Source organism: Corythoichthys intestinalis, chromosome 10 (genome assembly GCF_030265065.1).
Source record: "Corythoichthys intestinalis isolate RoL2023-P3 chromosome 10, ASM3026506v1, whole genome shotgun sequence".
Taxonomy (NCBI): Eukaryota; Metazoa; Chordata; class Actinopteri; order Syngnathiformes; family Syngnathidae; genus Corythoichthys; species Corythoichthys intestinalis.
This window is the reverse complement of record NC_080404.1, coordinates 53,268,224-53,412,402: the sequence shown is the minus strand read 5'-3', so window position 1 is coordinate 53,412,402 and position 144,179 is coordinate 53,268,224. Positions and strand designations below refer to the sequence as shown.

At 39.5% G+C, this 144,179-nt stretch overlaps 1 long non-coding RNA gene across 1 annotated transcript; it reads right to left on the bottom strand.

The window, feature by feature from the left end:
• Positions 1-38,452: 38,452 nt before the first annotated feature.
• Positions 38,453-142,901, bottom strand: LOC130922788 (uncharacterized). The gene is made up of 3 exons (XR_009064579.1): positions 142,849-142,901; positions 62,220-62,410; positions 38,453-39,996 (listed from the first exon to the last, which is right to left on the bottom strand). It is a non-coding gene; the product is annotated as an uncharacterized LOC130922788 (long non-coding RNA).
• Positions 142,902-144,179: the final 1,278 nt, after the last annotated feature.

Genomic DNA, 144,179 nt, shown 5'->3' with positions numbered 1-144,179 from the left:
GAGTTTATTGTCAAAAATGATACCAAGGTTGCAGGAATGTGTTGAGAAAGGCAGGGAGCAGTTGTTGAGGGTGAGGGAAAATTGACTGTCTATGATGTGGGCTGCAGGGTCGAAGATGATTATGTTTGATTTGTTACTGTTGAGTTGAAGGTAGTTTTCTTGCATCCAGGAATTAATTTCACTGAGGCAGTTTTGAAGTGTGAATTGGGTGCTGTGCGAGATTTGTTGTGTGGTTATGTAAATTTGGATGTCGTCAGCGTAGCAGTGAAATTGGAGTCCATGTTTGCGGATGATCTGACCATGGGGGAGGATGTAGAGAATGAAGAGGAGGGGACCTAGAACTGAACCTTGGGGGACACCTTGTGGTAGGGGAGCAGGAGGGGATGTGCAATGATTGATGGCGATGAATTGTTGTTGGTCAGTGAGGTAGGAGCGAAACCAGGAAAGTGCGGTACCAGTGATGTGTAAAGATTCTAATCTGGAGAGCAGGATGGTGTGGTTGATTGTATCGAAGGCAGCAGTGAGGTCCAGGAGGATGAGGATGGTGAGTTGTCCGCAATCCAAGGAGAGAAGAATATCGTTGGTTATTTTGAGAAGGGCTGTTTCGGTGCTGTGCTGTGATCGGAAGCCAGATTGAAAAAGAAAAAACAGGTTATTATTGGTGAGGTGGGTTTTGAGTTGGGTGGCCACGGCCCTTTCCAGGACTTTTGACAGAAAAGGGGGATTGGAGATCGTTTATATTGAGATTTAGGGGGTATTTAGGGTTACTCAAAGGATTAATTATGATTTAGGCAGAAATACAGTTTACGTCAGCAGCGCAGGAACGGAACTCATTCGTAACTCGGGGACTACCTGTTACTCGGCCCATAACATTTTTATTTTTTGATTAAAAATATTTAAAAATGAATAAACATTTTAAATTGAGAATATACTGTATATTTCAGATTCAAGCTAACGCTCGGCCAACAAGGTGGGGGTGCTAGTGGACAAATATCCGTGGGCCCCTCCATACTTTCGCAGGCCTCCTCATGACACCCGTCCAACACTAGACTACGTCCACACCAAGACGGATAATGGCCTTAAAGGGCAAATGAAGAGTTTGAAAAAAAATCTTTGTGCATTAAAGACTAGCGGTATGACCCTCGCCCTATTGACCTAATAATGTCAGCAGTGGGGTTGGGCCCCCCCCCATTAAAGAGCGCTCAGGGGTGGCGGGACTTGGTTGCTTTTCTTGCTGACGCGCGAAGCCGCGCGGCTGCCAGGCGTCCACTTAGGGCTAAAAATGCTGGTCTTTCATGGACACAAAAGAAGCACTTACCTCCTTGCTGGCTAATGGCCGCCTTTTAAAACATCTTCAAACAAAAAAAAAAGTCCCATCAACTTTGTCAGCCTTTTTTTGTTTCGATAAAATCGACCTCCATCAACACCGACGTCCCCTGCCACTAAACATTGATGCTGTTTATTCATTAACCCCTTCATGCACAATTTATGGTTTGTTTTCAACCATTACAGATGAAAGTGGGTTATATCATAAAATACGGTGAATTATTTATTCGCTGCCATTGGCAGCGTTGAACGTCAAATCCATTCAGACTGGTTCATTCATTCGCCCCTTGCAGTCCCAATGGATTGGAGATCTAGTGCTGTCAACTGCCAGTGTTGTCCGTAACGCGTTAGTTAGTAATAACGCGTTACTGTAATCTGATTACTTTTTTCAGTAACGAGTTACGTTCATTTTTCTACACCAGTAATCTGATTAAAGTTAGTTTCCTTAGTGTCTCTGCGTTACTATTTTTTCATTGCCTCATAACGTATGTAGAATGAAGAATATTATAGTCATGTACGAAGAGCATTTTGAATAGAAAATGCTAAAATAAAAGGTTCCCGGTACGTGTTTCCATGACAACCTCTTAGCTATTTCCTGTTTTGGTCTCGCGTTATGTGTTGTGCAGACAGTTCCAAAGTCCGGCCCGGGGGCCAAATGCGGCCGGTGGACAAATTTCATCCGGCCCCCAGCCTCTGTCATAAAATCAATAACGTCTGGCCCACACACAGACTTAATGTGAAAGAATATATTTTATTCATGCTTATAAAACACAATTATGAACTGCTGTGAAGCTATATGCTTGCATGTGAGACTTTTTTGTCAGACTGGTGTCTGTGGACTCTAATCTTCACTCCCTTTCGTCCCAGCTACAACTAAGTTCCCAAGGTCTGGAAAATTCCCAAGTCGAGCTGTATTAAGTTTCACCTCTGTTTCACAGTAAGCATCCAGTTTTGAGGAACACCTTATAAGGAGAAGCAGTTAGAGCTGGCTCATTTTGAACTAACCAATTATCACGCACCACATACCCACTGTTATGACATGTTTCTGACCATGTGACTTTGTAAATAAAAAGGCTGCGCGCGCTTCAACAGGAGGGAAGACTTTCGCGAGGCCTGGCTTCGCATCTGCCGAAACCCCGTGTGTACGTTAAAACCTTGAGACTCGAGTAGTTTCTGACTGCAAATGGTTTTGTCCCCGATGAGGTGGGAGGTTTTTCTACTAGTGACTGTCATTTGAATAGAATACTCTGGGTGTTTTATTTTCTGACACTTAATAAATTGGTCAGCAGTACTGCTACCAGCATATGAAGTAGCTTACACACTAAATGCTGCTCCTCATTTACCCACTAAAAGGCAGCAGCACTGTAAGCAACATTACCCCGTGTGACCCTTTACTCCCAATTTTCTAAAATGGCGACAATCAACAACAAAAAAGTTGACTGAGACGGCCGACGCTTCAAGGATAGGTGGAAATTGGACTATTTCTTCTCTAAAATATGCAACAACTGTGTCTGCCTCATTTGCTGGTTTTAAAGAGTTCAATGTGAGGCGATAATACCAAACAAGACACGCGGACATGTACGACAAGATTACAGGGAAGATACAAAGCGATAAATTGAAGCTAGTTTAATTTCACAGCAGCAGTATTTCGCAACAGCCCGAGATTTGAATATGCCACAAATGCTAGTTGCGAGATTGTTGAAATTATTAATTTAAAAAAATAATAAAGCAAATGTGACACACAGAATGGCTTGCTAAAATGTGCTTAAATATATTGGTCTACGTAAAGGACGTCAGCCAAGGTCGGCCCCCCACATTTTTACCACGCCAAATCTGGCCCCCTTTGCAAAAAGTTTGGACACCCCTGGTGTTGTGGGACTGAGGCGGGTGGACATTCACGCCGAGTGTTGAGACTTTGCGAGGGAATGTTGATCTGTGGATATCCATGAATGAATTGGGTATTTTTACTTCATTCTGGAGGGTATCAGCAAAAGGTTGGACCCCCTGCATGCGCGGCCGTTTCGTAGCTTTGCCGTAGCAACGACGGGCAGTCATCGCTCCAAGTTGGCAAGCTTTGTTTACATGATATGCGTGTTGCACATTTATCCCGTGAGGTGATGTGTTCGTTTAGCATCTGTGGGATGAGTTGTAAGTCCGATAGAGTGTAAAGTGCTTAGTTACCGCCACGTTTTGTGGCCAAATTGACCGCGTGTGTGTTGAGAGGAGTACTTCCGGGTTGTTAATGTGCACAGCTGCACGCGCATCCGCGGCCGCCACCACCTTTGTGTTTATTGCACTGTAAAATCCACTTGTGTGTTATTGATTATTGTTTGCATTGTTTTACATTGGCACTGATATGCTGTTAACCATAACCCGAAATTCAGAAGTTTTGACATTAGGCTTAATCTTAGAGTTAGCGGGGTTTAATTGGTCGGTGGAGTTGATTTCAACAAATTCCAAGCAGTTTGTCAGGTATTTGTTAGTTTCAGGGCTCCGGAGTGGCTAAGGTAGCACGAAATTCTGATATTCCCCTTTAAATTCAATCATCGAAAAGTCAATTACATGTGATGACATTTTTCTGTTGTCATTCTTATGTTGAGGCGGCAAAGGGAGAAAAATGGGTAAAAACTAACTGATAGATGACTCTTAAAGTAACTTAGTTACTTTGATAATAAAGTAATCAGTAAAGAAACTAGATTACTTTTTTGAGGCGTAATCAGTAATCAGTAATTAAATTACTTTTTCAAGTAATCTGTGACAACACTGTCAACGGGACTGAAACATGTCCATCAACATTAGCAGTCAAATTGTTCACTTTGTTGTTGTTCATTTCAAGAGTGAGTAACTTTTCCCATCTTTGCAACGCTGTTAACGTTACTCAGAATGTGAAGGGACGAGTTACTACAACTTGGTTGAATGAAGCGCAAGTTGTCTGATTTTGTCGCACATCTGCCTGCCTGCCTACCCTGGGGAGTGCAGAACGGGAGGGTGGGGTGGTGGTGACGCCACTGCAAATGCGATGATGATTGGCTAGGTTGCTCGGAACGTTAGCACAGCATTCGCGTTCTTGTTAGCATTAGCATTTGGCCTGGCGAGCATCACCCTAAACCCTAAAGTTTGTGGCATCCAGGTGGGTACCATTCATTGAAAATAATGTACTGTTTCCCTGATGAGTGTGCATTATCATCATCAAGTTGGTGTTGTCCTTGTAGACCAGGGGTGGGCAAACTATTCCACAAAAGGCCGCTGTGGGTCCAGGTTTTTGCTGAATCTGAGGACACCTTTTCACCAATCTGGTGTGTTATAAGTGCAATCAGTTGATTGCAGTCAGGTGCTTCTTGTTTCCATTGAAACCTCATTCGTTAATAGCTCTGTGCTGGATCAGTTGGAACAAAAACCAGGACCCACTGCGGCCCTGGAGGACCGGTTTGCCCACCCCTGTTGTAGATGCTACAATACTGTTTATAATTATTTGTTCGCACCCGTAGTGATAGATGTCCAAATCCATTTGAATTCACATTTAAACATTTGTCAGAAGTAAAACCTAGCCAAACAGCTAGCTTCTACAACTAAGTAAAAGCAAACAACAATACAGATTTGTAAGCCTGTTACCTGCAAATCTTTGGTTCTCATCATCTCAAATGAATCGTACGGTAAAAAATCTACTATTGCTCTGTAAACCAGGGGCCCCCATCCTTTTTTGCACCACGTACCGGTGTGATTTGGGTCTTTTTCACAGACCGGTGTTCTGTCAAATTTTGCACCCTTACAAAATGTTGCTCCCAAAGCTTTTGTGGCAGTGAAAAAAGCCCTCTTTTATATTCAGTTGGACTCTCAGTGTTATCCAACGGTGCTAAAAAACTATTTACATCATAAACATACATGGGAAAATGGCGTAAATTATTGCTTAACGGCACTGCGAAGCTAACATGGTAAACGTAAGTTAATATTCCTTTTTTTTTTTTTTTTTTTTTTTTAAACCTGTCCTGTTCAGCTGTTTGACACGGAGAATGGAAGTCTAAGTGCCCGGATAGTTGGAACAGTTTTAATGTTTCACATTGAGACTCTGACATACTCCCTTTGTGATCATTCAACATACCTCATTTATTATGACAAAACAGCGAACAGGAAAGGGTTATGGGGGAACAAAAGAAAAGAAACACAAGAGAATGGTAAATGGTGTTATACTTATATAGCGCTTTTCCACCTTAGAAAGAGAAGAAACACAAAAAACAACAAGAAATACATTGAACGCCTAACTACACTAACTACTACTATGTTGGTGCTATCGTCAGCTAAATGTATTTGTGGTTGACACCATGGGGGGGGCCTTTTGACCAGGGAAAGAGGGGGAAGAAGGTGGTGGAGCCTATAAGCTAAGTGATAGAAAGGGGTAGAGTGTACACAAATCATTTCTGTGATCTAGAACCCAGTAATCGTGGGAATCCCTTGTGAGTATAAGCCCATTGGCGACCGACCCTATGCCGCCCCATCACCAATCCCGGCACCAGGACCCCCCGCCCCAGCGCGCCCAATAACATCCAGCCGCATGCGAGACCCGCCGGGCGCGCAGCAGCCACGCAGACGAGCGGAGACGCTACGCGGGCGCCGACACAGGGCCACGGCCCCCAGCGCAGCCCATCCCTCCTCCCGCAGCCCAGCAAGGGAGCCCCCCCCCCGAAATCCAGGGTGGTCCACCGGGCCACCCGTTCGCCCATCTACCGGCCCTCGGGGATGGCAAGAGGGGACGCACCACCAACCCTACGCCCGTCCCCAACCCCGTCCGCGCACCTGGGCCACAAGCCGCCGCCGCAGCCCCCCAGCCGACACGGCACGCCACGGGGCCCCCAGCGGCCCACCAAGCTCAGGGCAGGGCAGGGTCCCCCGCCGTAACAGGCAACATCCAGCCGATACACCGCCGCCCAGCCAGCGATCCGCGGCGGAGCACAGGGCGGATACCCAGTTAGAGAAGATAGGGGAAGGCGGAGGCAGGAGAATGCCGAGGAGCCGCCGAGGAGCCGCTGTGGGGCGACGCGAGACCGGAGCCCCGACCTCCCCCCACTCCCGCGGCCGGCAGCCCAGGCAGAGAGGAGGCCAAGCCTCGGGAGCCATGCCATAGAAAAACGTGTGACCCACCTACCACCCTATTACTGTGGCTGCCAGGTTCCCGGCTGACAGCCATAACCCAGCACCGTGATGGGATTGTGAGGGGAGGGTAGTGCAATGTATGCATTAAAATAGGAGACCTTGGCTTGGGGCAGTGGGACCGCAGCATGGAAATTCAGCCCAGCTGCCCGTCCCACTGCCCTTTGCCAGAGCTCTCCTGTGGAGTATGATGTGTGTGTTGCGTTTAAAAAAGGTGCAGGGATGGTAGGGCCTGCCGTGAGGAGGTAAGTTAAGTGAGAGCTCTGCATGCAGTTGTGTGCAGCTAACATGGTAAACGTAAGTTACGATTCCTTTTTTTAAAGAAAGTTTGTCGTGTGTACTTTGGAATCGCTCCATTCGCGGTCATTTTTAACATTACGTGCATACCAAATTTATCAGAACACCGGCAATGTGCGGCAGAAAAATACAGCAAATATAAAATAACATTTGTTTTTAGACCCATCGGCTTAAGTACAGGGAAAATACAACTCACCCACTGAATCAGTGGGAGGCCTGAGCTTGTTTCGTTGAGACGAGATGGTCCTGAGATGGGAGAGTGAGAGAAGCCCGCTTTACAAAGATACGATGTTGGAAATTGTAGCACGGTTTTCAGTGCTCTCCTAGCGATGTCAGGATATTCCGAAATGACTTTAATCCAGAACCTCGGTAGAGTTGTTGTCTCAAATGTACTTTTAAAGTGATCCTCTACCTTAAATACATGGAGGCTCTAATAAACCACAATTGTTCTCTTGTACTAAAATATGTTGTTAGAAACACATAAAATGTTAAATCAATGGCAATATTTTGTAATATTTAGTCCATATTTTGACCGCCACGGTTTGCGGGCTCACAGTGATGACGTCATTGGGATCTTTCCAAATGTGTAGCGGGTTCAACAATTGCTTATTGCTGCCTAATAAATGCGAAGTAAAATGCTACGATGTGCTGCTTTTGGATGCAATTCCCAGTCAAATGGAAAAAAGGGGAGTGAAGTGAGTGGTCAAGGTGGAATTATTATTTTTAGTCAATAAATGTGCATATGTGGAAGCTTCTCCCCCTTTTTGGTCCCTGTATGCACGTATCCTACCCACCACGCATTACAACTGGCACCCGATACATTTTCCTGGATCCTCAGTCAAGTAAGGGATCCGTCTATTTTCTGGATCCGACGGTCCCACCGCGTCTGCAATATTGGTTTCGAATCTGTCTATTTTTTTATTTGTCGGTCCCAAAGCGGCTTTTCGGATCATTCTGTTTTGTGGAATCGACGGCCTGATCGCGGCTGCAACATTGCCATGGGATCAGTCTAATGACTGGATCTTCGACTGAGTAAAAAACGCGGATTTGGATTACTATTGCTATCTTTTCTGTTGACTATTCTTCGTGGGAGTTTTCCCCAAATCATACCAAATAATCAAAGCACTATGGCACGCGACAGTGACGACAGTGACTCTGACATGGACCTTACCACAATGTTGGAGTTCGTCAGGGAATGCGTGTTTGCGTACTGCTGAGCTCCCGAGAGAAGAGTGGTCAAGGTGGAAATATTATTTTTTTGTGAATAAAATTTGCATAGGTGGAAGCGTCTCCCCTTTTTGGTACTTTTATACACGTATCCTACCTACCACGCGTTACAATAAACAAGACATGGATTACACAAGGTGTGCTCTTTGGCCTGTACTGTATGTAAAGCACACGACAGCTCTGGATGCTAACAATCTACATAATTATGTTGGGATTAGTTTGAAAACGCAATATGCTCACCTTGAATATCTGTTAATACAGGGGTCCCCATCTGCCGGGCCGCGGACCGATACCGGTCCGTGGCGCATTTGCGACCGGGCCGCAAAGAAAAAATAATTTAATAACGACCGCATTCTGGCCGAATTAACCCTGTGCCCCTGCTTAACACACCAATATCTCTGTCTACTCTAGATATAATACTACGGGATAGATTACTATGGTGTCACAGAAGTCCATTGATTGGACTGCTGGCAGTACATCTTGTTTGTGTATATAATATATCAATGAACGCTTGTCCTCGATAATAGCGTATTACTAGGCCGCGGCGCAGCACATTTGTTCCCGGAAATAATCAGCCCCCACACGAGCGAAGATAACAGGAAAGCAGACGTCTTTGGAAATACTTTTGCGGCGAAAAGGGAACCTGACGAGCCTACAACCTCGAAGACCCACGAACTGCGAAGGAGTGGATTCGTGACCCGTTTCTGAATAAACAGAGAAATCGCAAATGACGGCGACCTTATTAAATACATTTGAGACAACAACTCTACCGAGGTTCTGGATTAAAGTCATTTTGGAAAATCCTGACATCGCGGCAAGAGCGTTGAAAACGTTGCTACAATTTCCAACATCGTATCTTTGTGAAGCGGGCTTCTTAATTAATGTTTAACGAAAAGGCGAAGTCGTTAATAGTGAGCGCGGTGTGCAGCTGTTGTGTGAAGCTTACATGGCAGGATGAATCTGAGGAGAATTTTTCTACAAGTCCTTCCATGATCAAACGTAAGTTAATATTCCTTTCTTTCAAGAAAGTTTGTAGCGCTTACTTTGGAATCGCTGCATTTGCGCATTTTGCGGCTATGTTTAACGTTACGCGCATGCGCAGAACCGCATCGTTGCAATTTTTGATGGGTTGCAAAATTTGTCAGAACACCGGTCCGTGAAAAAATGACCCAAATAACACCGGTCCGTGGTGCAAAAAAGGTTGGGGACCCCTGTGCTAATAAAACCAGACTTCCCAACAGCATACACTCTCGCTCCCAACCGGAGTTCCCAACAGCATACGCGCTCTCGCTCTGTTGTCATTGAGACTTTTGCCCAACTTTTGTCTTATCAGGTATTTGCTGCACGCATTTTTCCCTGAAGCTCGTCTTGTGAACGACCGACAGTACTGTCCTGCTCCTCACTTTTCAGATCTGGTTCAAATAGGAATGGTAGAACCGACGACATGTTGGGAAAGCTAACGAGTGACACGCTGGAATTTCGGCGACAGGTGACGTCACGCACTGCGACGTAACAAGAATGGCGACCTATCACTTGAAATAATTTTACAAACTTTATTAAGACAAAAATATTAAGAGGGGTTTTAATATCAAGTTATTATAACTCATACTAACATTTATCTTTTAAGAATTACTTGTCTTAAAAATAGAGGATCCCTTTAAGGTCGCCGTGATTTTCGATCTCTACAAGCTGATATTCCTGTTGGACAGACATGCTCGAATCACTCGGTTTATTCACATACGGGTCACGAATCCACTCCTTCGCAGTTCGTGGGTCTTTAGTGATTGGGAAGTAGCATAGATTTTGTTTTCTTTGAGGTTGTAAGCTCATATTCTGGCTCGTCAGGTGCCGGTCCGCTGCCCGGTGGTTGGGCACCCCTGCTGTAAACTAATCAATCCCTGGATAGCGGAGTAATTATTATGAATAGAAATTGAGAAAAGTGTAGGTCGATTTTCAAGAATTTTCAAGCTCAACTGTCGACCAATTCCGGAATGAGCCAGTAAGTATTTTAACCGTCTGTTTTCATTTTAGATTGCCTTATTCCAAGTCCTCTTTTCTTTTAGTCTATGTAGGTTCTTTTCCTGGAGGGAGGCCGGCACGCAAACAAAAAGCATCTAAAAGTGGAACGTCCTGGTGGAGTATTCCTCTTGAAGCGGCGCTGGCGCAGGGCCCACATCAATGGAGGACGGCGGCCTGACCCTCCTCTGAGAGTCTCCCTGGGGGAGGTAATGGGGGGAGCACGGGTGGGAGCCTCCTCTTTTATCTCCACTTTCACGCTCCCTGGTGGCTTCACACGATTTTTTGGACTAGAAGCAGGAGATTCTTCCCTTCTGCCGTGCCGCTAACAAGAGCGAATTGAGCCCAAACGCAGGAAGCGGCGAATATTTATTAGTATAAGAGCCGACAATGCTGAATCATAACCTGATTAAACTCGGGCTGAGGTAAGATTGAAGGCAAAAGGTTTGCACAAAAAAAATCCTGGACCCTGTTGGGATGACCGAGTCCAGACTTTTAGGGTATTGAGTGTCACATGATCTCTCAGTGTCAGGGACATCGATCCAAATTGGGGGTGGGGGTGTCTGCTCATTATAGACATTTCGACCCAATTTCATGTCGTTCATGCCTGGATCAGAATACAAAACAGACGAGTGGTGATTGCTCGAAAACTGCAAGCTCAGCTTCCCTTAAAATGTCAAAACATAAGTGTTCAAATGTATGCTGTTGTGTAGAGGTGGGTGGTAACGCGTGACATGTATTCCATTACATTTAGTTGAGTATATTTTTGAGAAAAAAGTACTTCTAAGCATAGGCGGAGTTTGACTTTTGGGGCAGGGGGCACAACATGACCCCAAAACGCAGTGTCATCAATAAAATTAACTTACAAGAATATTTAAAATAATAAGTTGACAATGAGCGTTTTTTGTTTCCCATCATTCTTGAGGGGAATTCTAAATCAGGCTACTTAGGCATTACTTTTCGCTAAGATTGTCATTCATTGAATTAGAATTAGAGTACACCCGCCGGTGTCGTGCCAATGTAGTTACCCCAGTCAAAATTGTATCCCCTGGGTGGAGCCATAGGGAGGTAGATTTGTGTCTTTAATATTCTATCAAAAAAAAAAAAAGTTGCTTTAATCAAAATATATATTTACAATTAAAAAAAATGTGTTTGAATGCAAAAATAAATTTGAAACTGAAAAAAATGCATGTGAAAGATATTTTTCTTTGTTTAATTTATATACATATTTTTTTTTGATTGAATTGAAGCAACTTTTTGATTGAAGTAATGTTGATTGGTGTTTGGCCCACTTTTTGGCTAGGACATTTTTCTCTTTATTATTCAATCAAAAAAGAAGTTGCCGCAGAAAAATTATAGATTTTCCAAAAGAATAATCACTTCAATCAAAAAAAGAAACGTTTCAAACATAGAAAAAAGTTTTTGAATGCGAAAAAAATATTTGAGATTGAAAAATTTGCTTTTGAACACAATTTTTCATTGAAAAAAAAAATATATATATATATACATATATACATAATTTTATGCAAAGAAAATGACTATGGTGCTCGAAAAATAATTTCGACCCATTATGAAAATGTTTGTTTTGTTCATTTCATTCTTTTTGTTGAAGGTTTATTGCTTTACAACTTTTATACTTATATATATATATATATATATATATATATATATAGGAAAGTCAATTACATGCAATGACACTTTTCGGCCACCAGGGGGGCCTGGACCCCCTGCCCCCCACCTTAAAATCCGCTAATGCTTCCAAGAGTAGTTTTACAAAGCTATACCTTTTACTTTTACTTGAGTAGATTTTAGTGCTGTCAAATTTAACGCGTTAACGGGCGATCATTAATTTTTTAAATCAATCACGTTAAAAGATATGACGCAATTAACGATGGTTTGAATTGTGATTAATTACGATTAATTAATTTTTAAGCTGTAATTAACTCAATTAAAAATTTTAATCGTTTGACAGCCCTACGATCAACTCAAAACTAATTTACACCAAAAAAAAAAATCAACTCTATAGATTTTCCTCTATACTGTCACAAAGCACTCATAAGCAGACACACTTTGAGCTTTCCCTGATCGAAAGACCAGCATCCGCCACTGACTGAGATGTTTTGAGGGTCTATCCGTGCAGAACGAGCAGAAAAGCAATTAAATGAAGGTCTCCAGTGGGATTCGAACCCGCGTTACCCGGACAATAGATGCGCGTGTTAACCAAAGGACAATACTTCAGCGTGATGTCAGAGATATGATTTTCCTTATAAAGCAATCACAACGCACATGTGTTGTCTGTCTGTGCAGCAAAACCTGAAAGGGAAACGCAACTGAAAATAAATTGCGGCTGGCTTGACCACAGAATTAAAAAACGCGGTTCACTTCAGAGAGCAAGCAGGCAACAGTAACAGGGATTGCGTAAAAAACACACACACACACACACAAAAAAAAAAAACGTGATCGCGAAAAGGGAGACACAAAAAGGGTCATGACAGTAGGTCGAGATCAATTAAAAAAAAAAAAAATCTGAGGGAAAAACCGCGGTGAGAGGCAGACAGACGAAAAAAATATACAATATACAGAATATACAAACTGTCAAATGGCAGCAAATCAGTATCTCGGCAAGCCGCCTAGGATCGGTTTAAAGATCATGCTGATGAGCTGGAATTGGATGCAGTTACGACTTTGGTAACTCATCCCACATCTCGGTAACAAAACAATCTGACCAGCAGCAGAATGCGACAAAATCATGCCAATCGTCATACTAGCTTCGCTTGCTAGCTAGCACAGTTATTCTCCCAGTCCATCCCAACGGCATTAGTGTGCATTGCACGCGTAAAACATGGCGCCCTCCGTAGGTCAAAACATGGACTAAATATTAGAGATGTCCCGATGGATCGGCATCCCGATCGATCGCGTCCGATCACGTCATTTTCAAAGTATTGGAATCGACAAAAAAATATCGGACATGCCTTTTTTTAAATTTTTTTTTTTTAATTAAATCGTTTTCTAATTGTATTTAACGTTACAGACATAATATGTTACACTCATCCAGAGTCTTTAGTTTTGGCTTAAGGTAGGGTTATCACATTTATCCCGATAATGGCGGTAATTAATTTTTTAAAAAATGTATCACGTTAAAATATTTAACGCAATTAATGCATGCGCTGCACAACCCACTCACGCATTGTCACGCTCAATCTGTAATGGCACCATTTGACCTATATAGAAAGCTAAAAGGCAGCGTAAAATGAGTAGAGTGAATTTTGGAAGCCTTTGGAGCCTTTTCTTAATTGGCTAAAGCCTTACAATCCCTCTCCCTACGATTAGAAATATCGTGGGAAGCAATGTGAGGAAGTAAGGTAGGAATTGATCTTTTTCTTAACACCCTATGTTATTTCCCAACGCAGAGAAGATATATTAATTGGTAGCACTACGCACAGTCATGGTTGCACTTCCCATCATGCATTTGGGCATGGCTACAGCATCATTTACTGAAAGCTCAACAAATACACTAGATGGCAATATTTAGTCACATTATACAAAGTCACATTTGTCCTTTAAGAATTTCTATTCGTGGATCCCTCTCACAGAAAGAATGTTAATAATGTAAATGCCATCTTGAGGATTTATTGTCATAATAAACAAATACAGTACTTATGTACTGTATGTTGAATGTATATACCCTAATTTTCGCACTATAAGACGCACCTGACTATAAGCCGCCGCCCACCAAATTTGGCACGAAAACAGAATTTGTTCATAGATAGGCTGCACTGGACTATAAGCCGCAGCGGTTTTCACTGTATTGTGGGATATTTACACCAAAATATATGAACCGGTAACACTTTATTTGGCAGCGGCATCATACGACTGTCATAAGACCAAATTAACTACCTTGAAACTTTGAACCAATTGGCTGCAAAGCTTCAACGCTTCAAGAAACTTTATTTGGCCATTAGTGCTGCCTTGGGGGAGACAGGCAACCTCAGCTGCCACCTGCTGTCAACACTGTTGTTGTCCAACATGCCTCCTAGCATACACTGCAGTGCTACGGATGTAAATAATGAAAAAATAGTAAAAAAAATCATCTTTATCAGTAAAAAAAAGTAAAAAAAATCATATTCTGTCCTAAACATTCTTTTAGTTACTGTTCCAGTTTTTTCATTAATTGCTAGTTATGGTATTTGGTAACACTTTATTTGACAGTGGTGACTTAAGACTGTCATTAGACAATCATAATTTTGACATGGCACTGTCCAAAGCATTAATGAATGCTTATAACAGATGTCATTTAGTGTTAACCGGCCAATTATTTCACTTTTGAATGGATGTAAAAGATCCAAGCTGGACTTAAATGGAGTTAGTGACATAATTTGCCAGATGATACTAAATGACATCTGTCACAAGCATTTATTAATGCCCATGATAGTGTCATGACACAATTATGACGATCTTATGACAGTCTTATGACACCACTGTCAAATAAAGTGTTACATATTAACCCAAATAAATCAACAAATAAGCCGCACATGACTATAAGCCACAGGTATCAAAATGAAGGAAAAAAGTAGCAGCTTATAGTCCGAAAATTACGGTATTCATCCGAGTTTTATTCATTTCTTTCCTAATGCATTGCCAAAATGTATATGATCGGGAAAAATTATCGGGAATGATTGGAATTGAATCGGGAGCAAAAAAAAGCAATTGGATCAGGAAATATCGGGATCGGCAGATACTCAAACTAAAACGATCGGGATCGGATCGGGAGCAAAAAAACATGATCGGAACAACCCTATTAAATATTATACATTTATAAATCAACAATTGTGGCTTATTAGAGCCTACAAGTCTAAGTCCGAGGTTCCCTTCAAAACCTTACTCTTGATGAATCGGTCTGACAAATGTATTGTTTCTGGGTCAAACTGGCTTCAGGGGCTGAATTTTGTGAACAAAACCTTGAGCGGAGTTATGGCGCCATCAAACACGCTTCGCCCACACACAAAGAAGAAAAACTAAAATTCCTCTTACTTACGTGCTCCTAACTCAATAGCAATTTTAATGTTTCTAAAGACATGATGTTCAGGAATAAACAAATCTCAGCTTTTTCCAAATACATGACAATTACATTTAACGTGCGTACCAGATTGTCCTGGCAACGGCGTTGCGGATGAAAAACATTACGATGAAAACGCTGTTCTAGCTCCTCCAGCACGACTCCGTGGCGATGGCCTTCGGCACCGCCTACAAATGCACACAGACGCATGCAAATATTAACTACCCACATTAATAAGACTCAATATAAGGTCTTTACAAGCACCCGCGGGACTCGATAGTGCGTATCGTGTTACGACATCCAACACTATGGCTTTTGTTTCCCGTGTATCGATCATTTTCAACCTTTGCGCTCAGCTACACCACAAAGGTCGCACACCAAGACCTGATAATTAACCACACAAGCACATCTGACACAATAAATGCACACACAAACAGACAACGTATACTATACATGAGAAGGGGTGAATAAAGAGTAACTCCCAAAGACCAACTGTAAAATGGACACTTTAAACAAATATGGCAGATGTTGTGTTGCCTTTCAAGCATGTCTTTAGATTTTTAGAAAGACATGTATGTAAGTGGCATGTTCATATGTCAAACTGGCTTCGGGGCTGAATTTTTAAATCTCTATGACTACTTAAAAGTGTAAATTTTCAGGCATTTTTGGGGAATTTTTTTCTCTCGGTCTACATAGGACAGACATATCTACTAAATATCTTGTCCATATGTCAGTGCAGCTTCAAGGGCTGAATTTAAATCTTATTTAAATCTCAATGACTATTGAAAATGGCCAAAACGGATACTTTAAAACAACTTATCTGACTTACTATTTTTTATTTTTATTTTATATAGGATGGCTTCTTAAGACTTTTTTTGTGTTTGTACACGTGATAGACACGTATAACAAATTTCTTGTTCATACTGTATGTCAAAGTGGCTTTCAAGGGCTGATTTAAAACATCTCCATGACTACTGAAAATGCCAAAATGGCTAATTCAAACAAACTTATCTGAATTACTGTTTTTTTTTTATTTATGTAGGATGGCTTCTTAAGACTTTTTTTGTGGTTCTACACGATACAGACACGTATACCAAATTTCTTCAAGGGCTGAATTTAAAAAATTTCCGTGACGAGTAAAAATTATAAAAATTATGCAAGAACACTGCTACTTCAAAGCAATTTGGTTGAGTTCCTCTTTATTTTATGGGTTCGCTTCTAGAGACTTTTTTGTGAGTCTACATGTAACAGAAACATATGCCAAATTTCTTGCTCGTATGTCAAAGCATCTTTGAGGGCTGAATTTGAAAAATTTCCATCACTAGTGAAAATTGTCAAATTTATGCAAACATGGCTACTCAAAAGCAATTTGCTTGAATTCCTCTTTCTTCTATTGCTTGGCTTCAAGAGACTTTTTTTGTGGGTCTATATGTGACAGACACGTGTACCAAATTTCTTCTTCATATGTCAAAGCAGCTTCAAGGGCTGAGTTTTAAAAATTTCCATGACTACTGAAAATTGTCAAAATTATGTAAAAATTGCTATCTCAAAGCAATTTGGTTGAATTCCTCTTTTTTATGCGTTGGCTTCTAGACACTTTTTTGTCTACATGTGACAGACACATATACCAAATTTCTTGTGCATATGTCAAAGCAGCTTTGAGGGCTCAATTTTAAAAAATTCCCTGACTAGAGAAAAATTGTCAAAATCATGCAAAAATGGCTACTTCAAAGCAATTTGGTTAAATCCCTCCTTGTTTTACGGAATGGCTTCTAGACTCTTTTTTTCTGGGTCTACATGTGATAGACATGTATACCGAATTTCTTGTTCATATGTCAAAGCATCTTTGAGGGCTGAATTTGAAAAATTTCCATCACTAGTGAAAATTGTCAAAATTATGTAAAAATGGCTACTTCAAGGCAATTTGGTTGAATTCTGCTTTTTTTATGGTTTGGCTTCTCGAGACTTTTTTGCAGATCTACACGTGACAGAGACGTATACCAAATTTCTTGTTCATATGTCAAAGCATCTTCAAGGGCTGAATTTTAAAAATTTCCATGACAAGTGAAAATTGTCAAAATTATGCAAAAACAGCTACTTCTATGCAATTTGGTTGAATTCCACTTTCTTTAATGGGTTAGCTTCTAGAGACTTTTTTGTGGGTCTACATGTGAAAACACGTATACCAAATTTCTTGTTCATATGTCAAAGCATCTTTGAGGGCTGAATTTTAAAAAATTCCCTGACTAGATAAAAATTGTCAAAATCATGCAAAAATGGCTACTTCAAAGCAATTTGGTTAAATCCCTCCTTGTTTTATGGGATGGCTTCTAGACTCTTTTTTTCTGGGTCTACGTGTGACAGACATGTATACCGAAATTCTTGTTCATATGTCAAAGCATCTTTGAGGGCTGAATTTTTAAAAATTCCATGACTAGAGAAAAATTGTCGAAATCACGCAAAAATGGCTACTTCAAAGCAATTTGGTTAAATCCCTCTTTGTTTTATGGGATGGCTTCTAGAGACTTTTTTCTGGGTCTACATGTGACAGACACGTATACCAAATTTCTTGTTCATATGTCAAAGCATATTTGAGGGCTGAAATATAAAAAATTCCATGACTAGAGAAAAATTGTCAAAATCACGCAAAAATGGCTACTTCAAAGCAATTTGGTTAAATCCATCTTTGTTTTATGGGATGGCTTCTAGAGACTTTTTTCTGGGTCTACATGTGACAGACACGTATACCAAATTTCTTGTTCATATCTCAAAGCATCTTCAAGGGCTGAATTTTAAAAATTTCCATGACTAGTTAAAAATGTAAAAATGGCTACTTCAAAGCAATTTGGGTGAATTCCTCTTTCTTTTATAGGTTGGCTTCTAGAGACTTTTTTGTGGATCTACACGTGACAGAAACGTATACCAAATTTCTTGTTCATATGTCAAAGCATCTTCAAGGGCTGTATTTTAAAAATTTCCATGACAAGTGCAAATTGTTGAAATTGTGTAAAAACGGCTACTTCAAGGCAATTTGGTTGAATTCATCTTTTTTTTTTTTTTTTGGTTTGGCTTCTTGAGACTTTTTTGTGGGTCAACATGTGACAGACACAGATACCAAATTTCTTGTTCATATGTCAAAGCATCTTCGAAGGCTGAATTTTAAAAAATTCTATGACTAATAAAAATTCTCAGAATTATGCAAAAACGGCTACTTCAAAGCAATGTGGTTGAATTCCTTTTTCTTTTATGGGCTGGCTTCTACACACTTTTTGTGGGTCTACATGTGACAGACATGTATGCCAAATTTATTGTTCATATGGCAAATCGTCTTCGAGGGCTGAAGTTTAATATTTTCTTGACTACTGAAAATGGTTCAAATGATAAAAAATGGCTACTTTTTACCATTTTGGTTGAATTCCTCTTTCTTTTAATGGGATGGCTTCAAGACTTTTTTTGTGGGTCTACACGTGACTGACATGTATACGAAATTTCCTGTTCATATGTCAAACTGGCTTCAGGGCTTTAACCAAACAATGAAAAATTAAAATATATCATTTTACTACTCCCTATAGGGTCAAAGCACAGACATTATTTCTTAGCAAGTCAGGTCACTAATATCCATTTTGCCTACCATATGCAGTTTTGGTGCTGGATCTGGAAAACCCATTGAAAGCTGGGTCCTTTTTTAATAAAGGACATTCATTTTTCTTTCCATCTCGTTTTAGTAAAGACTTAATCTTTAAGAATGGCAAAAACAGACGCGACTTGCGGTCGGAAACGCCAGTCCAGGGATGACTTTGTGTTTCCTGAACTCTGGATGAACGTGAAGCCAGTCGTCATCGGTGACCGGTGTTGCCTCACAGCAAGAAAAACATCCCATAATGTCAAAAAGGTCTGTTAAGAGGGGAGACACTCGCTGAGGGGTCCTACTTAGCACTAGCGAGGTTTCCTCTCGCGACGCTGATGGATTATTTTTCATCAAGTGGTTTTTCCAGGTCTGCCTCAAAGAAAATTCAACCCTGGCTTTCAAGTTTTTACCCTAAGACCTTTTTAAAACCTTAATTTGAAATCTCAACCAGAGATTCAGCAGCAACTAATCACCAATTATGTTTGTAATGAATCAATTCATTAGCCCATATATGTATCTATACACATAAAAATCAAAAGGTTAAAAAGCCAATTTTACAACTGTTGAGCCTCTTCTTTTTCCATCATTCCTCCAACCCTCCCACAATCTGAGACACCCAACAGTGTAAAAAACAAGTGGCTTCCTTCCCCCACTTCTTCACCCCATTAGGGCTTCCATCCTTGTTGACCCCCGCCGTGCACAAAATGGTTGTGTCCAATCTTCTCAACATCCTCAAAAATGGCACGGATTTGTGGAGCTCCTCCACGGGGAGTCGTGTGTGTTTGTGTGTCATTTGAGCTTGATTTTTCCAGGCAACAAAACTAAAAGACGACAGAAAACTCATTCATGGTAGGTTAGGTATGAAGCTACCATTTCCAGAGCTTACTTTCAAAACTGAACTGGTCCAAGAAAACCTTGCAACCTGAAACTTTTAATCAAAAAAATTCAGCCCCTGAAGCCACTTTAATTTAGTAACCTGAAACTTGATAGGAATGTCTATCATGGGCAGACCCACAAAAAAGTCACAAGAAGGTATGCCTAAAAATACACAGGAAGTCTGAGAGTTTGCTTTAAAGTGGCCATTTTAAAGCTTTTTTACACAAACTAAACTAGTCTGAGGATTTTTTTTTTTTTTTTTTTTTTTTTAATTCAGCCCCTGAAGCCAGTTTAACTTAGCAACCTAAAACTTAATGGGAACGTCTATCATGAACAGACCTACAAAAAAATCAAGATAAAGCTATGCCTAAAAAGCCACAGGATGTATGAGGGTTTGTTGTAAAGCGGCCATTTTAAGGCTTTTTTACACAAATTGAACTAATCTGAGGAAATTTTAAAAATTCAGCCCCTGAAGCCAGTTTAACGTAGCAACCTGAAACTTGGTAGGAATGTCTATCATGAGACGACACACAAAAAATTCTCATGAAGCTATGCCTAAAAAGACACAGAAAGTCTGAGGGTTTGCTTTAAATTGGCCATTTTCAGGCTTTTTTACACAAACTGAACTCGTCCGAGGACATTTTAAAAATTCAGCCCCTGAAGCCAGTTTAAGTTAGCAACCTGAAACTTGGTAGGGATGTCTATCATGAGCAGACCCACAAAAAAGTCTCAGGAAGCGATGCCTAAAAAGACACAGAAAGTCCTAGGGTTTGCTTTAAAGTGGCCGTTTTAAGGCTTTATTACACAAACTGAACTAGTCTGAGGATTTTTTTTTTTAATTCAGCCCCTGAAGCCAGTTTAACTTAGCAACCTAAAACTTAAAGGGAACGTCTATCATGAACAGACCTACAAAAAAATCAAGATAAAGCTATGCCTAAAAAGCCAAAGGAAGTATGAGGGTTTGTTGTAAAGTGGCCATTTTAAGGTTTTTTTACACAAATTCAATTAGTCTGAGGAAATTTTAAAAATTCAGCCCCTGAAGCCAGTTTAACGTAGCAACCTGAAACTTGGTAGGAATGTCTATCATGAGACGACACACAAAAAATTCTCATGAAGCTATGCCTAAAAAGACACAGAAAGTCTGAGGGTTTGCTTTAAATTGGCCATTTTCAGTTTATTTACCCGAACTGAACTCGTCCGAGGAAATTTTAAAAATTCAGCCCCTGAAGCCAGTTTAACTTAACAACCTGAAACTTGGTAGGAATGTCTATCATGAGCAGACCCACAAAAAAGTCTCAGGAAGCTATGCCTAAAAAGACACAGAAAATCCTCGGGTTTGCTTTAAAGTGGCTGTTTTCAGAAAATTTTACCCCAATTCCACTGATCTGAGGAAATTATAAAAATCCAGCCCCTGAAGCCAGTTTAACTTGGCAACCTGAAACTTGACCTGAATGTCAATCATGAGAAGACCCACAAGAAAGTCTCTGGAATCTATGCCTAAAAAGACACAGAAAGACGGAGGATTTGCTTTAAAGTGGCCATTTTAAGGCTTTTTTTACACAAACTGAACTAGTCTGAGGAATTTTTAAAAATTCAGCCCCTGAAGCCAGTTTAACTTATCAACCTGAAACTTGGTGGGAATGTCTATCATAAGCAGACCCACAAAAAAGTCTCATGAAGCTATGCCTAAAAAGACACAGAAAGTCCTCGTGTACGCTTTAAAGTGGCCGATTTCAGGTTTTTTGTTTTTTTTACCCAAATTCAACTCATCTGAGGAAATTTTTAAAAAATCCAGCCCCTGAAGCCAGTTTAACTTAGTAACCTGAAACTTGGTAAGAATGTATATCACTAGCAGACCCACAAAAGAGTCTCAAGAAGCTATGCCTAAAAAGACACAGAAAGTCTGAGGGTTTGCTTTGAATTGGCCATTTTCAGGCTTTTTTACCCGAACTGAACTCGTCCGAGGAAATTTTAAAAATTCAGCCACTGAATCCAGTTCAATTTAGCAACCTGAAACTTGATAGGAATGTCTATCATATGCAGGCCTACATAAAAGCCTCAAGACATTATGCCTAAAAATGCACAGAAAGTCTTAGGGTTTGCTTTAAATTGGGCGATTTCAGGCTTTTTTTTTTTTTTTTTTTTTTTTTTTTAACCCGAACTGAACTGCTCAGAGGAAATGTTAAAAATTCAGCCCCTGAAGCCACTTTAACTTCGCAACCTGAAACTTGGCAGGGATGTCTATCATGAGCAGACCCACAAAAAAGTTTCAAGAAGCTATGCCTAAAAAGACACAGGAAGTCAGAGGGTTTTCTTTATAGGGCCGTTTTCAGGTTCTTGTAGTTTTTTACCCAAACCAAACTGGTCCAAGGAAATTTAAAAAATGTATCCCCTGAATCCAGTTCAACTTAGCAACTTGAAACTTGGTAAGAATTTCTATCATGAGAAGGCCCACAAAAAAGTATCAAGAAGCTATGCCTTAAAATACATAGGAAGTCTGAGGGTTTGCTTTAAAGTGGCCGTTTTAAAGCTTTTTACCCAAACCGAACTGGTCCAAGGATATGTTAAAAATGCACCCCCTGAAGCCATTTTAACTTAGCTACTTGAAACCTGGTATGAATGTCTACCATGAGTGTCAAGACACCAAGCTTAAAAAGACACGTAAAGCCTGCCTTGATTCAAAAAGGCCATTTCCCATAAATTTTGGTCATTTTTAAGGTTTCATTGGACACACTTGTGCCAATTTAATATGTCTTAAAGACATATTTGTATAGATTTTGTGAGATTTCTAACACATTTATAAACCAACTATATACTACATATGGCTGCCACTGACTATAAGTAGCACATACTTCGTCTTTGTCCTCTTTTTTAACCCGTTGCTCACTTTGCCCTTGTCATTTTCTTCTTTTCTGTTGTTAGCGTGAGCGAGACAAATGTGTTTACCCGCTCGCGTAAACACACTTGCGTATCGCCATGGCGACGGTGGCAGAAAATGCCATTTTTCCTGCCGCCGATTCGATATTGATGGATGAGGACCGGGATGATGAGGACGATTATTATCGATCTGCTCGGAAAACGGCGAGGAAAAAGTGAAGCAAATCCTCTAATGAGCACAAAACAGCTCAGCTGACGACAACACACACAAAAATACACGACGTACTTGAACGTCTCGGACTTCATGATGAACTCTCGTCATCAATCTTGAAAATGTCACTCGTGCTCTTTGAGCAAACATTTACTGACTTCCTCTTTGAGTCACCTGCGTCCAGTGTGTTTAAATCTGAAAAGGTCTTTGTAAAGCAAATGTGTTTTATTGTTAGTGGACAAAACGGAGGAAAGGTGGAGACGAGGCAGAGTTTGCACAGCTGAGACAGAAAAGCGAGATTAACGGAAAGTCATCTTATCAGAAAATGGCTAAATTGAAGAAACATGAACTTATGATAACCCATACAAAATAGGGGTTCGTTAGAGGTGTACGGTACACACAAGTCATGGTTTGGTACATACCTCGGTACGAAGGTCACGGTTTTGGTAAAACAGGAAAAACAAATTGGGTTTTTAGATAGAAAAAGATTAATTTCCCTCATAAATAAACAATAAAAGGCTGCACGGAGCATGTGTTTATGTCCATATTTCCATCCCTTTTTGTTCTTTTTTAAAACCGAAAGTACCACGAAAATGACATATCCCAGGAGCCATCGTGAGGTCATGAAGAACAGACGTGATGTGAACATTTTTAAGAAATTGCCGAGCGAGGCGCCACCTAAGGAGAGGGAGGCGAGGTAGCGAGCGACGGCCGGTTAGATTGAGCGAGTGACTTTGAAACGTGTGGAATGACTCAAACACTAAATTTAGCTCAAGCTAATGCCTAATTTCATCAACTAGAGGAAGAAGACGGGCCAGATTTGTCGTTTTCTTTGGATGAGTTGGTGAGTGAGAAGCGACGGCAGTGCGCAAACGGCGGAAGAGTGGGCTGTGTGATGTAGCCCTGTGTCCTGTTCAAGAGGAAACTGAGCGGCATGCCTAAAAAAAAAAAAAAGGTCATTTTAAATATTTTTAGACAACTTTTTTCGATGTTATATTTGATTTTTTTTCCCACTAACAATCTTTTCAATTTGTATATGGCGGAAAATACTCAAGTGCGCTCTGAGACCCCCAATTTAGCCAACTTTCAAAATTGCCTGATATGCATGTGTGATACATCATTGGAAAGCTTAAAATCTCAATTTTCTGGGGGAAGAAAATTTTTGAATAGGGGGGCGTTTAAAAATAAAATAAAATAAATGTTTTTAAACAGCAAAACCCTATCTGGAGGTGAGAGCACGCGAGAGCAGAATTACAGACGCCACGACTTTAACGAGATATTATTGGGTACTTACCTTGTTTCGATCCAAAAACTCCATGTAGCATGTATCACTGAGTGCCAAGACACAGCTGTGAATGGCCACAGCTGGATTTTTTTTCGGGATTTTATGGGTGAAACATGGTAATATAACAAGGGTCGCGATGCAGAAATCACAGACATCAAGGAGTGGTCGAGATTTACTTTTTCATATATTTACCCTTTTAAACATTTTTTTTTTCTATTTTTTTGTTTAGATCAATTATTTATCATCTAACATATTGAAGAAAATGTGACACTAACAAAAAAAAAAATACAATTAAGCGATAGTTAAGAGGTAGATATCCGTGACTTTTTAACAGACGCCATTTTTTTTTCATTGTGACATAATTTGTGTATAAGTTTAAATATGTGAATGAATATTTTTTTTTAAGCTGTTTTTTTTTTTTTTTTAAACGAAATATGAGACATCAATTAATGATTCTAAGCTAAAATCAACAGACATTTTGAATAATAAATCTAATTAATTACTTTCGTTTTATGGCTGGGTTAAAACAAAAGCGGTTGCGCGACGTCTGTAAACGGGGCTTTTCAGGGTAAAACGGACCAATTCAAAATAGTTCAGGGGCTTAATGCGCCATGAATCTGCTATGACAGCATATAGACATATTGTTCTATCAAACACAAAAGTTGTTTTGGCTTAAAATACAGCAGTTTCTTTTAAAGAGGAGTGCAAGAGCAGAAACTGCTTTTTCAGTCTTGTGTTTTCCGCAATATTCAATTTTTTAATCCGGCGCCATGAAAACGAGTTACTTCCGGCTCCAGTTTCGGGTAAAGGACGAATGCGAATGTGACGTCACCCAGGTCAGCATCTCACAAGACAGCATTGCATTACAGCATGCAGATGGACTGCAGATTCAGCTGATTTTGTGGATTAATTTGTTTACTTTTCGCATCACGCCAGCCAAACGGCTGCAGGCTTTTGTAGCAGCACCAGGGAGAGGCGTGTGAGCCTTTTTGGGTTTCAGAAAGTTCCCGTTCACCCCGAGATCGGCCAAAACAAGTGTGCGGCAACTGTGGGACCACTGGACTTACGAAGAAGTGAGTAAACATCGTGTTTTGTATTATGTCAAAAACTGGGATCATGGCACACGTTTTACTTACGGAATTGCCCGGTGCTGTTAAATTTTCCACCCGATCAGAAATTGCCACTTTGTGTTAAAAATAGCTGCGAATACAGCGATTACAAAGTAAACATTACAAACTCACTTTAAATAAAGGACTATTCACTTACATTTGAAGAAAAGTTCTCCTCAGAAACATCCTGCCATGTTAGCTGCACAACAACTGCAGCCGCTCTCTCACTATTTACGTCTTCATCGTGTTTTTAAACATTAATTTACGCCATATTTGTGTTGACCTTGTGGCAGCTACGCGCTCCTCCGACGTCGGCCAATTTGTCCGGCGGTAATTTTACGGCTGCTTCCCCGGCAAACGTGCTCTCCTGCCCGCAGCAGGGGACGAGTTGTAACTTGCTCGCTGCCGAGCGGGCTGCTGATCGGCAAAGACAATCGACAACCCCGCCGCTGTGTGACATTATCCCAGGTAGTTTTGAGTGATTTTTCGCTTCGAAAGGCAAGAATAGACTTTGAAACTAGGGTTGTTCCGATTATGTTTTTTTGCTCCCAATCCGATCCCGATCATTTTAGTTTGAGTATCTGCCGATCCCGATATTTCCCGATCCGATTGCTTTTTTTTTTGCTCCCGATTCAATTCCAATCATTCCCGATAATTTTTCCCGATCATATACATTTTGGCAATGCATTAAGAAAAAAATGAATCAAACTCGACGAATATATACATTCAACATACAGTACATAAGTACTGTATTTGTTTATTATGACAATAAATCCTCAAGATGGCATTTACATTATTAACATTCTTTCTGTGAGAGGGATCCACGGATAGAAAGACTTGTGACTTGGTATATTGTGACTAAATATTGCCATTTAGTGTATTTCTTGAGCTTTCAGTAAATGATACTGTAGCCATGACCAAATGCATGATGGGAAGTGGAACCATGACTGTGCGTAGTGCTACCAACTGATATATCTTCTCTGCATTGGCAAATAACATAAGGTGTTAAGCATAGATCAAGTGCTACCTTGCTTCGCCACATTGCTTCCTACGATATTTCTAATCGTAGGGAGAGGGATTGTAAGGCTTTAGCCCATTAAAAAAAGGCTCCAAAGGCTGCCAAAATTCACTCCACTCATTTTACTCTATATAGGTAAAATGGCGCCATTACAGATTGAACGCGACAATGCGTGAGTGGGTCGTACACCGCATGCATTAATTGCGTTAAATATTATAACGTGATACTTTTTTTTTTTTTTTTAATTAATTACCGCCGTTATCGAGATTAATTTGCTAACCCTACCTTAAGCCTAAACTAAAGACTCTTGATGAGTGTAACATATTATGTCTGTAACATTAAATACAATTAGAAAACGATTTAATTAAAAAAAAGAAAAAAAAAAAATATATATATATATATATATATACATACATATATATTAAAAAAAGGCATGTCCGATATTTTTTTGCCGATTCCGATACTTTGAAAATGACGTGATCGGGACATCTCTATTTGAAACATCACTCGGTTTGGGTTAGTGTCAGGGAAAACGCGGGCAGGTGGTGTGGACCCAAATGTAGGGAAACAAAAGGCAGCCAGGGAGGTGGTGTTGATCTCAAAAAATGTTTTAATAATAACCAACAAAACACAAAGTACAACCAAAAGTACTGGGGATAAAAAAGGCAAAGTTCAAACTTACTTTACCGGAGGGTTTAGAACACGAGGGCTTGGACAGGATCTTGACTTTGACACAGACAATGACGCAACAAGGAGTGAAAAGACACCAGGAGCTTAAATACACACATGCAGACAAGGGGTAACAAGACAACGAGGAACAGCTGGGTAATACAGGAGGATGCACTAGGAGCAGGTACCCCAGGTGAAATCAATGGGTAATCACAGGGACAAGTCACACTAGGAAAAAACCAACACAAAACCTAACAGTTAGCATGTCGGCTAGCTGTCACGCCTCCTGGTTTGTTTACACTCTCCAAAGCCGGGGCAGGGAAATGACAAAAGCCGGACTAATTCCGGTGGCATAAAATATAGTTTGGGAGGTGCAAGAAGTGGACAGTTTTGACCATTATGGAGTAATTTTGCCATGCAATACTGAATAAATAAATGCATTTTTAATTTATCATAGCAGTGTTTGGGTCGTGTTACTGATGTGAGATGTGCTGCGCATCTCCGTCCTCACCGGAGTTTAGGTGTCCTTGTTGACACTACAATATGTGCTCATCTGTCTATGTTCATTCAAAATTGTTGGAAACCTTTATTTATTTTGGGAAAAAAACTTTTTACAAATGAAAACATTTAGAGTAACTGTTGAGTAAAACTAGACGGAATTTGTATGAGATTTTGTTGACTAAAACTAGACGAAGATGAAAACATTTTGGAATGATTGAAATATGACTCGGAAGTATTTTCGTCCAAAAGACTGAGACAAAAATTAAAAGGGCTGCCAAAAACAGCACTGCCAGTCCCTTTTTTAAAAAAAAAAAAAAATCCATTAATGGCATCATAAGTGAATTAAAGGTATACAGTAATTATTGTGAAATATTATTAAAATGAGAAACACAGAGGTTCTCCTTTATGGGACAAATGATTCAGGGCTCACTCGCGATGTTGTGTTGTGCACCTCGCGGCAAACATACTCACTCCCACGCGTCATAAACATTCTTAATCGCTGTCTTCCGCCCCTCCCGCGAGCTCATCTACATTAAACCTCCGCAACGGCAGAGTAAATACGCCACATTAAAAGCGCGCGGAGCTAAATGATTCACGGCTTATATGAAGTCGCGTTATGAAAATGGCGGCGCGCCGTCGATCAGTCGCAAAGGTGCGAACGGGGGCTCGATCGTATTTGTGGATGCGGAGGATTTATGTCGACGCCTCGGCTCGATTCGTGTAATTATGCGGCGTAACTGAACTACGTCGACGTTACCTCCTCGCCACTTAAAGCCGCGTGATGGAGTGCGCTTTTACGGCGGACTTAACATGCACTCTAATGAGGCTGGGCCTGGTCAACTCGTTTAAGCACTTACCAAAAAAATGGGTTAGCCAGCCAGGGTAAGCTAGCTGCTCAAACTCACCACTCGATCAAGCGCTTAGCGTTTTACTGCTTTTGGGCACAACAATAGCATCGTTAAGACTTTTCCGTTTATTCAGCTATGTTAAGTGTTGTGTGGGTTAGGTTTATAACACAAGCAGATGAAGATACAGTGGTATGAAAAAGTATCTGAACACTTTGGATTTTCTTACATTTTTGAATAAAATCACCATCAAATGTGAACTGATCTTTGTCAAAATCACACAGATGAAAAAAACTGTCTGCTTTAACTAAAACCACCCAAACATTTTCATTAGGGCTGTCAAAATTATCGTGTTAACGGGCGCTAATTAATTTTTCTAATTAATCACGTTAAAATATTTGACGCAATTAACGCACATGCCCTGCTCAAACAGATTAAAATGACTGCACAGTGTAATGTCCACTTATTACCTTTTTTTTTTGTTTTGTCGTGCTCTGCTGGCGCTTGGGTGTGACTGATTTCATGGGTTTCAGCACCATGAGCATTGTGTAATTATTGACATCAACAATGGCGAGCTACTAGTTTATTTTTTGATTGAAAATTTTACAAATTTTATTAAAACGAAAACATTAAGAGGGGTTTTAATATAAAATTTCTATAACTTGTACTAACATTTATCTTTTAAGAACTACAAGTCTTTCTAGCCATGGATCGCTTTAACAGAATGTTAATCATTTTAATGCCATCTTGTTGATTTATTGTTATAATAAACAAATACAGTACTTATGTACCGTATGTTGAATTTAAATATCTGTCTTGTGTCTTATCTTTCCATTCCAACAATAATTTACAGAAAAATATGGCATATTTTATAGATGGTTTGAATTGCGATTAATTACGATTAATTAATTTTTAAGCTGTAATTAACTCGATTAAAAATTTTAATCGTTTGACAGCCAGACCTATCCTATAGCTGCAGATCAGTCTGGCACATCGATCAGGACTAATCTTGGCCCATTGTTCTCTAAAAAACTGCTGTAGTTCAGTCAGATTCCTGGGATGTCTGGCATGAATCGCTGTCTTTAGGTCATGCTACAGCATCTCAATGGGGTTCAAGTCTGGAGTTTGACTTGACCACTCGTGTATTTTGTTCTTCTGAAACTATTCTGAAGTTGATTACTTCTGCGTTTTGTATCATTATGTTGTTGCAGTATCCATCCTCTTTTTAGCTTCTGACAAATGGCCTCGGGTTTTCCTGCAAAACATCCTGATAAACCTTTGAAGTCTCGCTTCCATTTATGACTGCAAGTTGTCCAGGCCCTGAGGCAGCAAAACAGCCCCAAATCATTGTGGTCCCTCCACTATGCTTCACGGTGGGGATGAGGTGTTCATGTTGGTGAGCCATTCCATTTTTCCTAAAACGACTACTAAACTGAAAAACTAGCTGTTTTCACCCTTCTGCTGTGAATTTGAATGAGTTTATCACTAGTAGATGTCCCATCCGTTTGAACTGGAAGGGTGGCAGCGAATGAACGTTCATTCATAAGCTGCCATCCCTTCCACTTCAAATGAATTGGACATCTATGGCGGTCAATGCAAGGGCGTAGGTTTGCATAGGGATGGTAGGGACATAACACTATCAAATTTTCAGGATGCTCAAATTTTCCCCCACCAACTTTTAGGGAACCTTTTTTATTACATAATAAATCCAGTTATATAGGTGATTTTGATTGTCTTCCAATATTTTGTAATGATAGAATAGACACTATCATTATTAAGTGAATTATTTTCATAAACATTTATCCCTTTTCACTTGCAGAATGTGCTGGTCCATTTTTTCCCCCTCAAACGCACATTTGATTGGCTGATGACTTGACCCCCAGCCCCCAACACACACTCAAACAGCCCCGACAGATTCACGTCGACAACATGCCACCTCCTCCGCCTCCTTTGAAGAGGAGAGGGATATTAGGTTTTTTTTCGGCCAGCAGCAGTCATTGTAAGTAATGCAAAAAGACGTCAATTTTGTAGAGTTGGGGGAAACACCACTAATTTTGCAACTGAAAATCTGACAGTTAATATAACATTAAACGGTGTGAACTTGCTGACATGCAAAACTACTGTTGTTAGGCCAGCCTCCACAAGGAACAACGAAGTCAAGCTAGCTGTCCCTCATTTGGATCATTGTTTGCATTATGTGCATTACGGTAATGCAACGCGGAGGCTTCAGAGTGCAAGTCTCTTTATTAAAAAAAAACGGAGCTATCCAGGAATGGGTCAACTTCAGAAGGACACTGACAAGAGCATGAACTGAAATAAAATCACACATCAGAATTTCATGAAGGTACTTTGGTTCGAGTCATGGGATAGAGTAGTATGCCTCAGATGTAGATCGGTCATCTCAGATTTTTTTTTTTCTCCATTATTTTTTTCTAAAATCACTTTTACATTACAATGCTCTAGTTTCAGCCTAGGGGTGCTTCAGTGTCCCCTAGAAGTGGACCCATCCTTGGATAGCTCTCATTTTTTAAATAAAGGGACTTGCACTTCAAAATGTTTCTTTAGTAGTTTTTGAAAACAAAGGTTTGGACCAAAGGTTTTATCACCTGAACCAATACATATAAAAGTTAGTATAGTACCTCCTTTTACTCCTTGGTTATCACCCCCCCCCACCACCACCACCACCACCACATGGTGTTGGTGGGTAAATATAATTAGCTAACGATAGCACCAACATGACCATAGCGGTGCTAGTGGTAGCATAGGCGTGTAATTCTGTGTTTGTTGTTGTTGTTGTTGTTTTGGTTCTTCTTGTCCTTCCTGTTCAATGCTTCCTCCTTAACCCCCCCGCCCCCTGAAACAAAACATTTAAGAAAAAAATTAATAACTTATGTATGAAAGGGTTATTAATACACTTTGATATACCGTATTGGCCTGAATATAAGACGGTGTTTTTTGCATTGAAATAAGACTGAAAAAGTGGGGGTCGTCTTATATTCGCGGTCTAGACATTATACCCATTCACGACGCTAGATGGTGCCAGATATCATTGAAGCGATGTTCTGTCATGACAGATCTCAGCTACTCTTTTTAGTTTAACCAGTTTGCATTTTTTTATTGCAATGATTTTCCTTATTCAGATTTGTTTCAAAACTACAGTTACAGTTAGACTTCACTTTGATGGTTAATGCAGTTATTGCAATTTTGTTGTTCTATCACAATAGATTGGTTTATTTACATTTCAAAAACCAGAAGCCATTCATTTACGAATGTGATTGCACTTTAGTTTACATATTTAAATGTTCAGATATTAAGATTTGAATGAGGCAAAATAACATGCTTCTTCCTCTCGAATACATTATTATAATCATTTGTTTCAGATGTACTGTAATTATTTTCTGTATAAAAATTAATTTGATGTTCAAAAAGTCTTTTTTCAAACTTAAGTCTTGAAAAAGAGGGGGTCATCTTATAACCAGGGCCATCTTATATTGGAGCCAATACGGTACTACAAACTATGTTTAAGAAATATTCAAACTTATCCGTTGTTGACCCTTCGGTAACTAAATTTGACGGAGACAAATGCGAGGCGGCAGACACATGCGCAATCTCGTGGCAAAGATTCAAAATGATGAATTCCTACGTAAGTATTCGCGGCTCAGCACTTTTGCGCATCCGCACAGATGTTTGTCGGAACGCGTCCTTGATGAGGCGACGAGGACGACGCGGCGTAAATCACTCGTTAAACTGCTAACGGTGCGTTGTTAGAAGCATAAAATTACAATGTTGCTGTTGTAGATGTGTCGGTTTGACACTCCTGGGATGCGGAGGGTCAAGTGGACTTGTTTGAAACGCCACAATTAATGGGTGCAAAAATGCAGATTCAGAAAATTGGATTTGTCCTCAGGGGGCAATTAAATACAAACGTAGAGGAGTTGGCGTAACAGCGACGTCATAAAGAAATAGGGATAAACGGACTAGTGCTAGGATGATATCTTGAAATATTTTTGTACAATAAAAAAGACAACAAAAAAAACACAAAAATATATAATTAAATAAATAAATAAATATTTCAATTTTGCCTGCAGTGTTGTATTTTTTTTAAGATGATGCATGACATTCCTGCAGGCCTTTAATTTAGGAAGATTCACTATACATATATAAATACTGTAGCAGAAAAAGAAACCAAGACAAAAAAGGAGAAGACTTTGTGAAAACTTACTTCAAATTCTGAGATCAACTTTAATTAAAAGTCAACGTTGTAGTCAGAGGTGGGTAGAGTAGCCAAAAATTTTACTCAAGTAAGAGTATTGTTACTTCAAATTAATATTACTCAAGTAAAAGTAGTCATCTAAAAAATGTACTCAAGTACAAGTAAGAAAGTATTTGGCGAAAAGATTACTCAAGTGTTAAGTAATATTGTGAGTAATTGTTTGTGATGTTTGATTTTTTTTTTTTTTTTAATCAGCACAATATTAACTATTTGAACTGTTATGTACAATAACCCATTACATAACAACATTAAGCCAGATATATATAATTTTTTTAATCATTGAATTCTGGTGAGAGAAAAAAAATATAGAAATGAAGCATCATTCGTCCAAAGAGCACGAGTGCCCTCGAGTAGAGAAAATAGTTCCTAGTTTGAATATTCGAATAGTGAATATGTGAAATTCCTTCATACTTCCTATGACGAAATGAGTTTCCTCCGCAGGGTGTCAGAGTTCTCCCTTAGAGATAGGGTGAGAAGCTCAGGCATCCGGGAGGGACTTGGCTTCGAGCCGCTATTCCTTCGCGTCGAGAGGAGCCAGCTAAGGTGGTTTGGGCATATTCCGGGCATGTCCAACCAGCGGGAGGCCCTTGGGACAATCCAGGACACGCTGGAGAGACTATGTCTCTCGGCTGGCCTGGGAACGCCTTGGGATCCCGCCGGAGGAGCTGGTGGAAGTGGCTGGGGAGTGGGAAGTCTAGGCTTCCCTGTTAAAGCTGCTGCCCCCGCGACCCGGCCCTGGAGCAAGCGGAAGATGGATGGATGGATGGATGGATGGATGGATGGATGGATGGATGGATGGATGGATGGATGGATGGATGGATGGATGGATGGATGGATGGATGGATGGATGGATGGATGGATGGATGGATGGATGGCTCTAAGTACAACAAAGGAACAATTGGCTAACTTGCAAAGCTAGCTTAATTAGTATAAAATGCTAAGGTTTTTTTTTTTTTTAACAATGCTTTTCACAAATCGTTCAAACACATATACCCACGAAAAACGGCCAAATATACCTATAAACTAAATTACGAAAGCATTAAAAAATATATATTATTATATTATTATATTAGCTGAAACAAAAACTTATGTTGGTCTTAACAGGGAGCAGCACTAATATATGTAATTATATGTTCAAAAACAAATTCCTACAAAAAGCTGCTAAATAAACTAAATTACAGATGCATAAACAAAGCTCAAATGAAAACTTACAACCTTATGTTGACCTTACAGAGCAGATGGATTCAGCCGTTTTAGAAGAGTTATGTCATATTGACTGTTGCCTCTAGAGGGCAGTGTATCCACCCAAACCAACAAAACTAAATGCAACACTTTCAAAACAAACCATTACAACGCCACTCAAATTAAACGAATACTCGAAGCAGCTAAAATTTGATTCTAAGCTTTTTTTCTAATCGAATTACTCAAGTTAATAGATTAATCGTTGAGATAGAGAGAGAGAGAGAGAGAGAGAAAGAGAGAAATAGATAGATAGAGAGAGAGAGAGAGAGAGAGAGAGAGAGAGAGAGAGAGAGAGAGAGAGAGAGAGAGAGAGAGAGAGAGAGAGAGAGAGAGAGAGAGAGAGAGAGAGAGAGAGAGAGAGAGAGAGAGAGAGAGAGAGATAGATAGATAGATAGATAGATAGATAGATAGATAGATAGATAGATAGATAGATATTAGGTCTGTCAAACCAACACAAAACCTAACAGTTTCACTGAAGAAAGATTTATCATTTAATAAAGACAAAAAGGTTAAATTTTGGCAAGACAAGTTTTGTCGCCTACAGAAAGTAGTGTGAAAATTGAACAAAAAATGTACTTCAAATTAGGGCTGTCAAAATTATCGCGTAAACGGGCGGTAATTAATTCTTTTAATTAATCACGTTAAAATATTTGACGCAATTAACGCACATGCCCCGCTCAAACAAATTAAAATGACTGTGTCATGTCCATTTGTTACTTGTGGTTTTTGGTGTGTTTTTCGCCCTGTGCTGGCGCTTGGGTGCGACTGATTTAATGGGTTTCAGCACCATCCATGAGCATTGTGTAATTATTGAATTCAACAATGGCGAGCTACTAGTTTATTTTTCGTTTGAAATTTCTACAAATTTTATTAAAACGAAAACATTAAGAGGGATTTTAATAGAAAATTTCTATAACTTGTACTGACATGTATCTTTTAAGAACTACAAGTCTTTCCATCCATGGATCGCTTTAACAGAATGTTTATAATGTTAATGCCATATTGTTGATTTATTGTTATAATAAACAAATACAGTACTTATGTACAGTATGTTGAATGTATATATCCGTCTTGTGTCTTATCTTTCCATTCCAACATATACCTGTATATATACTTTGTTTAAAAATTAAAACAAAACAACGAAAAAAAAACAAGCTGATGAGGGAGCCCGAGCTGAAGGGAAGTCGTCCCATTGCGTCGGTAGCAGTGGCATCTTTCTGATACAGGTCAGTCTTACTTGCTTAACACACTGACTGCCATTGACGGTGATGTACGTCCGATCCATTTAAACTGGGAGGTAGCTAGCAAAGATCAAACAATGGAAGTCCATTGCCGTCACCGGCGGTGAATGGGTGAGGCAATGTTTACTTATTTTTTGCATGCTTTGAGTTTGACTTTTGAAGGTGAGCGTCCATCTTGCCGGGATGCTTAACGACGCAACATCTGCTCTGCGAGGGCGTGATCACGGTACACTAAAGCGCATTTACGCGGCGCTCAGTCTTTTTTATGTGACGCTAAGTCGTCGTCATCCTCGTGTAGGCAAACGCAACACCTGTTGTCGGAATACAGCGCTTTAACGGCGTGTTTACGCAAATGATATAGTCATTTTTATGTGGGGTTGTGAAACTGCATGGCATTAGTGCAGACGACTTCCCATCTGGGAGATGGGGTTAGTCTTCCCTTGCTTTTGGCAAAACCATGATTGGTCGCATACTAGACAGCAGCTTCAGATTGAAATTAATCATCCTCAAAATTGAACATTTTGCGTTTTGAATATACATTCAAATTTTCAAATGCTGTGATAAAAAAAGTCCTTTAGTTTTTCCCGTTGTACCGAACCCTTACTGTACCGTGACCATCGTACCAACATACGTACCAAACCATGACTTCCGTGTACCATTAAGGCTGATTTATGCTTCTGCGCTGCCGTGGCGGCAGAGTGACAAGGAAACACGTTAGGGACATTTTTGATGACAAGCAATGTCATACAGGGTGGGGCAGAGCAACTTACTTATTTGAATTTGGCGCCCTGAAGTGATGGTTGCTCTGGGGATGGTAAGGATGGACTTATTTGAGAGGGTGGAGCTTAAAGTTTGACCCTTAACATGCGTTATTTATTATGTGTTTATTTTTCAGTAACTCCAGTGAGCGTCATGGAGTGGACGAAGTTGAACCGCGCTCTCGCTGTTGAGGCATTTTTTTTCAAGCGGTCGCTCAATCGTCGCAACGCAACATGCCTTCCGTAGACATTTCAATATTGCCCCCGTGGTCGTGTTCCTGGCCGGCAGTCAATTGTTTCATGGGTTAACAACTTCAGGTAAACGGGTGACGTAAAGAAAAAGAAAAAGAAAACAACTCATCCCCACCTAGAGCATGGTGGAGGGAGCATCATGATTTGGGATTTTTTTGTTGCCTCAGGGCCTGGACAACTTGCAGTCATTAATTGAAGAATGAATTCAAAAGTTTATCAGGATGTTTTGCAAGAAAACCCGAGGCCGTCTGTCAGAAGCTAAAAAGAGGATGGATACTGCAACAAGACAATGATCTAAAACACAGAAGTAAATCAACTTCAGAATGGTTTCAGAAGAACAAAATACACGATCTGGATTGGCCAAGTCAAAGTCCAGACTTGAACCCCATTGTGATGCTGTGGCATGACCTAAAGACAGCGATTCATGCCAGACATTCCAGGAATTTGACTGAACTACAGGAGTTTTGTAGAGAGGAATGGGCCAAGATTAGTCCTGATCGATGTGCCAGACTGATCTACAGCTACACAAGGTTGAAGTTATTGCTGCCAAATGGGGGGCAACAAAATATTAAATGTGATGGTTCACTTATTTTTTTTCCCCATTCTGTCATTGTTTGCATACGATCCTCATTAAAATATGAAAACCCATAAATGTTTGGGTGGTTTTAGTTACCGGTAAAGTAAACATTGTTTTTTTCATCTGTGTTATTTTAATCAGATCACATTTGATTGTGATTTTATGCAGAAATGTGAGAAATTTCAAAAGGTTCAGATACTTTTTCATACCACTGAAATTTGCCGGATTATACTTAACCCTTGAGAGTCGAAGGACGCGCCGGCGCGTCCTCAGCGCACGTCGTCTTTGAAGCGCCCTCACGTTTTAATTACGTCACCCACATGCCGTTGGTTGGTCTCGTTTTAAAGTGCGGAAGTTGCGGTTTACTCTCGTTATTATTTGAAGTCAATCGACCAACTAGAACGTGAGATATTGTCATTTAGTTTTATAGTTTTATTGTCCTCTCAAAAAAACATTAAAACGCTGCATGGATCATTTGTTTATGTCTATATTTCCATCATTTTTAGTCCTTTTTCAAAACGGAAGCTCCATGAAAAAAACCCACAAATCAAACGAACCCTTTCGAAGTCACAGTGGAAGCACAAAATGCGTTTTTTTTTTTAACTGCGGTGCGAGGTTCAACCGAACGAGAGGGAGGAGTGTTCTGAAGCAGCGAGGTGGCGAGCGACGGCCAGTTGGATACTGCTGGATCGAGCAGCGACTTTGTGTAACTTTGACAATGAACGGAAAACTAAATTTAGCGCAAGCAATTGTGCTTCTGATCAACTTGAGGAAGAGGATGGTCCAAATTCGTCATCATCGTCTTCTTCGGAAGAGTCCTCGAGTGAAGATAGTGACGGATTTGAACACGTGGGTGATGCCATCGACGAGCAGAGGTAAACCAACTCACTCTTTTTTTTCATGCTGAAAACGTTTCTTTTGAAAGTTTCTTTTGATATTGCAAGACAAAGTTAATTTTGATGCAATATAAGTGTGTGTTTGTGTATATAATAATAAAATGTGCATATCAGATCAAAGTCGTACGTGCACTGTGGGTATCCCAGGCAGGAATTTATAATTTGTGGTGTTCTTCTTTCTATATGAAGATTAGGGATGTAGCACATATTCAGCTATGGTATTCTTTCTATTGTCATACATATAGATTTCCATTATTATTTCTTGCTGTATATATTTTATACTTTATTATTTTCATAAATACTGACTTATTTTCATGTACATTTATAGTGACAATGAAAGTAAAGTGAAATGAAAATGGAAGGGTGGAAAGAGGACCGACACCCCATGGAAGTGTGAGCTGTGTGATGTAGCCATGTCTAATTCCAGGACGAAACTGCTTTTCGGAGTGGCATGACTGAAAAAAATTTAACTTGTTTATTGCAAATATTTTTGAAAATGCTTTCCCCCCCCCAATGTTATATATATATTTTTTTCCCACATCAATCTTCTCAATTTGTGTATATAAATGTGTGTTCAAGAAGCTTGATTGTGTGTACATAGTTTTCATCAGGCGATGGGCCGCAATACCTAAACTCATAAAGAGATGGCCTCTAAACACTTTTTGTGTTAGATGGTATATATTTTTTCACTGTTCTTCACTGTTAGGTCTGCTGTATATAACCTGTTTTGACTGGAGCATGTATAAAGGTAAAAAACGCCTATGGCTATACCTGTTGTTTATGTTGAATTTTCAAATATAAGACTATTTATTTTAATTTTTTTGGGTTGAATGTTCATCCTAACATGTTGAATAAATATTACAAAGTTTCAAAACGGTTCGTTACGCATGTTTGGTTGTCAATTGGACATCAATATTAAAAATTTTGACAAAACGATTTTGGAATTTTTGGTCTTTTTGGGCCCAAAATGATGATTTATAATTGATCAGTGAAGGAAACAACAATTTGGACATGAAGTTCAAGGTGTCACAAAAAAAGGACCAAACCAGGCCATCGTAAACAATTCTTTCTTTGAAATATATAGGCAACTTCAAAGGCATGCAAAATCAGACAAAATAGGCCCAGACCTTAAAGGGTTAATGACATCTGTCAAAAGCATTCAGTAATGCCCATGATAGTGTCATGTCATAATTATGACAGTCTTATGACGCCACTGTCAAATAAAGCGTTACCTATTAACCCAAATAAATAAACAAATAAACCGCACTGGATTATAAACCGCAGGATTCAAAATGAGGAAACAAAGTAGCGGCTTTTTCTCTGAAAATTACGGTATGTCATTTTTTCATCTTTGTGATTTTGATCAGATCACGTTTGATTGTGATTTTATGCAGAAATGTGAGAAATTCCAAAAGGTTCAGATACTTTTTCATACCACTGTAATTTGCCAGATGATACTTAATGACATCTGTAGAAAGCATTTAGTCATGCCCATGATAGTGTCATGTCATAATTATGACGGTCTTATGACAGTCTTATGACGCCACTGTCAAATAAAGCGTTACCTATTAACCCAAATAAATAAACAAATAAGCCGCACTGGATTATAAACCCCAGAATTCAAAATGAGGAAACAAAGTAGCGGCTTTTTCTCTGAAAATTACGGTATGTCCTTTTTTCATCTGTGTGATTTTGATTAGATCACATTTGATTGTGTGATTTTATGCGGGAATGTGAGAAATTCCAAAATGTTCAAATACTTTTTCATACCACTGTAATTTGCCGGATGATACATAATGACATCTGTAGAAAGCATTCAGTAATGCCCATGATAGTGTCATGTCATAATTATAACAGTCTTATGACAGTCTTATGACGCCACTGTCAAATAAAGCTTTACTTATTAACCCAAATAAATAAACAAATAAGCCGCACCGGATTATAAACCGCAGGATTCAAAATGAGGGAACAAAATAGCGGCTTTTTGTCTGAAAATGACGGTATATCCTTTTTTCCCCCGACTTGAAAAGGCCTTCCAGGCAAAAGTAGCCCCTGTCGGCGCCTCCACCACTTGACGCACATCTCAAGAGTGCCGTCCGCGGAGACGTGTGCTTATCGTCCCAGGAAATCTTTTTCTGTGTTTACACCGATCCGACTGGAGACAAATGCCCGTCTGGAAGGCTGACAAACATAGCGGAAATGAGATTTGTTATCGACTCTCCCGCTCGTAGCCCTTCGCTCACACAAACGTACGAGCGGCATCCATCCAGAGACAATAATTGCGTCCGATACTCCTGCTGTTTTTGTAATGTAAATCCGACGCGCGCGCTGAAGTGTGTCCTTTTGTCAAACAGCTGCTTTGAAGCTCATAATGGAACCGGCGGTGTGTTTCAGTGCGCGCCTTTCATTCAATAGTGGCCATTGTGATTATTCACGCTGGGAGACGACGCTTCAAAAGTCACCAAATGGGCAAATAATTGATATTTTATTAGCGAGCCGTTTGTTTTCTTGGATTTACCACTGGATATTTGGTATGTATGAGTGATTATCTTTTCTGTTGTTTGTTACAACAGGGTCAGTGTCTTGGGACACAGGTGTCAGACGGGTTCATTTTGTCTTCCCTTTCTTTCTTGCTGCCCCTCATAAACGCTTTTCTGTCCAGCTGCTTCCTCTGAATAAACAACACAATATAAACAGCTACAATGAGAGCAAACCAAACTCCCATGTGGCACATTAAAATTGATCAGTCAAAGCATGAAACTAAGGATTATTTTTATAATCGATTAAAGGGCGGAAAACACAGACAAGACTGAAAAAGCAGTTTCTGCTCTTGCACCCCTCTTTAAAACAAACTGCTGTAGTTTAAGACAAAAGAACTGTTGTGTTTGATAGAACAATATGTCTACATGCTGCAATAGCTGATTCATGGCGAATTAAACCCCCAAACTATTTTTTATTTGTTCGTTTTACCCTGGAAACCCCTGTTTACAGACGTCGCGCAACCGCTTTTGTGTCAACCTAGCCATAAAAAGAAGGTAAGTAATCGTATTTATTATTCGAAATGTCTGTAATTTTTAGCTTAGAATCATTAATTGATGTTTAATATTTCGTCCAAAAAAAAGCGACTTTAAAAAATTATTCACTTGCATATTTTAAACTTTTAAACAAATGACGTCACAATGAAAAAATTGGCGTCTGTAAAAAAAGTCACGGATATCTACCTCATAACTATGGCTTAATTGTATTTTTTTCGTTAATGTCGTATTTTCCCCAATATTTTCGATAATAAATATTCGATCCAAACAAAGAAAAATTGAAAAATAATGGTTAAAACGGTAAGAGGGTATATGAAAAAGAACATCTCGACCACTCCTTGTTGTCTGCGATTTCTGCATCGCGACCCTTGTTATATTACCACGTTTCACCCATAAAATCCCCCAAAAATATGGCTGTGGCCATTCACAGCTGTGTCTTAACACTCGGTGATTCATGCTACATGGAATTTTTGGATCAAAACAAGGTAAGTACCCGATAATATCTCGTTAAAGTCGTGGCGTCTGTAATTCTGTTCTCGCGTGCTCTCGCCTCCAGGTTTTGCTGTTTAAAAAAAACTTTTTTTTTGAAATGCCCTCCTGTTCAAAATTTTTCTTCCCCCAGAAAATTGAGATTTTAAGCTTTCCAATGATGTATCACACACGCATATCGGACAATTTTGAAATTTGGCCAAATTGGGGATCTCAGAGCGGAACTTCAAGTCACCTGAGAGTTTTCCGCCATAGACAAATTTCCTGAGCAAAACATAGGCCATCGTGGGCCATCTTGCTCTAATTACTGGCGCGTGTGCACACAGCCTCACGTCTTTTTTTTTTTTTTAGTGAGTCAAACAGTCATCTCACCAAATCATTTTGTGTGCCATGCAAAGGTAGTAAAGCATATGCATTGTCATTTTTGTTGAAATATATAGCAAATTTCTAGTCTTTAAGCCTACAGATGTTGGAGAAAATTTAAAGTGTTTTTCCTTTTTTTTTTTTTAATGATTAAAAAAAATACTCTTTCCTTTGATTCCTTTGAATGATATTTAAATTGAAAACTAAATACAAAATATTTACCACTGACCCTTAAAAAAAAAAAAAAAAAAAAAAAAAAAAAAAAAAAAATGGAAAAACACTTTAAATTTTCTCTAAAATGCTAAAATGATGTCATGTGGAGTCACAAGGTTGTAAAGACAACTCATGTCAAGTTAAAAGGTTGTTGAGTCGAGTCAAGTGGAAACCAAACGAACCAAACGACAATGACGTCAGACATTGTCATTTCGGAGGATAAGCTTGCTGTCGAGCAGGACAATAGCATATAATACATGTTTTTGGATAGTTGTTTTGGGATTTAGAGGGTATTTAGGGGTACTTAAAGGGTTAATTCCAGTTTTCGCAGAAATTCAGGTTACGTCGCTAGTAGAGATGCCGATTGATTGGGTCCGATCACGTCATTTTCAAAGTATCGGAATCGGCAAAAAAATATCGGACATGCCTTTTTTTAATATATATATTTTTTTTATTTAAATCGTTTTCTAATTGTATTTAACGTTGCAGACATGATATGTTGCACTCATCCAGAGTCTTTAGTTTAGGCTTTAGGTAGGGTTATCAAATTTATCCCGATAACGGCGGTAGTTAATTTTTTAAAAACTTTATCACATTACTATATTTAAGGCAATTAACGCATGCGCTGCACGACCCACTCACGCATTGTCGCGTTCAATCTGTAATGGCGCCGTTTTACCTATATATAGAGCTAAAAGGCAGCGTAAAATGAGTAGAGTGAATTTTGGCAGCCTTTGGAGCCTTTTTTTTTATTGGCTAAAGTCTTACAATCCCTCTCCCTATGATTAGAAATATTGTGGGAAGCAATGTGGGGAAGAAAGGTAGTAATTGATCTTTTTCTTAACACCATATGTTATTACCCAACGCAGAGAAGATATATCAATTGGTACCACTACGCACAGTCATGGTTGCACTTCCCATCATGCATTTGGGCAGAACAGTTAAATGGCTACAGTATCATTTACTCAAAGCTCAACAAAAACACTAGATGGCAATATTTAGTCACAATATACAAAGTCACATTTATCCTTTAAGAATTACAAGTCTTTCTATCCGTGGATCCCTCTCACAGAAAGAATGTTAATAATGTAAATGCCATCTTGAGGATTTATAGTCATAATAAACAAATACAGTACTTATGTACTGTATGTTGAATGTATATATTCGTCCGAGTTTTATAGATTTTTTTCTTAATCCATTGCCAAAATGTATATGATTGGGAAAAATTATTGGAAATGATTGGAATTGAATCGGGAGCAAAAAAAAAAGCAATCGGATCGGGAAATATCGGGATCGGCAGATACTCAAACTAAAACGATCGGGATCGGATCGGGAGCAAAAAAACGTGATTGGAACAGCCCTAGTCGCTAGTGTAGGAAGGGAACTCATTTATAACCAGGGAACTACCAGTAATAGTTGTCTAATTTATCGATATGTATAAAACGCATGTACAGGTATACCCGCTACTCTAGTCATAGAAGTAAGACGATTTCACTAGTATTTTCTAATGATTGAATAAATCAATTGTTCTATTTTTGTGCTGTGGTGTTCCTCAAGGTTCAATCATGGGGCCCTGTATTTAAAAAAAAAAAAAATTTAACGAGATATCCACTTGGATATCCAAATTTAGGAAAGCCTAATTTAAGTCAAAATGGCTGGATGTTCAAGGTCCTTGAGAAATTTTCACGAATCGTTTTATGAAAGACCGGCACTCAAATATAATGTCAACCCTGTAACGTTTTTAGTTTACAGTTTTTTTTTTTTTTTTTAAGGGATGTTGTTCTCTAAGAAATAATACAGGGCTATCGAAAGTGGATGACATTTCAAAAGCAGTTTTAAAACAAAACACTGAGCTCGTTTGCTCCAGCAAGTTTGAACCTGGAAGTGAGTTGGTGGCGGCAATCGTTCAGCATTAGCGAATTGTCAGCCAATCCATGTCGTACTTTTATGTCTCATTAAAACATGAATGAGCGCTGCGGCGTCACCATTGATTCCGCCGCCTCGCCGGCTGCATTATGGATGCGGACCTTTGCCTTCTAACACCACTCTGCGGTTTGTTTGCTCTCGCAGGTAGCGTGACATCGAGCGCACCGTTCACAACAACAATGAAGGCTTTTCAGAGAGAATTGACGATTTCCCAAATAGAAGATCTACTGTCGATGTTGCACTTTGGCCTGAAAAGAAAGATTGAAGATGCTTTATAGCATCATAATTCAGAATCACTCACTTTGAGCCAGCAAACGGATTTGTTGGCAAACAAAGGAGCATGCTGAACACGAAACAGCTGCTCAAATATCCACGCTGCAGAGGCGCAGGAGAGTGAAATCCAGAAAATTTTCAAGTCGCTCTCACGTTTTGTTCTCCAATCGCTAACAGCCAACTACAGCATTCACAGCCAATCTTTACTGGTCACTTCCTGTTCATTTTAGGGCATTTACGGGTTACTTCCTGTTGATTTTGAGTCACTTCCTATTCATTTGGGGATATTCTTGAGTCACTTACTGTTCAGTAACCCAAAATCCTGACTTGTAAATGTCCCAAAATGTAAAGTCCCTGACAAAAGTCGTCGCTTATCCATTTTGTAGAAACACATGCTAATAACCTTACTTTTAATTATTCAATTGGTTTCAGAAATGGCTCATATGAAAGCTAAGACCCTCCCAAATGATGTTGAATGTACAAAAATATATTTGTTTCACTGAAAAAAGATTTACCATTTAATGAAGACATAAAGGTCAAATTTTGGCAAGACAAAAGTTTTGTCGCCTAAAGAAAGTAGTGTGAAAATTGAACAAAAAATGTACTTCAAATACAAAAATATCTTACATAACATAAGCGACTTAAGTAGTGGTGCTGTGAGATCCAAATGTAATATTTTGTATGACTTTCATGGGCTTGAAGAACTGCATCCATGCGGTTCGGCAAGGATTCATACAATTTATTTTATGAAGTCATCAGGAACATCAAAGAAAGCAGTCTTGCATGCCTCCCAGAGTTCATTAACATTCTTGGGTTTCGTTTTCCATGCTTCCTCTTTCATCCTGTTCATGTCTGGTGACTTGGCTGGCCAGTCCTGGAGGTTCTCGATCTTTTTTGCCATAAGGAACTTTGAGGTAGAGATTAAAGTATGCGATGGAGCACTATCCTGCTGCAGAATTTGTCCCTTTTCATGGTTAGGAATGTAAGAGGTAGCTAAGATTTGTTGATATTTCAGACTATTTATGTGGCCTTGCACCCTGCAGATCTCTCGCACACCCCCATACTGGATGTAACCCCAGACTATGATTTTTGCCACCACCAAACTTCACTGTTTTGTGGCAAAAGGTGGATTTTTAAGCTTAATCTTCCATTGAATTACACAGCAGTCGCCGCAAATATTGCAGGAGACCGACTGGAGCCCGCATGGATCCGAGATTCACTCAGAAAACAGTGAAGTTTGAAAAAGGAGACCCCCTGTTTTTCAAGACTTAAGTATGAAAAAAGACTTTTTGAACACCAAATTAATTTTAATAAGAAAAATAAGTACAGTACATCTGAAACCAATGATTATAACATATTTGAGAGAAATAGTATGTGATTTTGCCTCGTTCAAATCTTAATATCTGAACATTCTGAATTGTCAATAAACCAATCTATTGTGATAAAACAACAAAATTGCAATAACTGCATTAACCATCAAAGTGTAGTCTTGAAACAAATCTGAATAAGGAAAAACATTGCAATAAAATAATGCAAACTGGTTAAACTTGAGAGCAGCTGAGATCTGTCATGACAGAACATCGCTTCAATGATATCTGGCGCCATCTAGCGTCATGAATGGGTATAATGTCCAGACCGCGAATATAAGACGACCCCCACTTTTTCAGTCTTATTTCAATGCAAAAAACACTGTCTTACATTCGGGCCAACACGGTAAGTAACAAGATGGAGAAAATTATCAGACTAGATTTAAGAAAAATTAGCAAAGAACGACGTGATAAATTTGCAGTGTAAGTTAGTATAAGTGTTAGCATAAATCAATACAGATTTATTTTGCATTAACCATTTAGCCTATCAATTAATTAGGTTCATATAGGTGAGAAATGCAGTCCTGACCCCTTTTCATATTGATTTGACGTTAAATAATTATAAACTTGCGTTAAACTCATTTCACAGCAGAAGGAGGATTGAATGCCACGTCATCGACTATCAAAACAGTTCACGGGCGACAAGTGAAGGCATCGCACCACCGGAGCGGCAGCGGCATCGCTACAGGTGGAACACTCATCTAGGCCGACACTGCGGGCACCTGACAGCTCGCTAACATCACAGCTACTATTTGTGTGCGCGTGTATGCCTTTAAGGGATTTGCGCGGTGAATAAAAAGTAGCAGGTTTGTGTGTGAAACAGGTGGCAAGCCTCCAGTGACAGCCAGTCCATTAGCATGTCCTCAGTGACTCCGTTGGGAATCTCAATGTAAAAGAGGAACCCAAATGTCTTTTTTTTTTAAATCATCCCCTCCCACTTCAAATGGAACGGATGTCTAATAACGTCAACAGTAGCAAAAATTCTTTAACGCTAGGGGTGGGAACCTCAGGATAGCTCACAATACGATATGATTTGCAATACAACGATCTCACGAGATGGCAATACAGCAATTATCGATACACGGGTCAGGAAATCATTCCAGAATATACAAGCTATTGATATAATTCTGTTGTGAGTTTATTACTGGTAGACGTCTAATCCCTTTTAAGTGAGAGGGCTGGCAGCGAATGACCATTTGTTTAACTTATATGCTACGAATGCTAACGTATTTACCATTCTCATAGCAAATCGCTCACACATAACTTCTCAAACTGTAACTCTAAATTCAATTATAAATGCATACACTGAAAATTACTCTGGGTCTTTGCAGTGTGGAGATACAGATTTTAGCCCCGCCCAGGTTGATTTGGGGACATTTCGGGACAATATCAGGTCGCTTCCTGTTGATTTGGGGACATTTGGGAGACACATCCTGGTCATATCAGGTGATTTGGGGACATTTGGGGTGTGTGTCCTAGTTATATCAGGTGATTTGGGGACTTTGGGGGCGTGTCCTGGTCATATCAGGTAATTTGGAGACATTTGGGGGGCGTGTCCTGGTTGTATCAGGTAATTTGGGGACATTTGGGGGGCGTGGCCTGGTCATAGGTCATTTGGGACTTTATGGGGGCGTGGCCTGGTCATAACAGGTCATTTGGGGATTTGGGGGGGCGTGTCCTAGTCATATGTCAATTAGTGACATTTGGGGGGCGTGTCCTGGTCATATCAGGTCATTTGTGGACATTTAGGGGGCGTGTCCTGGTCATATCAGAACATTTGGGGGGCTCAATAGAATCGACAAACATGGCTGTCAATGACATTAAACAAAGTAAATGCCATTGAAAATGAATGGGAAATTTGGACGTCCATGGCCGTCAATGGCATCAACTTCCATATGCGTCAATGGAATCAGACATTTGGGGGACACGTCCCATTGATATATGATCATTTCCTGTTGATTTGGGGACATTAATTTTTTTGCCATTCAAAATGAATGGGAAATTTGGATGTCCATGGCCATCAATGGCACCGACTTACATATAAGTCAATGGAATCCAAGTATAGATTCAACATACATGGCCTTCAATGGCATCAATGCACTTTAAATTCCATTGGAAATTCCATTGGAAATGAATGGGAAATTTGAACCAATGTTGCACTCCGGCCAAAAGGCCAAACTCTGCACGTTCGTACTGACTCCATTTTGAAAGTTGGAAAAAGGCTTTGAAACACAAGTTGACAATTTATTCCGAGTAGACAGCTCTCATCCTCCACAGTGGGACCCAGGCGAGCATCCAGGGTCACCATGTCACAAGTCAACAAAAGAAAAAAAATGACCACGATCAGTTAAACATTAAAACTTTTAAAGGGTCTAGTGAGGCGGGCAGTGGTCCGGAAGAAGGGTGTGTTTGGGCATTTTTTAGGATGACTGTCTATTTATGGACTGGACAAGAGGATTCGGGCGTTACTGTTGTTAGGGCAACGAAAGTTGAGGATTTTGCCACTTCAGCGCCACATGAGTGCTGAGTGTTCACTTCTCAGTCGCAGGTTCTTCTGTATCAGATGTTCCTTGTGGCAAGACAAGATGTCCCGGCATTTGTTCTGGACTGTCCAGAAGAACTGATTGCGGGATTTGGTGGTGCAGATGTAAGCTTGTAGATGTCTTGCCTATCTCCTACTTGTCATGACGCGAGTGTTGGGGTTCCTGGTCAGAAGGCATCCTGTGTCTTTCTGTCCTTATCTGCACGTTCTAATCATTCCAAGTCCAACTGTTCATAATATCAAATATATGCTGCTTGTTTTTCTTAAACTGATGAAATAAAATGAATATAAATGCTATTTTATATTGGGTGTATTAGAGTAATACAGTCAAACAGTAAATACGAGAAAAATGCTATTAGGATTATATTAGGGGGGTTAGAATAATACAAACAGTCGAACAATAAATACGAAAAAAATAGTACCGTATTGGCCCAAATAAAAAACGGTGTTTTTTTGCATTGAATTAAGATTGAAAAAGTGGGGGTCGGCTTATATTCGCAATCTAGACATTATACCCGTTCACAACGCTAGATGGCGCCAGATATCTTTGAAGCGTCATCTGTCATGACAGATCTCAGCTACTCTCAAGTTTAACCAGTTTGCATTATTTTATTGCAATGTTTTTCCTTATTCAGATTTGTTTCAAGACTACAGTTAGACTTCACTTTATGGTTAATGCAGTAATTGCAATTTTGTTTTTTTTTTAACAAAAGACTGGTTTATTTACATTTCAAAAATCAGAAGCCATTCATTTACGAATGTGATTGCACTTTAGTTTACATATTTAAATGTTCAGATATTAAGATTTGAATAAGGCAAAATAACATGTTTTTTCTCTCAAATATATTGTTATAATCATTTGTTTCAGATGTACTGTAATTATTTTCTGTATCAAAATTAATTTGGTGTTCAAAAAGTATTTTTTCAAACTTGAATTTTGAAAAAGAGGGGGTCGTTTTATAGTCAGGGCCGTCTTATATTCGGGCCAATACGGTATTCCCTTCAATACTCAGCAGGAAAACAACACATTATTTGCAATTAATAAACTCACCTGGACGATACAAATTGTATGTAAACAGTTTTCCAAGAGTTTAAGAAGACACTCGATGACTCACCACGCTAAGTGCTAATGCTAACGCAAATGCCTTGCGAACGCGAACACTATGCTAACTAGGGATGTGACAATATATCGAAATTGTGATGTATCGTGATACTTTGCATCCCAAAAGGTTATCGATACACTCATGCCAAAAATCGAGATATCATTTTGAAAAGGTATCAATGTTTTAAAAAAAAAGGAAAAAAAAAAAAAAGGAACCAACAAGTTGCTACCAAAATCTTACTACAAAATAGTGTTTCAGTTAACTCAACGCCAGCCATTGACAGTCATTCTTTCCGATTTTCAGGATATTTACAGGTCATTTTCTGTTCATTTTAGGGCATTTACAGGTAACTTCCTTTTCAGTTTGAGTCACTGCCTATTCATTTGTGGGATTCCCGGCTCACTTCCTGTTCTGTAACCCAAAATCAATAGGAAGTGCCCATAAAATGCCCCCAAATCAACAGGAAGTGACTCAAAATCAACAGGTAACGACCTAAAATGGCCCAAAATCACCTCCTTGCCTGGCAATAATTGGCTGCCACTGATGGCTATAGAAGTGGGAGGGGCCTGTTTGAAGTGGGAGAGGTTAATTTGCTGCCACCCTCCCAGTTCAAATGGACTGGACATAAACTTACAGCAGAAGGATGAATATACAGTTGTGGTCAAAAGTTTACATACACTTGTGAAGAACATAATGTCATGGCTCTCTTGAGTTTCCAGTTATTTCTACAACTCAGATTTTTCTCCGATAGAGTGATTGGAACAGATACTTCTTTGTGACAAAAAACATTCTTGAAGTTTGATTCTTTTATGACTTTATTTTGGGTTAACAGAAAAAGTGATCAAATCTGCTGGGTCAAAAATATACATACATGGATCTGAAAAAGCGAATCATTGACTTGAACAAGTCAGGAAAGTCACTTGGAGCCATTTCAAAGCAGCTGCAGATCCCAAGAGCAACCGTGCAAACAATTGTTTGTCAGTATAAAGTGCATGGCACTGTTTTGTCACTGCCACGATCAGGAAGAAAACGCAAGCTATCACCTGCTGCTGAGAGAATATTGGTCAGGAGGGTGAAGATTCAACCGAGAATCACCAAAAAGCAGATCTGCCAAGAATTAGAAGCTGCTGGAACACAGGTGTCAGTGTCCACAGTCAAGCGTGTTTTGCATCTCCACGGACTGAGAGGCTGCCGTGCAAGAAGGAAGCCCTTGCTCCAAAAGAGGCACCTTAAGGCTCGACTGAAGTTTGCTGCTGATCACATGGACAAAGATAAGACCTTCTGGAGGAAAGTTCTGTGGTCAGACGAAACAAAAATCGAGCTGTTTGGCCACAATGCACAGCAATATGTTTGGAGGAGAAAAGGTGAGGCCTTCAACCCCAAGTACACCATGCCTGCCGTCAAGCACGGTGGTGGTAGTATTATGCTGTGGGGCTGTTTTGCTTCCAATGGAACTGGTGCTTTACAGAGAGTAAATGGGATAATGAAGAAGGAGGATTACCTTCAAATTCTTCAAGATAACCTAACGTCATCAGCCCGAAAATTGGGTCTTGGGCGCAGTTGGGTGTTCCAACAGGACAATGACCCCAAACACACATCAAAAGTTGTAATGGAATGGCTAAATCAGCTAGAATTAAGGTTTTCGAATGGCCTTCCCAAGGTCCTGACTTAAACCCCATTGAGAACTTGTGGACAATGCTGAAGAAACAAGTCCATGTCAGAAAGCCATCAAATTTAACTGAACTGCACCAATTCCGTCAAGAGGAGTGGTCAAAGATTCAACCAGAAGCTTGCCAGAAGCTTGTGGATGGCTACCAAAAGCGCCTAATTGAAGTGAAAATGGCCAAGGGACATGTTACCAAATATTAGCGCTGCTGTATGTATATTTTTGACCCAGCAGATTTGATCACTTTTTTCTGTTCACCCATAATAAAGTCATAAAAGAACCAAACTTCATGAATGTTTTTTGTGACAAAGAAGTATCTGTTCCAATCACTCTATCAGAGAAAAATCTGAGTTGTAGAAATGACTGGAAACTCAAGAGAGCCATGACATTATGTTCTTCACAAGTGTATGTAAACTTTTGACCACAAGTGTAGCTTGTTTTTTCTGTTTATTAGTTTTTTTGTAGTATGATTTCCTGGCCAATGTATCGATAATCGCTCTGTTGCTATATCGTGAGATCATCGTTATCGTGAGCTTCATATCGGAAATCGTATTGTATCGTGGGGTACCAAGAGGTTTCCTACCCCTAATGCTAACGCTACATGCTAGTTCAGTGTGTGATGATCACTCAGCACAGACCTTTAAAGGCTAAAGCGAGTTAAGCAGTTAACAATATGTCTAAAAGTTTTATTGAATATCAAAACAGATGACGAGTAATTTGAGTTGTCCCTGTTCAAATGGATCTTTAATGTCACTGTCAATGACAGTGAATGAGTTTTAGGCGAAAACAAGTTGCAATGCTCCTTCACAAAAAATAGAAGAAAATTCTAAATCAACACATTTTGTCTTGATATTACATTTTGGTTGGATTTGATTTTTTTTGCAACAAAGCAAAAATACAGTATAGTCTTTACAATGTTTCTTTTTGTGTTGCTGGCCCCTCCAATTGTCATGGGAGTAAAACCCCCCCGCTGATTTGTATGGAGGACTAATTAGCCAGAGCTGCCAGACAAAGAGAGACAGGAATTGTTGAACTGGACACACTGGCTGTTGTGTTGAGCGCTCCCGACTAAGCGGATGGCAATTACTGTGAAGCTGTGACTGCAAAACTTCTGACAGGACACAAGCAACATACTCTAGTTAAAGTCATTCGACTCTGACAGCAGTAAAACACTCTCAACGCAGCACTTTGCTCACATTTTCAATGTGAACAAAAAAAAAAAAAAAAAAAAAAAAAAAGGGCTTACTTGCACGTTGGAAAATTCAGCCCCTCAAGACACTTTAATTTCAGTAGGCCTGTTTGTCATGAGTGAACACACAAAAAAGCCTCGAGGAGCCATAGCTGAAAAGTCAAATGAGTTACCGTTTGGTTTCAGGTGAACAGTTGTATGGTCTTTTTAGGGTTTCTTTGAATGTTTGGAAAATTCAGCTCATAAAGACAGTTTAATTAATTATTATTATTTTTATTTTATTTTTTTAAACCTGTCCTGTTCAGCTGTTCGACACGGAGAATGGAAGCCTAAGTGCCCGGCTGGTCTGAACTAGGGCTGCAGCTATCGAATATTTTAGTAATCGAGTAATCGACTGAAAATCCTATCGATTAATCAAGTAATTGGATAAAATAAATATTTTTTTTAGGTGAAGAGCAATTATAAATATACATGAGAAAACAAGACATTTCATCTACTATTGAACCGTTTTCAGTAATCAATGTCTTTATTTTCGATGTCCATTGTTGAAAACAGCCAACAATTGCCTCTCAGGTGTGACTAGAATAATAAAAAAAAGACCAATTCACTGCTTTCATTCCAAAAGCTTTTAGATCTTATATATATATTTATATATATATATTAGGGCTGTCAGAATTATCGCGTTAACGGGCGGTAATTAATTTTTTGAATCAATCACGTTAAAATATTTGACGCAATTAACGCACATGCCCCGCTCAGACAGATTTAAATGACTGTACAGTGAAATGCCCACTTGTTAATTTTGTTTTATGGAGTTTTGCTGCCCTCTGCTGGCGCTTGGGTGTGACTGATTTTATAGGCTTCAGCACCCATGAGCATTGTGTAAGTAATTATTGACATTAACAATGGCGGGCTACTAGTTTATTTTTTGATTGAAAAATGTACAAATTTTATTAAAACGAAAACATTAAGAGGGGTTTTAATATAAAATTTCTATAACTTGTATTAACATTTATCTTTAAAGAACTGCAAGTCTTTCTATCCATGGATCGCTTTAAGAGAATGTTAATAATGTTAATGCCATCTTATTGATTTATTGTTATAATAAACAAATACAGTCCTTATATACTGCATTTTGAATATATATATCCATCTTGTGCCTTATCTTGCCATTCCAACAATAATTTACAGATAAATATGGCATATTTTATAGATGGTTTGAATTGCGATTAATTGCGATTAATTACGATTAATTATTTTTAAGCTGTAATTAACTCGATTAAAAATGTTAATCGTTTGACAGCCCTAATATATATATTTCTTACGTAAAAATGCCATTACGCTTGATAACACACATCACTTAAAAGTTAGTTTTTTTTCCCCACGTGTTTCAATTGGATTTCCATTTGTGTCAAGCCATTTTTAAGTTCTAGTTAAGTCCTGATAGGATTTTGAGTTTTTGCAGTGTTCAAAACAAATGTATTGCAACATATCAGGTTATAATATGGCGAGGATTTTTGCATGTGTTCCTGAATGCACCGCGTGACTAGCAGGTGAGGGAGGAGCGAGAGACGTGCCTTCCTGTTGTTGTTGTCATTCCACAAGTTCCCAAAATAAGAAATATTGCAACCTAACGAAGCGGGTGACTCTTTGTCAACATTAGAGTATGATAACTGCTGTAATAGAGCACATTAGGGACCAGTGCTACTTGGTGTTTTATCCAGCAATGACTACTGAGCTAAAATTAACAGTTAGCTTTATCATATTTTTATTTTACACCCTCATCACTCTACAGCGCTATGTTTTCACAGATTAAATAAAGCCTGTATGTAAGACACGTTAGCCACGCATCGACAGTGGTCTTACTTAATAGAAACCTAGCCCTCCGCAGGGCTAACCTTACGTGAGCGAGTGACAGTAACGTTAATCTTATTTATTAGCACTGAGAATTGTACTGCTTTAAGATGGCGGCTGTTTACTAACACCGCCGACTCTGTCATTTCGCATCTAGTTCAACATACATGTGATCTCTATGAGACGCATCAGATGCTACCTGCTATTAACGGGCTAGTTTTTAGCAACGTCAACGTCGGCGTAGTTTGTAGCGGCTGTCGGCTGCAGAAAGGTTTTTTTTATAATTTTTTATTGCTTCTTCCTCTACGCACGTGACATCAGCGCGTTGTCCCACATTAAAAGTAGTCCGGGTAAAACATGATGCTTAGAGCTGGCAAAATTAAACGATTCCTCGAGGTGAATAAAATTACTCGGATCAGTTTTTAAACTCGAGTTACTCGAGTATTCGTTTCAGCTCGAGTCTGAACAGTTTTAATGTTTCACATTCAGAGTATGACATACTCCTATTGTGATCATTCAACATACCTCGTTTATTATGACAAAGCAGCAAACAGGAAGGGGTTATGGAGGAACAGAAGAAAAGAAACACAAGAGAAAAAGATAAGCAACACAAACAAACAACTACAAGAAATACATTGGATGTCTACACTAACTACTAATATGTTGGTGCTATCGTCAGCTAGCTGTATTTCCGGTTGACACCATGTGGGGGGCCTGTTGACCAGGGAAAGAGGGGGATGTGGGTGGGGGAGTCTATAAGCTAAGTGATTGAAAGAGGTAGAGTGTACACAAATCAACTCTGTGATCTCGAACCCGGTAATCGTGTGAATCCCTTGCACCCTAGCGTTAGCATTAGCATTAGCATTTAGCGCGGTGACTCTGTGTCTTCTTAAACTGCCTGTATACAGAATAAGAGTAGGCGCACAAAAAAGTCTCAGGGAGCAATGCTGGCAAAAAACAGAGTCTGCTAGCTTAGTTTGAAGCTGACACGAAGCTAACTCTTAGCTTACCGATGTAGTCTCAATAACTCACCCCTCCACCCCCCAAAAAACAAAGGAAGTCAGCTATTTTATTTTAAAGCTGCCAATTTAGTGTCGCATTTGGCATTTTGGTAAAAATGACCACTTTAAACCACAATTTGTGTGTAGTAGCAAATGAGGTTTAGGACTTAGCATTGTGACCTGCTAAAATTCATATGGATGGTATTTGAAGCCTAATAAACACAACATCTCCATACATTTATAATATAAGAATGTAAATGTTTTCACGCAAGTTATGTATTTGTCATTAAGATCAGTTGTGCGTGGCTTTCAAAATGACTTTTATTTGCAGTCTTTGAATGTATGCAAAAGAGGCTATTAATATTCCATGAAAGCATTTCGACGGCATTTAACAGAGCCCAAAGTCTCACGGTAAAAAAAAGAAAATAAACTTTGAGAATTCAGCCGAGCGTTAAATCAGCCGCGTTTCAAGTGTGATGAGACGTCTCTGGTGGCGATGGCCCACCGGCCCGGGTTAAAAGCGGCTAAGGGGTCGTCTATTTGAAGCCGTTACATCAGCCTTCGTCATCGGCGGGCAAGATCACAGGCGAGCGTGTCTGCCAAATGTTACGCTTGCTTTCTTGACAAAAAAAAAGAAGCAACATCTGGAGTCCACCTGATGTTCGCTGCCATCACTAAATTATCACTAGTCGACGTCCAGTCCATTTGAACTGGGAGGATGGCCGCGAATGGTTCATGCGCGGCAACATTGTTGTCGCAGATTCCTTGAAAAAGTCATTTAATGAACAATTACAATACAATACAAGATTAAGATGATCTCACGATATGTAGGTACAACAATTATCGTTACATTGGTCAGGAAATCATTCTATCTGCTAGAGTGGTATGAATAAGTATCTGAACCTTTTGGAATTTATCACATTTCTGCATGAAATCACCATCAATTGTGATCTGATCTTTGTCAGAATCACACAGATGAAAAAAAAAAGTGTCTGCTTTAACTAAAACTATCCAAACATTTATAGGTTTTCCTATTTTAATGAGGATAGTATGCAAACAATGACAGAAGGGGGAAAAGTCAGTAAGTAAATATATTTATCATATTTGATATTTTGTGGCTGCAGAGCAGTCTGGCACATTGATCAGAACTAATCTTGGCCCATTCTTCTCTACAAAACTGCTGTAGCTCAGTCAGATTCCTGGGATGTCCGGCATGAATCGCTGTCTTTAGGTCATGCCACAGCATTTCAATGGGGTTCAAGTCTGGACTTTGACTCGGCCACTGCAGAACGTGTATTTTGTTCTGCTGAAACCATTCTGAAGTCGATTTACTTTTTTGTTTTGGATCATTGTCTTGTTGCAGCATCCATCCTTTTTTTTTTTGTGTCAACTGTCTGACAGACAGCCTCAGGTTTTCCTGCAAAACGTTTGAATTTATTATTCCATTAATAATTGCAAGTTGTCCAGGCCCTGAGGCAGCTAAACAGCCCCAAATCATGATGTTCCTTCCATCATGCTCTATAGTGGAGATGAGGTGTTGATGTTGGTGAGCTGCTCCATTTTTCCTCCACACATGACATCGTGTGTTACTTCCAAACAATTCAACTTTGGTTTCGTCAGTCCGCAAAATATTTTGCCAAGACTGTGGAGTGTCCAAGTGCCTTTTTGCGAACATTAAACGAGCAACGATTTTTTTAAGACAGCAGTGGCTTCCTCCATGGAGTCTTCCCATTAACACCATTCTTGACCATAGTTTTACATATAGTTGAGATATTGGACTGTGCCAGCGATTTCTGTAAGTCTTTAGCAGACACTCTAAGGTTCTTTTTTACCTCTCTGAGTACTCTGCGCTGAACTCTTGGCGTCATGTTTGGGAGAGAAGCAACAGCGCCAAACTCTTTCCATTTGTAGACAACTTCTCTGACTGGCGATTGATGAACATCCAGACTTTTAGAGATGATCTTGTATCCTTTCCCAGCTTTATACAAATAAACAATCCATGATGGCAGGTTTTCAGACAGCTCTTTTGACAGAGCCATGATGCACATCAGACAATGCTTCTCATCAAGACAATTCTTACCAGGTGTGTGCTTTATAGTGAGCTGGGCAGATTTAAACCACTCATCACCGGTGATTACACACCAGTGGCGCCACCAGGAGATGGCCAGGGGTGGCCACGGCCACCCCTATAAACTGGTTGGCCACACCACTGGCCACCCCGCTTGCCAGTATATCGTTAGATTGTTGAAGCATCAGTTATGCATTTCATCCCAAATGAATGCATTTATTTTGTTTTGTTAAATGTAGGGCTGTCAAATTTATCGCGGTTAACGGGCGGTAATTAATTTTTTTTAATTAATCACGTGAAAATATTTATCGCAATTAACGCATTCGCGGTACGACTCATTCACGCACTGCCGCAAACAGCCTACAATGGCGCCGTTTTACTTTTATACAGAGATAAGAGGCAGTGACAAGTGAGTGGAGTAGATACAAGCATTCATTGGGGCCGTGCTTTTAATTGGAAAAAGCTTTGTCGTCTCTCCCACAGCAACTATAAATATTATCGGAAGCGACGTAGGGAAGAATGACAGGAGTTGATATTTTTCTTAACACCCTGTAGTGTACCCAGCACAGAGAAGATATAGCATTTGCAGCCACCACACACAGTCATGGTTGCACCACTTTCATCATGTATTTGGGCAGAACAGTTAAGTCGCTACAGTATCATTTACTGAAAGCTCAACAAATACACTAGATGGCAATATTTAGTCACAATATACAAAATCATATTTATCCTTTAAGAATTACAAGTCTTTCTACCCGTGGATCCCTTTCACAGAAATAATGTTAATAATGTTAATGCCATCTTGTGGATTTATTGTTATAATAAACAAATACTGTACTTATGTACAGTGTGTTGAATGTATATATTTGTCTTGTCTTATCTTTCCATTCCAACAATAATTTACAGAAAAATATGGCATATTTTAGAGATGGCTTGAATTGCAATTAATTACGATTAATTAATTTTTAAGCTGTGATTAACTTGATTAAAAATTTTAATAGTTTGACAACCCTAGTTAAATGTACACCTTATGCCTAATATATACATAACACAATAAAACAGAATTGTTGTGGAACTCAAAATGTTGACTGGACAATTATGGACTATGCACATTAAATCATTAGTAACATAGATTATTACACAATACACCAAAGTATATCAGTAGCCATGTCCTTATGTCTTTCTGATAGCTTTCCCCTGACCTTTTTACTGCAATAATATAATGAATACCTGAAATTATGGCTTTTAGTTTTGGTGTGCCACCCCAAGATTTTAAGTGGCCCCATCTGGCCACCCCTATGAAAAATTTCTGGGGGCGCCACTGTTACACACACAACTGACTTAAATTGTGGGTTGAAGGTTCACTTACTTATTTTGCGCCCCTTTTGTCATTATTTGCATGCTATCCTCATTCATATATGAAAAAAAACTATAAATGTTTTTTTTAGCTTCAACTGTCTGACAGACAGCCTCAGATTTTTCCTGCAAAACATCCTGATAAACATTTGAAGTCCTTCTTCCATTAATGATTGCAAGTTGTCCAGGCCCTGAGGTAGCAAAACAGCCCCAAATCATGATGCTCCCTCCACCATGCTTCACGTTAGGGATGAGGTGTTGATGTGAGTGAGCTGTTCCATTTTTCCTCCACACATGACGTTGTGTGTTACTTCCAAACAATTCAACTTTGGTTTCATCAGTCCGCAAAATATTTTGCCAAAACCTATGTGGAGTGTCCAAGTGCCTTTGTGAAAACATTAAATGAGCAACAATGTTTTTTTAGATGGCAGTGGCTTTCTCCGTGGAGTCCTCCCATGAACAACGTTCTTGGCCATAGTTTTACCTATAGTTGAGATATTGGACTGTGCGAGTGATTTTTGTAAGTATTTAGCAGACACTCACGGGTTATTTTTTTTTACCTCTCTGAGTTTTCTACGCTGAACTCTTGGCGTCATCTTTGGTGGACGGCCACTCCTTCGGAGAGAAGCAACAGTGCCAAACTCTCTCCATTTGTAGACAACTTCTCTGGCTGTCGATTGATGAACATCCAGACTCTTTGATGGCAGATCTTCAGACAGATCTTTTGACCGAGCCATGATGCACATCAGACAATGCTTCTCATCAAGACAATTTTTACCAGGTGTGTCTTTTATAGTGAGCAGGGCAGCTTTAAACCACTCATCAGTGATTGCACACACACCTGACTTAAATTGTTTGGTAAAAATTGGTTTCAATTGCTTTTTAAGTCACCTTAGGCAAAGGGTTCACTTACTTATTTTTCGCCCCTTCTGTCATCGTTTGCATACTATCCTCATTAAAATATGAAAACCTATAAATGTTTGGCTGGTTTTGGTTAAAGCAGACGCTGTTTTTACATCTGTGTAATTTTGACAAAGATCGGATAACATTTTGATGGTGATTTTATGCAGAAATGTGAGAAATTCCAAAGGTTTCAAATACTTTTTCATACCACTGTATTTTTACCCATCTGCTGTGAATTGGAATGATTTTATCACTAGTACCAATCCGTTTGAACTGGGAGCGAATAAACATCCTGCCAACTTCGAATGGATTGGACGTCTATGGCCGTCAGTGGCAGCCAGTGACAGGCAATGAGTTCATATTGGGGCATTTCATGTCGTTTACAGTTGATTTTTGGTCACCTTCTTTTTCCTTTTGGGGCATTTACAAATCACTTCCTGTTGATTTCGGGTAACTGAAAAGGAAGTGAGTCAAGAATTGAATAGGAACTGACTTCAAATCAACAGCAAGTAACGTTTTTACGTTTTTGTACGAATTGACAGACAGACTACGGCACTTTGGAATACTTGGAGAGGCGAATAAACAAGAAATGTGGTGACAGATGGAAGTCACTGAAGAGCAAACACACACATCTTGTCCGCGGGCGCTTAAATGTGTCTGGAGAGGGCGTAAAAACATACGTGCTTCTTGTTATCAGCAAGATACACAACTGATTTAACACTCCCACGCTCTTAAACATAAAAACCCTCGCACATCTTTAGCTTGATCTCTTTGAAAAACATGTTTTGCAACCTCTCTGGAGGCCAAAACTCCTGTTGTCGACACATGGAAGAATATCAAACTGGATTAAGCCTTTACAGGGCACTTATTTAACTCACTGGCTGCCATTGACGGCGCTAGACGTTCAATCCGTTTGGACCGGGTGGGGTGAGTTAATGATTTTTTATTAACATTTTTATTCATGTAATATTTTACATGTTAGTAATATTAGTAATATGGTAGTACAGTAGTAGTATAGTAGTAGTAGTGGTAGTAATATTGTACATGTTAGTGATAATAATATGTACATGGCGGAAAACACTCAGGTGACTTGAGGTTCCGCTCTGAGACCCCCAATTTAGCCAACATTCAAAATTGTCCGATATGCACGTGTGGTACATCATTGGAAAGCTTAAAATCTGTTTTCTGGGGGAAGACAAATTTTGAACAGAAGGGCTTTTTTTTTTTTTTTTTTAATATTTTTTAAACAGCAAAACCCTATCTGGAGGTGAGAGCACGCGAGAGCAGAATTACAGACGCCATGACTTTAATGAGATATTATTGCATACTTACTTTGTTTCGATCCAAAAACTCCATGTAGCATGTATCACTGAGTTTCAAGACACAGCTGTGAATGGCCACAGCTGGATTTTTGGAGGATTTTGTGGGTGAAACATGGTCATATAACCAGTGGCGGACTTGGCAATTTTGGGGCCTAAGGCGAACATATCCAGGGGCCCTCTTCATGGGTCAGGGGTTAAAAAGTTGAGAATGGAGTAGAGGAAATATATGTTCCGGTACACTAGGGCTGTCCTAAACGACACATTTTCTCCTGATTAATCAGCCGACTAGTTTTACGATTAGTCGACTAATCTAATAATTTTCTTTTTTTTTTACTAATTTAGCAATGAAATTTTTCTTGACGCTTATTAAGTCACCAAACCATTTTGGAACACTTAAATTCTTTATTAAAGTACAAATAATCATGGAAATAACAATAATTAATCACAAATAAACAATGAGGTTAAATGCTGATAGCATTTACTAGTGCAAAAGAATAGAAAGTAAACAGATTCACAACACTGACTTTGCCTTTCCAACATTATTCAAAACAATTCTTTAAAAAAAAAAAATTCTAGCATTAATATTATAGTATACTACTATATATATAATAGTAGTATAATAATTATAATAATTATTCATTGCCAATCAAATTTGTCATAAAGAGTGTCATTTGAAAGCTATTCTTAGTGTAGAATCTGTATCCTGTAGTATTTACTCTACATATTATAATATTAATTCTGAAATATATGGGATTAACTCCAGAAATCGTTATTTATATGACAAACATGACGTGCACTCCGTAAAAAAAAAAACAATTCTTCGTCATTGCTTGTGGAGTCACTAATAGATTTTTTTTTTTTTCGTTAGCAAATGCTGTTAACCAGTTGTTGAGTGTTGTTGTATGACTGATTGGAACTGTACAGCATTGTTTCGCCACAGGGTGTGCTAGCGTGTATTTTATGTTCGGTGTGAAGAAGAAGAAAGTTAAAAGAGGCATTAGCGGCCTGTTCTCAACTTCTCCCTCACTGCACTTTGGCTCTCATGGAGAGCACGTTCGCTCATGTGTTCGAAGTAAACGATAGCCGACGTGAAAAGTAGCAAGTGAGCTGTAAAAATGGCGAGCTTGGTGGCGTGAAAAACGTGGGCGAGCTAAGTGAAGCTAACAAACAGGTAAGCGGAGCTAAGCGATGCTAAACGGAGCTAAGCGAAGCTAAACGGCGCTAAATGAAGCTAAGCGACTGATACTCAGTCCGTCGTCGTGGAACAGTCCATTGTAGTGCGTGTGTGTGGGGAAGATAATATAAATGCAGCATTCAAATGGCTTTCTTTTTTGTTTTGTTATTTGTTTGTTTGGTATGCTGACATACTTATACATGTTGGGGGTGCTGCTGGCTCCGGTGGCCCAAGCCCTTGCTCGTTGGGGCAAGGGCAGCTGGTTGGGGGCCCCCTACTGGTTGGGGGCCTAAGGCGATCGCCTACTTCGCCTGAATAGTAAATCCGCCTATGCATATAAAAAAGTTCGCAATGCAGAAATCGCAGACATCAAGGAGTGGTCGAGATTTGATTTTTCATATTTTTACCTTTTTAAACGTTTTTTTTCCCCAATTTTTCTTTGTTTGGATCGATTATTTATCATCTAACATATTGGAAAAAATGCGACAGACAAAATAAATACAATTAAGCAATAGGTATGAGGTAAATATTCATGACCTTTTTACAGAAACCTTTTTTTTATTGTAACGTAATTTGTTTATAAGTTTAAAATAAGCGAGTGAATAATTTTTTAAAGTGTTTTTTTTCTTTTTTTTTTTAAACGAAATTTTAGACATCAATTAATGATTCCAAGCTAAAAATGACAGACATTTTAAATAATAAATATTTAATTAATTACCTTCGTTTTATGGCCGGGTTGAAACAAAAGCGGTTGCGCGATGTCTGTAAACGGGGGTTTTCAGGGTAAAACGGGCAAATTAAAAATAGTTCGGGGGCTAAATGCACCATGAATCTGCTATGGCAGCATATAGACGTATTGTTCTATCAAACACAACAGTTGTTTGGCTTAAAATACAGCAGTTCCTTTTAAAGAGTAGTGCAAGAGCAGAAACTGCTTTTTCAGTCTTGTCTGTGTTTTCCGCCATAGGCATGTGACGGTATGAGATTCTGACGGGATGATAACCAACCCGATCTTCCCGATTAGCCACTCCGGGCCTGTGTATAGCTTACCCTTGCGTGATTGCGTGCCAGGATGTAAGGACGACTAAGCACGTTTGCCCGTCTCCACAACTTTCTAACAAGGAGCAGCCCAATCAATCTGCCATCGATCGCCACGTGGAGCCATGATGCGTGAAGATGAAGCGGCGTCTTTGGCTCAGCTATCAGTGCCTGGGCTGAAGTCGATCGCGACCTGGATGGGCCTGTGTTCAAAACCAGAGCAAAAAAGGAGAGCTTTTAAAGATACCAAGTCTGAAAGACAGACAAGAAAAGAGGCAAACAACATTGCGTAGCTTTCAAAGTCCATTTAGTACAATCACTTGGACAAAAGGTGCACTCGTTGAGTAGACAATTTTAGAAGAGGAAGTACCCCCCTCTTGAGGAGGAGTCCCCCCCCCCTCCCATCCCTGGCGGAAGACGCAGCATTCAGAGGCAAAGCAGGTTCCGTTTATTATTTTCAGTTTTACAATGATCAGAAATGTGCCCCTGTCAAGAGAATTGATGACTACAGTAAAGCCCATTCAACTTTGCCTCAACGTCTGATTGCTCTTTGGAGCTTCTGTTGTTCGCTATCTGTCAATTTGTGTACTCACACACGTTGAGGACAGAATACAGAGCAAAAATAGTGCCCTCCATAATTATTGGCACCCCTGGTTAAGATGTGTTTTTTAGCTTCTAATAATTTTTTAAAATTCAAATAATATGGGACCTAAATGGAAAAAAAGAGAAAAATACAACCTTCAATACAAGTGCATTTATTCAGTGGGGAAAAAATCCCACATAAAGAAATAATTATTTGATATCAAATAATGTGTGTCACAATTGTTAGCACCCCTGGTGTTAATACTTTGTACAGCCCCCTTTTGCCAACAAAACAAGGTCTGGGGACTGAGATGGCCATGGGAGGAGCTTGATTTTGTGTCTGGTGAACCATTTCTGTGTAGATGTGGCCATATGTTTAGGGTCATTGTCTTGCTGAAGGACCCAGTGACGACCAATCTTCAGTTTTCGGGCAGAGGGCAACCGATTTTGATTTAAAATGTCCTGGTATTTCAAAGCATTCATGATGCCATGCACCCTAACAAGGTTCCCAGGGCCTTTGGAAGCGAAACAGCCCCACAGCATCACTGACCCACCCCGATACTTTACAGTGGGTATGAGGTGCTTTTCAGCATGCGCATCTTTCGGGGCACGCCAGACCCACTTAGAGTGTTTGTTGCCAAAAAGCTCAATCTTGGTCTCATCTGACCAAAGCACACAGTCCCAGGCTTCAACTGGCTTCAACTGGGACCGTGTGCTTTAGTCAGATGAGACTAAGATTGAGTTTTTTGGAACCAAACACTCTAAGTGGGTCTGGCGTGCAATAAGTATTGAGTCAACCACCAATTGTGCAAGTTCTCCTACTTGAAAAGATTAGAGAGGCCTCAACCATGAGAGACAGAATGTGGGGGGAAAAAACAGAAAATCACATCATTTGATTTTCAAAGAATGTATTTCCAAATTAGAGTGGAAAATAAGTATTTGGTCACCTACAAAGAAGATTTCTGGCTGTCAAAGAGGTCTAACTTTTTCTAACGAGGTCTAACGAGGCTCCACTCGTTACCTGTATTAATGGCACCTATTTTAACTCATTATCGGTATGAAAGACACCTGTCCACAATCTCAGTCAGTCACACTCCAAATTCCACTATGGCCAAGACCAAAGAGCTGTCGAAGGACACCAGAGACAAAATTGTAGACCTGCACCAGGCTGGGAAGACTGAATCTGCAATAGGTAAAACGCTTGGTGTAAAGAAATCAACTGTGGGAGCAATTATTAGAAAATGGAAGACATACAAGACCACTGTGTCCCCCTGCTGAAGCCAGTACACGTCCAGGCCCGTCTGCGGTTCGCTAGAGAGCATTTGGATGACCCAGAAGAGGACTGGGAGAATGTGTTTTGGTCAGATGAAACCAAAATAGAACTTTTTGGTAGAAACACAGGTTCCCGTGTTTGAAGGAGAAAGAACACTGAATTGCATCCGAAGAACACCATACCCACTGTGAAGCATAGGGGTGGAAACATCATGATTTGGGGCTGTTTTTCTGCAAACGGACAAGGACAACTGATCTGTGTTAAGGAAAGAATGAATGGGACCATGTATCGAGAGATTTTGAGTGAAAATCTTCTTCCATCAGCCGGGCATTGAAGATGAGACGTTGCAGCATGTTTCAGCATGACAATGATCCCAAACACACAGCCAAGGCAACAAAGGACTGGCTTCGTAAGAAGCATTTCAAGTCTTGGAGTGGCCTAGCCAGTCTCCAGATCTCAACCCCATAGAAAATCTGTGGAGGGAGTTAAAAGTCTGTGTCGCCCAATGACAGCCCCAAAACATCACTGCTCTAGAGGAGATCTGAATGGAGGAATGGGCCAAAATACCAGCAACAGCTTGTGAAGCGTTACAGAAAACGTTTGGCCTCCCTTATTGCCAACAAAGGGTACATAACAAAGTATTGAGATGAACTTTTGGTATTGACCATATACGGTACTTATTTGCCACCATGATTTGCAAATAAATTCTTTAAAAATCAATGTGATTTTCTGTTTTTTTTTTTCCTCATTCTGTCTCTCATGGTTGAGGTTTACCCATGTTGACAATTACAGGCGTCTCTAATATTTTCAAGTGGGAGAACTTGCACAATTATTGGTTGACTAAATACTTATTTGTCCCACTGTATTTTGCAAGTTCTCCCACTTAGAAATCATTGAGGAGTCTGAAATTTTCATAGTAGGTGCATGTCCACTGTAAGAGAGATAATCTAAAAAGAAAAATCAAATCACAATGTATAATGTTTTAACAATTTATTTGTGTGATACAGCTGCAAATAAGTATTTAAACGCCTGTCGATCAGCTAGAATTCTGACCCTGAAAGACCTGTTAGTCTGCCTTTTAAAGGTCAGCGAATGAACGACTGTTCATTCACTGCCACTTTCCCTCTTCAATGGGATTGGACGTCTACTAGTGCTTAACCTGTAAAATATGTGTGACGTCATGTCCAAAAGCTCGAAAAAGTTTGATTGAGTGTGTTTCTTACTTTGCCCGAGATGATATCAGCACACATCTGGTGTCCTGGTTTAATCTTTTAATGGTCAAAGTGTGCGCGTGTTGAGTGAAGCAGCTTATTGTTATCTGAGTAGATCTCCATCTTGTGTCCCCGGGGACCGTTCCAATCTTGTCGTCATTGATTGGCTGCGCTGTCTCCGGCGACAATGAACGTCGCCGTGAAAACCTCAGCGTGAAGACGTTTTATTTTTCTTTGTCTTTAAATAGCATAACGGTGACAAAAAGATCTTCGAATGTGTTTTGTCTTGTGAAAACATTCCTATTGACGGTTAGAATTGGATTTCAAAGTTAGTGTCCACAAGAAGGGAAACAAACAGAAATGTGACTTGATAATAATTAAGGTGAAAGTGAGCCGGAACGGTGTGATACGCTGTTCCGGTAAAAGATTCAGGGCCGGAAGGGTGCTTTGATCCCAAAAACGTCAGATTTACATACGCAAGTGTTAACAACAAGTCTAATAAAGTGCTTATTTGATATACAGTGGGGCAAATAAGTATTTAGTCAACCACTAATTGTGCAAGTTCTCCCACTTGAAAATATTAGAGAGGCCTGCAATTGTAAACATGCGTAAACCTCAACCATGAGAGACAGAATGTGGAGAAAAAAACAGAAAATCACATTGTTTGAAGAATTGATTTGCAAATCATGGTGGAAAATAAGTGTTTGGTCAATACCAAAAGTTCATCGCAATACTTTGTTACCAAACGTTTTCTGTAACTCTTCACAAGCTTTTCACACACTGTTGCTGGTATTTTGGCACATTCCTCCATGCAGATCTCCTCTAGAGCAGCGATGTTTTGGGACTGTCGTTGGGCAACACCGACTTTCAACTCCCTCCACAGATTTTCTATGGGGTTGAGATCTGGAGACTGGCTAGGCCACTCCAGGACCTTGAAATGCTTCTTATGAAGACACTCCTTGGTTGTCCTGGCTGTGTGTTTGGGATCATTGTCATGCTGAAAGACCCAGCCACCTCTCATCTTCAATGCCCTTGCTGATGGAAGGAGATTTTCACACAAAATCATTCGATACATGGCCCCATTCATTTTTTTTCCTTTACACAGATCAGTCGTCCTGGTCCCTTTGTAGAAAAACAGCCTCAAAGCATGATGTTTCCACCTTCATGCTTCACAGTGGGTATGGTGTTCTTCGGATGCAATTCAGTATTCTTTCTCCACCAAACACGAGAACCTGTGTTTCTACCAAAAAGTTCTATTTTGGTTTCATCTGACCATAACACATTCTACCAGTTTTCTACTGGATCATCCAAATGCTCCCTAGCGAACCGCAGACGGGCCTGGACGTGTACTTTCTTCAGCAGGGGTACACGTCTGGCAGTGCAGGATTTGAGTCCCTGGCGGCGCATTGTGTTACTGATAGTGGCCTTTGTTACTGTACCAGGTCCCCCCCGTGTGGTTCTGGGATTTTTGCTCACCGTTCTTGTTATCATTTGGACACCACGGGGTGTGATCTTGCATGGAGCCCCAGATCGAGGGAGATTATCAGTGGTCTTGGATGTCTTCCATTTTCTAATAATTGCTCCCACAATTGATTTCTGTACACCAAGAGATTAATCTATTGCAGACTCAGTCTTCCCAGCCTGGTGCAGGTCTACAATTTTGTCTCTGGTGTCCTTCGACAGCTCTTTGGTCTTGGCCATAGTGGAGTTTGGAGTGTGACTGATTGAGTTTGTGGACAGGTGTCTTTTATACCAATAATGAGTTAAAACAGGTGCCATTAATACAGGTAACGAGTGGAGCCTCGTTAGACCTCGTTAGACCTCTTTGACAGCCAGAAATCTTGCTTGTTTGTAGGTGACCGAATACTTATTTTCCACTGTAATTTGGAAATAAATTATTTAAAAATCAAACTGTGATTTTTTTCCCCCACGTTCTGTCTCATGATTGAGGTTTACCCATGGTGACAATTACAGGCCTCTCAAATCTTTTCAAGTAGGAGAACTTGCACAATTGGTGGTTGACTAAATACTTATTTGCCCTACTGTATGTTAATATATCTCAGTGTATCTGATGCTATGTCCAGACGTAACAGGGCTTTTTAAAAAATGATTATTTTGCCCCATCTGTCAAGGAAAAAAAACGTCCACGCTACCTTGTTTGTTACACCTGTCCACAATCTCAGTCAGTCACACTCCAAACTCAACTCCACTATGGCCAAGACTAAACAGCTGTTGAAGGACACCAGAGACAAAATTGTAGACCTGCACCAGGCTGGGAAGACTGAATCTGCAGAAGGTAAAACGTTTGGTGTAAAGAAATCAACTGTGGGAGCAACTATCAGAAAATGGAAGACATACAAGACCATTGATAATCTCCCTCGATCTGGCGCTAGAGAGCATTTGGATGATCCAGAAGAGGACTGGGAGAATGTGTTTTGGTCAGATGAAACCAAACTTTTTGGTAGAAACACAGGTTCTCGTGTTTGGAGGAGAAAGAATACTGAATTGCATCCGAAGAACACCATACCCACTGTGAAGCATGGGGGTGCAAACATCATGCTTTGGGCTGTTTTTCTGCTAAGGGACCAGGACGACAGATCTGTGTAAAGGAAAGAATTAATGGGGCCATGTATCGAGAGATTTTGAGTGAAAATCTCCTTCCATCAGCAAGGGCATTGAAGATGAGACGTGGCTGAGTCTTTCAGCATGACAATGATCCCAAACACACAGCCACGAGACTGAAGACGGAAGTCACTCATTTTCACAGCACAGAATTCAAAAATTGAATATATAAAACGACCGCTTCCACACACATCCAAGCATTCCACTTCATTCAGGAGCATAAAACACTGCATGAAATATGAAGTAAACATGCTTTTTGTGTGATACGCACTTTGGATTATTCATGAAATGGCCATATTTCAATAGACATTAAATATACAAGTACTTCTAAAATGGATCTCAATGGTTAAGAGGAGATTTTTCCATTTTCAAAGACAATTTACGTGTCGCAAATTTGTTCCCTTTTTGTTTCCATGTTCATCTTCAGCCAATTGCTAGACCAGTTTCCAGTCTTCGTCCGGCTTACCACAGCTCTGTACGCCGCGTAAACTTTGACAAACAGCCTGAATTTCGTCTACCACTCAAGCAAAAAAATGAAAAACGTTACGAAACTCAAAGGATTCAAGAACAAAAGAGAAGCAAAATAAGGACATGCATTCCATTTGGCGTGGTTGTGGATCGGGACGTGTCTTCTTGTGATATAAAAGTAAGTAGAGGACTAAAAACAAACAGTAAAGCAGTGTCGTAAGGAGCTTTTGTCCTTGCGCGTGACTGGACGCCCTCTTAGTGCAATTGGTGGTAAGGAGAGAGTCTGTTCTGGGATTTTCGAGAGACTCTAAACACTGCAATCACCTTCAATGGCACACTTCAAGTCACATGACAAAAGCGGCACACATAATTACTTAAGAGCATCGCTACAATGTGAGCTACGGAGATAAGCAGCATGGTGTATCAAGGGCTTCAGCGCCCATCGCGGCTCTGTGCTCAGTTCTGCCCCCAACAGGCCGGACAAAGTACAGCAAGACACAAAAATGCGCAAAGTCAAAAGAAGTGGAAACAAATCTCACAATTCTTTGAAATGAAAAAGGGAATTTGTGAATCATTTTGAACTCATTTGTTGCCAATGGTGGCAAAAGACATTCAGAGAGCGAGGACAGGACAATCTAGTGTATGAGATATATATATATATATATATTAGGGCTGTCAAAATTATCGCGTTAACGCGCGGTAATTAATTTTTTTAATTAATCACGTTAAAATATTTGACGCAATTAACGCACATGTCCTGCTCAGAAAGTATTCTGCCTTTTGGTAAGTTTTACAGCAAGACTTTTTGTGCTGTCCAACAGCAAACTCTTGTGGTCGCTTTGCGACATGGTTTATTGTTTTCTTTCCAGTTCATTATGGCTGCACGACGTCTCGGGCTGATAATGTTGTGCTTATATGATCCTTGGACAAGATTTGTCCGTAAGTATGGTTGTTGTAAAGAATGTACATATTATGTTAGTAAGCGAAATGTTATATTTTTTTGTATGAGACGCTTTTTGTTTATGTTGAGTGAACCTGTATAGCGTGCTAAGCTAACGTTGTTGCTAATGCAATGCTTGTGTACTTTGTAGTTTTACTACAGTCTAAAGAGGACAATGGTTTGAGGCCATTTTATTAATAAATTTAAATAATATATATATTATATTATTCTATTATTATTTATTATTATTATTATTATTATATTATTATATTCTAATATTCTAATATATATATATATATATATATAAAACTTGTTTTCTGCTATTCGGAGTCCCTAAGGAAAAAAAAAAAAAAAAAGACTGGAAACAAAATAGAGCACGAGACTCCGGCGTCATAAAGTCCAAATCACGTAAGTCGGGTATGTCACAAACCTGGGACTACATGTGGTTGGAAACCTTTATTAATTTATTTATTTCTGGGGTAACATTTTTTAATTTTACAAAAATATTTTTAGTAAACGTCGACTAAAACTAGACGAAGATGAACACATTTTGAAATGACTCAAATATGACTAAGAAGTAAATTATTTTCCAAGACCAAGACGAAAATTAAAAGGGTTTGCCAAAAACAAGCTATATTGAATGATTTCAATATGTATCGATAATACCGTATTGGCCAGAATATAAGACTGTGTTTTTTTGCATTGAAATAAGACTGAAAAAGAGGGGGTCGTCTCATATTCGCGGTCTAGACATTACACCCATTCACGACGCTAGATGGCGCCAGATATCATTGAAGCGATGTTTTGTCATTACAGATCTCAGCTACTCTCAACTTTAACCAGTTTGCATTATTTTATTGCAATGTTTTTCCTTATTCAGATTTGTTTCAAGACAGTTACAGTGAGACTTCACTTTGATGGTTAATGCAGTTATTGCAATTTTGTTTTTTTATAACAATAGATTGGTTTATTTACATTTGAAAACCCAGAAGCCATTCATTTACGAATGTGATTGCACTCCAGTTTACATATTTAAATGTTCAGATATTAAGATTTGAATGAGGCAAAATAACATGATTTTTCTCTCAATTTATTGTTATAAACATTTGTTTCGGATGTACTGTAATTATTTTCTGTATAAAAATTAATTTGGTGTTCGAAAAGTCTTTTTTTCGAACTTCAGTCTTGAAAAAGACGGCGGCGTCTTATAATTAGGGCCGTCTTATATTCGGGCCAATACAGTAATTAATTTATATTTGGAGTAAAAACATTTAATTTTACAAAACTATTTTGAGTAAACGTCGACAAAAACTAAACGAAGATGACCACATTTTGAAATTACTCAAATATGACTAAGGCTAAGAAGTAAATTATTTTCGACCAAAAGACTGAGACGAAAATTAAAAGGGCTGCCAAAAACAACACTTTTATATTGAATGATTTCGATATGTATCGATAATACCGTATTGGCCTGAATATAAGAGGGTGTTTTTTGCATTGAAATAAGACTGAAAAAGAGGGGGTCGTCTTATATTCGCGGTCTACACATTATACCCATTCACGACGCTATATGGCGCCAGATATCATTAAAGCGATGTTCTGTCATGACAGATCTCAGCTCCTCTCCCCATTCACGACGCTAGATGGCATCAGATATCATTGAAGCGATGTTCTGTCATGACAGATCTCAGCTACTCTCAAGTTTAACCGGTTTGCATTATTTTATTGCAATGTTTTTCCTTATTCAGATTTGTTTCAAGACGACAGTTACAGTTAGACTTCACTTTGATGGTTAATGCAGTTATTGCAAATTTTGTTGTTTTATCACAATAGATTGGTTTATTTTAGGGCTGTCAAACGATTAAAATTTTCAATCGAGTTAATTACAGCTTAATAATTAATTAATCGTAATTAATCGTAATTCAAACCATCTATAAAATATGCCATATTTTTCTGTAAATTATTGTTGGAATGGACAGATAAGACACATGATGGATATATACATTCAACATACGGTACATAAGTACTGTATTTGTTTATTATAACAATAAATCAACAAGGTGGCATTAACATTATTAACATTCTGTTAAAGCGATCCATGGATAGAAAGACTTGTAGCTCTTAAAAGATAAATGTTAGTACAAGTTATAGAAATGTTATATTAAAACCCCTCTTAATGTTTTCGTTTTAATCAAATTTGCAAAATTTTCAATCAAAAGATAAACTAGTAGACCGCCATTGTTGATGTCAATAATTACACAATGCTCATGGGTGCTTAAAGTGCCTGTGACACGAAAAAGCATGTTTATTTCATAATACACGCGGTATTTTATGCTCCTGAATGATATGGACCGCTTGGATGTGTGTGGAAGCGATCGCAATATTTATTTAGTTTTTTGAATCCCGCGCCAGGAAAATGAGTGACTTCCGGCTTCGGTCTTGCATTGAGGAGGAGGGCGCTGTGACGTGTACGGTAGAAGACGTCCTCTTCACTATACAGCGTACTGTTGTGTGTAGGAGACGAAGGTTTCAGCTGATTTTGCGGAATAATATGTTTATTTTTCGCATCACGCCAGCCAAACGGCTGCAGAAAAATCATTCTGTATGAGGGAGAAGCGTATGCGCCTTTTTGGAATTTCAAAAGGTTCCCATTCACCGTGGATATTTACTGTGGGACCATTGGACTTACGAGGAAATGAGTAAACATCTTGTTTTGTATTATGTCAAATACGAATACAGCCTTTACAAAGTAAACACCACAAACTTCCTTTAAATGAAGGACTACTTACGTTTGAACATTGATAGGCATGTAAAAAGCTGTCCTAATGCTCATTAGCAGCAGCACGTTAGCGGCACAATAACTCCAGCCACCCTCCTCCGGGGAACGAACTGTAAATTGCTCTCCGCCGGGCGGTTTGCCGATCCGCGACAACAATAGACAACCGGGTCGTCATGTCAAATAATCCAGGATAGTTATGTGTGATTTTCCGCTTTGAAGACTTTGAAACATCACTCGGTTCGGGTTAGCATGTCGACTAGCTGTCACGCCTTCTGGTTTGTTTACATTCTCCGAAGCCGGGGAAGGGAAATGACATATGTTCGATTTAGGTGTCATAAAATATAGTTCGGGAGGTGCGACAGTAAAGGTGAAGTCGACAGTTTTGACCATTATGGAGTAATTTTGCCATGTCGTCCTGAATAAATGCATTTTTATTATTTCATATTCCATTCAGCACAAGACTGTTATTTGTCATGAGCATGCCATTTATTTGGCAATTGGGGAAAATACTTGGATAAAAAGAATATCCTGTAAAAATATTGAAGTAAAGAGACAGAAACAATGACATGTTGCCGCTCTCTTCGTCGCGTTTTCCTCATTGTGAATAGTTCCCCCTCGACGGGCTGACTGGTCCTTCTCAAGCCATTTATATAGCTATTGGGGAAAAATACTTGGATAAAAAGAATATCCTGTAAAAATATTGAAGTAAAGAGATAGAAACAATGACATTTTGCCGCTCTCTTCGTCGCGTTTTCCTCGTTGTGAATAGTTCCCCCTCGACGGGCTGACTGGTCCTTCTCAAGCCATTTATATTGCTATTGGGGAAAAATACTTGGATAAAAAGAATATCCTGTAAAAATATTGGAGTAGAGAGACTGAAACAATGACATTTTGCGGCTTTCTTCGTCGCGTTTTCCTCGTTCTGAATAATTCCCCCTCAATGGGCTGAATAGTAAAATCGATGAGCCCAGTCTACCGCTGACGTCATCCACCTGTTGGGGATGCTAAAGCCCTATAATGGTAGGCGTGGCTAACCGGCAGATTAAAAGGCTAATTTCTCGTCATCTGTGCTTTGCTAAATTGTTGTATATAGTCGAATCGTCTCAAAATATGATTCTAATTCACATAATAATGCCGTTTAAGACTTTTTTTCTCGTGTCGTATGCTCTTTAAACCCATAAAATCAGTCGCACCCAAGCGCCAGCAGAGGGCGACAAAACTCCAAAAAACACAAGTCACAAGTTGGCATTGCACTGTGCTGTCATTTTAATCTGTTTGAGCGGGGCATGTGCGTTAATTGCATAAAATATTTTAACGTGATGAATTTAAAAAATTAATTACCGCCTGTTAATGCGATAATTTTGACAGCCCTAGTTTATTTACATTTCAAAAACCAGAAGCCACTCATTTACGAATGTGATTGCACTTCAGTTTACATATTTAAATGTTCAGATATTAAGATTTGAATGAGGCAAAATAACATGCTTTTTCTCTCAAATATATTGTTATAATCATTTGTTTTGGATGTACTGTAATTATTTTCTGTATAAAAATTCATTTGGTGTTCGAAAAGTCTTTTTTCAAACTTCAGTCTTGAAAAAGAGGGCGTCGTCTTATAATCAGGGCCGTCTTATATTCGGGCCAATACGGCACTTGTATCACCATATCGTGAGCCTTGTATCGCAAATAGTATTGTATCGTGAGGTCAGGGTTTAACTGTTCTTTGAAATTCAGAACCTTGATGTGTGTTTCAGGCCAAGAGCCACTCATTCATTCGTTGCCATTGGCGGTGACAGACATCCAAGAGGGTGGATAGGAACGAATAAGGTATGACAGGTCTGCCACTGGGAAGGAACATGTGTTCATTAGCTGCAAGCTCTCGGACGTTTCGCGCCGTCAGTGGCAGACAACAAGTTGAAGTGTTTATGCTGTTTTTTAAAGAGAATGACTTGTGTTGATGATGAAGAAGAAGCAAAGCCTCTTAGAGGAGCCAGGATTAGCATGATCATTGTCCACGAGCTTATAGCAGGACAAGCATTTGTTTGCCGCAGAGATATGTTTAGCAGCACATTTCCCACAATTCCCAGGCCCACAATGGGCAGGCAGGAGATGAAGCTTAGGGAGAATTTTGGACCAGCATGCGGATCTTTTTTTATATCTGAATATACATTTTGTGCTGATCTTACAGGACAGTTTTAAGCAAACATCACTTTATGATGTTATGCTGCTGATCAAAACTTCTCTAGAGTGATTTAGCATGTCAACAACCCATGCCGAAAAAGAGAGCTAGTATGCTATTAAGTTTTGAAACAGAGAATTCAGTTAGTTTTTTTCCCCAGCGGTTCTCTAGGTCAGGGATCCCCAACCACTGGGCCGGGGACCGGTACCGGTCCATTGCGCATTTACGACCGGGCCACAGAAATATAATAATTTGTTAACGACCGCAATCTGGCCTGTGCCTCTAGACTAATCCGAATAGAGATTTGTGTTCGTCGCCCTCTAGTGGTTGGCCGCCATTACTGGGGTGTTTGCACACTTAGAGCAGCCCAGCATTAGTCAATGTAAACAGTAACATTAGCTGCTGTTGGATGTGTGTTGGCAGACAGCATACTCATTTTGCCAGGATTATCCATTGGAGCTAGTATCTATTTTCCATATCTATGTGCGCATGTCCTCCATAATCACATGGGCGCATCAAATTTATTCCCGGAAATAATAAGCCTACGCATTAGCGAAAATGAGTGAAAAACAAACGTCTTTGGACAGCTTTTTTACAGGAAAAGGCCACCTGGTGAGCCAGAAGAGGAGCCTATAGCTAGGTCCATTCTGCATTTTATCTGGCAAAAAGCTAGCAAATGAGGTGAAGGGAAGAGTAGCCTTTCTCATATTTACTGTTTGTACTACTCTAACAATCCTAATATAAAATATTGGACTTGGAATGATTGGAATTTGCAGCTCCAAGACCAAGGGCAGATAAGAGTAGGGCTGCAGCTATCGAATATTTTAGTAATCGAGTAATCGACTGAAAATTCTATCGATTAATCGAGTATTCGGATAAAACGTTTTTATTTTATTTTATTTTTTTTTAGGTAAAGAGCAATTATAAATATACATGAGAAAAAAAGACATTTAATCCAATATCGAACCATTTTCAGTCAATAAATGTCTTTATTTTCAATGTACATTGTTGAAAACAGCCAACAATTGCATCTAAGGTGTGACTAGAAAAAAAAATTCACTCCTTTCACTCAAAAAACTTTTAGATCTTATAAAAAAACATTTTTCTTACCTAAAAATGTAATTACGCTTGATAACACACATCACTTGAAAGCTACGTGTTTTTCCCACGTTTCAATTTAATTTCCAATTGTGTCAAGCTATTTTTAAGTTCTAGTTAAGTTTTAAGTTAGTCTAAATTGTAAGTACTGATAGGATTTTGAGTTTTTGCAGTGTTCAAAATAAATGTATGTACCTGCTGTATTGGAGCACATTTATTCAGCAATGACTACTGAGCTAAAACTGACAGTTAGCTTTATTATGTTTTAATTTTACACCCTTATAACTCTACAGCGCTGTGTTTTTACAGATGAAATAAAGCCTGTATGTAAGACACGTTAGCCACGCATCGACAGTGGTCATAATCAATAGAAACCTAGCCCTCCAAAGGGCTAATGTTACGTGAGCGAGTGTCAGTAAAGTTATATTTATTAGCGATGAGAAGTCTCCCGCTTAAAGATGACGGCTGTTTACTAACGCTGCCCAGACGCGGCCGAGTCTGTCATTTCGCATCTAGTCCTAAATGCATGCGATATCTATGAGACGCATCGGACACTACCTGCTACTAGCATCATGCGGGCGTAGTTTTTAGCAACGTCGGCGTAGTTTGTAGCGGCTGTTGGCTGCGTTTTTTTTTTTTTTAATTGCTTCTTCCTCTACGCACGTGACGTCAGCGCGTTGTCCTGCATTAAAAGTAGTCCGGGCAAAACGTGATGCTTAGAGCTGGCAAAATTAAACAATTCCTCGAGGTGAATAAAATTACTCGGATCAGTTTTTAAACTCGAGTTACTCAAGTTGCTCGAGTATTCGTTTCAGCTCTAGATAAGAGCATAACAGACAATGGATGCCTTCAGACCACGAAAGCCCAACAAGCGCGTCATGCATCATGTGATGGGCAAGACATCTAGAAGCTCACGTCGGCACCACCAAATCCCGCAATCAGCTCTTCTGGACAGTCCAGAACAAATGGCGGGACATCCTGTTTTGCCAAAAGGAACGCCTCTGAAGAAGAAGACTCCACGGCTGAGAATTTAAACACTCAGCGCTGAGGCGGACAAAATCTCAACTCTGGTTGCCTTGGCAATAGTGACACACGGAGTCATTGGCCCAACCTGCAACAGAAAATTACCCAAAACAACAACCAAACACACCCTTCTGCCGGACCACAGCCCACTTCACCGGAGCTTTCAAAGGACTGAATTCTTTAGCTAGTGCGGCTTTTTTCGGGAATCTTTTATGATATGGTGACTCTGGATCCAGCCCTCCTCGCCTGGGTCTTTTTGCTGTTTTGCCTTGCTGTCGACTTGGAATAAATTGTCAACTTGTGTGTTTTGAAGCCTTTTTCCAGCTTTTAAAATGCAGTCGGTACAAGGGGTTAAAACTAAGGTTAACGGGTGGAGTTTAGCCTTTTGGCCAGCCTGGGTCGTTGGAATTGCGCTAGCGCGGTTCGGCTGGCGTGATTCCGGCAATCTGGCTAATAGATCAAATTCCAACAGAGACAACAAAAGCGAATGCACTGAGAGCATCATACCTTGTGGCAAACCGTATTGCTAAAGCCAAGAAACCTTTCACTATTGGAGAAAAACTTATAATGCCTGCGACCAAGGATATTTGCCGTCAATTTTTAGGAGAGGCCGCTGTTAAACAAAAAATAAATAAATAAATTTAAAAAAGGTTGATTCAGCCTATGGTGGGTTATATTTTCCCTGCACTGCAGTCTCTGACAAAAACCTTGTCGCTTATCCATTTTGTAGAAACAATTGCTAATAACCTGACTTTAAATTATTAAATTGATTTCAGAAATGGCTCATATGAAAGCTAAGACCCTCCCAAATGATGCTGAATGTACAAAAATATATTTGTTTCACTGAAAAAAGATTTATCATTTAATGAAGAGATAAAGGTCAAATTTTGGCAAGACAAAAGTTTTGTCGCCAACAGAAAGTAGTTTGAAAATTGAACAAAAAATGTACTTCAATTAGAAAAATATGTTACATAACATAAGCGAATTAAGTAGTGGTGCTGTGAGATCCAAATTTAATATTTTGTATGACTTTCGTGGGCTTGAAGGACTGCATCCATCCGGTTCGGCAAGGATTCATACAATTTATTGATGAGGGAACATCAAAGAAAGCAGTCTTGCATGCCTCCCAGAGTTCATCAACATTCTTGGGTTTCGTCTTCCATGCCTCCTCTTTCATCTTGTTAATGTCTGGTGACTGGTCTGGCCATTCCTGGAGGATCTTGATCTTCTTTGCCTTGAAGAACTTTGAGGTAGAGACTGAAGTATGCGATGGAGCACCGTCCTGCTGCAGAATTTGTCCCTTTTTATGGTTAGGAATGTAACAGGCAGATAAGATTTGTTGATATTTCAAACTATTTATGTTGCCTTCCACTCTGCAGATCTCTCGCACACCCCCATACTGGATGTAACCCCAGACCATGATTTTGCCACCACCAAACTTCACTGTTTTGTGGCAAAAGGTGGATTTTTTTCTTCCATTCAATTACACCACAGTTGCCTCAAAAGACCTACTGGAGCCCGCATGGATCCGAGATTCACTCAGAAAACAGTGAAAAAGGGCAGTAAATGGAAAATAATGAAATGATCTATTTTTAAAATGAAATAAATAAGGAATTATATACAGTACATGTGTATTTTTACGGCCTATTGGCCAAGTCTTTTTGGTATTCAGTTTTGGCCAAGACTTTCGCTTTCGGTAGATCCCTGCTAACACCCATAATAGCAAAGCTACCATCACAATTTTTTCCAGAAATTGCATTTTCCAGTTAAACGTGTTACCCTAGCCGAAGAGTTTTACCAGATAGGAGTCGTAGCTCGGTCTAAAAAGTCATGACTCGCGAATGTTTGACTTTGCGTCGAACCTCATTGTTGTTTTTCGCCATTGGAGCGAGTCGGGACGACGGTCTGCCTCCCGACGATCGCGTCCCCCGTCGCCGATCCTCGGTCTGTAATTTCCTCACCTCACTAAGTTGCTAATTATAAGTCTGCGGCGCCATTATTAGCGCCGGCAAAACAAACAGCGAGAGCCCCCGCGGCTAGCCGCTCAGCCGTGACGGGCCAAAACACTTCCACTGCCTTTATTAGCTGGCTTATTAGCATCTGCGCACTCACACAATGAAGAAATTTAATATCCAAAAGATGACTCTAAATAACTTTGACGTGCTTATTATTGCATTATGAGCCGAACGGGAAGACGGCGAACAAAAGGAGAGATCCGGCTTCCAAAAGTTTGACGCTCGCCAAAGTCATTTCCTCCCTCGAGGCTCGGAATATTACAGAATATATCAATATGATCAAAAAGGAAGTTACCGATGAATTATTGACGAGTGTTTCGGCCAAAATTGTTTTCGGCCAAAATTGTTTTGGCACAAAGGGCTTCGAATTTGTTTCTAATTACTGTGAAAATACCCTATATCGCCACGATTATTGTGATAATCAATTAGTCTTTTTTTTTTTTTAATGATTCGAGGAATCTTAAAGGAAGAGGGTCACTTCCTGTCAAACGCGTAGGTTTGGTCTCCACATTGGTAGGGACGATATAACAGCCAAACCTGCATCTACACTTTTAGCTGGGAACGGAACATTTATAAGATCAAACAGACTGGGTGAACGGGGCTACATTTCTCACCAATATGAACATAATTAATTGATAGGCTAAATGATCAATGCAAAATAAATATGTATTAACTAGGGCTGTCAAACGATTACAATTTTTAATCAAGTTAATCACAGTTTTAAAATTAATCAATCGGAATTAATCGCAATTTAAACCATCTATAAAATATGCCATTTTTTTGGTAAATTGTTGGAATGAAAAGATAAGACGGATATATACATTCAACATACTGTACATAAGTACTGTATTTGTTTATTAATAACAATAAATCAACAAGATGGCATTAACATTATCAACATTCTGTTAAAGCGATCCATGGATAGAAAGACTTGTAGTTCTTAAAGTGATCCTCTACCTTAAATACATGTAGGCTCTAATACACAACAATTGTTCTCTTGTACTAAAATATGTTGTTAGAAACACATAAAATGTTAAATCAATGGCAATATTTTATAATATTTAGTACATATTTTGACCGTTAGTTGGCGCCATGGTTTGCAGGCTCGCAGTGATGATGTAAATGGGATCTTTCCAAATGTGTAGCTGTACAACAATTGCTTATTGCTGCCTAAACTCGCGAAGTAAAATGCGACGATGTGCTGCTTTTGGATGCAATTTCCAGTCAAATGGAAACAAGGGGAGTGACGTGAGTGGTCAAGGTGGAATTATTACTTTTAGTGAATAAACGTGCATAAGTGGAAGCTTATCCCCCTTTTTGGTCCCTGTATGCACGTATCCTACCCACCACGCGTTACAACTGGCGCCCGAACATTTTTCCTGGATCCTCAGTCAAGTAAGGGATCCGTCTATTTTCTGGATCCGACTGTCCCACCGCGTCTGCAATATTGGTTTCAGATCTATTTTTTTTATTCATCGGTCCCACAGCGGCTTTTCGGATCAGTCTATTTTGTGGAATCGACGGCCTGATCGCGGCTGCAACATTGCCATGGGATCAGTCTAATTCCTGGATCTTCTAGGGAGTAAAAAACGCGGATTTGGATTACTATTGCTATCTTTTTGTTGACTATTCTTCGTGGGTGTTTTCCCTAAATCATACCAAATAATTAAAGCACTATGGCACGCTACAGTGACGACAGTGACTCTGACATGGACCTTACAACAATGTTGGAGTTCGTCAGGGAACTCGTGTTTGCGTACTGCAGAGCTCCCGAGTGAAGAGTGGTCAAGGTGGAAATATTTTTTGGGAATAAAATTTGCATCGGTGGAAGCTTCTCCCCTTTTTGGTACTTCTATACACGTATCCTACCTACTAAGCGTTACTATGTACAAGACATGGATTACACAAGGTGTGCTCTTTGGCCTGTACTGTATGTAAAGCACACGACAGCTCTGGATGCTAACAATCTACATAATTATATTGGGATAAGTTTGAAAACGCAATATGCTTACCTTGAATATCTGCTAATAAAACCGGAGTTCCCGAAACCCAACAGCATGCACTCTCGCTCCCAACCAGAGTTCCCAAAAGGACTCTCTCGCATCACCAGTTTTGCCCAACTTTTGTCTTATCAGGTATTTGCTGCACGCATTCTTCGCTGCTGCTCATCTTGTGAACGACCGACAGTGCTGTCCTGCTCTTCACTTTTCAGATCTGGTTCAAATAGGAAGGGTAGAACCGACAACATGTTGGGAAAGCTAACGAGTGACACGCTGGAATTTCGGCAACGGGCCCGGTGACGTCACGCACTGTGACCTAACAAAAATGGCAACCTATCACTTAAAATAATTTTACAAACTTTATTAAAACAAAAACATTAAGAGGGGTTTTAATATCAAATTATTATAACTCATACTAACATTTATCCTTTAAGAATTACTTGTCTTAAAGATCGGGGATCACTTTAAAAGATAAATGTTAGTACAAGTTACAGAAATTTTATATCAAAACCCCTAGCAGCTCACCATTGTTGATGTCAATAATTACACAATGCTCATGGTGCTGAAACCCATAAAATCAGTCGCACCCAAGCGCCAGCAGAGGGCGACAAAACACCAAAATACAAGTAACAAGTGGACATGACACTGTGCTGTCATTTTAATCTGTTTGAGCGGGGCATGTGCGTTAAATGCGTCAAATATTTTAACGTGATTAATTTAAAAAATTACCGCCCGTTAACGCGATAATTTTGACAGCCCTAGTATTAACTTATACTAACTTTCATGTATATTGGTTCATGTGATACACTGTTCGATTAAAAACCCTTGTTTTCAAAAACTGCTAAAGAAACATTTTGAAAACTTGTCTGAAAAAATGTCTGGATTTTATTAGCAAATTTAAATTGCGATATTTGAACACAAATTATGTTGACATGCAGAAGAAATAGAAACTTGTTAATCATCAATTAACTATCTATACAGGGGTAATCCTTAGTTCACTACAGTTCTTACATCTTAATTAACGTTAACAGTACAAAACATACAGGAGGCTATTTCTCTCAACGCAGCTTCAACTCACACGGACTTTCAGTAGCAAAATTAGTGGTGTGTTCCCAACCTCCACAAAATTGACATCTTTGTACATTACTTACAGTAGCTGCTACTAGTGGAAAAAAAACTTCTAATACCCCTCATCTTCCAAGGGGGCGGAGGAGGCGCCATGTTGCATTTCTGTCGGTCTGTGAATGTGTGTGTGTGGGGGGATGGGGGAGGGTCAAGTCATCAGCCAATCAAACATGTGTTTGAGGGGAGAAATGGACTGGCACATCAGCAAGTGAAAAGGGGTCAATGTAAGGTTGAGCAAAATGAACGTACTGTAATTCACTTAATAATGGTAGAGTCAATTGAATTATATACTTACAACATACACTCACTGGCCACTTTATTGGGTACACCATGCTAGTAACAGGTTGGATCCCCTTTTGCTGTCAGGTTTGCAGGCAGACAGGGGGTGTGTGGACCCAAATGCAGGGAAAGGGAGGCGAGGCAGATAGATGGTGCAAAAATGATTTAATTCAAGCCAACAAAAAACAAAGTACAAAACAAAGGCTGTGGTGATCCAAAAACTCTTAACAAAAGTCAGGCTAACTAATAAACTTACTTTCCAAGCACGAGGAACTGGGGAAAAACGCTGACATGAACGTGGAGATTGACATAGACAATAACGCAACAAGGAGTGAAAAGAAACTGGGTGCTTATATACACACATGCAGACAAGGGGTAACGAGACAACAAGGAACAGCTGGGCAATACAGGAGGACTCACTAGAAGCAGGCAACACAGGTGAAATCAATGGGTAATCACAGGGACAAGTCACACTAGGAAAAAAACAACACAAAACCTAACATTTGCCTTCAGAACTGCCTCAATTCTTCGTGGCATAGATTCAACAAGGTGCTGGAAGCATTCCTCAGAGAGTTTGGTCTATATTGACATGATGGCATCACACAGTTGGTGCAGATTTGTCGGCTGCACATCCATGATGCGAATCTCCCGTTCCACCACATCCCAAAGATGCTCTATTGGATTGAGATCTGGTGACTGTGGAGGCCATTTGAGTCAAGTCAACTCATTGTCATGTTCAAGAAACCAGTCTGAGATGATTCCAGCTTTATGACATGGCACATTATCCTGCTGAAAGTAGCCATCAGAAGTTGGGTACATTGTGGTCATAAAGGGATGGGCATGGTCAGCAACAATACTCAGGTAGGCTGTGGCGTTGTGGTGTTCTGCCGCTCACTGGATATTTTTTCTTTTTCCGGACCATTCTCTGTAAACCCTAGAGATGGCTGTGCAAGAAAATCCCAGTAGCTCAGCAGTTTCTGAAATACTCAGACCAGCCCTTCTGGCACCAACAACCATGCCACGTTCAAAGTCACTCAAATCACCTTTCTCCTCCATGCTGATGCTCGGTTTGAAATGCAGGAGATTGTCTTAAACCATGTTTACATGCCTAAATGCACTGAGTTGCCGCCATCTGATTGGCTGATTAGAAATTAAGTGTTAACGAGCAGTTGGACAGGTGTACCTAATAAAGTGGCCGGTGAATGTATATGGGAAGACAATCTAAATGACCTTTATAACGGAAGTGATTATATAATGCAAATAAGGTTGCTTAAAAGTTGGTGGGGAGAATTTCAGCATCCTGAAAAGTTGGTAGTGTTGTGTCCCTACCGTCCCTATGCAAACGTACGCCCTTGCTTACTGTTCATTTTAGGACATATACAAGTTATTTCCTGTTGATTTTGAGTCACTTCCCTTTCATTTGGGGATATTCTTGAGTGACTTTCCTTTTTTGGTAACCCAAAATCAACGGGAAGTGACCCAGAAATGATATTAAATGCTATTAAATGCCATTGGTCATTCACTGCCGACCTCCTGCTTCAAATTGATTGGACGTCTAGGTAGACTTGATAAACTCATGTAAAAAGCAGTGTCACACCATTGGATGCCTATCCTCGTCAATGGCACTGAATGATTTTATAACTGATGCCTTTTAAAAGCAAAAAAAAAAAAAAAAAAAGATTCCCAATGAAAAATGATTTTAATCCATAAGACAATAATACTCTTGGTGGGTGATGAATGGCTAAATTTAATTGAGGTGAGGTATTATTAAAGGCGGGTCACACATGCCATGCGTGAACCAGGTGCGGATTTGCGGGCTTTTGTCAGGGATGATGGATGACATGATTGTGTTTGAGCAAAAACAAGTATGGCTTCCACGTGCACGCTAGAGAGGAGTTATCATTTTTTTGTGGTTATTGCCCTTTCATTAAAAGTCAGACAGTAGCCATTGTTGGAGCCACGACAGGATAGAATTGTGTCGTCATCTGGAGATAATTGCATCATATTTTTGCATTTTTCGGAGTGAATTTAATCGCAGCGGATAAGAAGTCAATTGTACCAAATTTCATCATGGAATGGTGGTGGAATGAATGGTAATTCGAGTGAATACCGTATCAAACACTAAGGGTGTAATAATATATCAAAAAGGTGTATACAGTGGTATGAAAAAGTATGTGAATCTTTTGGAATTTTTCACATTTCTGCATCAAATCACCATCAAATGTGATCTGATCTTCGTTAAAATCACACAGATGAAAAAACAGCTTCGGCTTTAACTAAAACCACCCAAACATTTATAGGTTTAATCCCTGTCTTTAGGTCATGCCGCAGCATCTAAATAGGGTTCAAGTCTGGACTTTGACTTGGCCACTCCAGTACCTGTATTTTGTTCCTCTGAAACCATTCTGAAGTTAATTTACTTCTGTGTTTTGGATCATTGTCTTGTTACAGCATCCATATTCTTTTTAGCTTCAACTGTCTGACTGACGGCCTCAGGTTTTCCTGCAAAACATCCTGATAATATTTTTAAATTCATACTTCCATAAATGATTGCAAGTTGTCCAGGCCCTGAGGTAGCAAAACAGCCCCAAATCATGATGCCACCATGCTTCATGGTGGGGATGAGGTCTTGATGTTGGTGAGCGGTTCCATTTTTCCTCCACACATGATGTTGTGTGTCATTCCCAAACAATTCAAATTTGGTTTTATCGGTCCACAAAATATTTTGCCAAAACTTCAGTGGAGTGTCCAAGTGCCTATTTGCAAACATTAGACAGCATAGGCGTCCTCTGTGGAGTCCTCCCATTTACATCTCGTTGATGTGTGCACATAGATATTGGACTGGTCCAGTGATTTCTGTAAGTCTTTAGCAGACACTCTAGGGTTCTTTTTTACTTCTCTGAATATTCTGCGCTGAACTTTTGGCGTCATCTTTGGTGGACGGCCACTCCTTGGGAGAGAAGCAACAGTGCCAAACTCTCTCCATTTGTAGACAACTTCTCTGACTGTCGATTGATGAACAGCCAGACTTTTAGACATGGTTTTGTATCCATTCACAGCTTAATACATATCAACAATCCTTGGTTGCAGGTCTTCAAACAGATCTTTTGACCAACCATGATGCACATCAGACAATACTTCTCATCAAAACAATTCCTACCAGGTGTGTGTTTTATAGTGGGAAGGGCAGCTTTAAACCACTCATCAGTGATTTGGACACACACCTGACTTCAATTGTTTGGTGAAAATTGGTCTCAATTGCTGTTTAAGTCTCCTTAGGCAGAGGGTTCACTTACTTATTTTCCCCACTTCTGTCATTATTAGCATCCTATCCTCATTAAAATATGAAAACCTATACATGTTTGGTTGGGTTTAGTTAAAGCAGGGGCTGTTTTTTCATCTATGTGATTTTGACAAAGATCAGATCACGTTTGATGGTATTTTATGCAGAAATGTGAGAAATTCCAAAAGGTTTACTTTTTCATACCACTGTATTGTGATACTTCATAGCCAAAAAGGTTATCAATATGCTCACACCAAGAATCGATATATCATTCCTTCCTATCGTTAATTCCTGTAGATTTGGGAGCATTTCAGAGTCATTTCCTATTGATATCGGGTCACACCTGTGTTGATTTGGGGGCATTTTGGCGTTACTTCCTGTTGATATCATCTACCTTTTCATGTTTCTGCCATCAAATGAAAAAAAGTATTTCACAAGTACAAGCCCAGTCAAGTGGGCTGTTGGCAGCAAATTAACACCACCCCTCCCGCTTCAAGCGGATGGGACGTCTGCCACAGTCAATGGTAGCCACTAAATTAATAGTAAATGCTTTGTGTAGTGTCTGAGCAAGTCAGGATAACAATGACTTTACAGTCAAGTGAGTATGCAGTATTTTTTTTTTTTTTAACTTTGTATCGGTATAGTATCAGGTATAGGAATCAGTATCGGGAACCCAAAAATGCTATGTACTAAGATGACAGCCGAACTCATCTCTTCAGATCTCTGCCAAAAAAGAAAAGAAAATCATGCAAAAGGATCAGACCAATGTGAAGTCTGCGGGGAGGCCGAAAAGGCGCCACAATCAAGCAAAACCGAGACGACATTAACCCCCCGCGACGACGACATCGGCGGCACGCGCACTGATGGAGTCGCGTTAACTCCGGGTCGGCGCCGGCTACTCGCATGTAATCAAACACACCACGTTTGGCGCGTCTTCGTAATTATGTGCAATCTAATGATGTGACGCCGGCTTCATTAAAGCGCTTACAGACTTCTTTCACCGTGTTGAAAACTTTAAGCGGCACTTTAATAAAGATCAACATTGTGATTATTCAATTAGGCAGCTTTTTTTAATGATTGAAAACAGTATGCCTGAAAGATTGAAATCAGTCTGACATTTTTGTTTGAAAACTCAGTTTGTCGTCCATTTTGAATTTATCAGGTGGTAAAACCTTTTGAAAATTCAGCCTCTGAAGCTAATGTCATTCAACGATACGGAATTTGGTTAATATGTCCATGATCAGGAGACCCACAGAAAAGTCTTAAGAACCCAAACCCGAAAAAGACACAGCAAATCGACCATTTTGAAGTAGTGTTGCCATTTTTTGTGTGGTATCTGTACCGATACATTCAAAATATTTGGCGGCAAACACAGACAAGACTGAAAAAGCAGTTTCTGCTCTTGCACCCCTCTTTAAATTAAAGTGCTGTATTTTAAGCCAAAAGAACTGTTGTGTTTGATAGAACAATAAGTCGATATGCTGACATAGCAGATTCATGCCGCATGAAGCCCCCGAACTATTTTTAATTTGCCCGTTTTACCCTGGAAACAACCATTTACAGACGTCGCGCAACCACTTTTGTTTCAACTGAGCCATGAAAAGAATTATATTTATTATCCAAAATTTCTGTCATTTTTAGCTTAGAATCATGAATTGATGTCTAATATTTAGTTTAAAAAAAAAAAAAAAAAAAAAAAAAAAGGATTCACCCGCATATTTAAAACTCTTAAGCAAATTGCATCACAATGAAAAAAATTGTGTCTTTGAATAAGTCACGGATATCTACCTCATTGCTATGGCTTAATTTTTTTTGGGTTACTGTCACATTTTCCCTGATATTTTAGATGATAAATAATCGATCCAAACAAAGAAAAATTGAAGAAAAAAAAAAACGTTTAAAAGGGTAAATATATGAAAATGAAAATCTCGATTACTTCTTGATGTCTGTGATTTCTGTATCGCGACCCTGATATTAAAATCCCCCCAAAATCCGGCTGTGACCATTCACAGCTGTGTCTTCACACTTGGTGATAGATGCTATGTGGAGTTTTTGGATCGAAAAGAGGTGGGTACGTGATAATATCTCGTTAAAATCATGGCGTCTCGCATGCTCTCGCGTGCTTTCACCTCCAGTTAGGGCTTTGCTGTTTAAAAAATAAATAAAAAATTAAAATGCCCTCCTGTTCAAAATTTTTCTTCCCCCTGAAAATTGACATTTTAAGCTTTCCAATGATGTATCACACATGCATATAGGACAATTTTGAAATTTGGCCAAATTGGGGGTCTCAGAGCGGAACTTAGTAACCTGAGGGTCTTCCGCCATATATATACAGTGTTTCCCATAGGATTTTTTGAAACTGTGGTGGTGGGCTGCATCGGAGTCGGACAGCCTCACCATGTCGTGCCACGGCGAATTTTTTTTTTTTTTCTTCATTATTTTTTTCCCCCAAGAAGAACCATAACAAAGATATATTTGAAATATTTCATTAGCTAGGCTAATGTTATAGCTCTCAGCTACGTTATATGTATGTAAAATGCGTAGCCGATTACAGCTACGTTACCCTATGTAATAATGCGACTTTTTTTCTCGTAGCAATAGTACGACTTACATCTCGTAGTGACTCAGGGTTGGCAACCCAAACTGTTGAAAGAGCCATATTTGAAAAACAAAACAAAACTGATACAGTATGTCTGGAGCAGCAAAAAATTCAAAGCCCTGTACAAGCCTTATAATTATCAATACTAGCTATATTAGCCTACTATAAAAATGACTAAGTTGGCTAGAAATACATAATTAGCCTTCATGATTAAATGTTTATTTTCCCTGCAGTGGATCCTATAGCGCACCACGTGACTACTCTGTTGTACGATGCCACCACAAGTTTATCTTCATTACAATATTAATGAATTGAAAGAATGTTTGTGTCATGTTTGTCCTCCTAGAAATCCTATTAAAACAAAAAATATATTTCCCTCCCCCATCTTTTTCCATTAAAAAAAAAAAAAAAAAAAGCAGCGCTAAAGAGCCGCATGCAGCCCGAGAGCCGCGGGTTTCAGACCGCCGTCGTAGTCCTCCTTTTTCCCATTTTATTTGACCCTCGTAAGTACTACATTACCACAACAATAACAGTCCTTCTGTCAACTGACCCATTTACAGGACTGGGGGAATTCTAATAGCCGTGTAAAGAGTTTTACTTGATTCGGTGAGAAGGTGAATAGTTTTTTCCCCGTTGTTCGTGAACTAAATTTCCACACAAACGCACATCGAGGTACCATTAACTTAGCAATGAGAGGTATGAGAGTCATTTTTCGAGTGTCCCAGAGCTCGCGAAATTGGGGGGGGGCATTTATCAAAGTTTCGTCAGCCGGTATTTGTCTGAAGTTGGCGCGCCGGTGTTGTGCCGAAAAATAGTCACTCCAAGCGAAATGTCCCCCCTGACGGGAGCGCCCACGCGTCACTCGTACAAACAGCCTTTTCTTACCAATCGATGGACACGGAAACGACGTTCTTGTACCGTGAATATGTATCATTTTACTCTGCTTGAGCTAATAAATATTTTACTGTGACCAACGCTCTGAAAATAGAGCAAGGCTTTATTTTGGGCCCCGCCTCTACGCGCAAGTTCAATCAATGTTTGCTTTAGGTCCAAGTCCACCGCTCACTTTCGCCGAAGAGTCCGATCCAAACTATTGTAATGCCCCGGATATGGGGAAGAAGGAGAGAAGTCTGTATTTGCTTACCCACTTGATTGTGGTAACAATAATACAGAAAAACAATAACAAAATAACATCGTGCTGCTAAGACATGCGACCGCTATCTCTCGCTATCTCGCTCGTTCTCCCATTCTTCCTACTCATTCCCCTTGCGTCTCTTAAATAAATAAATAAAATACTACTCTAAAATGCTACTCTACTACCCGCGCGCGCTCTCGCGGGTAGTAGAGTGGAGTGGGCTACAGCTGTGTAATCGGCTGACTGACGCATCTGATTATTATCTTCTTTTTTTTATTCGGCGGGGGGGGGGGGGGGGGCAAACGAGACTGTGGCGGGCCCAAACGAGACTGTGGCGGGCCGCCACAGTCTCGTTCATTTGTGGGAAACACTGTATATATGTATATACATCAGAGCTAAAACAAATACCGTATTGGCCCGAATATAAGACAGTGTTTTTTGCATTGAAATAAGTCTGAAAAATTGGGGGTCGTCTTATATTCGCGGTCTAGACGTTATACCCATTCACGACGCTAGATGGCGCCAGATATCACTGAAGCGATGTTCTGTCATGATAGATCTCAGCTACTCTCAAGTTTAACCAGTTTGTATTATTTTATTGCAATGTTTTTCCTTATTCAGATTTGTTTCAAGACTAGAGTTACAGCTAGACTTCATTTTGATGGTTAATGCAGTTATTGCAATTTTGTTGTTTTATCACAATAGATTGGTTTATTAACATTTCAAAAACCAGAAGCAAATCATTTATGAATGTGAATGCGCTTTATTTTACATATTTAAATGTTCAGATATGAAGATTTGAATGAGGCAAAATAACATGCTTTTTCTTTCAAATATATTGTTATCATTTGTTTCAGATCTACTGTAATTATTTTCTGTATAAAGATTAATTTGGTGTTCAAAAAGTCTTTTTTCAAACTTGAGTCTTGAAAAAGAGGGGGTCGTCTTATAATCAGGGCAGTCTTATATTCGGGCCAATACGGTATATAAGCTGCACACAGACTACTTTTCATTGTGTCAAAGGTCATTTTGTCAATGTTGTCCCATTAAAAGATATACTATACTACTAATACTATACGCAGGGGTGAAAGTGGGCCAGAACGGTCAGGAGCTCAGTTCCGGTATAAGATTCAGGGCCGGACTGCTTTACCGGTACACGGTGCTTTAAATCCGAAAATATTACAGCAACTGCCAAAACGCTATGTGCTATGTAAAATAAATAAATAAATAAATAAAATTTAAAAAATGCTAAGCTGCCACACATGCATTTCATCTCCAAGAAGAAAACAAGCTACCGACATCAGATTTATATACAAAAATCTAAACAAGCAGCATAATAAAGTGCTTGTGTAGCGTAATCCGTTTCCACCGATATTTATCATTTATTTTATTCCACGGACGGCATGGAGGTTTCCCCAGCTGCTGCAGTTATCAGAGTCTGACGATGAGTCACATCAATGTGCCAATGCACGCAGCAAAGCAAAACGCCTAGACTCATTTATCCGTTCAATTGGCTGACATACTGACATTTGATCAGCAGATATAGTTAGCTCTCATGGGTTAAAATGTGCATGTTTTCTGGAACAGCAAAAAAAAAAAAAAAAAAAAGTTTGTTGAATTGATGCGACAAAAAAAGGACAATGCAACATGAAATGGATCAAATCTTTAAGAGCAACGAAAGAGTTGGGGAGGCTTATTTATCATATTTAGTTTTATTTGCTCTGATGGGGAGGTGCAGAACATCTTAGATGTCAATGTGCACTTTGGACTTAAATTATGTTAGGCTACTTATTCATTTCCTTATGATTTAAAAAAGTCGACGTTTGTGCGATCTTCAAAATATATTCCATTTCACTCTGCATAATATAAGTCATTTGTACTTATTTTTCTGAATGTATGTTACTAAACTCTATCTTTATTATTTTAAAAAAAGTAAAAGTTTACATTTTCAATTTTAATATATATCCTATGTTTTTAAGTAGTTAAAATTGAGATTTAGCATTTAGTATGTGAGGAAATGAGGGAAAATAAAAATTAGGAGATGGAGGTTGGGGTTATTGCTGTTTTTGTTAACTTTTACTTTGCGAATCATTGAAAAGATACAATTTTGAATGAAAATCAGTTTTTGTATGTGCTATTGAAATAACTGTGCCAAAACATTTTTATTTGCATTTCAGTAGTTTTAGGACGTTTGACCCCCCTCCCCCAAAAAATGAAAATTAAATAAATAAATAAACAAAATTTCTGGCTCAGTGGCGACCATCACGTCGGGGAGTTCCGGCAAGAAATTCTAGCCACTTTCACCCCGAACTATACGTATTGGAACGCTGTCCTCTAGAATTGACGTCATTGGGTAGTGGCCGGCAGCGAGGCGCATCCCTCGTTGCTAAGGTGTTGCTATGGCAGTAACTCAAAAACTATGCCATCAATTAATTTTTTTTTTTTTTTGGTAATGCCAGTTTTGAGACAGTGACTGATGCATTCAGGCCAATTTAACCGAGGAAAACGCTATGCGAAAAGCTCTTTAGCTGCCCTTTAAGACGACGTTCACCACGCTAATTGCTAATGCTAACACAAACTCTATGCTAACGCTGAAAGTTACATTTGGTGTGAGATCATCACTGAGCACAGACCTTTAAAAGCTAGAGCAATATGTTATATCTAGCCAAGATAAGAAAACAAAACTTACCAAGCAGCGCCTGACACGTGTTTCACAACTAAGTATCGGAATAGGCAAAAAAATATCGGCCATGCCTTTTTTTAATATATATATATATATTTTTTTTTAATTAAATCGTTTTCTAATTGTATTTAACGTTACAGACATAATATGTTACACTTATCCAGAGTCTTTAGTTTAGGCCTAAGGTAGGGTTATCAAATTTATCCCGATAACGGCGGTAATTAATTTTTTAAAAAATGTATCACGTTAAAATATTTAACGCAATTAATGCATGCGCTGCACGACCCACTCTCGCATTGTCGCGCTCCATCTGTAATGGCGCCGTTTTGCCTATATAGAGAGCTAAAAGGCAGCGAAAAATGAGTGAATTTTAGCAGCCTTTGGAGCTTTATTTTAATTAGCTAAAGCCTTACAATCCCTCTCTCTTCGATTAGAAATATCATGGGAAGCAATGTGGGGAAGCAAGGTAGCAATTGATCTTTTTCTTAACACCTTATGTTATTTCCTGACGCAGAGAAGATATATCAATTGGTAGCACTAGGCACAGTCATGGTTCCACTTCCCATCATGCATTTGGGCATGGCCTTCAGTATCATTTACTAAAAGCTCAACAAATACACTAAATGGAAATATTTAGTCTAGGGCTGTCAAAATTATTGCGTTAACGCGTGGTAATTAATTTTTTTAATTAATCACGTTAAAATATTTGACGCAATTAACACACATGTCCCGCTCAGAAAGTATTCTGCCTTATGGTAAGTTTTACAGCAAGGCTTTTTGTCCTGTCCAACAGCGAACTCTTGTGGTCGCTTAGCGACATGGTTTATTGCTTTCTTGCCAGTTCATTATGGCTGCACGACGCCTCGGGCTGATAATGTTGTGCTTATATGATCCTTGGACAAGATTTGTCCATAAGTATGGTTGTTGTAAAGAATGTACATATTATGTTAGTAAGCGAAATGTTATATTTTTTGTATGAGACGCTTTTTGTTTATGTTTAGTGAACCTGTATAGCGTGCTAAGCTAACGTTAATGCTAATGCAATGCTTGTGTACTTTTATTTTGTAGTTTTACGACGGTCTAAAGAGGACAATGGTTGGAGGCCATTTTATTAATAAATCAGATGAAAAAGGAAGAAGTCTAATTATTAAGGCGTCGTTAACTAGCTGTCTAGCTTTGGAAAAAGTAGACGCTTCGGAGTGAGGACAGCATAGACAGATTTAAATGACAGTAGAGTGAAATGCCCACTACAGTCCTTATGTACCGTATGTTGAATGTAGATATCCATCTTGTGTCTTATCTTTCCATTCCAACAATTTATTTGACAGAATATATATATATATATATATATAATTTACAGAAAAATATGGCATATTTTATAGATGGTTTGAATTGCGATTAATTGCGATTAATTACGATTAATTAATTTTTAAGTTGTAATTAACTCGATTAAAAATTTTAATCGTTTGACAGCCCTAATTTAGTCACAATATACAAAGTCACATGTCTTTCTATCCGTGGATCCCTCTCACAGAAAGAATGTTAATAATGTAAATGCCATCTTGAGGATTTATTGTCATAATAAACAAATACAGTACTTATGTACTGTATGTTGAATCTATATATTCGTCCGAGTTTTATTCATTTTTTTCTTAATGCATTGCCAAAATGTATATGATCGGGAAAAATTATCGGGAATGATTGGAATTGAGCAAAAAAAAAAAAAAAACAATCGGATCGGGAAATATCGGGATCGGCAGATACTCAAACTAAAACGATCGGGATCAGATCGGGAGCAAAAAAACATGATCGGAACAACCCTAATATAGATATATATGAAAAGAAAATATCCCACATTTTGAACTTACAGTATGATGGAAACTATGGTGAATTTTCATCTCGTTCTCATCTAGTCAGACAACTGGCATCCATCTCGTTATGTTAAGTCTCCCAAGACACATTTTCAGGTCGTCACGTCACATTTTCGTTATCGTTGACGAAAACAACACTGCATAGCAACATGAAATTTGACTGGAATGCTGATCATGAATCGATCCACAAAAATCATGTCAGAGAAGGCAGATTATTTTGCTGGCATACGCAAAAAAAAGTGTATGCTGGAATCCGGAGAGCATGCTATTTTATGAGATGCACAAAGTTTCTTCTTTAGTTTTCCACCATACCTATTTTAGGACCTGCATTGCGCCACCTGGCCATCTGGGGGCGATACAAAAGCGCGATCAGCATTTTTTTTCTGACTGCGCTACCGCAACCTATAAAGTTTTTATACGGAACGTTGTCTTCCATCAATAAAACGATGATACGATCCCAGGCGACGTTGACCCGCTCCGACTCGGCTAGTTTAGCTTAGTTCACGCCCTGACTGGTGTGTTGTTGCCGCTCTGTGTATTTAAGGGGTGTGCGCACCGGGCTCCATTATTGATGAGCAGCATATCACAGCAGCATGCAGCATTAATGCGTCCTTTATGGGGCCGTGTTTCTTTGCCTTTTCCTCGCTAGGGGGTGTTTTCTGCTTTTGTTGTTTTTATTTCAACGCGTGAAATGATGGACGAGACGGGAAACCTCGTCACCCCCTCCAGGACGGACCGGTCGGGGAATTCCACGCCGCTGCCGTTACATAAATTTAGCAAAGCTCTGAGGGAATGGCGCATTGAAGAGGAAGTCAGGACGACGTTAGCATTAATTGCAGGATGTTATTTGTTGTTTTTTTCCGCATGACAATCAATTTTAGATGAAAACGTCAGAAGAATACAAGGTCTGTTGAAGGTCTACGCTTCCTATTTTTCAACGTGAAAGGCATTAAAAGTTAACGTGGCTAGCGGCTTTGTCAGGCGACACCGGGATGTGCGTAAATATTTGTGTAAAGGGAGCACAGTGGTGGAAGATAAATGAACAAATATACGCAAACTAGAAAATGCCATTTCTGGAGGTATGGCTTCTGCAAAAGAACAATTAGCTAACTTAAAAAGCCAAAGTCCGCTAGCTTAAATGCTAAAAAAATACAATCCTTTTAACAAATCGTTCAAACACATATTCTTACAAAAAGTTGCTAAATAAACTAAATTACAGATGCATAAACAAACATTTTAGCTCAAACAAAAACAACCTGATGTTCAGTGAGCAGCTGGATTCAGCCATATTAGAAGAGTTATGTATTGTTGACTGTTGCCACTAGAGGGCAGTGCATCCACCCAAATCAATAAAACTAAATGCAACACTTTCAAAACAAACCATTGCAGCACTACTCTAATAAAATGAATCCTCGAAGCAGCGAAATTTGGTTCAAAGCTTTTTTTTCCTAATCGAATTACTCAAGTTAAAATGCACTTTGTTTTTTTTAAAAATCCTCTTATGAAATCGTTCAAGTAAGCAGTTTTTTGTGGGAATGTACACAAATTCCCACAAAAAAAGAGAAAAACTGCTTAGTATGCCACTGAACTAAATTACGAATGAAAGAACATATTAGCAAAAACAAAAACTAATCGCATGTTGGTCTTAACAGGGAGCAGCTGAATTCATCCACATTAGACAAGTTACATTATGTTCACTGTTGCCACTAGAGGGCAGTGTATCCACCCAAAATCAGTAAAACAATGCAACATTTTAAAAACAATCCATTACAACGCCATTTTATTAAACGAATCCTCGAAGCACCGAAATTGGATTTGAAGTTTTTTTTCTAATCAAATTACGAGTTGTTTTTTTTGTTTGTTTTTCGTTTTTTTTTAAGTGCTCCAATTAAATCGTTCAAACACATATTCCCACAAAAAACTGCTAAATTGCCACTAAACTAAATTACGAATGCATGAACAATCATTAGCTCAAACAAAAACTTACCTCGTGTTGGTCTTAACAGTGAGCCACTGAATTCAGCCATGTTAGAGCAAGTTATATCATATTCACTCTTGCCACTAGAGGGCAGTGTATCCACACAAATCAATTAAACTAAATGCAACACTTTAAAAACAAAGCATAACAATGCCACTTTATTAAACGAATCCTTGAAGGAGCGAAATTTGATTCAAAGCTTTTTTTCTAATCGAATTACTTGAGTTAAAATGCTAACTTTTTTAAATGCTCTTAATAAATAGTTCAAGCACATATTCCCACAAAAAAACTGCTAAATATGCCACTAAACTAAATTACAAATGCATGAACAAACATTAGCTCAAATAAAATATTACCTCATGTTGGTCTTAACAGTGAGCGGCTGAATTCAGCCATGTTGGACAAGTTATATCAATTTCTGATCGGTTGGAAAATTTGACAGAACACCGGGCACAGGAAGAGGGCAATGAGCCGAGTATAGCGCTCTCCCAGTGGGGGGATGTGCGATAAGCCGCCGGTCGTCCGCCGAGTGGTATTCTCGGTGGACAAGGAGCATGTAGGCCACAAAATGCAAGCTCCTCTGTCTTAAAATATGTGCCATGATCCCAGTATTTGACATCATACAAAACACGATGTTCACTCACTTCCTCGTAAGTCCAATGGTCCCACAGTTGTCACACACTTATTTTGGCCAATCTCGGGGTGAACGGGAACTTTCTGAAACCCAAAAAGGCTCACACGCCTCTCCTTGGTGCAGCTACAAAAGCCTGCAGCCGTTTGGCTGACGTAACGCATAAAATAAACGAATCAATCCACAAAATCAGCTGAATCTGCAGTCCATCTGCATGCTATAAAGCAATGCTGTATTGTGAGATGCCAACCCAGGTGACGTCAAATTCGCATTCGTCCTAGACCCGAGACTGGAGCCGGAAGAAACTCATTTTCATGGCGCGGGATTCAAAAACTGAATATATGAAACAATCACTTCCACACACATCCAAGCGGTCCATTTCATTCAGAAGCATAAAACACAGCGTGAAATATGAAATACCCATATTGGCCCAAATATAAGACGGCCCTGATTATAAGACGACCCCCTCTTTTTCAAGTTTGAAAAGACTTTTTGAACACCAAATTAATTTTTATTAAGAAAGTAATACATATAATTACAGTATGTCTGAAACAAATCATTATAACAATATATTTGAGAGAAAAAGCATGTTATTTTGCCTCATTCAAATCTTAATATCTGAACATTTAAATATGTAAACTAAAGTGCAATCACATTTGTAAATGAATGGCTTCTGGTTTTTGAAATGTAAATAAACCAATCTATTGAGATAATACAACAAAATTGCAATAACTGCATTAACCATCAAAGTGAGGTCTAACTGTAACTGTAGTCTTAAAACAAATCTGAATAAGTAAAAACATTGCCATAAAATAATGCAAACTGGTTAAACTTAAGAGTAGCAATGGGTATAATGTCTAGACCGCGAATATAAGACGACCCTCACTTTTTCAGTCTTATTTTAATGCAAAAAACACCGTCTTTAAGGCCGTATCGGTGCCGATACTTATCGGTGCAACTAATTCTTAGCTGAAATGTCTCTGTTGAATATGCTTAAAATACATGAGCAAACTCTGCATCTGCATCTACGTACATAATGTCCGCATTAAGAATGAATTGGTGTCCACTCCTCCACAAGGAAAAAAAATAGAAATTAATGAGCATCACTGAGATGGTAAACAAGGCCGTTCCCCTTAATTAGCGCTCCTCATGAACCAATTAAGGTCTATCAAGTGATGCTAAATGGAGTGGAATGGAGTGACACGCACACACAGGCAAGCACGCACACCTCCACAGTTGACTGGCTGATTTCCACGTCTATGGAGAATGAGCAATTACGTGTCGATACCATTGACGGCGATGGACGTCCAATACATTTGGAATCGTGTTGTGAATTGAAATGAGTTTCAATCGTCCAATCATTCTTCTGCTGTGAATTGATATGAGTTGATGTCACCAGTAGACGTCCAATCTATATGAATTGAATTGAAAATAGACCCTACCCACCGACGTCACAAAATCACGTGATCGCTGTATTGTTCCGCCCCCTTGTCCATCATTTTGTGTCTGTATTATCAATGGTCTCAATTGATCGAGCAATTTATAATGCATTTCATGGAAGACCCGGTGCTTTCGGATGCCGTAAACTCACTTGATGCGTTGCATAAAAGGCGTTATGTGGAAAAGCTTCAGTTTATCCATTCGCCAGATCCATATTTGATGCCTAAATCGATGTTTTTCGACCGGCTGTCTTCGCCGTATTTGCCTGACATCTGCTAGCGACCCTGATATTTACAACAATCTTGTCCACACAAAATCAGCCTATTCTCACGAAAGTTTGAAAAACTTTAAGAGCTTGGAGGCTTATAAATACTTCGTTGCTGGTTGGGTGAAACAGGTCCTCGTCCACGAAAATTCGGCAGGAATCTATCTTGCGCTTGGAAAGGTGAGTTACGAAATTTTCAATTCAAAATCTTTTGTTCTTGCTAACATCCACTGTCAAGTCTAATGTATTTCATGTCGTTTGTCAACGGAGCTAGGGCTTTTAATGTTTATATGGTTTAGCGATAGCACTCTCACTACATACATACGTGTATGTCGTCGGTGATTAGCCTAGCAATGATCTTAATTGTGGTTGTCAGCCCAAAACCCTCTAAATATATATTAAATGCATCTTACCAGATATAAAATGACTACTACATAATCTGTGGTAATCGTTTCGAGCCCAGTTTTCTCGTCGAATTGCAGCAGCCCATCTCACTCTCTCCTCTCCGTGTCTCTCGGAATCTGGTAGAACTTCAAGTCTCTCCGTCTATCTTCTCTGTTATTGCAACCGACCGCCACACACGCCTTCACCATTTTGATTATTAATGTTAACGAGCAGAAAAACACGCCGTAAATAGGAGGAATGTACGTAGCCGTAACAGGTAAACAGGTTGACGGACAATTGGGCGGCACCAGTCAGGAGGGCGGAGTTGTGACGTCACGTGGGTAGGGTCTATACGGCTGCAGCTATTGATTATTTAGGTCATCGATTAATCTGTTAGTTCGAATAATCGAGTAATCAGATTACGAACATTTAATGCATTGCAATTAGACATGTGCCGATTACCGGTTTTAAGGTATACAATGATATGAAAACGTCACAGTTTCGAAACCACAAACATTTTCCGCCATACCATCCCCAAGGTGTTAGCTATTTTTTATGTCCCAAAAATGCTAGCTTGAAGTTGCAAGGCTTAAACCTCCCCCCATTGGTTGTTGCTCAGTGTGGGTGAGTCAGCTGTGCAACACGATTGCTGGAGGAGGTGAAATTCCTGAACTTTTTCCCTCATCGAAGAAAACAAAATCGCTCGTATGGGAATACTTCGGTTCCAGAAAAGTTACAGCCGCGGCTTAGAGGAGGAGGGCTTGGGGAGGGTGGCTGCCGAGGAGGCAATACCTCCAATATGATTTCGCATTTATTATTATTTATTATTTTTATGGCTGTCAAACGATTAAAATTTTTAATCGAGTCAATCACAGCTTAAAAATGAATTAATCGTAATTAGTCGCAATTCAAACCATATCTAAAATATGCCATATTTTTTAATGTATAATGTATTAATTAATTGTTGGAATGGAAAGATCACAATAAGTACTCTGTAAGTACTAAGATTGATAAGTACTGTATTTGTTTATTATAACAATCCACAAGATGGCATTAACATCAGTAACATTCTTTCTGTTAAAGGGATCCACGGATAGAAAGTAGTTCTTAAAAGATAAATGTTAGTACAAGTTATAGTAATTTTATATTAAAACCCATCTTAATGTTTTCGTTTTAATAAAATTTGTAAAATTTCCAATCAAAAAATAAACTAGTAGCTCGCCATTGTTGACGTTGCCGAGCGGGATGTCACATGGGCTCCCTACCGTTCTTCCACAGTGTCTTTAACTACGTAAGGTAGTGATTGAAATACACCACAAGGTGTCAATGGTGAGTTTTATATTTACTTAGAAATCAAGCCAAATAGTGTGTTTTCTCCCTCGACTGACGCCGTAGTTCCCTGTTTACTGGTCCATCCATTGTAATTTACGTCATTTGAGTGCTGGCTTCACAACGTACGAGACCTCTGATAGTTTGAATATTGTGACTAAATATTGCCATCCAGTGTATTTGTTGAACCAAACGAAATGTTTGATTAGAGTTTGACCAAAGTCTGAGTAAGTTTTATGTGTATTTTGCATCGCTATTTTGATTGGGAATGCCAGTTCTCTTTGCACTGTTGAACTGTGTGAGAATAGGGCCTCGTTAATACAGATTAACGCGCTTTTCTTTTTGTGAACATTATTTTTTTTGTGAAATAGGAATATTATTTTTGTTGTGCTTTCTCTAAATGATACTTAAGTTTGTTGTGAAAGAGTTGCCGAAGCTTATGCCAATAAACAGCGCGGTCCAATGAACCCGTGTCCACTCGCCTTTTGTAATATTCTGATATAGGATTATCCGAGGCACCCTGAAGTGTACACGGCGCCAATGTTGTTTACTCACATGATGTAGGAGTGAGTTAGAGAGCCGTAAGCTGTGTTGATGTTGAAGCTCAATGTGCTAATAAAGAAACAAAGTGCCAGCACGTCGCGTGTGGCATATGCTCTTAGCTCTCAAGTGCATCATTGTAATCTGTTTGAGGCAACGCGTGAGCGGGTCATTCTGCGCGTGCGTTAAATACGTCAAATATTTTAAAGTGATTCATTAAAAAAATTAATTACCCCCCATTAACGCGATTAATTTGACAGTAGGGTTGTTCCGATCATGTTTTTTGCTCCCGATCCGATTCCCGATCGTTTTAGTTTGAGTATCTGCCGATCCCGATATTTCCCGATCCGATCGTTTTTTTTTTGCTCCCGATTCAATTCCAATCATTCCCGATAATTTTTCACGATCATATACATTTTGGCAATGCATTAAGAAAAAAATGAATAAAACTCACGCTTAACGCTTAACCCCCTCCGCTTAAAATAAAGTTACACGACGTCACTTCCATGTTCCAAGTTTTTTTCGGTGACACACTTTGTGAGTGCGACAATAAATGGCAGGGGAGGATGTTTGTTGTTATGATGAAACAATCTTTAAACCAAAACTGGACTCTGGATGAGTGTAAGACATTTTGTCTGTAACGTTAAATACAATTAGAAAACGATTTAATTAAAAAAACATATATATTAAAAAAAGGCATGTCAGATATTTTTTTGCCGATTCCGATACTTTGAAAATGACGTGATCGGACCCGATCGATCAGGATGCCGATCGATCGGGACATCTTTATTTGACAGCACTAATTATTTTATATTTATTAATATCTATTTTTATTAAAGGTTAGTAAACACTGTCATGAACACTTCCCACCAGCTACGATTGTTAACTCCAGCATGTTTAGCGGTGGAAAAAAATGTTTTTTTTCTCTGTAAACTGTGTTGGGAACGAGTATGTGTGTACAATGTAAACACGACACAAGTCCTACACACGTTTTTTATGGAAAATAATTCAATTAGGTTTAGGCTTAGCTACAGTACTGCATTTTTTAATTTTGAGTATTTTGTTATTTTTTTTATTCATTTTAACTTAATATTATACTTATGTTCCAATTTGCTAATATGTTTTGAAAAATCCTTTTTTTTAAACCCAGATATCTCTAACACATTTCAGAGCTGTAATTGCAATACTGTGATAAATTTTGGCTTAAGGTTACGATACCTACAAAGAGGAAATTACGATCAACCCACCATGATATTTACATCATCAGCCTTTGTGCCGTGACGAATTAAACGGCTGTTTTTTCACATTCTGTATGCTGGCTAAGTCTCGTACGTTACACTACGACGCGACCCGGTAAATGTCCGTGTAATCTCCGTGTCAGTCAACCCGGGAAATTGCTTTCACACATAAGGGCTACCCATTTAAATCCTGGGATTTTAACAGTGTTCAAGTATGTATGAAAGGGGATTTACACAGGAATTTAGCAGGATATAAGTCTGAAAGGGGCTTTAGTCTCTCCAGCGTGTCCTGGGTCATCCCCCGGGCCTCGAACCGGTGGAACATGCCCGGAACACCTCTCCAGGGAGGCGTCTAGGAGGCATCCAAACCAGATACCCAGGACACGTCATCAGGCTCATCTCAATGCGGAGGCGGGACCCCGAGTCCAGACATCTGGGATCTTGTTCTTTCAGTCACGACCCGACAGCTTGTGACCATTTGTGAGGGTAAGAAAGTAGATCGACTGGTAAATCGAGTAAATAAATGGTAAATCCTTCTTCACCACAACAGACCCTTACAGACTCCGCATCACTGCAGACGCTGCACCAATCGGCCTGTCAATCTCCTGCTTCCTCTTGCCCTCACGAGTGAACCTTCACCAGAATCCACAAACTTGCCGATACAGGCAGGTTTTCCTAAATGCTTCGACATACTGCAAAAGGATAAAAATACCGCCGCGGCAGCCCCCGAAAGTCAAATTTCCCTAACTTTGAAAAATATCTCTCAGCCTCGCAGATGGCGCGCCACGTTAAAAAGCAAAGAATCCAAACAAATGAGCATCATTAGCCTTGCCTTTTTGTCACCCTTTGCTATTGTTGGCGCCACCCGGGTGCGTCTCACCGCTAATAAAAACAAAAAAAACAACTCGCGGAAAGGTGGCAGACTCAAAGACAACACATCCTCCTAATTGGTGCACCGCAACAAATACAGAGAGAACATTTATTGTACAGTACAGTACACGGTGGGGGTGGGGGGGGGGGGGGGGGTTACCTACCTCTATCATCCTTCGTTCAATAATCATTTCTTGACCAATGAATTTTGTCAGTGATATTTTCTTTTTGAAGGATTATGAAGGAATCCGACCTTTTAGCCAGAATCAAATTGTCGGAATCACACCAGCCGAACCGCCAGAACCACGCTAGCGCAATTCAAACGTTCCGGGCCTGCGGTACTCCGACAACCCGGCCAAAAGGCCAAACTTTGCACATTCACCTTAGTCTTAACCCCTTGTACAGACTCCATTTTAAAAGCTGGAAAAAGGCTTTGAAACTCAAGTTGATAATTTATTCCAAGCCGGCAGCAATCATACAGCACAGAGAGACCCAGACGAGCAGGCAAACTGGATCCAGGGTCACCATATCACAAGTCAACAAAAGATTCCCGAGATAAATGACAACGATTAGTTAAACATTTAGTCTATTAACTCATTTGCTCCCAAAAACGTAGAAATAAGTTATAATTTTAATTGTTTTAATGTCCCAAAGACGTATTTATACGTCTTTTACATTTTTTTTTTTCCAAAAACAGATATCTCTGGGTTCTGATGCAATTCAGCTCCAAAGTAGGGTTGTTCCGATCATGTTTTTTGCTCCCGATCCGATCCCGATCATTTTAGTTTGAGTATCTGCCAATCCCGATATTTCCCGATCCGATTGCTTTTTTTTGCTCCGGATTCGATTCCAATCATTCCCGATAATTTTTCCCGATCATATACATTTTGGCAATGCATTAAGAAAAAAATGAATTAAACTCGAACGAATATATATATTCAACATACAGTACATAAGAACTGTATTTGTTTATTATGACAATAAATCCTCAAGATGGCATTTACATTATCAACATTCTTTCTGTGAGAGGGATCCACGGATAGAAAGACTTGTGACTTTGTATAGTGTGACTAAATATTGCCATCTAGTGTATTTGTTGACCTTTCAGTAAATGATACTGTAGCCATGCCCAAATGCATGATGGAAAGTGGAACCATGACTGTGCGTAGTGCTACCAACTGATATATCTTCTCTGCGTTGGCAAATAACATAAGGTGTTAAGAAAAAGATCAAGTGCTACCTTGCTTCCTCCACATTGCTTCCCATGATATTTCTAATCGTAGGGAGAGGGATTGTAAGGCTTTCGCCAATTAAAAAACGGCTCCAAAGGCTGCCAAATTTCACTCTACTCATTTTACGCTATCTTTTATCTCTCTATATAGGTAAAACGGCGCCATTACATATTGAGCGCAACAATGCGTGAGTGGATTGTGCTGTGCATGCATTAATTACGTTAAATATTTTAACGTGATACATTTTTTAAAAAATTAATTACTGCCGTTATTGGGATAAATTTGATAACCCTACCTTAAGCCTAAACTAAAGACTCTGGGTGAGTGTAACATATTATGTCTGTAACGTTAAATACAATTAGAAAACGATTTAATTAAAATATATATATATATATATATATATATATATATATATATATATTAAAAAAAGGCATTGCCAATATTTTTTCGCCGATTCCGATACTTTGAAAATGACGTGATCGGACCCGATCGATCGGCATCGATCGGGACATCTCTACTCCAAAGCACAAAGTTGAAAATCCATTTTAAAGAATTCCGTTCCTACGCTGGCGACAAAACCCGAATTTCTGCATAAGTGGGAATTAACCCTTTAAATACAGCCAAATTTCAAAATAACTATCCAAAAAGTCCAAAAGTAACGTATTTTGTTGAATGATGGAAGATACGCTGCCCTCTGGTGGCATCGTTGGGTCTGGCTGGACGGTTGCCTTGTATAACTGAGAAGCAGACTCAGTCGTCTGACATGGATAACGGATAGGTGCGCTCTGGTTTGGCTAACATAAACTGTAAGTTGTTTCAGCTAATCTATGTTTCTGTATGCATTTGTAGTTTTGCATTTTGAAGTTTTCAGCTACAGTTGTAGAGTTACCTGTGAGCGATTTGCTATGAGAATTGTAATTGTATTGCATTTGTAGCATTTAAGCTAGTGGACTTCACGTTTAGCGAGGACAGAACACATATTAATAAAGTAAAAAATAAGATACTGTGAAGCAAAATAAGGTACTGTTTATGCGACTTATAAAAAAACGACTGGAGACAAAATGGCGGACGAGACCCTGGCGTCGTAAAGTCGAAATCACGTAAATCGGGTATGTCATAACCCAGGGACTACCTGTATTGTCATACCCCTACTGTATGAACAGTACGACTAATTTATGATTAGTGTGTGTGTATGACAATCATAAGCGGATTTCAAGGGGGGGCCAGGCCCCCCTGGTGGCCGAAAAGTGTCATAGCATGAAATTGAGTTTCCTATATTATATATTTATATCGTTGTAAAGCAATAAAACTGCAACAAAAATGAATGAAATGAACAAAAAAGTATATCTTTATAATGGGTCAAAATTATTTTTCGAACAAATTATGTGACTAACACCTTAGATGGTCATTTGCTTTGCATGTAACTTTCCCAAAAAAATTTTTTTAAAAATAGGGAAGGGCAATTTTATTTTTCAAATGATTTTTTTTTTTCTTTGATTGAAAATATTTTTTTTGATTGAAGCAACTTTTTTCGGGATTGAATGATTTGGACACAAATGTCCTAGCCATAATATGGCCCAAACACAAAAAGGACTGCTTCATTCAAAGAAAACTTTTTCAATGAAAAGTGTCAAGTGTTCAAATGCAAATTTTTCAATCTCAAATAGTTTTTCCCATTCAAAAACGTTTTCTATGATTTAAATTTTTTTGATTGAAGTGATTTTTCTTTTTGAAAATATTTTTTTTTGATTGAATAATAAAGACAAAAACGTCCTAGCCAAAATGTAGCCCAAACACATCATCATTTTTACTTCTATCAAAAAAGTTGCTTCAATCAAAAAAAAAAAAAAAAAAAAAAAAAAACGAATTGAGAATTTCCCTCAAAAATGAGGGGAAACAAGAAACGCTCATTGTCAACTTATTGTTATAAATATTTTTTGTAAGTTAATTTTGTGGCTAACACTGCGTTTTAGGGTCATCAACATGTTGTGCCCCCCATGCCCCAAAAGTTAAACTCTGCCTATGATGACAATGTGATTATCGCAAGAATCACATGCTGTTATTCGTAATTTAGGCTTTTAATCGTTAAATACAGTGGGACAAATAAGTATTTAGTCAACCACTAATTGTGCAAGTCTCCCACTTGCAAATATTAGAGAGGCCTGTAATTGTCAACATGGGTAAACCTCAACCATGAGAGACAGAATGTGGAAAAAAAAAACCAAAAAAACCCAGAAAATCACATTGTTTGATTTTTAAAGAAATTATTTGCAAATCATGGTGGAAAATAAGTATTTGGTCAATAACAAAAGTTCATCTCAATACTTTGTTATGTACCTTTTGTTGGCAATAACGGAGGCCAAACGTTTTCTGTAACTCTTCACAAGCTTTTCACACACTGTTGCTGGTATTTTGGCCCATTCCTCTATTCAGATCTCCTCTAGAGCAGTGATGTTTTGGGGCTGTCGTTCGGCAACACGGACTTTCAACTCCCTCCACAGATTTCGTATGGGGTTGAGATCTGGAGACTGGCTTGGCCACTCCAGGACCTTGAAATTACGAAGCCACTCCTGTGTGTTTGGGATCATTGTCATGCTGAAAGACCCAGCCACGTCTCATCTTCAATGCCCTTGCCGATGGAAGGAGATTTTCACTCAAAATCTCTCGATACATGGCCCCATTCATTCTTTCTTTTATCAGTCGTCCTGGTCCCTTTGCAGAAAAGCAGCCCAAAAGCAAGTTGTTTCAACACCCATGCTTTACAGTGGATATGGTGTTCTTCGGATGCAATTCAGTATTCTTTCTCCTCCAAACATGAGAACCTGTGTTTCTACCAAAAAGTTCTATTTTGGTTTCATCTGACCATAACACATTCTCCCAGTCCTCTTCTGGATCCTCCAAATGCTCTCTAGCGAACCGCAGACGGGCCTGGACGTGTACTGGCTTCAGCAGGGGGACACGTCTGGCCGTGCAGGATTTGAGTCCCTGGTGGCGCATTGTGTAACTGATAGTAGCCTTTGTTACTGTGGTCCCAGCTGTCTGTAGGTCATTCACTAGGTCCCCCAGTGTGGTTCTGGGATTTTTGTTCACCGTTCTTGTTATCATTTTGACGCCACGGGGTGAGATCTTGCATGGTGCCCCAGATCGAGGGAGATTTTCAGTGGTCTTGTATGTCTTCCATTTTGTAATAATTGCTCCCACAGTTGATTTCTTTACACCAAGCGTTTTACCTATTGCCGATTCAGTCTTCCCAGCCCGGTGCAGGTCTACAATTTTGTGTCTGGTGTCCTTCGACAGCTCTTTGGTCTTGGCCATAGTGGAGTTTAGAGTGTGACTGACTAAGATTGTGGACAGGTGTCTTTTATACCGATAATGAGTTAAAACTCATTAATACAGGCCATTAATACAGGTAACGGCCATTAATACAGGTAACGAGTGGAGCCTCGTTAGAAGAAGTTAGACCTCTTTGACAGCCAGAAATCTTGCTTGTTTGTAGGTGACCAAATACTTATTTTCTACTCTAATTTGGAAATAAATTCTTTAAAAATTAAAAATGTGATTTTCAGGGTTTTTTTTTTTTCACATTCTGTTTCTCATGGTTGAGGTTTATCCACGTTGACAATTACAGGCCTGTCTAAGAACTTGCACAATTGGGGGTTGACTAAATACTTATTTGCCCCACTGTATATGCCCCTCCCAATCCAAATGACGTCTTTGTAAGTCAATGGCAGCTACCGACTTCATTTTGATCTGGTATTGTCTATCAAGTTCCAATCTGAACATGAGTTCCCATCGTGCTCAGATATTAATCAACTAATACGCGCGTCCACTCGCCCATCCGTCAAATTGACAACCTTGAGCAGAGGACGGCAGCGCAAAGCACAAAGAGACAGAGGAAGAGGAAGATGAGGAAGCGCGAGATATATTAGCGCAGACAGGGGCGCCCGGGGCAACGAATTCCTAAGCGGAGCGGCGCGAAAGAGGTTCGCTGCGACGGGTGTCTCCGGGGAGATGTCCTTGCGCCGCGGCGTATTACTTTCCCGCCTCCTGTCCCGCTGGTTTAAAGTCGCCTGGTGGAAACGAACGTCAAGCTAATGCGAGGCTCGCGTGGCGACGGCGTTCACCTGCCGGCCTAGACGTCCGAGCGGATTTAACCGGGGACTGCATGTGAGCACGTTTCCAAGCCCGCCATTTAGAAAGACTAACTCATGTCACTTCATAATCGGGTTGTTTAGCAATGTTGCTACTAGCACCAATGCTGATATGAAAACTGATACGGCACTAAAATGACAACATGGGCATTGGGGATCCTGCGCAATATGTACAGTACTTTTTGAGATCTAGTTTCCAACCGCTGGACACCCTACGTAAGATGGGTGCTAGTTACACACACCCCCATGATATTAGCAGCACTTGTTGCTAGGGTTGCCAGCTGTCCCTTGAAAAATGTCCCATATTCAGGAACAACAGTATGCGTCCCTGATTGAACTTTCAAGAAACACGCTTTGTCCCATACAATGAACCTCAAAACCAGGGGCGCCTCCAGAAATTTTTCATAGGGGTGGCCAGATGGGGCCACTTAAAATCTTGGGGTGGCCAAAACTAAAAGCCATATTTTCAGGTTTTCATTATATTATTGCAGTAAAAAGGTCAGGGGAAAACTATCGGAAGACTTAAGGACATGGCTACGGATATACTTTGGTGTATTGTGTAATATTTCATGTTACTAATGATTTAATGTGCATAGTTCATAACTGTCCAGTCAACATTTTGAGTTCCACAACAATTCTGTTTTATTATGTATATATTAGGCATAAGGTGTACAATTAACTAGGGCTGTCAAACGATTAAAAATTTTTTTAATCGAGTTAATAACGTCTTAAAATTTAATTAATTGTAATTAATCACAATTCAAACCATTTCTAAAATATGCCATATTTTTCTGCAAATTATTGTTGGAATGGAAAGATAAGACAAGACGGATACATACATTCAACATACTGTTCATAAGTACTGTATTTGTTTATTATAACAATAAATCCACAAGATGGCATTAACTTTATTGACATTCTTTCTGTGAGAGGGATCCACGGATAGAAAAACTTGTAATTCTTAAAGGATAAATGTGAGTTTGTATATTGTGACTAAATATTGCCATCTAGTGTATTTGTTGAGCTTTCAGTAAATGATACTGTAGCGACCTAACTGTTCTGCCCAAATGCATGATGGGAAGTGGTGCAACCATGACTGTGTGTAGTTGCTGCAAATGCTAAATCTTCTCTGCTTTGGGTACACTACAGGGTCACTTCCCACAATATTTATAGTTACTGTGGGAGAGATGACAAAGCTTTTGCCAATTAAAAGCACGGCCCCAATGAATGCTTGTATCGACTCCACTCGGCCTCTTATCTCTGTATATAAGTAAAACTTACAAGTAAAACCATTGTAGGCTGTTTGCGGCAATGGGTGAATGAGTCGTACCGCAAATGCGTTAATTGCGATAAATGTTTTCACGTGATTAATTTTTTAAAAATAATTACCGTTAATGTGATAAATTTGACAGCCCTACATTTAACAAAACAAAATAAATGCATTCATTAGGGAAGAAATGCAGAACTGATGCTACAACAATCTAATGATATACTGGCAAGCGGGGTCGCCAGTGGGGTGGCCAACCAATTTATAGGGGTGGCCATGGCCACCCCTGGCCACCCCCTGGTGGCGCCACTGTATGCCTCCCTGATTGAACTTTCAAGAAACACGCTTTGTCCCGTTCAATGAACCTCAAAACCAGTGGCGCCTCCAGAAATTTTTCATAGGGGTGGCCAGATGGGGCCACTTAAAATTTTGGGGTGGCCATAACTAAAAGCCATATTTTCAGGTTTTCATTATATTATTGCAGTAAAAAGGTCAGGGGAAAACTATCAGAAAGACTTAAGGACACGGCTACTGATATACTTTGGTGTATAGTGTAATATTTGATGTTACTAATGATTTAATGTGCATAGTTCATAACTGTCCAGTCAACATTTATTTCATTTCTGTCGATGTCCCTGTAGTGGCTCCCTATTGGTGTGAGCATATCAATAACATTTTGGGCTAGGAAAAGAAAAGTTTTTTTTTCCTTTTTACAGGTTCTTTAATTCTCTTAAAAAACAGGGGATTACGATTGAAGGTATCTGACCCCTTCGCCAGATTGCCGGAATCACACCAGCCAAACCACCGGACCCGCGCTGGCGCAGCTCCAGCAACCCGGGCTGGCGAGATCCGGATAACCCAGCCAAAAGGCCAAACTCCGCACGTTCACCTTAGTCTTAACCCCTTGTACCGACTCCATTTTGAAATGTGGAAAAAGGCTTCGAAACACAAGTAGACAATTTATTCTGAGTCGACCGAGTCACCATATCACAAGTCAACAAAACGTTCCCAAGAAAAAATGACAATGTTTAGTTAAACATTCAGTCTTTTTGAAGGCTCTCGCAGAGCGGGCTTTGGACAGAAGAAGGGTGTGTTTGTGCGTTGTTTAGGATTATTGTCCGTTTGTGGATTGGACAGGAGGATTCGGGAGTTACTGCTGTCAGGGCAATGAGGGTTGTGGATTTTGCCACCTCAGCGTCAAGGGGGCTCTTGGATTCTTATCAGTCGTGTTATCAGTTGGATATCGGGCGTTCTCCAGTGTTCCTTGTGTTGGGACACGGTGTCCCGCCATTTGTTCTGGACTGTCTGGAAGAACTGATTTCGACAGTTGGTGGTGCAGACGTGAGCTTGTCAGCGTCAATCTTGCTCAGTCAGTTGCATGACGCACACGTTGGGCTTCCGTGATAAGAAGGCGTCATGTATCTGTTCCGTCCTATATTCTGCTTGTTTTTCCTTAAACGATGGTACAAGTGCTATTAATTTTATATTGGGTGTGTTAGAGTAATACAAACAGTCAAAAAGTAAATACGAAAAATGATACTATTTCCTGATTGATTATATTAGAGGGACTTGCTGATTTTTTCACAACTTGCTAAGGCCAAGTTTCGAGACTGCCGTCATTTTTCAACGATTTGGCCGGGTTGTCGGGTCTCGCCGGCCCGGGTCGCTGGAGCTGATCCAGTGGTTCGGCTGGCGTGATTCCGGCAATCTGGCTAAAGGGTCAGATTCCTTCACGACACACAATTCAGGAAAAAAAGAAGGCATAAATCACCTACGATATCAAGCTGATCGATCAGGACACATCTCCCAAAACTAGAGATGTCCCGATCACGTCATTTTCAAAGAATCGGAATCGGCAAAAAAATACCGGCCATGCCTTTTTTTAATATATGTATTTTTTTAAATTACATTTTTCTAATTGTATTTAACGTTACAGACGTAATATGTTACACTCATCCAGGGTCTTCAGTTTAGGCTTAAGGTAGGGTTATCAAATTTATCCCGATAACAGCGGTAATCAATTTTTTAAAAAATGAATCACGTTAAAATATTTAACACAATTAATGTATGCGCTGCACGACCCACTCACGTATTGTCGCGCTCAATCTGTAATGGCGCCGTTTTACTTATATAGGAGATAAAAGGCAGCGGAAAATGAGTAGAGTGAATTTTGGCAGCCTTTGGAGCCTTTTTTTAATTGGCTAAAGCCTTACAATCCCTCTCCCTACGATTAGAAATATCATGGGAAGCATTGTGGAGAAGCAAGGTAGCAATTGATCGTTTTCTTGACACCTTATGTTATTTCCCAACACAGAGAAGATATATCCATTGGTAGTACTACGCACAGTCATGGTTCCACTTCCCATCATGCATTAGGGCATGGCTACAGTATCATTTACTGAAAGCTCAACAAATACACTAGATGGCAATATTTAGTCCCAATATACAAAGTCACAAGTCTTTCTATCCGCGGATCCCTCTCACAGAAAGAATGTTAATAATGCAAATGCCATCTTGAGGATTTATTGTCATAATAAACAAATACAGTACTTATGTACTGTATGTTGAATGTATGTATTCGTCTGAGTTTTATTCTTTTTTTTTTCTTAATGCATTGCCAAAATGTATATGATTGGGAAAAATTATCGGGAATGATTGGAATTGAATCGGGAGCAAAAAAAAAAGCAGTCAGATCGGGAAATATCGGGATCGGCAGATACTCAAACTAAAACGATCGGGAGCAAAAAGACATGATCGGAACAACCCTACCCAAAACACCACGAGGTGACCCCAGAAGAAGTGCCCCGAATCTTGACAGCATACAGTTTATATTAGGTGCCTAGTGCCGCCCATACCTAGACAAAACAATGGAAACGAAAGTTCTTGTACTGTAGGTAACAAAGCTATGAGAAGATCATGTACAGCAATGTAAAATAAACCGATATGTATTTGTGTGAGTATATGGAAATATAGCTCTACAGCTACAAAACAGTATCGCGATATCACCTTTTCCGATCTCTTTTGTCACACCCTTAATTGGAATTTTACGAAGCGGCGTGTGGTCACTCGTCATCTCCCGTTTTTTCCCCTCCGCCCCCCGATTTGATGAGGTCGAGCGGCGAGGCCAAAGCCGGCAAATGTCACGCTCATTACACACCACTTGTAGCCTTTTCAAGCAGCGAGTACCGAGGGATGAAGAGGCGTATTGTCGCAGCGGCGCCGCCTCAGCGGTTTCTCGGCCGCTTCCTGTCGTTGAGTTCCTGCATCAGACGTTCTGTTTGAGAGGCGAGCTTTGTTTGCCGAACAGCCTTCGACCCGCAGATACTCAACTGTGTGTGTGTTCGCGTGTGTTATACTTGTTCATTGTTGGTGGCATCCAGCTGCCTGAAAACATTCATTTCCTGTGTACGCCACATTAACTATGGCTGAGAACCTCTGGGAACCTCACGATACAATTTGCGATACAAGACTCACGATAACGATTATCTAATAATTGTCTATGGCGGTCATTGGCCACCAATGTGTTTAATTTTGGGGGCATTTCAGGTCATTTGCTGTTGATTCTAGAGCTGAAACGAATACTCGAGCAACTCGAGTAACTCGAGTTTAAAAACTGATCCGAGTAATTTTATTCACCTCGAGTAATCGTTTGACAGCTCTAAGCATCACGTTTCGCTCGGACTACTTTTAATGCGGGACAACGCGCTGACGTCACGTGCGTAGAGGAAGAAGCAATTAAAAAAATATAAAAAACATTTCCGCAGCCGACAGCCGCTCCAAACTACGCTGACGTTGCTAAAAACTAGCCCGCATGATGTTAAGTTGGTAGCAGGTAGCATCTGATGAGTCTCACAGAGATCACATGTATGTTGAACTACAGTGCCTTGCAAAAGTATTCGGCCCCCTTGAATCTTGCAACATTCCGCCACATTTCAGGCTTCAAACATAAAGGTATGAAATTTATTTTTTTTGTCAAGAATCAACAACAAGTGGGACACAATCGTGAAGTGGAACAACATTTATTGGATAATTTAAACTTTTTTAACAAATAAAAAACTGAAAAGTGGGGCGTGCAATATTATTCGGCCCCTTTACTTTCAGTGCAGCAAACTCACTCCAGAAGTTCAGTGAGGATCTCTGAATGATCCAATGTTGTCCTAAATGACCCATGATGATAAATAGAATCCACCTGTGTGTAATCGTCTCCGTATAAATGCACCTGCTCTGTGATAGTCTCAGGGTTCTGTTTAAAGTGCAGAGAGCATTATGAAAACCAAGGAACACACCAGGCAGGTCCGAGATACTGTTGTGGAGAAGTTTAAAGCCGGATTTGGATACAAAAAGATTTCCCAAGCTTTAAACATCTCAAGGAGCACTGTGCAAGCCATCATATTGAAATGGAAGGAGCATCAGACCACTGCAAATCTACCAAGACCCGGCCGTCCTTCCAAACTTTCTTCTCAAACAAGGAGAAAACTGATCAGAGATGCAGCCAAGAGGCCCATGATCACTCTGGATGAACTGCAGAGATCTACAGCTGAGGTGGGAGAGTCTGTCCATAGGACAACAATCAGTCGTACACTGCACAAATCTGGCCTTTATGGAAGAGTGGCAAGAAGAAAGCCATTTCTCAAAGATATCCATAAAAAGTCTCGTTTAAAGTTTGCCTCAAGCCACCTGGGAGACACACCAAACATGTGGAAGAAGGTGCTCTGGTCAGATGAAGCCAAAATTGAACTTTTTGGCCACAATGCAAAACAATATGTTTGGCGTAAAAGCAACACAGCTCATCACCCTGAACACACCATCCCCACTGTCAAACATGGTGGTGGCAGCATCATGGTTTGGGCCTGCTTTTCTTCAGCAGGGACAGGGAAGATGGTCAAAATTGACGGGAAGATGGATGCAGCCAAACACAGGAACATTCTGGAAGAAAACCTGTTGGTATCTGCACAAGACCTGAGACTGGGACGGAGATTTATCTTCCAACAGGACAATGATCCAAAACATAAAGCCAAATCTACAATGGAATGGTTCAAAAATAAACGTATCCAGGTGTTAGAATGGCCAAGTCAAAGTCCAGACCTGAATCCAATCGAGAATCTGTGGAAAGAGCTGAAGACTGCTGTTCACAAACACTCTCCATCCAACCTCACTGAGCTCGAGCTGTTTTGTAAGGAAGAATGGGCAAGAATGTCAGACTCTCGATGTGCAAAACTGATAGAAACATACCCCAAGCGACTTGCAGCTGTAATTGGAGCAAAAGGTGGCGCTACAAAGTATTAACGCAAGGGGGCCGAATAATATTGCACGCCCCACTTTTCAGTTTTTTATTTGTTAAAAAAGTTTAAATTATCCAATAATTTTTGTTCCACTTCACGATTGTGTCCCACTTGTTGTTGATTCTTGACAAAAAATTAAAATTTTATATCTTTATGTTTGAAGCCTGAAAAGTGGCGAAAGGTTGCAAGGTTCAAGGGGGCCGAATACTTTTGCAAGGCACTGTAGATGCGAAATGACGGACTCGGCCGCGTCTGAGCAGCGTTAATAAACAGCCGCCATCTTAAAGCAGTAGAGCGCTAAGCGCTAATAAAGAGCGCTAAGCGCTAATAAATAAGATTAACGTTACTGTCTGAGTCACTAGCTCACGTAACGTTAGCCCTGCGGAGGGCTAGGTTTCTATTAATTATGACCACTTTCGATGCGTGGCTAACGTGTCTTACACACAGGCTTTAACATAACATAGCTTTGTGGAGTGATGAGGGTGTAAAATAAAAACTCAATAATGCTAACTATCAATTTTAGCTTAGTAGACATTGCTGGATAAAACACCAAGTAGCACTGGTCCCTAATGTGTTCCAATACAGCCTGTATCATACATTTATTTTGAACACTGCAAAAACTCAAAATCCTATCAGGACTTACAGTTTAGACTAACTTAAAACTTAACTAGAACTTAAAAATGGCTTGACACAAATATAAATTCAATTGAAACACGTGGGAAAAAATCCTAACTTTTAAGTGATGTGTGTTATCAAGCGTAATGGCATTTTTAGGTATATATATATATATATATATATATATTTTTTTTTAATTTATTTATTTTTTTTTTAATAAGATCTAAAGGTTTTTTGAGTGAAAGCAGTGAATTTGTCTTTTTTTATAATTTTAGTCACATCTGAGATGTAATTGTTGGCTGTTTTCAACATTATACATCGAAAATAAAGACATTGATTGACTGAAAATGGTTCAAGATTAGATGAAATGTTGTTTTCTCATGTATATTTATAATTGCTCTTCACCTAAAAATAAATTTGTTCTATCCGATTACTCGATTAATCGATAGAATTTTCAGTCGATTACTCGATTACTAAAATATTCGATAGCTGCAGCCCTAGTTGATTCAGTCACTTCCTGTTGATTTTGGGGCATTTATGTGTCACCTCCTGTTGATTTTGGGATACTGAACAGGAAGTGACCTGGAATCTCCTCAAATGAATAGGCAGTAACTCAACCTCACCACGAAGTGACCTCCGTGAAGTTGGCCGCCCCATCAGATGCAAATATACTGTATAGATAAGTAGTTGTATAGAGTTCATTTTGCCTACACTTATAAATTCGTGCACTTCCGCCTTCGTCAGAAAAGTGCTCGCCGAAACATGTCAGGTAAATAAAACCACCTACTATTGCCTGGGATAAAAGAAAAGGTTTGACGAATATATAGAAAAGTGATGTCAATCATTTGAGCTACGTTTGTGCTACTATCATTTTTATGATATATATACATATACTGTACAGTGGTATGAACAAATATCTGAACCTTTTGGAATTTCCCACATTTTGGCATAAAATCACCATCAAATGTCATCTGATCTTTGTCAAAATCACACAGATGAAAAAACTGCTTTAAAGAGCATACGACAGGAGAAAAAAAAAAAGTCTTAAATAGCAGTATTATGTGAATTAGAATCATATTTTGAGACGATTCGACTATATAAAACAATTTAGCAAAGCGCAGATGACGAGAAATTTGTCTTTTAATCTGCCGGTTAGCCACACCAACCATTATAGGGCTCTAGCGTCCCCAACAGGTGGATGACGTCAGCGGGTGAATGGGCTCATCGGTTTTACTATTCAGCCCATTGAGGGGGAATTATTCAGAACGAGGAAAACGCGACGAAGAGAGCCGCAAAATATTGTTTCAGTCTCTCTACTCCAATATTTTTACAGGATATTCTTTTTATCCAAGTATTTTTCCCCAATAGCTAAATAAATGGCTTGAGAAGGACCAGTCAGCCCGTCGAGAGGGAACTATTCACAACGAGGAAAACGCGACGATGAGAGCTGCAAAATGTCATTGTTTCTGTCTCTTTACTTCAATATTTTTACAGGATATTCTTTTTATCCAAGTATTTTCCCCAATTGCTAAACAAATGGCATGGTCATGACAAAAAACAGTCTTGTGCTAAATGGAATATGAAATAATAAAAATGCACGTATTCAGGACGACAAGGCAAAATTACTCCATAATGGTCAAAACTGTCGACTTCACCTTTACTGTCGCACCTCCCGAACGATATTTTATGACACCTAAATCAGACATCTGTCATTTTCCTTCCCCGGCTTCGGATCATGTAAACAAACCAAGAGGCGTGACAGCTAGCCCACATGCTAACCCGAACCGAGTGATATTTCAAAGTCTTCGAAGCGGAAAATCACACATAACTTTGCCTGGTACACCATACTCACCGCTGTTCCAGCTATTGAGTCTGGCCACCATTCAGCAGATACAATTTCCAGGGCGGAGCAAGCCACAGCAAACAGACAGCGGAGTGGACCAATCAGCGACGGGCAGACGTGACGTTAGTAAAACGATGAAGGCAGGACGAGGGACTTGCGCGCGGAAGTAAACATACGAGGAGAGCGGAGTTTATTCAACATGGCTAGCGCGAGACAGACTGTTGTCAATGACTCGTGTCGATGTGTTTTTGGTAATTTAAAACTGATTTTACCGTGGATTGGAACATATTCTCGGCTCTCCTGTTCACCATCTGTGTTGTTGTGGAGACGACTTCCGACGCGCAAGAGTGACGTTGCTCGTTAAGAATACGTCACGCAAATAAACGAATCTGATTTGTCGACTGATTTTGTACCTGCTCAAGAGGCCATTAATGGGCTGGTTCCCAGACTTTTCTCTCAGTGTTTGAAAAGTACAGGCGGAGAGCAGTTTACAGTTCGTTCCCCGGAGGAGGGCGGCTGCAGTTGTTGTGCAGCTAACGTGCAGCTAATGTGCATGAGGAGAGCTTTTCACATGCCTATCAATGATCAAACATAAGTAATCCTTTATTTAAAGAAATTTTGTAGTGTTTACTTTGTAATCGCTGTATTAATATTTGACATAATACAAAACATTTACTCACTTCCTCGTAAGTCCAATAGTCCCACAGTAGTAGGGCTTGGCCAATATCCACGGTGAATGGGAACCTTTTGAAACTCCAAAAAGGCGCACACGCCTCTCCCTCATAAAGCAAGATTTTTCTGCAGCCGTTTGGCTGGTGTGATGCGAAAAATAAACGTATTAATCCGCAAAATCAGCTGAATCCTTCGTCCTCATACACAACAGTACCGCTGTTTAATGAAGAGGACGCCTTCAGCCGTACACGTCACAGCGCCCTCCTCCTAAATGCAAGACCGAAGCCGGAAGTCACTCATTTTTATGGCGCGGGATTCAAAAAACTAAATAAATATAGCGATCGCTTCCACACACATCCAAGCGGTCCATATCATTCAGGAGCATAAAATACCACGTGTATTATGAAATAAACATGCTTTTTCGTGTCACATGCACTTTAACTAAAATCACCCAAACATACAGGTTTTCACATTTTAATGAGGATAGCATGCAAACAATGACAGAACTGGGGTAGTAAGTGAACCCTCTGCCTAAGGAGACTAAAAGAGCAATTTAAAACAAAAATTTTAACAAACAATCTAGGTCAGGTGTGTGCCCATTCACTGATGAGTGGTTTAAAGCTTCCCTGCTCACTATAAAACTAGGGCTGTCAAACGATTAAAATTTTTAATCGAGTTAATTACAGCTTAAAAATTAATTAATCGTAATTAATCGCAATTAATCGCAATTCAAACCATCTATAAAATATGCCATATTTTTCTGTGAATTATATATATATATTCTGTAAAATAAATTGTTGGAATGGAAAGATAAGACACAAGATGGATATATACATTCAACATACGGTACGAAAGGACTGTAGTGGGCATTTCACTCTACTGTCATTTAAATCTGTTTATGCCGTCCTCACTCCGAAGCGTCTACTTTTTCCAAAGCTAGTGAACGACGCCTTAATAATTAGACTTCTTCCTTTTTCATCTGATTTATTAATAAAATGGCCTCAAACCATTGTCCTCTTTAGACCGTTGTAAAACTACAAAAAAAAAGTACACAAGCATTGCATTAGCAACAACGTTAGCTTAGCACGCTATACAGGTTCACTAAACATAAACAAAAAGCGTCTCATACAAAAAATATAACATTTCGCTTACTAACATAATATGTACATTCTTTACAACAACCATACTTACGGACAAATCGTGTCCAAGGATCATATAAGCACAACATTATCAGCCCGAAACATCGTGCAGCCATAATGAACTGGAAAGAAAACAACAAACCATGTCGCAAAGCGACCACAAGAGTTCGCTGTTGGACAGCACAAAAAGTCTTGCTGTAAAACTTACCAAAAGGCAAAATACTTTCTGAGCGGAACATGTGCGTTAATTGCGTCAAATATTTTAACATGATTAATTTAAAAAATTAATTACCGCGCGTTAACGCGATAATTTTGACAGCCCTTTATAAAACACAACATTTTCATATATTTACCCTTTTAAACCTTTTTTTTTTTTTTCAATTTTTCGAAAAAAAAATGCAATTAAGCGATAGTTATGAGGTCGATAGCCATGACTTATTTACAGACGCCAATTATTTAATTGTGACGTAATTATTTTAAAAGTTTAAACTATGCGAGTGAATAATTTTGTTGTTGTTTTTTTGTTTTTTTTTAAACTAAATATTAGACATCAGTTAATGATTCTCAGCTAAAAATGACAGACATTTCGAATAATAAATATGCTTACCTTCTTTTTATGGCAAGGTTGAAACAAAAGTGGTTGCGCGACGTCTGTAAACGGGGGTTTCCAGTGTAAAACGGGCAAATTAAAAATAGTTTGGGGGCCTAATGTGCAATTAATCTGCTACGACAGCATATAGATATTGTTCTATCAAACTCAACAGTTCTTTTGGCTTAAATTACAGCAGTTTATTTTAAAGAGGGGTGCAAGAGCAGAAACTGCTTTTTCAGCCTTGTCTGTGTTTTCTGCCATATATAAAACTATGTCCAAGAGAGGTGTTCATGGGAGGACTCAACTGCTGTCTGAAAAAAAAAAAAAAAAAAACATTGCTGCTCTTTTAATGTTTGCAAAAAGGCTCTTGGACATGCCACAGAAGTATTTTGTGGACTGATGAAACCAAAGCAAAATTGTTTGGGAGTAACACACAACGTCATGTACGGAGGAAAAATGGAACAGCTCACCAACATCAACACCTCATCCCCAGCATGGTGGCGGGAGCATCATGATTTGGGGCTGTTTTGCTGCCTCAGGGCCTGGACAACTTGCAATCATTAATGGAAAAATGAATTCAAAAGTTTATCAGGATGTTTTGCAGGAAAACCTGAGGCCGTCTGTCAGAGAGTTGAAACTAAACAGAGTATGAATGCTGCAACAAGACAATGACCCAAACACAGAAGTAAATCAACTTCAGAATGGTTTCAGAAAAACAAAATACACGTTCTGGAGAGGCCAAGTCAAAGTCCAGACTTGAACCCCATTGAGATGTTGCGGCAGGACCTAAAGAAAGCGATTCATGCCAGACATCCCAGGAATCTGACTGAACTACAGCAGTTTTGCAGAGAAGAATGGGTTTAGTCCTGATTGATGTGCAAGACTGATCTGCAGCTACAGGAAGCGTCTGGTTGAAATTATTGCTGCCAAAGTGGGTGCGAGTGGCACAAAATAATAAATGTGATGGTTCACTTACTTATTTCCCCCCCTGTCATTGTTTGCATACTATCCTCATTAAAATATGAAAACATGAATGTTTGGGTGGTTTTAGTTAAAGCAGACACTGTTTTTTCATCTGTGTGATTTTGACAAAGATCAGATCACATTTGATGGTACTGTAATTTTCGGACTATAAGCCGCTACTTTTTTCCCTCGTTTTGAATCCTGCGGCTTATAGTCCAGTGCGGCTTATTTGTTGATTTATTTGGTTTAATAGGTAACGCTTTGACAGTGGTGTCATAAGACTGTCATAATATTGACATGACACTATCATGGGTATTACTGAATGCTTATGACAAATTTCATTAAGTGTCATCCGGCAAATTATGTCACTAACTCAATCTTTTACATCCATTCAAAAGTGAGATAATTTGCCGGATGACACTAAATGACATCTGTTATAAGCATTCATTAATACTCATGATCGTCATGTCATAATTATGATTGTTTAATGACAGTCTTATGGCGCCTCTGTCAATTAAAGTGTTACCAAATACCATAACTAGCCAATAATGAAACAACTGGAACAGTAACTGAGGAAATGCGTAATTAGCACAAAACATGAATTTCGACTTATTTACATAGCGCTGCAATGCATGGTAGGAGGCATGTTGGACGACAACAGTGTTGAGGGCAGGCGGCAGCAGAGGTTGACTGTCTCCCCCAAGGTGAGCAGTGATGGTCAAATGAAGCTTTGCAGCCAATTGATTCAAAGCTTCATGTTGGTTCATTTGGTCTTATGACAGTCTTATGATGCCACTGTCAAATAAAGTGTTAGCGGTTGATATATTTTGGTGTTAATCTCCCATAATACAGTGAGGACAGCTGCGGCTTATAGTACAGTGCTGCTTATCTCTGAACAAATGTCGTTTTGGAGTCAGATTTGGTTGGTGGCAGCTCATAGTCAGGTGCGCCTTATAGTCCAGAAATTATGGTAATTTTATGCAGAAATGTGAGCAATTCCAAAAGGTTCAGATACTTTTTCATACCGCTGTATGAACCTAGCCTAATTGTCTTTAATTCACTAGGTGCCCATCACGCAGCGAATGAAGGAATGTTCAAATTGATGAGACGTCTCCTCGTGGTAAATTCATGGCAGAAGGATAAATAGATGCCACATGATAGGCCGTCCCTCAGACCGGCAGCGTAAATCCATCCGTTCAACATCGCCGCATGCATTGTGTAGCACAAACGTTAGCAAGAGATTAATGTCAAGGCAGTAAGTCAGCGCGACAACGCATCGCTCAGGTACTTGCAACTTATTAGCCAACAGAAAATACTTCAGAATCTACTTTAAGTCACTGCTAGCGACTTCCTGCCGCTAAAACGCCGCCATCACTTTGCCCCCGGATGAGCCGCATCAGCAGGCCCGCCGTTTAATTGCTTCCGCCTTTCTTTTAATCCAATCAAGGACACTTTGTCACCTAAATGGAGAAGTGTGTGTGTGATATCTGATTAGCCGAGGCTTCCTATCAAAGGACGGCGGGTGGAGAGGATAAATAAGCGGGCAGAGAGGCGGCAAATCAAGCTTCCAATCACCGCTGAGTCCGAGATGACTTTTAATCAGGCCGCTGCCGCCGCGCAAACACAAGTAGAGGAAGACAAATGGACTCGCCGAGGACCAGGATGTGATGATGATGACAAGCAGCTGGGGTGGCTGACATTGCACGTTCAATTCTTTCTGACAGGGGGGTTCAAATGTCATTAGTAAAAGCTAGTGATGTCAATTATTTTTAATCACAATTTGAACGCTTTCACACTAGCACTGTTTGGTCCATTTTAAACGGACCAGAGTTCCTTTTCTGAGATAATCCGTTTTGTTTAGTAAATCTGAACAGGTTTCCGAACTCTAGTTCGGACCAATAACCGAACTCTGGTCCACACAAAATGGTGGGTCTCTGTCCACATTAAGCTTTTGCTACTTTATGTGCTGTGATGTTCTAGGCTGTGACGGTACACGCAGGGCATCCTTGGAAGGAGAAGTACAGCGCAGACTAGGGATGGGAATCAGTGCCGGCCCAGCCTATACACAGACTGTGCAGCTGCTTAGGGCCCCTGACCACTAGGAGGCCCCCAATGTGGGAATTGTTTAATTTATATTCTATTTTGTTTACTACAGTTTGCTTTATTTGACTTTTGTGAGTTTTGATACTTAATGCCAAGCTTAAAAAAATACTTTTTTCTTTTCTCTTTAAAAAAAAAGGTTTGGCGCTATCTACTGTAAGTACTGACAATCATTTGGGGTGAGAAGTTTGAAGTATGCAGTGCAACAAAATCTGATTAATATACAAAATATAGACATATAGGTTGGATTGCATGTATGGGTTTCACAGTACACTGTGACAAAATGGTGTGCCAAAAATATGGGCCCCTTGGCATTATTTTGCTTAGGGCCCCCAAATGGCCTGGCCCTGAGGAATTGATAGGATTTTTACGATTCCGATTCCATTATCGATATTGCTTAACGATTCGATTCTTTATCGATTCTCTTATCGATTCTAATTTGGGGAAAAAGAAGAACAAACATTTTGATTGCCATCGAGTTTGTTTAATCAGAAGTCAGAACCTTACAAACGCACAACGAGGTCAAAAGAGGCCCAAAGCCTCAATGTTAACTGTGGCAATAAGTGGCAAATACACAAGAATGTTTAACATTTTACTGAAACTTTTTTTCTAATAGAAATAAGAAATATTGGTATATATTGGCATATAGGTTGTTGTTCTGCCTTTGGCAATATGTGTTAAACGCAGGGGTCCCCAAACTTTTTCCTGTGAGGGCCACATAACTTTTCCCTTCTCTGATGAGGGGCCGGGGTCAGTTTGTAACAGAAAAAGTGTGACGATTGCAGGAGTGCCTAAATGTAAAAATTTATTGTTTTTCAGAAAGCCACAATCAAATACCACTTACTGGATTCATCATGGAATAAAAGTAAATGAAATAAAAATAATAATACAATATACTATAATATAATAATAATAAAAACATTATTAATTAAATAGATAATAACCAAATAACCCTTTCTGAGTTCTTCACAGAAAAGGCCAGGAAATAAATAACACTATTGAGAAAAAAAAAATTCAAAATGCTCTCTGGTATTGTTCAAGGGGCCGAACCAAATGTGGAGGCGGGCCGTATTCGGCCCACATGCCATAGCTTGGGGACCCCTGGGTTCAAGTGTATTATTTACCATTATATTGAAATGCATGCCTTTTAGTTTTTATGGCGCTTTCACGCTCAAGTGGGGGCGCCCTTGCGCTTCCTCACGCGAAGAAGAACGCGCTCACGTGACGAAGCGCGCGCTTACACGCGAAGAAGAAATACCGCATCCAGGCGAGTGAGCGAGTTAGTGAGAGAGGGAAACACTGCTACGAGCCTACGTTGTTTTTGTTCATGTTTGTAAAATATCTACAGAGGCAACGCCTGTATGTATCATCTTTTGTGTTGTTGTTGTGTGTTTCCACTCGCGATCGGACACTTAAATTCAGTTGTGAAGTGGTTTGAACGATGTGCTAATGCTAGCGAACGCATGCTAACCGTTTATTATTACTGTATTAGCAGCTAATCATCGCTGATTTACGTTGATGCAAACCTGTTTGTTATTGGGGACGAAATTGATTTGTTTAATTTTTGTTTTTAGTTTCACTCTTCAAATGATGGTTGAATAAAGTCAGTAAATTATACCAACGTCTTCTGCATCGCCATTTGGGAGTTTAGCTAGCTGTATAGCCAGGACTGAGGCTTTGCGTCTCGGTGAGGACAGTGCAGTCGTATTCCCTCCCGATGCAGTTATCTCCACCTTACAATGACTGCAAGTCACTTTGTTGTAATTTTTCCTCGTGAAGTGAAGACACACTTTCGAGCGTTTAACTGTCATTGTTATGTTTAAGGCTGCAATGCTCGTGCTAAACCATCTTAACCTTTCATTTTCACCCTCTCCTGGTGAAGTGTAGCCAAACTTTGGAGTGAGTGGTTCTTGGCGCCATGCTAGTTTGATGCGTCTGGACAACAAGACACGTCACGTCACGACGCAGTACGTGTCTTTAGGAATCGTTAAAGGGATCGTTAAGGCTTTTTCATTGTGATGTCGAGGCCTCGAAACACTAGGAACCGGTCCGGAATTGGAATCTGATTTCGATTCCCATCCCTAGCGCAGACGCTATTCAAAATCAACAATGGCAAGATGACATACAATTAGCCATGACCAAATGTTGTTGTGCTGCGCTAAGCAGTTGCATTTGATAAAAAGAATCAGGTTCTGACGTGACGATTGTGTTTTGCATGCTGTTGCTGAACGTACCATGTGAGTGATTGGCAGAGCCTCTCTGGGCAGCTGTTTCGTGAGTCTCGCTCTCCTGGAAGCAGTGGCGCCTCCAGAAATTTTTCATAGGGGTGGCCAGATGGGGCCACTTAAAATCTTGGGGTGGCCAAAACTAAAAGCCATAATTTCAGGTTTTCATTATATTATGGCAGTAAAAAGGTCAGGGGTAAACTATCAGAAAGACTTAAGGACGCGGCTACTGATATACTTTGGTGTATTGTGTAATATTTGATGTAACTAATGATTTAATGTGCATAGTTCATAACTGTCCAGTCAACATTTGAGTTCCACAACAATTCTGTTTTATTGTGTTATGTATATATTAGGCATAAGGTGTACATTTAACTAGGGCTGTCAAACGATTAAAATTTTTAATCGGGTTAATCACAGCTTAAAAATTAATTAATCGTAATTAATCGCAATTCAAACCATCTCTAAAATGTGCCATATTTTTCTGTAAACTATTGTTGGAATGGAAAGATAAGACAAGACAGATATATACATTCAACATACTGTACATAAGTACTGTTTTGTTTATTAACAATAAATCCACAAGATGGCATTAACATTTTTAACATTCTTTCTGTGAAAGGGATCCACGGATAGAAAGAATTGTAATTCTTAAAGGATAAATGTGACTTTGTATATTGAGACTAAATATTGCCATCTAATGTATTTGTTGAGCTTTCAGTAAATGATACTGTAGCGACTTAACTGTTCTGCCCAAATGCATGATGGGAAGTGGTGCAACCATGACTGTGTGTGGGTGCTGCAAATGCTATATATTCTCTGCATTGGGTACACTACAGGGTGTTAAGAAAAAGTTCAACTCCTGTCATTCTTCCACACGTCGCTTCCCACAATATTTATAGTTGCTGTGGGTGAAATGATAAAGCTTTTGCCAATTAAAAGCACGTAATAGAAAAAAAAGCTATATACAGTTTCACATGAACAAAATAATGCTAGGCTACATTACATGCAGCGTCACAGCACCACGCTCGTACTCGACTACCTTAACCACTGCCGTTAAATGGCGATAGATGTCTAATCCAGTTGGAGGCCTGGCAGTGAACGAGAGAACGTTTATTTGCCGGAAGCGTGGGGGTGCTGGCGGAGAATCACCAAGCTCCGCCCCCAGCAAATTGGCGCCCTGGTCTTAACCCGGCCATTTGGAGAAACACCACTGCAAGAAAACATGATCCTTCAATGCCAACCATCTTAAAAAAGGATTTTTCCAAGAAGGCTGAACACAGCCACTTTGAGGCTCCGCAGTGTGTGTGAAAACAAGTGGGCGTGGCCTCGTCGGCATGATTGATGGCGGGCGCGTTTAATGACTGCGGTCTCCGTAAAACGAAATGATGACGACCACGCTTTGGGGAAAGTTTTACCGTCCAATTGTGTAAGCAAAGTGTGAAAAGTGCGCACATGTTGGGGCTTTTCCCGATAATTTATCTGATTGTCAGCATGATGTAAACTCCCGCAAGCCTGGCCAGCTTTCCTTCCTGATGCTCGTATTAATACTCCGTCCCGGCGGAGCAAAAAAAAGCAGCTTTCTTTTCACCCCTGTCAGGACGTTTTTACCTGCTTTGAGCTAAACCTCTTAAGCTCCTTCTCATCCATCCCTCCCGTTTTTCTTCCCCGGGGATCGGCCGGAGACAAAACTCTCATTCTGAAGCTATTAGGGCCATTTAGCGTCTCTCCGGGCTCAATCTAGACCAAATATATGCTTGCTGTTTTGTACTCGATACAGCTTGTTAGCTTGCAGAAAGCTGAGCTTTTAATCAATTCATTCCGCTTCTCAGTTGTTTTGTCTTTGGCGGCAATTTATATGTTGAACTAGAAAACTTTGAGTCAAATCATCCTTCTGAAAGCAGTTAGCGTCCCATCAGTTTGAAGCGGGAGGGTGGCAGCGAAGGAAATTCGTTCATTCGTTCAACATTTGTTCTATTAGTGATGACTAGTGAGCTTATTTAAAGAGTTTTAATTGACTTTTTAAGTGCCAGGTGATTGGACGCCTATCACCGTCAGTGGCACGTTCATAGCAATTTGACTCATTTCAATGATGAAAATAGTTTAACTTGGGCTGTCAAAATTATCGCGTTAACGGGCGTTAATTAATTTTTTAAATTAATCACGTTAAAATATTTGACGCAATTAACGCACATGCCCTGCTTAAACAGATTAAAATGACAGCAGTGTAATGTCCGGTTGTTACTTGTTTTTTGGTGTTTGGCGCCCTCTGCTGGCGCTTGGGTCCAAAGGATTTTATGGGTTTAAGCACAATGAGTGAGCATGGTGTAATTATTGACATCAACAATGGCGAGCTACTACCGTAATTTTCGGACTATAAGGCACTACTTTTTTCTTTCATTTTAATACCTGTGGCTTATAGTCCAGTGCGGCTTATATGTTGATTTATTTGAGTTAATAGGTAACACTTTATGTGACAGCGTATCATAAGACTGTCATAAGACAGTCATAATTATGACATGATACTATCATGAGCATTACTGAATGCTTATGTCATTAAGTGTGATCCGGGAAATTATGTCCCTAGCTTCATTTATTTCCAGCTTGAATTTTTACATCCATTCAAAAGTGAAATCTTTTGCTGGATAACACTAAATGGCATCTGTTATAAGCATTCATTAAGGACAGTGTCATGTCAATAATTATGATGCTACTGTCAAAAAAAGTGTTAGCAAATACCATAACTAACAATTGATGAAACAACTGGAACAGTAACTGAAGAAATTAGCACAGAACATTAATTTTGATTAAAATTTACATCTGTACAATGCAATGCATGTTAGGAGGCATGTTGGCTGACAACAGTGTTTACAGCAGGTGGCAGCAGAAGTTGCCTGTCTCCACCAAGGGAGCAGTGATGGCCAAATGAAGCTTCTTGAAGGAATGAAGCTTTGCAACCAATTGGTTCAAAGATTCATGGTGGTTCATTTGGTCTTATGACAGTCGTATGATGCCGCTGTCAAATTAAGTGTGACCGGTTACTATCTTTTTGGTGTAAATATCCCATAAAACAGTGAGGATACCTGCGGCTTATAGTCCAGTGCGGCTTATCTATGAACAAATGCCGTTTTCGGGCCAAATTTGGTGGGCTGCGGCTTATAGTCAGGTGCGCCTTATAGTGCGAAAATTAGGGTAGTTTATTTTTGATTGAAAATTTTACAAATTTTAATAAAACGAAAACATTAAGAGGGGTTTTAATATAAAATTTCTATAACTTGTACTAACATTTATCTTTTAAGAACTACAAGTGTTTCTATCCATAGATCGCTTTAAGAGAATGTTAATAATGTTAATGCCATCTTTTTGATTGTTATAATAAACAAATACAGTACTTATGTACCGTATGTTTAATGTATATATCCGTTTTGTGTCTTTTCTTTCCATTCCAACAATAATTTAGAAAAAAATATGGCATATTTTATAGACTGTTTGAATAGCGATTAATTAATTTTTAAGCTGTAATTAACTCAATTAAAAATTGTAATCGTTTGACAGCCCCAATTTTAACTAAAAGAGTCAAATGAGTTACGAGTTTGGTCACAGAGCAGATTAAAGTTGCGGATGCCTCGCTAGCGTCAAGTGAGCAGAAAACCATCAAAGCTGGTGCCGTAACTTTCCCTGACACGGCGCCACCGGCGTGTTCAGGTAGCGGCGGCGTCACGCTACTGAAGATTAACTCAACGGTGAAGTCGTGCGAGTTAGAAACAAGCCACGAGGACGCGGCGATGACACCGTTCATCAGCAAATCTGTTCCGGCACAGCGAGCACAAACGTCCGGAGCAACACCTCCGAGAAACCCCAGGCCGTGATGACGTCACGGCGCCGCTAGGTAAAACACTCACAGGTCGTGTTAGCACGTGCGTGTGGTGTTTTACACCTCAACAACTTTGAAAAGTTAGTGAAACATGCAAATTAGCAACGCATGCGATCTTCTTCCTGCTGTTTTGGATTTAGAATAATTTCAGACCAAACTACGTACTTTTAAATCTACGATGAACACAGAACTTATCGTTGATCGTACGCTAATGTATACGTTTGTACACATTAACGATAATTAATCCTGTTGTATAGTGCATTTTATTTTGTAAGGATCAAGAAGAAAATTTTCGTTCAACAATCCAAACAATCAGTGTAGTCAACAAAGGCAGGATTTGTAGGTTCAGCCTCCAAAAGGATATTACAAGTAGGGTTGTTCCGATCATGTTTTTTTGTTCCCGATCCCATCCCGATCGTTTTAGTTAGAGTATCTGCCGATCCCGATATTTCCCGATCCGATTTCTTTTCTTTTTGCTCCCGATTCAATTCCAATCATTCCCGATAATTTTTCCCGATCATATACATTTTGGCAATACATTAAGAAAAAAATGAATAAAACTCAGACGAATATATACATTCAACATACAGTACAAAGGTACTGTATTTGTTTATGATGACAATTAATCCTCAAGATGGCATTTACATTATTAACATTCTTTCTGTGAGAGGGATCCACGGATAGAAAGACTTGTAATTCTTAAAGGATAAATGTGACTTTGTATATTGTGACTAAATATTGCCATCTAGTGTATTTGTTGAGCTTTCAGTAAATGATACTGCAGCCATTTAACTGTTCTGCCCAAATACATGATGGGAAGTGCAACCATGACTGTGCGTAGGGGCACCAATTGATATATCTTCTCTGCGTTGGGAAAGAACATAGGGAGTTAAGAAAATGATCAGCTACTACCTTTCTTCCCCACATTGCCTCCCACGATATTATTAATTGCTGAGAGAGGGATTGTTAGGCTTTAGCCAAATAAAAAACGGCTCCAAAGGCTGTCAAAATTATTTCTACTCATTTTACGCTGCCTTTTAGCTCTATATATAGGTGAAACTGCACCTTTATAGATTGAATGCGACAATGCGTGAGTGGGTCGTGCAGCGCATGCGTTAAATATTTAACGTGATTAATTTTTAAAAATCACTTACCGCCGTTAACGCAATAAATTTGATAGCCCTACTTTAAGCCAAAACTACTCTGGATGAGTGTAAGACATTTTGTCTGTAACGTTAAATACAATTAGAAAACGATTTAAATATAAAATATATATATTAAAAAAAATAAAATTCACCCATAAAATCCCCAAAAAGTCCAGCTGTGGCCATTCACAGCTGTGTCTTGGCACTCGGTGATACATGCTACACAGAGTTTTTGGATCGAAATAAGGTAAGTATGCGATAATATCGTTAAAATCATGGTGTCTTAAATTATGCTCTCTCATGCTCCCACCTCTAGTTAGGGTTTAGGGGTTTATTTTTTTAAAGGCCCTGCTGCTCAAAAATTTTCTTCCCCCAGAAAATTGAGATTTTAAGCTTTCCAATGATGTATTACACATGTAGGACAATTTTCAAATTTGGCCAAACTGGGGGTCTCTGAGCGGAACTTCAAGCCACCTGAGTGTTTTTTCCGCCATAAAAATATGACATATTCATGAACTTTATTGTGTGGTATTTTTTAATTAAGCTGTAACACACATATGTACACTTATGTTCAAAAGGACAAGCATTTTAACAATAAAACACTTGACACAAAACAATTGGTCTTCAAATGTCCATCTATTTTGATCAATATGTAAATTTAGTAGATTAAATTAGCCTAATTGGCCTCACAAAAGTCCGCAAGCTTAACATAAATGCTACAAACGTATTTACAATTTTCATAGGAAATTGCTACACATAACTCAGCAAAGTGTATCTGTAAACTAAATTAAAATGCATACACAAACATATATTAGCTGAAACAACTTACAGCCTTAAATGGGCCAAACTAGAGCTCAGCTATCCTTTATCCATGTCAGACATCTCTGAGGCTGCTTCTCAGTCATACAAGGCCAGCCAGCCAGACCAAGTGCTGCCACCAGAGGGCAGTGTATCCGCCATCATTAAACAAAATACAATACTTTTCGATAGTTATTTTGTAGGCGTACTTAAAAGGTTCATTCCGATTTACGCAGAAATTCGGGTTACGTCGCCAGCGTATGAACGGAACTCGTTAATAACCCAGGAACTACCTGTATTGGGATCAATCACTGACGTGCTGACCTGGGCCAGTGGTTTTGATAGTGGGGCCAGTGAATATCAAAAGCCACTGTTTACCCTCCTGCAAAACCACATTGTATTCACGAAAAAACATTTAACCCAGGCTAAGGGGGTTCATCTGTGAATGATGAAGATTTCTGTATATAAAAAGGATCCCGGAGCCCATGTCTCTGCACACTTGCTGTTTTTATGAAGCAAAACAAAATGTTATGTGTTCAAAAAAAATAAAAAAAACAATTTCACATCCAGCGAATAGACTATCTCGCATGCGCACATCGCGATGGCGATATTCAAACGATGTTTCGTGCAGACCTGCAACGAATCTAACAAAGAACTAATTTCTGTAAATAAATGAAACATTAGCCGCAGATCCACCGCGCAGTATTACACCATCCTAGCTCATATAATAATCATCCACCAGGGGATGGTGTCACGAACAATTCCGCAGCCAATTTTTCATCCCGCTTTGTCGTCAGAAGGTCAGTATGCCAGACATTTCCGCAGCTTCTCGTGTTACCCCGGATCGAGCCCATGACGCTAATTTGCAGATCTCCTTTCAAGCTACAGTTAATAACGTGACATTAATGGGAAAGGCGATGAGGAAGGGGAGGGGTAAGTGACCTGTAATGAAGTTCTCGGAAGCGGAGCGACGGCCCAAAGTTTGGAGAGAACGGCAAGAACGAAAAGTGGTATTTGAATGAAAAATTTGGACGTGCATAGCTGTCATTGGCATGGACGTGCATGGCCTGCAAAGATGCCATATACCGAAAAATATGCCACATTCCAAAAAAAAAAAAAACTGCCACATACCAAAATCCATTTTGCAACACACCAAAAAATGTCACATGCCAAAAAGTATTTTGCCACATACCCCCCAAAAAAATGCCACATGCCCCAAAAAAATACCACATGGGAAAATCCATTTCGTCACATCCCCCAAGAAATACAACATGGCGAAATCAATTTTGCCACATACCAAAAAATAAATAAAAAGCCACATGCCAAAATCCATTTTGCCACATGCCAAAAAAAAAGCCACATGCCAAAATCCATTTTGCCACATACCCCCCAAAAAAATGCCACATTCCCAAAAAAATACCACATGGGAAAATCCATTTCGCCACATCCCCCCAACCACATGGCAAAATCCATTTTGCCACATACCCCCAAAAAAAGCCACATGCCAAAATCCATTTTGCCACATACCAAAAAAAAAAAAAACATGCCAAAATCCATTTTGCCACAACCCATAAAAATGCCACATGGCAAAAAAAAAATGCCACAGGCAAAAAGCCATTTTGCCACATACCAAATAAATGCTACATGCCAAAATCCATTTTGCCACCTACCCCCAAAAATGCTACATGCCAAAATCCATTTTGCCACATACCCTCCAAAAAATGCTACATGCCAAAATCCATTTTGCCACATACCCAAAAAAATGCCATATGACAAAAAAATGCTACATACCAAAATCCAATTTGCTACATCCCCAAAAGATGCCACATGACAGAATCAATTTCACCACATACCAAGAAACAATGCCACGTGGCAAAAAAACATGCCACATGCCAAAATCAATTTTGCCACATATCCCCAAAAAATGCTGCATGCTAAAATCCATTTTGCCACAAACCAAAAAAATGCCACATGCCAAAAAAATGACACATACAAAAAAAAAAATCCACATGCAAAAATCCATTTTGGCACATACCAAAAAAACGCCACATGCAAAAATCCATTTTGCCACATACCCACAAAAATACCACATGCCAAAAAAATGCTACATGCCAATATCCATTTTGCCACTTCCCAAAAAAATGCCACTTGGAAGTATCAATTTCGTCACATACCAAAAAAACAATGCCACGTGGCAATAAGCATGCCACATGCATAAATCCATTTTGCCACATACCCCCCAAAAATGCCAAATGCCAAAATCAATTTTTCCACACACCCAAAAAATGTCACATGCCAAAATCCATTTTGCCACAAACCAAAAAAATGCCACATGCCAAAAAAAAATGACACATACCAAAAAATGCTGCATGGCAAAAAAAAATGCCACATGCCAAAATCCATTTTGCCACATCGCCCCCAAAAAAGCTACATGGCAAAATCCATTTTGCCACATACCAAAAAAAAAAAATGCCACATGGAAAAATCAATTTTGCTACATACCAAACATAACTTTTCGTTCTTGGCCCTGCTAAAATTTTGTGTGACTGCAAAGGGTGATGGGATACAGGTCACATCTTCCATTCACGTGTTAGACGGACTGCCTTTAATTCACTTTTTACTTGCTGTAGATGTCCCAAAACATTTTTGTTCAGTTACCCGTTTCGCGCTTCCTGTCAGGGTCTTAAAATATTTCTGCCACCAGAACAATGTTGTGGAAGACGGGGGCGCTAAAAAGTCACACGTCATTAAACACCAACACGGCTTTGGTTGGCGAGAAATACGACATGTGATCAACAAGGTTGCACATCTTGATATCATTTGATTAACTTTCTCACTGCCATTGAGAGCAAGTGATGTCAAATCCAATGCAGTGGCTGACACTGAGTGATTAGTAGGGGTGGGAACCTCTGGGTTTCTTACGATACGGCTCACTTTCTGTTGATTTCGGGGTTTCTAAAAAGGAAGTGACTTAAGAATGCTCCTAATTGAAAAGAAAAATCAATAGTGAAGGAAGGGCCCACATAGAAATGTTCCCGAGAAGCGAACGCTTGTTATCTCAGTGTCCAGTCTTTTTGAAAGCTGCGGTGGAGTGGGCCGGGCCGAAAGTGTGGCTGGGTGTTGTCTTGGGATCATCCCTCTGTGGCAGGTTTTGGGCGGTTAGGTTCGTGCATCATCCTTCGTGGCTGGGACATGGTAGCCACAGCAACCGACGCCGGTCTTGACATCCCAGGCGCCCGCGCTATCAACTTGTTATCCTGGTTGGGCGGCCGATGCTACTTGTTTTAGAACAGAGCGCCCTTCTGTTTGTCCTGGAGTGCCCGGGAGAACTGATTGCAAGAGTTGGTGCGTCAATCTTGCTCATGACGCATTGGGCTTCTGTGATAAGATGGCGTTGTGTGCCCTTTATTCTGCTTCTTTTCATTAAACTATGGCGTAAGTGCTATTTATTTTATATTAGGTGTGTTAGAGTAATACAGTCCTACAGTAAATATGAGAAATAATACTATTCCCTGATTGATTATATAACGTGCGTTAGAGTAATGCAAACAGTTATGTTGTGTGCGAGAAAGGTAACTATTCCCTTCATTAGGAAACTAACCTGGAAGCACTCCAAAATTAACAAGAAGATACCTGTAAATGCCTTCTGCGAATGCTCTGGTTTGGTTGCCATTGACGGCACTTGACGTCCAATCCGGTCAAAATGAATTGGATGTCTAGCTAACATTGACACTATTTTAATGAAAGATTTTTGTAGCGTTTGTATCGTTTGGTTTCCTTATTATTATTTTTTTTAAACAGTGACACCTTTTTAAAATGATATATTGTTTATTGGCGGGAACATATCGATAACTTTTCAGGCTACAAAGTATCGCGATATGTCACCTTTTCGACTTATTGTCACACCCCTAATGAACATGATATTTTTGGGGTTTGATTCCAAACTAACATGAATGAGCTAAACAAATTTTCATTTCTTTATCAAATAAAATATATATGACGGAAAACACAGACAAGGCTGAAAAAGCCGTTTCTGCTCTCACACCCCTCTATAAAATAAACTGCTGTATTTTAAGCCAAAAGAACTGTTGTGTCTGATAGAACAATATGCCTATATGCTGCCATAGCAGATTCATGGCGCATTAAGTCCCAGAATTATTTTTAATTTGTCAGTTTTACCCAGAAAACTCCCATTTACAGACGTCGCGCAACTGCTTTTGTTTCAACCCAGCCATAAAACGAAGGTAATTATTGATATTTCTTATTCAAAATGTCTGTCATTTTTAGCTTAGAATCATTCATTGATGTCTAATATTTCGTTTAAAATAAAATAACTTTAAAAAATTATTTACTCGCATATTTTAAAGTTTTAAACAAATTACGTCACAATGAAAAAATTGGCATCTGTAAAAAAGTGACGGATACCTACCTCATTAACTATCACTTAATTGTATTTTTTTTCCATTACTGTCGCATTTTCCCCAATATTTTAGATAATCGATCCATACAAATTGAAAAAAAAAAAAAAAACGTTTAAAAGAGTAAACATATGAAAATGAAAATCTCGATTACTCCTTGACGTCTGCGATTTCTGCATCGCTACCTTTGTTATATTACCATGTTTCACCCATAAAATTCCGAAAAAATCCAGCTGTGGCCATTCAGATCTGTGTCTTGACACTCGATGATACATGCTATATGGAGTTTTTGTATCGAAACAAGGTAAGTACGCGACAATATCTCATTAAAATCATGGCGTCTTTAATTCTGCTCTCGCGTGTTCTCACCTTTAGTTAGGGTTTGGCTGTTTAATTTTTAATTTTTATTTTTTAAATGCCCTCTTGTTCAAAATTTTAAGCTTTCCAATGATGTATCACACGTGCAAATCGGACAATTTTGAAATTTGGACAAATTGGGGGTCTCAGAGCAGAACTTCAAGTTTTTTCCGCCATATATACTGTAGTCTAAAATGTTCAATCATACATTATAGCATATCGTATTAGACTGTATTAAAACATATCTTTCCCCTCTATAAATCGAGGTCATGGAATCTTTCTAGCAAAAAATACATGCAAGACTGCTATTAACGGTGCTAGACATCCAATCCAATTTGGACAGGGAGGGCTGACCGTGATCATTCCAGTTCAATAGATTTGATGTCAACGGCAATGAAGGAGTGAATACCAGCAATGACATCATAACACAAGCAGCGACGTGGCCAGCGAAGCTTTCTCTCCCGTCGAATGTTGTCCGGCGTTTCCGTGACGACCGCTGCTGGGTTAGGGCCACGTTGTAAATTTGTCAACTGATTTCACATCAGCTTCCGACCGCGTGACGGACCGGCGCCAATATAATAATAAAAGACGAATCAAGCTTTGCACGTACCTGAGCCTGCTCGCGTACGACTCGTCGGAGCTTTTATCTTAATGAAAATCACTGAAAAATGGACAGTACGGGCGCCGCCAAAATTTAAAAACGACCTCCGATTGGTTGCTTAGGAGACAGCCGGACAGCAAATGTGCACTCATGGCAATAATTACGTGTAAAAAAAGCTAAATTAGTGCTGCAATGATGAATCGATTAACTCGAGTAATTCGATTAGAAAAAATGCTTCGAACCAAATTTTGCTACTTTGAGGATTCATTTAATTAGACTCGTTGTCATGGTTGGTCCTGAAAGGGTTGCATTTAGTTTTATTGATTTGGGTGGATACCCTGATCTCTCGTGGCAACAGTAAATATGATGTAAGTTGTTTTACGTGGCTGAATTCAGCTACTCCCTGTTAAGACCAACATAAGCCAAGTTTTTGTTTGAGTTAATGCATGTTTGTTGTTTATGCATTCATAATGTAGTTTAGAGGCATATTTAGCAGTTTTTTTGTGGGAATATGTGTTTTAACTGTTTGCTAAGAGCTTAAAAAAAAATTTGCGCATTTAAGCTTGCGGACTTTTGTTATGCAAGTTAGCCAATTGTTTTTTTTGTTGTACTTCGATCCTCATTTATTTATTTATTTTTTATTTTTTTATACAGTTTGGAGCTAAGCTTAGGCATTTTAACTAAACAGAATAACATATCTATAACAATTACAGAATACACTATCTGGGTCTTTTGGAAAAGACCCAGATAGTGTTCTTTTGGAAAAGACCCAGATAGTGTTATTCTCTTTTTTTTATGTGTTTTTTTTTTATGGGATTTCTTCGGCGCGCCGCGCAGCCCGAACCGTTTGACCAATCGGCAGTGATCAAATATCGAAACGACCGGAATTTTCACGCGACGCAGGGAATTTTTCGAACGACCCCGAAAAATTTTCCGTTTGCCCGTAAATGCCGATTTTTCACCGATTTTTGAACAAAAAAAAAATTTGCAAAGTGTATCTATTCCAACAATTTTTGACCAAATTGCATAATTTGGACATCAAAAATTTGGGGAAGGCTGAGGGGCATAAAAGTTGTATACAGAATTTGGGAAAAAAAAAAATTACGGTTCCCCGGAAATTTGCCAAAAACTTTCCCATTCATTTTTAATGGGATGCAACGTTGGTTCAAATTTCCCATTCACTTTTATTGGAATTTCAAATGGAATTCACAGTGCATTGATGCCAGTGACTGCCATGTATATCAATTCAATTGATGCCAATGTACTTGGATTCCATTGACGCACATGGATGTCCATGCCATTGACGGCCATGGACGTCCAAATTTCCCAGTCATTTTCAATGGCATTTATTTTGTTTAATTCCATTGACGGCCATGTTTGTTGATTCTATTGATGCCAATGTACTTGGATTCCAATGAAACAAATGTAAGTTGTTGCCAGTGACTGCCATGGACATCCAAATTTCCCATTCATTTTTAGTGGCAAAAAAAAAACAAATGTCCCCAAATCAACAGGAAGTTACCAGATATCAATAGGACGTGTCCCCCAAATGTCCCCAAATGAACTGATATGACGAGGACACGCCCCCCAAACGTCCCCAAATCAACAGGAAGTGACATGATATTGTCCCCGAAATGTCCCCAAACCAACCTAGGCGGGGCTAAGATGTGTATCTCCACACAGCAAAGACCCAGAGTAATTTCTCCAGAAATTGCAGTTTCTAGTTTTAAATGCATTTATTGCTTTTGTGAAATGAAAGTGCAATTCTGCATAGTTTGAAGGAACACTCAGGAATTTTACTTTGTATTCACATTTAAAAGGGAAGTTCAGAATTTTTCACATTAGGCTTAATCTTGGAAATAGTGTAGGTTAAATTAGTCGGTGGAGTTGATTTCAACCAGTCACATGCAGTTTGTTCGTTATTTGTTAGTTTAATTTTATACCGGAACGGCATTCTGGACCTTTCCGGCCTACTTTCACCCCTAGATGTTTCTGAGTCTAGGAAATTGAGGCACTTTTGGAGCTATGATTTTCCATCTTGAAGTACAGTGTTTGCATTATTCTATTTTTACGCCAATTTATACATTTTTGCTGCAAATAAATATGGGCTCCAAAAATTTGTTATTGTCCCCTCTAACTACTAATAATCGCTATCGTATCAGTCCTGAAAAACCTATATCGGCCAATCTGTAAAAAAAACGATTTATTACATTTTAATTGAATTATGTTAACATTTTTACACATTAAAAATCATAATTTTTTTTTTTATTAATAGGAAGTAATCTCTAGTTAAAATAAATGAATAATAAAATACAATCACTTTAACAAGATAAACATTTTAAAGATATATTAGGGGAGTGACAATATATCGAAAAGGTGATATATCGCGATACTTTGCAGTCTCAAAGGTTATCGATATGCTCCCGCTGAGAATTGATATACAGTGGTGAGAACAAGTATTTGATACCCTGCCAATTTTGCTGGTTTTCCCACTTGCAAGCCATGTAGAGGTCTGTAATTTGTATCATAAGTTCTCTTCAACTGTGAGGGACGGAATCTAATACAAAAATCCAGAAAATCACATTGTATAATTTTTAAATAATAAATTTGTATATAACTGCATGAAATAAGTATTTGATACATTACCAACTAGTAACTATTTCGGCTTAGTTCTTTTTTAAGAACCCCTCCTGTTCTCCACTCATTACCGGAAGTAACTGCACCTGTTTGAACTTGTTACCTGTATAAAAGACACCTGTGCACATGCTCAAACAAACAAACTCCAACCTCTCCACAATGGCCAAGACCAAAGAGCTGTGTAAGGACATCAGGGATAAAATAATAGACCTGCACAAGGCTGGGATGGGCTGCAGGAAAATAAGCAGCTTGGTGAGAAGGTAACAACTGTTGGAGCGATTATTAGAAAATGGAAGAAGTTCAAGTTGACGGTCAATCTGCCTCGTTCTGGGGCTCCATGCAAGATCTCACCTCGTGGGGCATCACTGATCATGAGGATGGTGATGGATCAGCCCAGAACTACACGGCAGGACCTGGTCAATGATCTGAAGAGAGCTGGAACCACAATCTCGAAGAAAACCATCGGAAACACATTACGCCGTCATGGATTAAAATCCTACAGCGCACGCAAGGTCCCGCTGCTGAAGCCAGTGCATGTCCAGACACGTCTGAAGTTTGCCACTGACCATCTGGATGATCCAGAGGAGCAAAGGGAGAAGGTCATGTGGTCGGATGAGACCAAAATTGAACTTTTTGGTCTAAACTCGGCTCGTCGTGTTTGGAGGAAAAAGAAGGATGAGTACAACCCCAAGAACACCATCCCAACTGTGAAACATGGAGGAGGAAATATTTTTTGGGGCTGCTTCTCTGCCAAGGGTACAGGACGACTGCACCGTATTGAGGGGAGGATGGATGGGGCTATGTATCACCAGATCTTGGCTGACAACCTCCTTCCTTCAGTGAGAGCCCTGAAGATGGGTCGTGGCTGGGTCTTCCAGCATGACAACGACCCAAAGCACACAGCCAAGGCAACTAAAGAGTGGCTCCGTAAGAAGCATCTTAAGGTCCTGGAGTGGCCTAGCCAGTCACCAGATCTGAAACCGATAGAAAATCTATGGAGGGAGCTGAAAGTCCATGTTGCCCGGCAGCAGCCCCGAAACCTGAAGGCTCTGGAGAAGATCTGCCGAAATCCCTGCTGCAGTGTGTGCAAACCTTGTCAAGGACTACAGGAAACGTTTGGTATCTGTAATAGCAATCAAAGGTTTCTGTACCAAATATTAAGTTCGAATTTTGTGATGTATCAAATACTTATTTCATGCAATTAAATGGAAGTTTATTATTTAAAAATCATACAACGTGATTTTCTGGATTTTTGTATTAGATTCCGTCCCTCACAGTTGAAGAGAACTTATGATACATATTACAGACCTCTACATGCTTTGCAAGTGGGAAAACCAGCAAAATCGGCAGTGTATCAAATACTTGTTCTCCCCACTGTATCGTTTTAAAAAGTTTAACAAGTTGCTATCAAAATCTTTGAAAATAGTTTGTCTACGTGAGCTCACCGGCTGCCATTGTGACTGGATTGGACGTCTAGAGCTGTCAATGGCACTGAAACCTGAGCATTCACTGCTAGCTTGTGAGCATTTACAGGTCACTTCCTGTTGATTTTGGAGCATTTACAGGTTACTTCCTGTTGATTGTGTGCCGTCAAGGGCAGTTAATGAGTGCCCAGTAAAGAGTTAGCATGACAAATACAATAAAAGAGAACAAGAGAAACATCTAGAGTTTAAAGACCAAGCAACGTTAAAGTTATTGGAAGTGTCAAGTTGTTGTTAGCCTAACCAAGCCCTAGAAAATTAGTAACAGCCACTCCAAATGACATTTAGCATAAAGTAAATGGTGTTGTGATAATCAGTCGTTTTCCTGCAGCAAACTAAAGGCAAATGCAATGTTTCCCCAGACTTTTTCGGGTGACAAAAACACGTGTCGGATTTGGCGGATGTCGAGTTTAAAAGTTCACCCGAGCTAATTGCGATTCCCCATGGTGACATGCCGCCGACGCGGCGGCGTCCCGCGCGGTGTCAGTAAAGGTAGCGACTGACGCTGGAGTGTGCGCGACTCAAGCTAGTCGCCGGGGTTCAAGCGAGTGTGAAGCGATTAGCATAATAGCTGCCGGAGCGCGTGGAGGCACTCGACTTGTCGCCGTAATGCGACGCTACAACAGGGGGGCGCTGATCGGGTGTGAAATCAGTGGCGCTGTCAACTTGTCACGAACGAACGAATGAGAATGGCCGCCAGCGGCATGATGTCCAATATTGAATTAGGAGGGATGGCAATCGCTAGCTATCATAATACTTAGTTGTAGCCATAAGTGGATTTTAAGGGTAGGCTGGGGGGGGGGCGGGCCCTCCTGGTGGCCAAAAAGTGTCATTGCATGAAACTGACTTTCCTATATATATATATATATATATATATATATAAGTTGTAAAGCAATAAAACTGCAACAAAAATGAATGAAATAAACAAAAAAATATTTTTATGATGGGTCAAAATTATTTTTTTTTCGAACAGATCATGTGACTAGCACCTTAGACGGTCATTTGCTTTGCAAATAATTTTTAAAATAATAATAAAAATCAGGGGAAGGCAATTTTATTTTTCAAATGATTTTTTTTCTTTGTATTGTAATGTAATATTTTTTGGACTGAAGCAACTTTTGGGGGGATTGAATGATTTAGACACAAATGTCCTACCCATAATATACCCCGAACACAAAAAGGATTGCTTCAATCGAATAAAACTTTTTCAATAAAAAATTAAGTGTTCAAATGCAAATTTTTCAATCTCAAATATTTTTTCGCATTCAAAAACGTTTTCTATGATTGCCTTTTTTTTTTTTTTTGATTGAAGTGATTTTTCTTTTGGAAAATTTATTTTTTTGAAGGAACTTATTTTTTGATTAAATAATAAAGACAAAAACATCCTAGCCAAAATGTGGCCCAAACACAAATCAATATTACGTAAATCAAAAATGTTGCTTCAATCATAAAAAAAACTTAAATATAAGAAAAATAGCTGTCACATGCATTTTTTTTTTGTTTCAAATTTATTTTTGCTTTCTTATTGAAGCAACTTTTTTTTGATTGAAAATATAATTTTGTTTGCAGCAACTTTTTTTTTTTTTTAATTGAAGCAACTTTTTTTGATTGAATAATGAAGACACAAATTTATATAACTACAATGTAACTACATTGGCACGACACCGGCGGGCGTACCGTATTCAATGGATGACGATCTTGGCTAAAAGTATCACTTAAGCAGCCTGATTTAGAATTCCTCTCAAGAAAGATGGGAACCAAAAAACGCTCATTGTCAACTTAGTATTATAAATATTCGTTACTTTTATTGCTGACACTGCGTTTTGGGGTCATCAACATGTTGTGCCCCCCTACCCCAAAAGTCAAACTCTGCCTATGCTTGCAGCCAAAGTTTATAATAGATGAAAACCATCGCATTAACTCGCAAGCCACTTCAAGTAACCGCTCCACTGACAGCGGTAGACGTTCAATCCATGATCGTTCCCTCTCAGCCCTGCCTATCTATTTCTTGAACTTTTTGCAAACATGAAACATCGGCCATTTCCTTCATCAAACAAGATAATGTGTCATTAATGGACACATGGTGTGAGTTGCGAGCACTTGAGACACATCGGGTTGCGTGGCAAACGCTACAGGCGCCGCCCGATGCCATCTGTTCACTTTGTTTGCCGAGGCGGGGCACCGGTTGACCTCGTCGCCCTAGCAACTCCGCTCAAATGTCACCATTAGCCCATTAGCACGAAGCCTAACATGGCGTTCATTTAAAGAAATCATGAAAACCAGCATTTTCCATCCAAGGATGTCAGCGGGAAGCCATTTTATTTTACAGGTAGCACAGTGATGAGCCTCAACATTCCAAATTCAAACAAGCCTTAGGGCAGGGGTCCTCAAGTACAAATCTTGAAGGTCCAAAATTATTTTTTTCCATACATGCATGGGTCCATTTATTAATGTCAGTCAAGTACAAGGAAGGTCGAAGGTGGTAGAAGTGATACATTCATTCTGATTAAATAAAAATAGATTAACAAAACATGTTTTTGACTTAAAAAAAAAAAAAATACAAAACAAGAAACATGCAAGTACAATGTTTACATATGTTTACACATGTACAGTGGAGCAAATAAGTATTTAGTCAACCACTAATTGTGCAAGTTCTCCCACTTGAAAGTATTAGAGAGGCCAGGAATTGTCAACATGGGTAAATCTCAACCATGAGGGACAGAATGTGGGGAAAAAACCCAGAAAATCATAGTTTGATTTTTAAAGAATTTATTTGCAAATCATGGTGGAAAATAAGTATTTGGTCAATACCAAAAGTTCATCTCAATACTTTGTTATGTACCCTTTGTTGGCAATAACGGAGGCCAAACGTTTTCTGTAACTCTTCACAAGCTTTTCCCACACTGTTGCTGGTATTTGGCCCATTCCTCCATGCAGATCTCCTGTCGTTGGGCAACACGGACTTTCAACTCCCTCCCTCCGCAGATTTTCTATGGGGTTGAGATCTGGAGACCGGCTAGGCCACTCCAGGACCTTGAAATGCTTCTTACGAAGCCACTCCTTTGTTGCCCTGGCTGTGTGTTTGGGATCATTGTCATGCTGAAAGACCCAGCCACGTCTCATCTTCAATGCCTTTGCTTATGGAAGGAGATTTTCATTCAAAATCTCTGGATACATGGCCCCATTCATTCTTTCCTTTACAAAGATCAGTCGCCCTGGTCCCTTTGCAGAAAAACAGCCCCAAAGCATGATGTTTCCACCCCCATTCTTCACAGTGGGTATGGTGCACGAAGAAGAAGCCTCATGAAGCGTGTGTTTGTGTATTGTAACTTGATTACAACAATGGACACGGTGCGGCGTTGCTCAAAAGTTTGGCTCAACTTTAAACAATGCCTTTAACGTTACTTACAATAGCAGGTTCCTGGGAGAGGGTTTCCAAGGTAACCATTCACAGAGTCACATCTGGAGTGACATGCAAGAAGAAAACAGAGCAAAGTATATTAGCGTTTCACATATGCTGGTGACGACATCTCTATGCCAAAAAATACAAGTTCACAAATAACTCCAACATACATTTCAATCTATTTTTATCCATCTCATTTGTTTGTATAATTATTAATAGTGCAGAAATGAGCGGGCTCATTAAATATAGTTTGATTATAGAAAATAAAATCTCACAATAAAACAATAAAATGAGTTCATATAAAAAAATGAGGTCAGACAGCAACAACAAAAAAACACCGTAATTCACGGACTATAAGGCGCACCTGACTATAAGCCGCCAGCCACCAAACTTGACACGAAAAAGGCATTTGTTCATAGATAAGCCACACTGTGAATCCTCATTATAGGATATTTACACCATAAGATATTAACCGGTAACACTTCATTTGACAATGGCATCATAAGACTGTCATTAGACCAAATGAACCACCATGAAAATTTGAACCAGTTGGCTGAAAAGCTTCATTGCTTCAAAAAGCTTCATTTAGCTATCACTGCTTCCTTATGGGCAGACATTCAACCTTGCTACCACCTGCTTTCAAAACTGTTGTCATCCAACATGCCTCCTAGCATGCATTGCGGCGCTACAGATGTAAATAACAATCAAAATTCATGTTCTTTGCTAACTATTTCTTCAGTTAATGTTCCAGTTACATTAATAGTTAGTTATGGTGTTTGGTTACACTTTATTTGACAATGGCGCCACAAGACTGTCATAAAATAATCCTAATTATGACATGACAATGTCATCAGCATGAACGCATGCTTATAACAGATGTCATAAAGTGTCATCTGGCAAATTATCTCACTTTTGAATGGATGTAAAAGATCTCAGCTGGACATAAATGGAGTCAGTGACATAACATGCCCTATGACACTTAATGACATCTGTCATCAGCATTCAGTAATGCCCATGATAATGTCATGTCATAATAATAACGGTCTTATGACAGTCTTATGACGCCGCAGTCAAATAAAGTGTTACCCTAGTAATCCAAATAAATCAAGAAATAAGATCCACTGGACGATAAACATGAGGGGGGGGGAGAAGTAGCGGCTTATTGTCCAAAAATTACCGTAATAATGATGACCAAAACTTGGAAATGAGAATGAACTAGTAGCGTTCTTGTTTTCATTTATTTATTTTTCCTCTTTGAGGAATGACCTGTCCTTGAGCAGCAAATTTTAAACGGCCCCATTTTGTATTGCTTACTTCTTTGGTGGCTCAACGCTTGA